Source organism: Salvelinus alpinus, chromosome 7, assembly GCF_045679555.1.
Source record: "Salvelinus alpinus chromosome 7, SLU_Salpinus.1, whole genome shotgun sequence".
In the NCBI taxonomy this organism is placed as follows: domain Eukaryota; kingdom Metazoa; phylum Chordata; class Actinopteri; order Salmoniformes; family Salmonidae; genus Salvelinus; species Salvelinus alpinus.
The window spans coordinates 54134804-54269017 of NC_092092.1; the positions used below are offsets into that span (position 1 = coordinate 54134804).

At 44.6% G+C, this 134214-nt stretch overlaps 6 protein-coding genes and 1 pseudogene across 17 annotated transcripts; 5 read left to right on the forward strand and 2 right to left on the reverse strand.

Moving 5' to 3' along the window:
- The first annotated feature begins 14725 nt into the window (after positions 1–14725).
- LOC139581203 (reticulon-4 receptor-like 2) lies at positions 14726–21946 on the forward strand. Its single transcript, XM_071410711.1, has 4 exons — positions 14726–15655; positions 17049–17275; positions 17492–17725; positions 18378–21946. The coding sequence occupies exons 1-4, from the start codon at positions 15598–15600 to the stop codon at positions 19248–19250; spliced, it is 1392 nt and encodes a 463-aa protein (XP_071266812.1). The 5' UTR covers positions 14726–15597; the 3' UTR covers positions 19251–21946.
- Positions 21947–36693: 14747 nt separating this feature from the next.
- Positions 36694–40377, forward strand: LOC139581204 (selenoprotein H-like; annotated as a pseudogene).
- Positions 40378–53378: 13001 nt separating this feature from the next.
- Positions 53379–58048, forward strand: LOC139581207 (polyribonucleotide 5'-hydroxyl-kinase Clp1). Of its 2 annotated transcripts, XM_071410722.1 has the most exons (6): positions 53379–53482; positions 55606–55883; positions 56011–56118; positions 56218–56337; positions 56548–56685; positions 56831–58048. In XM_071410722.1, exons 2-6 carry the CDS (start codon positions 55608–55610, stop codon positions 57524–57526), a joined length of 1338 nt encoding a protein of 445 aa, XP_071266823.1. In that variant the 5' UTR covers positions 53379–53482; positions 55606–55607; the 3' UTR covers positions 57527–58048. The 2 variants fall into 2 exon arrangements, with proteins under 2 accessions (XP_071266823.1, XP_071266824.1); XM_071410723.1 differs by lacking the exon at positions 53379–53482 and having other exon boundaries at positions 55305–55883.
- A 237-nt stretch (positions 58049–58285) lies between these two features.
- On the forward strand, positions 58286–69076 carry LOC139581205 (palmitoyltransferase ZDHHC5-B-like). 8 transcript variants are annotated; one of them, XM_071410715.1, is made up of 14 exons: positions 58649–58725; positions 59134–59238; positions 60577–60691; positions 61729–61923; positions 62004–62125; positions 62201–62358; positions 62647–62819; positions 63563–63665; positions 63782–63873; positions 64089–64221; positions 64333–64441; positions 64577–64683; positions 65236–66188; positions 66718–69076. In XM_071410715.1, the coding sequence occupies exons 3-14, from the start codon at positions 60669–60671 to the stop codon at positions 66821–66823; spliced, it is 2274 nt and encodes a 757-aa protein (XP_071266816.1). In that variant the 5' UTR covers positions 58649–58725; positions 59134–59238; positions 60577–60668; the 3' UTR covers positions 66824–69076. The 8 variants fall into 8 exon arrangements, 7 of the variants coding, with proteins under 7 accessions (XP_071266819.1, XP_071266813.1, XP_071266816.1 ...); XM_071410713.1 differs by lacking the exon at positions 58649–58725 and adding an exon at positions 58741–58992; XM_071410717.1 differs by lacking the exon at positions 58649–58725 and adding an exon at positions 58741–58992 and having other exon boundaries at positions 59134–59233.
- A 43-nt stretch (positions 69077–69119) lies between these two features.
- Positions 69120–72499, reverse strand: LOC139581209 (thioredoxin-related transmembrane protein 2-B-like). The gene is made up of 8 exons (XM_071410724.1): positions 72214–72499; positions 72047–72107; positions 71397–71510; positions 71055–71131; positions 70664–70770; positions 70447–70512; positions 70143–70272; positions 69120–70034 (listed from the first exon to the last, which is right to left on the reverse strand). Exons 1-8 carry the CDS (start codon positions 72400–72402, stop codon positions 69879–69881), a joined length of 900 nt encoding a protein of 299 aa, XP_071266825.1. The 5' UTR covers positions 72403–72499; the 3' UTR covers positions 69120–69878.
- Positions 72500–74510: 2011 nt separating this feature from the next.
- LOC139581210 (mediator of RNA polymerase II transcription subunit 19-A-like) lies at positions 74511–85482 on the forward strand. 3 transcript variants are annotated; one of them, XM_071410725.1, is made up of 7 exons: positions 74511–74982; positions 75340–75462; positions 75613–75746; positions 75911–76007; positions 76111–76205; positions 82598–82635; positions 84525–85482. In XM_071410725.1, the coding sequence occupies exons 1-7, from the start codon at positions 74763–74765 to the stop codon at positions 84571–84573; spliced, it is 756 nt and encodes a 251-aa protein (XP_071266826.1). In that variant the 5' UTR covers positions 74511–74762; the 3' UTR covers positions 84574–85482. The 3 variants fall into 3 exon arrangements, with proteins under 3 accessions (XP_071266826.1, XP_071266828.1, XP_071266827.1); XM_071410727.1 differs by lacking the exon at positions 84525–85482 and having other exon boundaries at positions 82598–83328; XM_071410726.1 differs by lacking the exons at positions 82598–82635; positions 84525–85482 and adding an exon at positions 78879–79255.
- LOC139581206 (large neutral amino acids transporter small subunit 3-like) lies at positions 79516–113816 on the reverse strand. Of its 2 annotated transcripts, XM_071410720.1 has the most exons (15): positions 113234–113816; positions 107488–107643; positions 107144–107342; positions 98921–98976; positions 98730–98806; positions 86975–87067; positions 86663–86796; positions 86330–86445; positions 86083–86229; positions 85924–85959; positions 85735–85852; positions 81903–82032; positions 81739–81812; positions 81528–81651; positions 79516–81453 (listed from the first exon to the last, which is right to left on the reverse strand). In XM_071410720.1, exons 2-15 carry the CDS (start codon positions 107639–107641, stop codon positions 81268–81270), a joined length of 1644 nt encoding a protein of 547 aa, XP_071266821.1. In that variant the 5' UTR covers positions 107642–107643; positions 113234–113816; the 3' UTR covers positions 79516–81267. The 2 variants fall into 2 exon arrangements, with proteins under 2 accessions (XP_071266821.1, XP_071266822.1); XM_071410721.1 differs by lacking the exons at positions 98730–98806; positions 98921–98976.
- Between the last annotated feature and the right edge of the window lie 20398 nt (positions 113817–134214).

The following is a 134214-nucleotide window of genomic DNA, read 5'->3' on the forward strand; positions in this document are numbered from 1 at the left end:
CTCTCGTAGGCTGCATCAATAATGGTCGATGAGGGCCCTGTCGTTCCAGCCTGCTCCGGCGGCCAAGGTCTGGAATTCCAGGGCGAAGTCCTGGGCGCTCCTCGTCCCGTCTCAAATGGAAGAGCCTCTTCCCCGCCGCTCTGCCCTCAGGTGGATGGTCGAAGACGGCCCTGAAGCGACGGGTGAACTCCTCGAAGTGGTCTGGCGCCGTGTCTCCTTCTCTCCACACGGCGTTTGCCCACTCCAGCGCTCTTCCTGTGAGGCAGGAGACGAGGGCGGCCACTCTCTCCCCTCCTGAGGGAACTGGGTGCACAGTGGCCAGGTATAGGTCCAGTTGTAACAAGAATCCCTGGCACTGTGCTGCCGTTCCATCATACTCCCTGGGAAGGGAGAGACGCATCCCACTGGAACTCTCTCCGGATGGAACGGATGGAGACAACCCCGGTTGTACTGGTCGAGGCACTGGAGAGACTTCCTATCTCTCCCAGCGGTCCATGGTCTGGACAACGCGATCCATCATGGCACCAAGATGATGTAACATGGCCGAATGTTCCTGGACGCGCTCCTCGACTCCTCGAATCGGGGTACCTGCTCCTGCTGACTCCATTGGAGGTGTGTAATTCTGTCAACAGGTGTATAAGAGGCGAAGTCAGGTGCAGGAGAGTAGAGTGATGTAAACAGGCGCACTTTTATTTTAGTTCCAAAACGAGAGCACTACATAAATTGGTTTAGGGTTCCTACACGGCAAAATAACCATGTTACAGCGCTTGTTTACAGAAAACAGACGGAAGACAGAGGCTACCACCTGTGCTAATTAGCTACCTAGCGTACTCCGAACACCTGTGTGTAAGCTTTACTCTGGAAGTGTAGCAGAAGTGTAGTTGTGTCTGACTGAGGAACCCATAGCTGTATGGATCTGTGCTAAGCTGCTACAGTAAGTGTATTGTCTTTGTTTGAACAGATTCTTTCTCACCGATGAAGGATAAAGGCCATATGTTTCATAAGCCGTATCACAAGTGATGAGTATTGACATTTCTAACCGTTAAAACACCGCGTCGGGATTGTAGCTCACGTGAGGCAGTCGTGGGCGAAGCTAATGGCTGAAAACTGTAGAGCGAAGGCAGAATGCTGCCTATAGTTTTGGAAAGCTAAATCAAGATGATTTGTAGCTATAGATTGTTACACCAAATAATGTGATTTAACCAAAGATGTTTGGTATCCATTCCTGGGGAGTTACAGGTTAGGTACTGTTTGGTGTAGCACAGAGAATTTCCCACCAACCTTGCTGTCTTTGTTCTCAATTCGGCCAAACATGTATCTTCTACAATGTCCGTGTCTCGTTGCAGGTGGTGCGTTTTGAATTTAGAAAATGCTCTGTTATTAAAATAAATAAATGTTTTACTCCATGAAGTAATCCAACAATGTGTACGCCACCATGTTGTCTTTTTCAAATCTTCTCTCATTGATCGAGACAGGTCATCATGACATGTGATACTTTGGGGTGGACCCACCGGTCTCATTCAGTGAGAAAAGGTTTGAAATGGACAAGATGGCGGTGTACACATTGTTGGATTACTTCATTTCTAAATTCAAACGCACCACTTGCAACTGGACATGGATATTGTAGTAGATACATGTTTGGCCGAATCGAGAACGAAGATAGTACTGACAAATTAAGGTTGGTTGAAAATTATCTATGCTACACCGAACAGTACCAAACCTGTTAATCAATTATTTACCATTGTCCATCATTCCTGTGAATAAAATAATGTTTTTGTATTCAATGCACGTGCAGCAGTGATATTAATAAACGTACTAAATTTCATACGAGCCCTATCAATGTTTTAGTGTGTGTGTGTGTGTGTGTGTGTGTGTGTGTGTGTGTGTGTGTGTGTGGTGTGTGTGTGTGTGTGTGTGTGTGTGTGTGTGTGTGTGTGTGTGTGTGTGTGTGTGTGTGTGTGTGTGTGTGTGTGTGTGTGTGTGTGTGTGTGTGTGTGTTGAAGCAGAGAGAGAGCGAGAGAGTTAGAATAGAGCTCGCCGGCTTGTAGTCCTAAAAAAAGCTCAATTAGTTACCTCTGGTTCGCTCAGCTATTCCTATGGGGAAAATTAATGGGGAAAGAATAGGGTTTTGGGATAAATGGCGAAAATAATATCTGAGGTTAATTTTGTTCTATGAGATAATAGCAGTCAGTTAACATGACCTTTATGAATGATGAAGCCCTGGTGTGCTTCATGTGCTTTTTTGATTGACATAAATGCTTCAAAATTCCCAAAAAGTGTCATTAACTGATGACGATTATCTCATAAAACAAAATGTATAAGATCTCCTGAGCCTGTGTTCACCTTAAACCTTATTTTCGGTGTTTATCCAAAAACCCTCCAAATTCCTTTCCCCCATAGGCTTTGGCCAACGAGCCATGGTGAAGTTAGTGCCAACAAAAGATGCCATTACTATTGCTCTCTATTGTGACTGTCTATGATCCTGTCTATCTGCATCATCAATTATCCCCATCCCACTCACAATATAGGAAATAAAGGAATATACAGTGTAAATAAGCAACAGAAATAAAGAAATTGAGGGAGGGGAATGAGATATAAATAGATTAGTCAGTGCTAATCAGGTTATGTATTTCTGCCTATTTTTATAAAGTCTTGGAAGGCAAAAAGAGAAGGAGAGGGAAAGCTTGTTCTTAAGACACACACGCACACACACACACACACACACACACACACACACACACACACACACACACACACACACACACACACACACACACACACACACACACACACACACACACACACACACACACACACACACACACACACAAACACACACACACGCACACGCACACAGACAGACACAAACATCTCCCTCTGAGTTATCCAGTGGCGATTTTAGCATGTAAATCTTGGTGGGGCATGTGGGATGCATGCCAGCAAAGCCACTACATAAAACAACACTAAACAATACATTAATAGCACTATACCAATGCTACACATGGCTATCAGCGGAGCCTTGTCTGGCAGCGAAATAGTTAATTCAGCTTAATTTACTGCCTTTAAAAAAAGCACAGCTGATATGGCTGACTTGCTTAAACAAATGTGGTTTCTACTGACAGTTGAGACATACAAACTATGGCATGAAGGGACGACAAGCAGATAAGAGGCAATCCGTGATTTTGATTAAGACATTAATGAGCGAGCTAGGACCGACGTAGTCAATATAACTATTTGTTCAGCACTTTTAAAATGTACAGTGACAGAATTCAGAACATGGGCCGTTCTTACAGAGTTCTCCCTGTATACCAAGTCAAATCCGTAGGATAAATAAAGGGGGCATATAAGCAGACAATGAAAACTCTTACAATATTCAATGATTACATTTCTCAAAAACAGGTTATAGGCTACATGTGCACCACCAAGTCAGAACAGTAGGTGAAATTAAGGTGAAAATGGACCAAATTAGGGTGAGGCACATGGGCTACTAACAGCTTACTACACAACATACACTTAGTACTACTTTCTTAGCTACAGTATACATACTTCCCTTCCATATTACATCATTTATGCAGCAGCATACAAGACATGTTTGGACCTTTTTGTGCTGTGCTCACTTGAACAGGAAGGTGGTGTGGCGGTCCATTGTCGGCAAATTTTGTCATCAAACTTTGTTATCAAAGTCTGGCATTCTCTGGATGTATGGTGCTTTCAAGACAACTGGGAACTCGGGAAAAAATAGTTGAATCAGGTCATAGCTCTAGAAAGAGGCCCGAGTTCCAGACTTACAATTCCGAGTTCAAAACGTATTTTCCCAGTCGTAGCTCGTTTTTCCCGAGTTCCCAGTTGTCTTGAACTCACTAAAATCTGATTTTGCAGTTCTGAGTTAACAGTTGTTTTGATCATGCTTCATTGACAGCATGGCGAATGTTGAATGTTGATCATTTTAAGCTAGGAAAAGAGACCCTTAATCTTAGATTCGCGACCACACAGCCACTCCACTGAATATCTGGCTAATGATTGATTTGCAATGCTTGCAGTTTGCCACTGACTCCTTCAAAACCATTCATTGCTGAATTTGCAAATTCCAACTTGTTGTGTAATGTCTATGTCCAATGGCCGATGAGCATCGACACATTTTATCTATAATTTCTCTTCATTATTTCTCTTCATATGACAAGGATTAAAAAGGATTTGCCAGTAGATTGTCGACTTGATTCATGATGATGACTGCTAGCTAAGATTTTGAAAGTAGGATGTTGACATCAGTCCAGTCAAAGCTACTGTAGATATAATGTTTTTGATGTCATTTTATCTGTGGCCAATGACCTTGAGCCTTCTTGGATGGGCACATCTAATGTAACTCTATGGCAGCACCCAAGGGGCTAGAATTTTAGAGCTCTACCCTTAGACTTGACGGTGACGTATTGTCCCCATGAGTGACAGAACACTGAGCCAATCACGGCGCAACGCTCCGTATTTTCTGCTGGCTTGCCCCACCACCACAGAAAGCACTGAGCTAGGCTGAAACACCTGCATTTTTAGAGCTGCCTTACTCAAGAAAACAAAAAAGAGACCATGTTTGTATGCATACCGATATTTTTTTATTTAACAAGGCAAGTCAGTTAAGAACAAATTCTTATTTACAATAACGGCCTGCACTGGCCCAAAACAATGTGGGGTCGCCACTGGAGTTATCACAGTTATGTCATTCTAAACAGGATTCTCCTTGTTTTTTCTCCTTGTTTTCTCTCATATAATCTTACTAGAATACCGGCTGCACGTCATTCAATACATCCACTAATGCACGCTCATGTTTTTGGCATTCTAAATGGACCGGAAACCAAAAACAGAAACACTCATTCGGCACATTCTGGTTGAATCAACGTTGTTTCCACATCGTTTCAATGAAATGACGTTGAACTAACGTGGAATAGACGTTGAATTGACGTCTGTGCCCAGTGCTCCTCCCATCTTCAACCACCATAGTAGTCCTCTTTCTCTTCACCAACTCCGTGTCTGTTTTTGTCCTCTTCCCCTTGGTTTTCTGCCTCTTTCTCTCTCCTTCCCATAATCTCTCTCTTTCCCACCTCTCTTCATTTCTCTTTCCCCCTCCATCTCTCTGTCTCTGTCTCTCTCTTTCCCTCTCTCTGCATACTGTATCTTTTTCTCTTTTGCTCTCTCTCTGTTTACCCTCTCTCAAGGTCAGTTTTTGGAGTGTCTCTGTGTGAGTGGACAGTCCCCTCAGGCCATGGCTTTGCCTGACACGCCTTTCACTCTAAGCATGGAGAGACACACACACCAGGGAGTCCACACACACTGTCCCTTGTATGTGGGGGTGTGCACGTGGTTGTTTTTTAATATGCTTGTCCTTATGTTTGTACAGTATGTTTGCGTTTGTAGAAACGTGTCTGTGTGGGTTTGGCTCTGTACTGTATGTGTACATGCCAGATTTAGTGTAGGTGGCTATGAAGGTTGGTGCATGTGTGGGGGGTGCATGAGTGCAGTGTGCAAATTAGGGTTAGGGAAGGCTCAGCCCATTCGATTGAGTCATGAGCTCCCCTTAATGCAACGAAAGTTCAACTTTGGGGGGGCTCTAATTTAACCATTCTCCGATTTGTTTAAATTCCAATTTTGTACCGCTACAGCGGTAAATATGAAAATAAAAGCTTATTTCAAATTAAACGATCACCCCCACCTCTCTGTCATGGTTTAAGGGGGTCATTTTTTGCGTCATTATTCTCAAAGCCGCTGTTTACTTCTAAGATCACTTTAGCACCGCCCTAAAAACCCGATTCAAATTAGACACAAACCTTCAAATAGGTACGTAATGACACATTATATAAACTCTTTATAGTGTATTATTTACATTTTAGAGGCGATAAGGTGATAAGTTGGACAGATCGAGTGAAAAAAAGCAATTTTCCCACACAACATCTCTCCTTCTCACTATCACGCATTAGTTTCGCTTCCCCACCCGCCATTTTTAAAAAGACCCGATGGGGCTCATTGCCTTCTTGAATCATGCAGAAACGGGCAGCGTGGTGGTCATGTAATTGATTCTGTTGGAAAGGGGAGAAATTGTGCTTTACAATGGTCTTGACATTACAGTTGATCTGGAAGTATTACGTTTTTGGGGTGCTAAAATAAGGTCAATTGTACGGACCAAGGCGATGTACAAAAGGGAGTAGGTTTACGTTAGCTCATTTAGCAGATAATTTTAGTTAGACTGCACTGTAGCTAGTTAGCTAATAATACAGGGGTTTTTTTTCTTCCCAAAATGTATTTACTTACTTGAATAGGTCCCCACAGCCATGTGGACAATTGAAAACAGGGCAGCAAAGTTTGTTTGTCACCAGAGCGTTTTAGGAGGATATTACTAATGAACTAAGTACTCATTAATAACTAGACCTTCATACAAACGTGCTATGCTGAATTCTTGACGCACAATCGAACATATGCTGCCAGCACGCCGATAAGCGAGTCACAATGGGCGGCCTAAGCGGCACTCGGCAATTTACAGCTGTCTAGTGTACATTCACCGTCAGTCTTTCTTGAACTCTCACTAGCTTGTGACCTTGTGTCAACTGGGTCCAACCCGCTAGCGAACTTGCAACATTGTTTCAACTGGGTGCTCACAGTTCCCGAGCCAATGAGATCGGGGCAGACACAGACAGCTGTATTTGCGTCTCATATTTCAGCCCCTTTTCAGTTGTCGACTTTTCTCTTTACAAAAAATGTCAATTTGTCAGCAAGGGCATTCATTAATTCAGGCTACAAGAGTGTCATTAGGGGAGAGTGGGGTAAGTTGAGCTAAACGGTTAGTTGAGCCACCCCTTGTTTTTAGGAAACTTAACACAAAATTAATCTTGTGACCAAATATTTAGGGAGAGGTCATTTCATGGAGTCTGAAGGATGAAACCCCATGGAAAAGTGGTAAGCAAGTTAGGTCCAAAAAAACTTTGATTTTCACAAGGTCAAATGAATGTGTTATTGGTTTCATGATGCTTGTATCTAAACCAAAGTAGTTTTAAGATCGTTTTATACATCAGTTGGGGTCTCTATAAGCTACAATATGAGGTCCTCAACCTAGCATGAAAGGGCATCCTTGTAGGTATGTGGACTATAGTCAAAATGTTTGCCTTGGGGTAAGTTGAGCCGATGGCCACTATACAAATGATGATAACATTTTGTCAGTTTTATGCATAGTACTTTTGTAATATGTTATGCATATTAATTATAAACTCAAGATAGTGCATTTTTATTGTTACAGAGCAGACATCATCATGCCCTATGTATACAAATTGTAACATAGATGCAGGTAGTCAGGAAGCAGGTGCAGTTAGTGAGTTTAATAACAACGAACAATACAAAACAAGAAAAGTGTCTGACATGGAAACACAAACAATACTACCTGATGACTAGAAACAAAAGAGTGCTCTATGAAGGGTCAGTAATCAGGGAGTAATGAAGTCCAGGTGTGACTGATAATGAGACGCAGGTGCGTGTAATGGTGGTTGCCAGGTGTGCGTGAAGATGGGTTGCCAGGACCGGTGGTTAGTAGACCGGCGATGTTGAATGCCGGAGGGGAGGAGCGGGAGCAGACGTGAAACAAATGTAAAACAAGTAGGGGTCTAGCCCCCTCCCTTGAGGTTCTTGAGAGAGCATCCAAGGAAGTGAGAGAAGGGAATAAGTCCAGTCGACCAGTAGCAAGGGATGAAAAAATAGACTGAATGACACTGAAGAGATACCTTGACAAAAAATAAAACGAACATGTACTGTACCTACGCGAAAAAGAGGGTATGATAGAGTAGCAGAGGCACACAAGTTCTTATCTGATGACATGGAGTCTAACTTACAGGTAATTGACAAAATAATGAAAACACTTGGATAAATAGGGATATTGAAAGCAGGTGCTTCCACACAGGTGTGGTTCTTGAGTTAATTAAGCAATTAACATCCCATCATGCTTGTGGTCATGTACAGTTGTAGTCGGAAGTTTACATACACATGAATGTTTGTTTATTCCATGTGTAACTCTGTGTTGTTGTTTGTGTCGCACTGCTTTGCTTTATCTTGGCCAGGTCGCAGTTGTAAATGAGAACTTGTTCTCAACTAGCCTACCTGGTTAAATAAAGGTGAAATAAAATAAAATAAAAAACACCTGAGCCAAATACATTTAAACTCAGTTTCACAATTCCTGACATTTAATCATAGTAAAAATTATTGTCTTAGGTCAGTTAGGATCACCACTTTATTTTAAGAATGTGAAATGTCAGAATAATAGTTGAGAGAATGATTTATTTCAGCTTTTATTTATTTCATCACATTCCCAGTGGATCAGAAGTTTATATACACTCAATTAGTATTTGGTAGCATTGCCTTTAAATTGTTTAACTTGGTTCAAACGTTTCGGGTAGCTTTCCACAAGCTTCCCACAATAAGTTGGGTGAATTTTGGCCCATTCCTCAGTTACACCACAGAGCTGGTGTAACTGAGTCAGGTTTGTAGGCCTCCTTGCTCGCACACGTTTTTCAGTTCTACCCACAGATTTTCTATAGGATTGAGGTCAGGGCTTTGTGATGGCCACTCCAATACCTTGACTTTGTTGTCTTTAAGCCATTTTGCCACAATTTGGAAGTATGCTTGGGGTCATTGTCCATTTGGAAGACCCATTTGCGATCAAGCTTTCACTTCCTGACCGATGTCTTGAGATGTTGCTTCAATACATCCACATAATTTTCCTACCTTATGATGCCATCTATTTTGTGAAGTGCACCAATCCCTCCTGCAGCAAAGCACCCCCACAACATGATGCTGCCACCCCCGTTCTTCACGGTTGGGATGGTGTTCTTTGGCTTGCAAGCCTCCTCCTTTTACCTCCAAACATAACAACGGTCATTACGGCCAAATAGTTCTATCAGACCAGAGGACATTTCTCCAAAAAGTACGATCTTTGTCCCCATGTGCAGTTGCAAACCGTAGTCTTGCTTTTTTATGGCGGATTTGGAGCAGTGGCTTCTTCCTTGCTGAGCAGCCTTTCAGGTTATGTCGATATAGGACTCGTTGTACTGTAGATATAGATACTTTTGTACCTGTTTCCTCCAGCATCTTCACAAGGTCCTTTGCTGTTGTTCTGGGATTGATTTGCACTCTTCGCACCAAAGTATGTTTATCTCTAGGAGACAGAACGCGTCTCCTTCATGAGTGGTATGACGGCTACGTGGCCCCATGGTGTTATACTTGCGTACTATTGTTTGTACAGATGAACGTGGTACCTTCAGGCGTTTGGAAATTGCTCCCAAGGATGAACCAGACTTGTGGAAGTCTACACTTTTTTTCAGAGGTCCTGGCTGATTTCTTTTGATTTTCCCATGATGTCAAGCAAAGAGGCACTGAGTTTGAAGGTAGGCCTTGAAATACATCCACAGGTACACCTCCAATTGACTCAAATGATGTCAATTAGCCTATCAGAAGCTTCTAAAGCCATGACATTATTTTCTTATAATTTTCCACGCTGTTTAAAGGCACAGTCAACTTCGTGTATGTAAACTTCTGACCCCTGTCACGCCCTGACCTTTGTTCCTTGTTTATGTCTCTATTTTGGTTTGGTCAGGGCGTGAGTTGGGGTGGGCATTCTATGTTTTGTTCTATGTTTTGTATTTCTATGTGTTTGGCCTGGTATGGTTCCCAATCAGAGGCAGCTGTCAATCGTTGTCTCTGATTGAGAACCATACTTAGGTAGCCTGTTCCCACCTGTGTTTGTGGGTAGTTGTTTTCTGTTTAGTGTAGTGCACCTTGCAGAACTGTTTGTTTGTTGTTTTGTTGTTTTTGTTCAAGTGTTAGTATTTATTAAAAGTTAATATGGACACTTACCACGCTGCACCTTGTTCCTCTTCTCCTTCTCCCGCCGACAATCGTTACACCCACTGGAATTGTGATACAGTGAATTATAAGTGAAATAATATGTCCGTAATCAATTGTTGCACAAAGTAGATGTCCTAACCGACTTGCCAAAAGTATAGTTTGTAAACAAGACATTTGTGGAGTGGTTGAAAAACTAGTTTTAATGACTCCAGCCTAAGTGTATGTAAACCTCCGACTTCAACTGTATAAAAATTCTGGGCAGGCCATGATTTTGGCAATCATGGCCATGCCCCCATAGGATGACAATGCCCCCATCCACAGGGCACGAGTGGTCACTGAATGGTTTAATGAGCATGTAAACGATATAAGCCATATGCCATGTCCGTCTCAGTCACAAGATCTTCACCCAATTGAACACTTATGGGAGATTCTGGAGCGGCACCTGAGACAGCGTTTTCCACCACCATCAACAAAACACCAAACAATGGAATGTCCTGTGGAAGAATAGTGTCGCATTCCTCCAATAGAGTTCCTGATACTTGTAGAATCTATGCCAAAGTGCATTGAAGTTGTTCTGGCTCGTGTTCAACGCCTTTTTAAGACACTTTATGTTGGGGTTTCCTTCATTTCGGCAGTTACCTGTACTTTTCTTTACTATTAGGCCCATAAAGAAATGGAGCCACCAGCGAATGTCACGGTATCATTCACACTCTGCATGACTGTGTTTGAGGATAGAGGGGTCAGCATGTGTAAGAACAGGAGGAGAAATATTTCCAACATTGTGTGTTTACCAGATCAACTGTTAGTGTACCAGAGCACAGATAAGGGGTGTGTGGGAGGGGAGGGAGAGAGAGAGAGAAAGAAAGAGTGAAGTTGTAGTGAAGGCGTGTGATCTCTGACTACTGCAATAGGTCATCAACAGAATACTGACACACACACACACATGTATTCACTCACCATCTCTCTTACACACATACACACACACACACATACAGCCTACTCATGACCAATGTCTGGGTGATTGATGAAGGGAGGGGGGCACAGAGAGCCACCCTAGGTCAGCTGTGCAATTAGCTTCTCACTCCCCCCATCTCTCCCCTCCCCACCCCTTACCAACTCTCCTGCTGAGCTGACTACCACCCCCAATGCCCAGAGTGCCAAGGAACATTTTGCACTTACACACGTGCGCACACACATAGCAGATTGCTAGCTGGTTAACTGATCACCAGAGCAAGCATTGCAAGCATTGCACCCTGCATGCATTGAAGCAGTGACAATGGTTTTTGGTAGAGTGATTAGTTGAAAATCCAGAGAAGTGCTGTTATGCAGAAGGTCCTGGATGCAGACACAGACACACACACATACACACAAATATGTTCTCTACTGATGAATGATGTCATATGCTTACCCAGCCTGTGAAGCTGACCTTCTGAGTAGCCATTGTTATTGTTCTGTGCAGTGTTGCCATAAGGAACAGACTGTGTGTGTCATGCTGCTGAAAATGGAACAGCCTTGACCCAAGTCATGGAGGGACTCAGTTCTGACTCAACCCACCCCCGAAACATGTATGAACATACACACACACACACACATGCTGCATACAATCTCTACCAAACTACACCCACCACCCACTGAAATGTACCCTAGAAAGCACACAGACTGCACAGGCACGCACACACAGACACACATTGTTCTGTCCCTTCACAATGGAGAGATCCATACTCAGGTTAGGTCCTACTTGTGTTAGAGGTCTTCACCTGAAACCAAATACCCGAGACCCGACCTGGGACCCGAGCGGGTCCAAGTCCAAAATGCTAACTTTTCCCTCGGGTCAGGGTTGGTTCCTGTTTGATTGTCATTGGTCTCTGTCTATGTTAACCCAGGCCTTGTGTGAGCACCTGTGTGTCCCCAGGTGCTCTCATTTGTTGACTTCTGCAACCGTAAAAGCCTTGGGTTCATGCATGTTAACATCAGAAGCCTCCTCCCTAAGTTTGCTTTATTCACTGCTTTAGCACACTCCGCCAACCCTGATTGGTGGAAGGCCACCAAAAATTCTGAAATTTCCATCCCCAATTACAACATTTTCCATCAAGACTTAACTGCTAAAGGGGGCGGAATTGCAATCTACTGTAGAGATAGCCTGCAGAGTTCTGTCATACTATCCAGGTCTGTGCCCAAACAATTCGAGCTTCTACTTTTAAAGATCCATCTCTCCAGAAATAAAACCCTCACTGTTGCCGCTTGTTATAGACCCCCCTCAGCTCCCAGCTGTGCCCTGGACACCATATGTGAATTGATTGCCCCCCATCTATCGTCAGAGTTCGTACTGCTAGGTGACCTAAATTGGGATATGCTTAACACCCCGGCCGTCCTACAATCTAAGCTAGATGCCCTCAATCTCACACAAATTATCAAGGAACCTACCAGGTACAACCCCAAATCCATAAACATGGGCACCCTCATAGATATCATCCAGGCCAACTTGCCCTCTAAATACACCTCTGCTGTTTTCAACCAGGATCTCAGCAATCACTGCCTCATTGCATGTGTCCGTTATGGGTCCACAGTCAAACGACCACCCCTCATCACTGTCAAACGCCCCCTAAAACACTTCTGCGAGCAGGCCTTTCTAATCGACTTGGCCCGGGGTATCCTGGAAGGATATTGACCTCATCCCACCAGTAGAGGATGCCTGTTTGTTCTTTAAAAGTGCCTTCCTCACCATCTTAAATAAGCATGCCCCTTTCAAAAAATGTAGAACTAAGAACAGATATATCCCTTAGTTCTCTCCAGATTTGACTTCCCTTGACCAGCACAAAAACACCCTGTGGCGTACTGCACTAGCTTCGAATAGTCCCCGCGATATGCAACTTTTCAGGGAAGTCAGGAACCAATACACACAGTCAGTTAGGAAAGCAAAGGCTAGCTTTTTCAAACAGAAATGTGCATCTTGCAGCACTAATTCCAAAAAGTTCTGGGACACTGTAAAGTCCACGGAGAATAAGAACACCTCCTCCCAGCTGCCCACTGCACTGAGACTAGGAAACACTGTCAGCACTGATAAATCCACGATAATTGAGAATTTCAATAAGCATTTCTCTACGGCTGGCCATGCTTTCCACCTGGCTACCCCAACCACGGCCAACAGCTCTGCACCCCCCGCAGCAACCGTAAAACTGACTATCCTACCGATCCTTGACTTCGGCGATGTCATTTACAAAATTGCCTCCAACACTCTACTCAGCAAACTGGATGCAGTCTATCACAGTGCCATCCGTTTTGTCACCAAAGCCCCATATACTACCCACCACTGCGACCTGTATGCTCTCGTTGGCTAGTCCTCGCTACATATTTGTCTCCAAACCCACTGGCTCCAGGTCATCTATAAGTCTTTGCTAGGTAAAGCTCCGCCTTATCTCAGCTCACCGGTCACCATAGCAACACCCACCCGTAGCATGCGCTCCAGCAGGTATATTTCACTGGTCATCCCCAAAGCCAACACCTCTTTGGCCGCCTTTCCTTCCAGTTCTCTGCTGCCAATGACTGGAAGAAATTGCAAAAATCACTGAAGTTGGAGACTTATATCTCCCTCACTAACTTTAACCGTCAGCTGTCAGAGCAGCTTACCAATTGCTGCAGCTGTAGACAGCCCATCTGTAAATAGCCCATCCAACCAACTACCTACCTCATCCCCATATTTGTTTTTGTTTTTCTGCTCTTTTGCACACCAGTATTTCTACTTGCACATCCTCATCTGCACATATATCACTCCAGTGTAAATTGCTAAATTGTAATTACTTCGTCACTATTGGCCTATTTATTGCCTTACCTCCTTACTTCATTTGCACACACTGTATACAGATTTTTCTATTGTGTTACTGACTGTACGTTTGTTTATTCCATGTGTAACTCTGTGTTGTTTTTGTCGCACTGCTTTGCTTTATCTTAGCCAAGTCACAGTTGTAAATGAGAGCTTGTTCTGAACGGGCCTACCTGGTTAAATAAAGGTGAAATAAAAATAAAATAAATGTAACTACAGCTGATAGACCCGAGTGGACCAGAATGGACCCGACCAATGCACTGCATAGTCTATAGCCTCCATAATCAATGGACCCTGGATGGAATCGTGGGTCCCCCCCCCCCAAAAAAGAGGGAAAAATTGTTTATTTTTTGTTTAACTCAGTCAGGCTTCGACCCAGGTATCATATAAACATCCCTAAGGGATGGAAAAAAATGCTCCCGCATGCAAAATGTGTAGAATTGCGGGAAATTATCTTTAAAACTGCAAAATGTGTGACTGAACCTTCTCAAATAGTAGTTGAGTACCCCTGGTCTATATAATATTTATTTCATGCTAGTGAAGTGGATTTATTGACTTATAGAAGGCCTAGCCATTATATAAAACCTATTTATTAACCAGAAGAGTAACTTGGTTGATAAACAAAAAAACATGTTTCCCTCGGGTCCAATCGGGGCTGGTGTAGACCTGACCACTAGGGTACAGATAAATTCTAGGTCTGGGTGTCAACGGGTCCATTTGGGTTCGGGTCTGATTTGTTCTCGATCTGTTCAGTCTGGGTCCCCCTTTTTTTAAATGATCGGGTCCGTTCGGGTCTGGGTCCAACTCTTTGGACCTTAGAAGACCTCTAACTTGTGGCTGCTTATATGTGTGTAATTTCACAAATCAATACTCTAATCCAAAACTAATCTCAAGCGATTAGTTGACAATATCCATCCGATCCTAGTCCTCTCCAATGCACGTCCAGACTCTGAGACAGAATGTCCTGCTAACTATCCGTACAAAAATAAACCAGTCAGTCTCGCGCGTAACGGCGCGTGAATGGGTGATTTGACAGCGTCTTCTTCTGAACATCTGAGCACTGAAAGGTCGAGCAACTTCCGTATTTTGGAGCACGACTCGATCTATCCTTTTAATAACATAGTTATTGAGGTCGATGCAAGGTTGTGGTCAAATCCCTGGGGTAAATGATCTGTAGCCTACCGCGAATAGGTCGCATCGCGGTAGGCTACTTGTATGAGTTGAAACGGTAGGCTATTGCGCCAACCAAGGTTATGAATGTTTGCTATTACTGATTGTAACACACGCATGATCAAGACAGGAAGTAGAGCGACTATATATATTTGAGAGGATGAGGTAAGTAACTGCCTCATTCATGCATAGTCGCAGACGTCACGTTCATGATGTCCACTGAGTCTCAGCTCACAGGTAGGCTACGATCTTATTCATGAAATACAAAATACTTGAAAACATTCTCAATATCATACTATTTCTTAGACTAATTAAAAACATTGAAGTTGGGCAATAAGTATTTTTGTCAAATTAGCCTTTCCTACCTCCTTATCCTCGTCAACCCCCCATCTGTGCTAAACTCACTGCGCTGGAATCGTGCCGAGCTCCCCAGACACACACACACCACCGTGGCCATCCTCTCTTTTAGAGTGACTTCCTCCCCTGAGCAACTTATCCACACCATCCCCTCCTCCCTATCTCCTCGCCCGCGCGAGTCTGAGCCATACAGAGTGACGTGTGAGCTATTCCGCGGCTTTCCACATCCGTGGGTGCCAGCTCACCAAGTATAAACTCAATCCCGGGAGTTCTGCTTGTCACTCACTCAATCGCACCGACTCCGTCACCAGAGCTGAACTTCAGCGGAGATAGCAGGCACTTTCTCAGCGCTCAGGCTAGCTCGCTTTCGGCTTTGGTTCGAGATGGAGACTCGCTCGACTGCACGGAGATCTCGGAGCTCCAATATCCACAACTTCAAGAGTGAGTTGACTTCAGTTCTTAGGCTTTATCTTAAATGTTTTGTTTTAGGTTAGATGTGGTTGATGGTAATGGGGATGAGGATGGTTCTGTCGCCAGATGTGATTTACAGTGTTTATAGACTCACAGTTTATTACATTTATAGTCAATTGAATTCGTTCACAGTTAAGTGCGTAAACAGCTAGGTCTACCTGAATAGGGTGCCTGCATGTGCCACTTCTGTAGCCTATTCACTTTTTTCAATAAATTCGTTGGCTCCCTGAAGTACGAATCTGGCGCTTGCAAACAAGATTACACTTAAAACCTTCATTCCCTTAACTCTCCATCCACCTCAAAATTGTAAAGCTTAGTTGTTCATTCGTTCAGTTTTCATCTGCTTTGTAAATTACTTTTGCGCATGTACCGTTGTATCCTACGTTTGATAAAACAACTTTGTAGATGAATTCATAGAGACAATGTATGCAATCCAAAGCAAGGACATAAGTAAGGTAAACTAGTTATATCATATGCAAGAACAAACGTGGGAACTGTTCATGTTGCTCACAAGCGCGCACGTACGAAACAAGTCCTCTCCATGTCCTATGCGCGTGGAGTTAACGAGCCGTGTCAGAAGGTGAGGAGGTTGGAAAATCTTGCGCGCGAAGCTGAATGGGCATGCGATTATCTTTTAATGCTATGTTATTTTCCCCGGGGCGCTTTGTTCCGCGTATCCGTGCTTGCCAAACCGCCTCTGAATAATTCATGCAGAGCGAAACTGAGCCGGGTCCGGTTACCTTGTTTTACGCGTCTCCATACTTTGTAACCTCTTGGTGATCCAAACTTTTTGTGAAGTTGGCTCGTGAATTTAAGCTACTAGGGTAAATCTTGTTTGGCACTTCTGTAGCTCGTGTAATAGAACTTGATAGCACTTTGAACCAGAGGAGCAGAATATTCGGTTTTACGCATATTCAGCTGTTTAGTCTTGGATAACTGTTGGGTTCCCGGAATTATAAACCTATGTAACATGATCAGCTAGATATAAATAGGCGGATGATTTGTATAATGTCATTTATTATGAATGATTGCCACTGTTCAGACCTTTGGTCGATAAATCAGACTTGAGATCCCAGCAGTTCTTTGATAATCTTGGTTCGTGCGTCATTTGGGCATCATTAACTACTTTCTGCGACATTCCACTGGACAACTCCAAGTGCTGAAAACAGCTCAGAATCTCTTTCTCTCTCTGACTCCATCTTTCTCTGACTGTCTTCACTGTACAATGCATCTGCTAGTTGTTATAATGTCCCATTATTGTCATCTATGTCCATGAGTGAATAAGATAAAATGAGAAAATATTGTCCCGATATTTTGTTACATTTATTCCTGTCTCTTTTCTCTCCTTGTGTGTGTTGTTCAGGTGGGCTCACCCTGTGGCTGGTGCTGTGGTTGGTGGTGCTGAAGCCGAGTGGGGCGGGGGCGTGTCCAAGGCTGTGTGTGTGTTACCCGTCACCCATGACGGTTAGCTGCCAGTCTCAGAACTTCACCACCGTGCCCTCCGGAGTGCCCTACGACTCCCAGCGTGTCTTTCTGCAGAACAACCGCATCACCGAACTCAGAGCAGACTCCTTTGGCTTCGAGACACAGGTGAGAATGTGTGTGTTTGTGTGGACCTATTTTTTTGTGAATGAGGTGTTCGTGTGTTTGTGTTTGTGGATTGATATTGCATAGTGTTGCATTTAAATGTAGTATTTTGCTTAGTATTTGAGCTCTGTGTGTTCGTATAGGAGCTGTGTCCTTGCTCCTTTGTGTAATGACCCCTTTCTATTTACCTCTCCCCTTTTCAACCCCTCCCCCTGATAGGTTCTCTGGCTCTACTCCAATAACATCACATTGATTGAGGCTGGAGCCTTTAGCAACCTGAGGGTTCTAGAAGAGCTGGACCTTGGTGACAACCCGTCGCTACGGCGACTGGAGGGTGGAGCGTTCCGGGGACTGGAGAAGCTGCAGAGCCTGCACATGCACCGGTGCAAGCTGGTTGCTCTTCCCCTCGACCTCTTCCTCAAACTCTACAGCCTGCAGTTCCTCTACCTGCAGGTATGGATACACACACACTCATAGAACTTCATACATACACCTGTATGCATGCACGTACACATGTAACGGATGTGAAATGGCTAGCTAGTTAGCGGGTACGCGCTACTAGTGTTTCAATCAGTTACGTCACTTGCTCTGAAACCTAGAAGTAGTGTTGCCCCTTGCTCTGCAAGGGCCGCGGCTTTTGTGGAGCGATGGGTAACGACGCTTCGTGGGTGTCAGTTGTTGATGTGTGCAGAGGGTCCCTGGTTCGCGCCCGAGGTCGGGGCGAGGGGACGTACTAAAGTTATACTGTTACATTGATGCTGTTGACCCGGATCACTGGTTGCTGCGGAAAAGGAGGAGGTTGAAAGGGGGTGAGTGTAACGGATGTGAAATGGCTAGCTAGTTAGCGGGTACGCGCTACTTGCGTTTCAATCAGTTACGTCACTTGCTCTGAAACCTAGAAGTAGTGTTGCCCCTTGCTCTGCAAGGGCCGCGGCTTTTGTGGAGCGATGGGTAACGACGCTTCGTGGGTGTCAGTTGTTGATGTGTGCAGAGGGTCCCTGGTTCGCGCCCGAGGTCGGGGCGAGGGGACGTACTAAAGTTATACTGTTACACACACACACACACACACACACACAAACACTGACAATGTCCTCCCTCCCTGCAGGAGAACCAGCTGCACTTCATCCAGGATGACCTCTTCTCCGACCTGGTCAACCTGACCCACCTCTTCCTGCATGGCAACCGTATCCGCACGCTGTCCGAGAACGTGTTCCGCGGCCTGGTCAACCTGGACCGCCTCCTGCTCCACGACAACCGCATCCGGCAGGTGAACCGCCGTGCCTTCCGCGACCTGGGCCGTCTGACCATCCTCTACTTGTTCGACAACTCCCTGGCAGAGCTGCCAGGCCAGGCCATGAAGGACGCTGTGGCAGTCCAGTTCCTCCGCCTCAATGGGAACCCCTGGTCTTGCGGCTGTGAGGCCCGCCCCCTGTGGGAGTGGTTCCGTACTGTCCGCATCTCCTCCTCTGAGCTGATGTGCTCATCCCCCTCCCACCGCCGTGGACAGGACCTGCGCTTCCTCCGTGAGATGGACTTTGCCCTTTGCCCCCTCCCTGACCCTGGGTCACTGGCTGGCACCACCACAACCACCTTTAGCACCAAGACAAGATGGTGGTTCTCCAAGCACAAGCCTGCGTCCTCATCCAAAGGAATCTTCCAGAAGAGCTCGGAGAAGGTCAAGGTGTTCCCCTTGTCCTCAGTCAAGCCCAGCCAGACCTCCAACCCTCCCTCCACCTCCTTCGCCTCTAAGTACGAGCTGGCGGAAGAGGAGGTGAACCTTCCCAAGGTGGACCAGGAGGAGTACTGGGCAGACTACGGGAATGAAGACGCCTCCGTGCGCTGCTTCGACCTTGAGTGTCCACCCGGTTACGACACCCCGGTCCTCCCGCCCTCCTCCTCCTTCTCCCTCACTCCATCTTTACTCCCTCTCCTCTCCCTTTCTGTGCTAACTCTGTCCCTCCATCTTCTCTTTGGCTGAACATCCCCCCCATCAGCTGCTTCTTTTCTCCAACTTTATTTTCTCCCTCCTCTTTCTTCTCTTCACACCTGGATCTTGAGTCCTTTCAGTTTCCCCCCCCCCCCCAGCCCCCCAGGGGGCGGTACACTGATGTAGAAGCAGGCAGGCAGTAGGGAGCTGCTCTCAGGAGCACAGGTGAGATGCAGTGTAGGCTAACACAATTTGATTGGAGGGCACCGCTGCTGCTGATAGGGCTGAGGTCATTTTTCACTGAGATGACATCACAGCAGCAGGTACTGTCGCCGTGACAGCACGATAGTGTGGTCAGTTTACGCAAGCTCCAATCACTACTGTACCACCGCACTAACACATCACACATCAGGACACTTACACGTCCATACATATAGCACCGTAACACAATACTGCATTCAATTCATACCACTCAGTAAGATGGTGATGTTTTGAGGAAGTTTTTCACCACAACTACTAGTTTGTATACTCAGCAAACAACGCAGGCGTTGGCTATTTTGTACGGCGCCAAGCGCTCACCGTTGTAAACCACTCCATACCAGTTCTGCAAAGAAAATATTTTCAAAAGCAACACTTTCTTTCGTTTTTGGTTTAATGACATCATAGTCATTTTTGTTCACTGACCTTTCAACTTTCACCTCTCCACCTGCGATGCCAGGGCTACAGCAGCAAGACATAGAAAGCACTGAGGGCATCTCCTAAAGGAAATAGTAGGAAGAACAATGATGGTAAAATACTGTAGGGAGACAACTATCAGTGAAATGGTAGAGGAGAGGTGGATATAAGTCAACTATGAAGAAAAGGAGGGTGATAATGTACAGGTATAGGAGAGAGAGATAAAAAGTTAAAGTTCCAAGGATGATGACACACAAGAGATGATAAAATAGAGAGAGAAGCAGAGAGTGTGAGAGTGAAAGGATTGTTAAGATGTACAGCAGAGATCGGGCCAGGTTAGAGATCAGGCCAGGTCAGAGATCAGGCCAGGTCAGATATCAGGCCAGGTCAGATATCAGGCCAGGTCAGAGATCAGGTCAGGTCAGAGATCAGGCCAGGTCAGAGATCAGGCCAGGTCAGAGATCAGGCCAGGTCAGAGATCAGGTCAGGTTAGAGATCAGGCCAGCTCAGAGATCATGCCAGGTCAGAGATCAAGTCAGAGATCAGGCCAGGTCAGAGATCAGGTCAGGTCAGAGATCAGGCCAGGTCAGAGATCAGGCCAGGTCAGAGATCATGCCAGAGATCAGGCCAGGTCAGAGATCAGGTCAGGTCAGAGATCAGGTCAGAGATCAGGTCAGGTCAAAGATCAGGTCAAAGATCAGGTCAGGTCAGAGATCAGGTCAGGTCAAAGATCAGGTCAGAGATCAGGTCAGGTCAAAGATCAGGTCAGGTCAGAGATCAGGTCAGGTCAAAGATCAGGTCAGGTCAGAGATCAGGTCAGGTTAAAGATCAGGTCAGAGATCAGGCCAGGTCAGAGATCAGGTCAGGTCAAAGATCAGGCCAGGTCAGAGATCAGGTCAGGTCAAAGATCAGGTCAGGTTAAAGATCAGGCCAGGTCAGAGATCAGGTCAGGTCAAAGATCAGGTCAGGTCAAAGATCAGGTCAGGTTAAAGAACAGGTCAGAGATCAGGCCAGGTCAAAGATCAGGTCAGAGATCAGGCCAGGTCAGAGAGCAGGCCAGGTCAGAGAGCCAGCGAGGGAGTGAAAGCAAGGGCGTCTCTCCAGCTCCAACATTTGACATGTAATCTATTTTTCCTGTCAACACCATCAATAACAAGCACACTGAAAATATCTCACACTTTAAACTCTGTACATAGGTACTGATACACTTATGACACTATATACAGTAGCAACATACATGACACTGCTGTGTAGTTTAGTGGATGATGCCCATGCTTCAACGCTCTTCTTGTTTCCTGGTTTTTGTTTTGGTGATTGTTGCCATGAGTGATGCCATCATGTGTATTCGTGTACTGTATGTAAAGATTGAGGAGATTTGAAGAGAACTTTGATTTCCTTCAAATGTTCGTTTCCACCTCTTGTTTTAAAGTCTGTGGTTACCCTCTTGACCAGAGTGTGTGTCTCTCTCAATGTGTTATTGTGAGATGTGCACAGAGGGACAGTACTGGGGAGAACCTATAGCCCATTATGGTAACTGAAGCCCAGGTCCAGCCCGGTTGATCTAGTCCAAATGAGTGACCTGCTGTGGGTCAGCAGCAGATGAGGAGTGTCCAGTCATCCCTGATATGTGTGTGTATGTGTGTGTGTGTGTCAGCAGCCTCTCATGTGTTAAAAGACTATTAACGACCCCTTTCGTTAGCAAGCTGTCATATTTCAAGCAGCTCTCATATGTTAATGAGTCTGAGTCTAAGAGGATTCCGCTGTGAGCAGAAAACGCAGCTGTCTGATTCCAGATCTAACACACACACACACACACACACACACACACACACACACACACACACACACACACACACACACACACACACACCAACAGCAGGTGCATGGCTGAATGTAAATCTCTGTCGAATCAAATGCAAATCCAACAAGGTAATGATGAGAGTGTTGGAGCATTTCTGTTTGTCACTCCTCTCTTCCGCAGACTGTGGTTGAATGAAATAAGAATGAAATTGTGATACAGTTACTTCTTTTCTGTGGAAGCTGTGAATAAACATTTTCTTGGTTTTACTAAAACAGAACATTGTGGGAGTCTCTGTTCTCTGGGTTTCCTTCAAAAGGCAGTCGCTCGGGAGAAGAGCCATGAAGTATAAAACGCACAAGAAACACCCACTTGCAGGCTTTGCTACATTTACAGGTCCCTGTCAAAGTATCTGGAGGAATAGAATCTAAAGACATCAATTGGTAAAGTTCATCAAGTTTGATGAAATGTAAATATATGGGGGAAATTAATAGTAACATTTGTAAGACATTGACAATATTTTTTGGTCTTGGATGTTCTAACAGAAAGGTCAGAGGTTTGATGTATTTGGTTGCTCACTCTGTGACAGATGGTTTTAGTCAAAGTCAAACGTCTTAATTATGACCTCATTTAAAGTCTTAATCTTCTAAACCCCTAAAGCTCTTGTGTGTGTGTGTGTGTGTGTGTGTGTGTGTGTGTGTGTGTGTGTGAACTTCATTCTCACATTTTGATCTCCTCTCTCTCCTCTCTCTCAACCTCTCGATTGCTCTGTTTCTGGAGCAAAATGATGATAAATACAGAAACGTGGTTGTCTTGGGGCAGGGGGGTCGTGAGTCAGGGGAGACAGTGATAGGGGTGATGGTATAGGGTGAAAGAGTGACATTTAGCACCGGAATTAATCCTCCCCCTCAACAGATCGACACTCGAATGATGCAGATACGGAGAAACACATACAGTACCTGTCAAAAGTTTGGACACACCTACTCATTCAAGGGTTTTTCTTTATTTTGACTATGTTCTACATTGTAGAATAATAGTGCAGAGATCAAAACTATGAAATAACACATATGGAATCATGTAGTAACCAAAAAAGTGTTAAACAAATCAAAATATATTTAATATTTGAGATTCTTCAAAGTAGCCACCCTTTGCCTTGATGACAGCTTTGCACACTCTTGGCATTCTCTCAACCAGCTTCATGAGGTAGTCACCTGGAATGCATTTCAATTAACAGGTGTGCCTTGTTAAAAGTTAATATGTGGAATTTCATTCCTTCTTAATGTGTTTGAGCCAATCAGTTGTGTTGTGACAAGGTAGGGGTGGTATACAGAAGATAGCCCTATTTGGTAAAAGACGAAGTCCATATTAGGGAAAGAACAGCTCAAATAAGCAAAGAGAAATGACAGTATCATTACTTTAAGACATGAAGGTCAGTCAATGCGGAAAATGTCAAGACTTTGAAAGTTTCTTCAAGTGCAGTCGCAAAAACCATTAAGCGCTATGATGAAACTGGCTCTCATGAGGACTAGCACAGGAATGGAAGACCCAGAGTTACCTCTGCTATAGAGAATAAGTTCATTAGAGTTACCAACCTCAGATTGCAGCCCAAATAATTGCTTCACAGAGTTCAAGTAACAGACACATCTCAACATCAACTGTTCAGAGGAGAATGCGTGTGTCACGTTCCTGACCTGTTTTCCTTTGTTTTGTATTTGTTTTAGTTGGTCAGGGCGTGAGTTGGGTGGGTTGGTCTAGGTTTGATTTTCTATGTTGGGATTTTGTGTTCGGCCTGGTATGATTCTCAATCAGAGACAGCTGTCAATCGTTGTCCCTGATTGAGAATCATACTAAGGCAGCCTGGGTTTCACTTGTGTTTTGTGGGTGTTTGTTCCTGTGTCAGTGTTTGGGCCACACAGGACTGTTTCGGGTTAGTCACGTTTGTTGGTTTTTGTATTTTGTAGTGTTTGTTGTTTTTCCATTAAATAATGAATACTTACCAATCCGCATCTTGGTCCGATCCATGCTCCTCCTCGTCTGAGGAGGAGAACGACTACGACAGCCGTTACAGCGTGAATCAGGCCTTCATGGTTAATTGCTGCAAAGAAACCACTACTAAAGGACACCCATAAGAAGAAAATACTTGCTTGGGCCAAGAAACACGAGCAATGGACCTTAGACCGGTGGAAATCAGTCCTTTGGTCTGATGCGATTTGCGATTTTTGGTTCCAACCGCTGTGTCTTTGTGAGATGCAGAGTAGGGGAACGGATGATCTCCGCATGTGTGTTTCCCACCGTGAAGCATGGAGGAGGAGGTGTGATGGTGTTGGGTTGCTTTGTTGGTGACACTACAGGTGTCTGTTATTTATTTAGAATTCAAGGCACACTTATCCAGCATGGCTACCACAGCATTCTGCAGCGCTACGCCATCCCATCTGGTTTGCGCTTAGTGGGACTATCATTTGTTTTTCAACCAGACAATGACCCAAAACACACCTCCAGGCTGTGTATGGGCTATTTGACCAAGGAGAGTGACGGTGCTGCATCAGATGACCTAGCCTCCACAATCACCCAACCTCAACCCAATTGAGATGGTTTGGGATGAGTTGGACCTCGGAGTGAAGGAAAAGCAGCCAACAAGTGCTCAGCATATGTGGGAACTCCTTCAAGACCGTTGGAAAAGCATTCCTCATGAAGCTGGTTGAGAGAATGCCAAGCGTGTGCAAAGCTGTCATCAAGGCAAAGGGTGGCTACTTTGAAGAATTTCAAATATAAAATATATTTTGATTTGTTTAATAATTTTTTGGTTACTACATGATTCGATATGTGTTATTGTCACGTTCGCTGGAATAATCATCGGACCAAGGTGCAGCGCGATATGGTTTCCACATATTTAATAGAGAAACACACAAAACAAAACAATAAAGAAATAAACGAAACCTGACGACAATGGAGTGCTAACATGCAACTACACATAAACAATATCCCACAAAACACAGGTGGAAAAAAGCTACCTAAATATGATCCCCAATTAGAGACAACAATTACCAGCTGCCTCTAATTGGGAATCATACAAAATCACCAACATAGAAAAATAAACCTAGAACCCAACATAAAAATAATAAACTAGACTAACCCCCCAGTCACGCCCTGACCTACTACACCATAGAAAATAAGGACTCTGTATGGTCAGGACGTGACAGTACCCCCCCCTCCCCAAAGGTGCGGACTCCGGCCGCAAAACCTGAAACCAAAAGGGAGGGTTAGGGGGCGTGTCTAGTGTCGGTGGCGGCTCTGGTGCGGGACGAAGAACCCTTTCGTCCCACGGATCCGCCAGCATCGGGGGCGGCTCTGGTGCGGGAGGAAGAACCCGCTCAGCTCGCGGATCCACCATCTTTGGTGGCGGCTCTGGTGATGGCCGAAGAACCCGCTCATCCTGCGGATCCAGCCATGGACCCAGGCTGAACACTGTGCCTGGACTGGACCTAGATGCCGAGGAAGACTCCTGCCATGGAGCGGGACTGGACACCGGCCCTGGCTTGGACATCGGTGCAGAGGAAGACTCCTGCCATGGAGCGGGACTGGACGCCGTGTCTGGACTGGGCATCGGCGCAGAGGAGGGCTCCTGCCATGGAGCTGGACTGGACGCCGTGTTTGGACTGGGCATCAGCGCAGAGGAAGGCTCCTGCATTGGAGCTGGAGGTTCTGGACCGTGGACCATCGCAGGAGGTTCCAGACAGTGGACCGTCACAGGAGATTCCGGACCGTTGACCGTCTGAGGAGGTTCCCGGACCGTGGACCGCCTCAGGAGGTTCCGGACTGTGGTCCGTCTCAGAAGGTTCCGGACTGTGGTCCGTCTCAGAAGGTTCCGGACTGTGGACCGTTGTTGGAGGTTCCGCACTGTGAAACGTCGTTGGAGGTTCCGGACTGTGAAATGTCGTTGGAGGTTCCGGACTGTGAAACGTCGCCGGAAGCTCTGGACTGGGAATCGTCGCCGGAAGCTCTGGACTGGGAACCGTCGCCGGAAGCTCTGGACTGGGAACCGTCGCCGGAAGCTCTGGACTGGGAACCGTCGCCGGAAGCTCTGGACTGGGAACCGTCGCCGGAAGCTCTGGACTGGGGAGACGCACTGGAGGCCTGATGCGTGGGGCCGGCACAGGTGGCATCGGACTGGTGACACACACCGCAGGGCGAGTGCGGGAAGCAGGCACAGGACGCACCTGACTGGGAAGACGCACTGGAGGCCTAGTGCGTGGAGCCGGCACAGGTGGCGCCAGACTGGTGACACGCACTTCAGGGCGAGTGCGGGGAGCAGGCACAGGACGTACCGGACTGTGGAGGCATACTGGAGACCTGGTGCGTATAGCCGGCATCAATGGTACCGGTTCGATGACACACCGGAACTTTAACACACCGGAACTTTAACACACTTCGCACGGTGAGTACGAGGAGTTGGCACAGGACGTACTGGGCTGTGAAGGCGTACTGGAGACTTGGTGCGTAGAGCTGGCACAGATGGTGCTGGGCTGAGAAGGCGCTTTTCAACGCGCCTGCGCTGCAGCATACTCCTTTCCACATCCTCTCTCCGGTATCTCTCATTACCTTCTTCTATCTTACTCCCACACAGGCTCTGGCTCACTCCCCGGTTCCGCCGACCACCCCATGTGCCCCCCCCCAAAAAAACATTTGGGCTGTTTTTTGGGTTTTTTATTTTTAATTTTATGTTTTTATGTGGCCGCGAACCCCGGCGTCCAAACTTTTGACAGGTACTGTACACACACGCACGCACTAAAACACACATGCGCACATATGTACACAACTTTCTGTCTAGCATTAAGGGTTCAAATAATTTAGATGTTAGTTGCCTTGCGATCTCACTCTCTTTTTCTGTCCAAGTCTCCCTCTCTCTAACAGGATATACAGGCACATTTCATCCCAACATTTCTTCTCCCTCTTTCTCTCGCTACTTCTCTCCTCCCTCTCTTTGATGACAACTCACTCCCCCAATTTGGTCTCACGGTACGTAAGTCATCAACACAAGTGGGTTCTCCTCTGTGACCTCTCCCTTTCTCTCTCAGTTACTTTCCATTTCTTTCTTTCTTTCCATACCCGCACTCTTGCCACAAAGGAGAGCACAGTTCATAACAACATGTTTATTGATGTGTAAAAACATGACTTGATCTCATCATCGCTATGTTTTTATAATGTCTCCATTCTCTCCACAGGTGTCTGTGCAGAGCTCATAGGCCCTAACTCTGCTCTAGGAACAGACGCCATTAGCAGGCTATAGACTTTGATGTGTATGTGTTGCAGAGAGCCTACTCATATTCAGTGGCTCTCTCTCTTCTTTCTGTTTCATCTCTCTTTCTTCTCCTGCTCTTTTGTCTTGTTGTCAAACTTTTCACGGTACTGCAAATCTTTTTAACACTCTCAGTCACTTTGTTTAATCCTTGACTACTGTCACATCGATCACTATGTCGCTCTTTCTTGCTGTATACCCCCCCCTCTCTTTGTCTCTCGCTCTCTCTCTGCCTCTCCCTCCCAGATGGCAATGTTTGTATTTGCTGCCCAGCTAGGCCCTCTGAGTCTGTTTGAGTGAGTTGGTGTGTCGTTGGCGGGTTTGGTGACGTGTGTCTTCACACAATTATCTTATTCACTGAGCCCAAACCCAGCCAACCAGTGACGTCAGTGGGACCAGAGAGGGATACAGAGAGAGCTTAGAGGGAAGTTATGAGGTTCAGAGAGGCTGAAATGGATTCGTTCAAATTAAACTGGATGTTTTTGTTGGAAAGCTGCATGGTTCACTGTGTGTCCCTGGCCCATATATTGCCTGCCATTATTATCTCAATATTAAGTGCAGTATCAGGACACCCACTGCTAAAAAGGATGTGACCAACATCCGTTATTGATTCACAGGTTACATGTGAATTACATCAGAATGTGACCGCTTCCATCTATCGACTACAGCAGAGCAGGGTAATACAACCCCTCAGGTCAGTGACCCCCAGTTCCGGACACATCACCAAGCGGAAAGAGAGAGCGAGAGCAACAGAGGGAAAGAGAGAGAGAGAGAGGAATTCTGAGGTTTTTCCACCCACCCCACAGGAGGCTGCCTGTACATGCCAGGTCTTTGGCTAGAGAGGGTGAGATACATCCATTACATGAATAATATTCAAATGAATATGCGATAACAACACAGTCTCAGTTCAGATAGTGAGGGGAAATGGTGGCGAGAGGGAAGGAGAGCGAGAAAGATGTGAGACGGAAGTGTAAAGGTTCATCTTCATCATAATAATCGCTGGCATTGACATATTTTCCGCACACATATACGTAGGCAAGCAAGAAAGAACACGCACACTCATAGTATGGTGGGCTGTGTCTGTCCCTAGGTATTGAAGAGATTTTGGATAGTCTTTCTTTGCGTTACTATTTACAGCATGCTGTTGTGTTCTGTGTGTGTCACTGATGGTCCTAGGTCTATACTAGGAGGAGCATGGGGGTGGGAGGGGCTCGCTCCATCCGGTCCTGCGTCACACTGTCAGGTAAGAGGGTGTAGAAGGATGGGAAAAGGGAAGAGGGTACATCTGTTTGAGGGTCTGTACGCCCCTGGCTCGATCAGAGGAGAACACTGAGAGAGAGTGTGTGTGTGTGTGTGTGTGTCACTGATGGTCCTAGGTCTATACTAGGAGGAGCATGGGGGTGGGAGGGGCTCGCTCCATCCGGTCCTGCGTCACACTGTCAGGTAAGAGGGTGTAGAAGGATGGGAAAAGGGAAGAGGGTACATCTGTTTGAGGGTCTGTACGCCCCTGGCTCGATCAGAGGAGAACACTGAGAGAGAGTGTGTGTGTGTGTGTGTGTCACTGATGGTCCTAGGTCTATACTAGGAGGAGCATGGGGGTGGGAGAGGCTCGCTCCATCCGGTCCTGCGTCACACTGTCAGGTAAGAGGGTGTAGAAGGATGGGAAAAGGGAAGAGGGTACATCTGTTTGAGGGTCTGTACGCCCCTGGCTCGATCAGAGGAGAACACTGAGAGAGAGAGAGTGTGTGTGTGTGTGTGTGTGTGTGTGTGTGTGTGTGTGTGTGTGTGTGTGTGTGTGTGTGTGTGTGTGTGTGTGTGTGTGTGTGTGTGCGCGCGTGTGTGTGTGTTTGAGAGAAAGAGAGTAATAGTAGCCTGTGTGTGTTTGAGAGAGAGAAAGAAAGAAAGTGTGACTGTGATACAGTGTGACTGCATTATGAGTTAGTCTCACCTTGTCTCACTCTTTGTGAGTCTGTCCTTTTTGGTACTAACGGAAGCAGTGACACTGAGACAGTCTTTGTGTTAGTTAGAATGGAAACGACGAAATGTGCTTGGCACTGTGATATCATATTTACTCTCAATTTAGCAGAAAGAGGAAACAAACACAGCCATTTGGTTCACTCCGTCTCTCTATCACGTTTCTCTAGTGTCACGATCGTCTATGGGTGAGAGAGAGGACCAAGGCGCAGCGTGTGCAAAATACATTCTCTTTTATTAGAGAAGGGAAAAAACACGAAAACGAACACTGAATACAAACTAAACAAAACAACAAACGACCGTGAAGCTAACGACGTAAGTGCATAGACAAGCAACAAACGTTTAACATAGACAATTACCCACAAAACCCCAATGCCTATGACTGCCTTAAATATGGCTCTCAATCAGAGACAATTAACCACAGCTGCCTCTAATTGAGAACCAATCTATGCAGCCATAGACATACAAACACCTAGACAAGACACTGACCCATTTAACATACAAAACCCCTAGACAATACAAAAACACATACATTCCCCATGTCACACCCTGACCTAACTAAAATAATAAAGAAAACAAAGAATACTAAGGCCAGGGCGTGACAGTACCCCCCCCCCAAAGGTGCGGACTCCGGCCGCACAACCTGACATTGAAGGGGAGGGTCCGGGGTGGGCCTTATTATGGCGGCGGCTCGGGTGCGGGACGTGGCCCCCACTCCACCATTGTCAATACCCGCTTTAGTAGCGCCTCTGGAGCGGCGACCCTTGTAGCAAGTCCCGGACTGAAAACCATCCCAGAGGGCGCCACCGGACGGATGGGTAGCTCCGGACTGAGGGGTAGCTCCGGACTGAGGGGTAGCTCCGGACTGAGGGGTAGCTCCGGACTGAGGGGTAGCTCCGGACTGAGGGGTAGCTCCGGACTGAGGGGTAGCTCCGGACTGAGGGGTAGCTCCGGACTGAGGGGTAGCTCCGGACTGAGGGGTAGCTCATGACTGGAGGGCAGCTCATGACTGGAGGGCAGCTCATGACTGGAGGGCAGCTCATGACTGAAGGGCAGCTCATGACTGAGGGACGGCAGCTCCGGACTGAGGGACGGCAGCTCCGGACTGAGGGTCGGCAGCTCCGGACTGAGGGACGGCAGCTCCGGACTGAGGGACGGCAGCTCCGGACTGAGGGACTGCAGCTCCGGACTGAGGGACGGCAGCTCCGGACTGAGGGACGGCAGCTCATGGCTGGCTGACGGTTCTGGCTGCTCATGGCTGGCTGACGGATCTGGCTGCTCATGGCTGGCTGACGGATCTGTCTGCTCATGGCTGGCTGACGGATCTGTCTGCTCATGGCTGGCTGACGGATCTGGCTGCTCATGGCTGGCTGACTGATCTGGCTGCTCATGGCTGGCTGACTGATCTGGCTGCTCATGGCTGGCTGACGGATCTGGCTGCTCATGGCTGGCTGACGGATCTGGCTGCTGGATCTGGCTGCTCATGGCTGGCTGACGGATCTGGCTGCTCATGGCTGGCTGACGGATCTGGCTGCTCATGGCTGGCTGACGGATCTGGCTGCTCATGGCTGGCTGACGGATCTGGCTGCTCATGGCTGGCTGACGGCTCTGGCAGATCCTGGCTGACTGGCGGCTATGGCAGATCCTGGCTGACTGGCGGCTCTGGCAGATCCTAGCTGACTGGCGGCTCTGGCAGATCCTGGCTGACTGGCGGCTCTGGCAGATCCTGGCTGACTGGCGGCTCTGGCAGATCCTGGCTGACTGGCGGCTCTGGCGGAGCCTGGCTGACTGGCGGCTCTGGCGGATCCTGGCTGACTGGCGGCTCTGGCGGATCCTGGCTGACTGGCGGCTCTGGCGGATCCTGGCTGGTTGGCGGCTCTAGCGGCTCCTGGCTGACTGGCAGCTCTAGCGGCTCCTGACTGACGGACGGCTCAGATGGCGCTGGGCAGACGGATGGCTCAGATGGCGCTGGGCAGACGGATGGCTCAGATGGCGCTGGGCAGACGGATGGCTCAGATGGCGCTGGGCAGACGGATGGCTCAGTTGGCGCTGGGCAGACGGATGGCTCAGATGGCGCTGGACAGACTCTGGTCGGCTGAGGCGCACTGTAGGCCTGGTGCGTGGTACCGGAACTGGAGGTACCGGGCTAAGAACACGCACCTTCAGGCTAGTACAGGGAGAAGGAACAGGGCATACTGGACCCTGGAGACGCACATTAGGCCTAGTGCGTGGTGCCGGCACTGGTGGTACCGGGCTGGGGACACGCATCTCAGGGCTAGTGCGGGGAGCAGCAACAGGACGCACAGGACTCTGGAGACGCACAGGAGGCGTGGTGCGTGGTGTAGGCACTGGTGGTAATGGGCCGGAGACACGCACCATAGGGCTAGTGCGTGGAGGAGGAACAGGGCTCTGGAGACGCACAGGAAGCCTGGTGTAGGCACTGGTGGTACTGGGCTGGGGCGGGGAGGTGGCGCCGGAAATACCTGACTGTGCAGGCGTACTGGCTCCCTTGAGCACTGAGCCTGCCCAACCTTACCTGGTTGTATGCTCCCCGTTGCCCGATCAGTGCGGGGAGGTGGAATAACCCGCACCGGGCTATGTAGGCGAACCGGGGACACCATGCGTAAGGCTGGTGCCATGTAAGCCGGCCCGAGGAGACGCACTGGTGGCCAGATGCGTTGGGCTGGCTTCATGACATCCGGCTCAATCCTCAATCTAGCCCTGCCAGTGCAGGGAGGTGGAATAACCCGCACCGGGCTATGAACACCTACAGGAGACACGATGCGCTCTACTGCGTAACACGGTGTCTGCCCGTACTCTCGCTCTCCACGGTAAGTACAGGGAGTAGGCGCAGGTCTCCTAGCTGACTTCGCCACACTCCCTTTTAGCACCCCCCCCCAAAAAATATTTTTTGGGGGCTGACTCACAGGCTTCCTACCGCGTCTTCGTGCTGCCTCCATTCGCCGGTATCCCTCCTCGCACTGCGCCAGAGAATCCCAGGCGGGCTCCGGCATTCACCCTGGGTCGATCGCCCACCTGTCGATCTCCTCCCACGTAGTGTAGCCCAGATCCTGCTCCCATTGCCATAAATCCTGTGTGTATTGCTCCTGTTGCCGCTTGACACGCTGCTTGGTCCCGTTATGGTGAGTAATTCTGTCACGATCGTCTATGGGTGAGAGAGAGGACCAAGGCGCAGCGTGTGCAAAATACATTCTCTTTTATTAGAGAAGGGAAAAAACACGAAAACGAACACAAACTAAACAAAACAACAAACGACCGTGAAGCTAACGATGTAAGTGCATAGACAAGCAACAAACGTTTAACATAGACAATTACCCACAAAACCCCAATGCCTATGACTGCCTTAAATATGGCTCTCAATCAGAGACAATGAACCACAGCTGCCTCTAATTGAGAACCAATCTAGGCAGCCACAGACATACAAACACCTAGACAAGACACTGACCCATTTACCATACAAAAACACATACATTCCCCATGTCACACCCTGACCTAACTAAAATAATAAAGAAAACAAAGAATACTAAGGCCAGGGCGTGACATCTAGGCCTACCTCCATCACTTCTCATTTTTCCAGCCCTGGTCCTCTGTCCTGTGTTGACAATCTGTGAAATCTTATATTCCCTTATAAATATTTGTGATATTTAGCAAAATCCAAGATAATTTTTGTTGGCCAGATTCTGTCAGCCAACTTCTATTTTAGGTAACAGAAGCACCTCCATGAATCTTAGCTGAAGTTCACAACCCCACTTTCTGGAATGGTTTTGTCCACAACCAGAATTTAAAAAAACTTCAACCTCACATTGGAAGAGCCCAATGGACAAGATGGTGAACAGGTGGGAATAGCCAGGCAAGTGAAGTGTGTGATAATGAATGGAAAATAGTGAAATCAAAGAATGGAACAAAATGAGCAAAAGTTGCAGTAGAAGACGAGGACCGCTCCAATAACGCATTTCCTATTGAGCTGTGTTTTTTGGACAAAGAGATTAATTTGGGAAATCCATTTGTAATATCGAGGACTGTGAAGAAAGCAGCGGGAAAGGTGGATTCAATCAAGGTGACTAGAAGCGGCCTTGTTTTGGTTAATTGTGTTGATGAAGAACAGAAGAAGCGTGAATCTGGCAAAATTGACCACGTCAGAAGTAACATGTATTGATCTTCGGGGGTCTTCGGGGGTAAAACTGGAGTCTCGCTGTAACGGTTCTCCTCTTCCTCCGAAGAGGAGGAGCATGGATTGAACCAAGACGCAGCGTGATACTTAGACATGATATTTATTTAGACACGACAAAACAACGAAGACAAAAAACGAACTATACTTGAATTAACTAACAAAATAACAAAACGAATGTAGACAAACCTGGACGTAAGAACTTACATGTAACACGAAGACCGCACGAACAGGGAAATGACTACATAAAAACCGAACGAACAAAATGAACAAACAAACCGAAACAGTCCTGTATGGTGCAACATAGACAGACACTAACACAGGAGACAACCACCCACAAACAAACAATGTGACCCCACCTACCTTAATATGATTCTCAATCAGAGGAGATGAAAACCACCTGCCTCTAATTGAGAACCATATTAGGTACCCATTAACCAACATAGAAACAGAAAACATAGACTGCCCACCCACACTCACGCCCTGACCAGCTAACACATACAAAAACTAACAGAAAACAGGTCAGGAACGTGACACTCGCTGGATATAGATGATGAGTACCTTAGTCAGAAAATCCTAGGAGTGGTCAGTGCACGTCACCTGACACGTATGGTAAATGGGAGGAAGGAGAAAAGCCTGTCGATATTATTGTTGTTTGAGGAGATTCTACCTGAATATGTGAAGCTTGGATATGTGAGGTATGCCGTGAGACCATCAGTGTGGAAACCATTACAGTTGTCACGCCCTGACCTTAGAGATCCTTTGCGGCCGGAGTCCGCACCTTTTGGAGGGGTACTGTCACGACCTGACCTTAGAGATCCTTATTTATTCTCTATGTTTGGTTAGGCCAGGGTGTGACTCGGGTGGGAGAATCTATGTTTTCTATTTCTTTGTGTTTTTGGCTGAGTATGGTTCCCTATCAGAGGCAGCTGTCTATCGTTGTCTCTGATTGGGGATCATATATAGGTTGTCATTTTCCGTTTGGGTTTTGTGGGGAGTTATTTTCTGTTTAGCTGTTTTGTTGCCTGACAGAACTGTTCGCTTATGTTTTCTACTTTGTTATTTTGTTGCGGTGTTCAGTTTTATTAAAAATCATGAACGCCGACCACGCTGCACCTTGGTCTCCTTCTTCATCCGACGAGAGTCGTTACAGAACTCCCCACCACAAAAAGACCAAGCAGCGTGGTCAGGAGGAATGGACGTGGGAGGACATCCTGAATGGTAAAGGGTCCTGGACGTGGGAGGAGATCCTGGCTGGGAGGGATCGCCTCCCATGGGAGCAGACGGAGGCAGCAAGGAGGGAGCAACTATACAAGTGGTCACGGCTAGCACGGAAGCCCGAGAGGCAGCTCCAAAAAAAATGTTGGGGGGGGGCACACGGGGAGATTGGCGGAGTCAGGGTTTAGACCTGAGCCAACTCCCCGTGCTTACCGTGGGGTACCGTGTTATGCGGTGATGCGCACCATGTCTCCAGTGCGCAGTCACAGCCCGGTGCGCTATATTCCAGCTCCCCGCAGTTGCCGTGCTAGAATGGGCATTCAGCCAGGACGGATTGTGCCGGCTCAGCGCTCCTGGCCTCCGGTGCGTCTCTTCGGTCCAGGATATCCTGCGCCAGCTCTACGCACGGTATCCCCAGTTCGCCAGCACAGCCCAGTGCGGCCTGTTCCAGCTCCCCGCACTTGCCGTGCTACAGGGGGGATTCAGCCAGGACGCGTTGTGCCAGCTCTGCGCTCCAGAGCCTCCAGTGATGATCCATGGTCCAAAGCCTCCAGTGATCATCCATGGCACGAAGCCTCCAGTGATGATTCATGGCCCGGAGCCTGTAGTGATGATCCATGGCACGAAGCCTCCAGTGATGATCCATGGCACGAAACCTCCAGTGATGATCCATGGCCCGGAGCCTGTAGTGGTAATCCATGGCACGAAGCCTCCAGTGATGATCCATGGCCCAGAGCCTGTAGTGATGATCCATGGCAAGGAGCCTGCAGTGAGTGTGCAAAGCTGTCATCAAGGCAAAGAGTGGCTACTTTGAATAATCTAAAATCTAAAATATATTTTGATTTGCTTAACGCTTTTTTGGTAAATACATGATTCCATATGTGTTATTCCATAGTTTTGATGTCTTCACTATTATTCTACAATGTAGAAAATAGTCCAAATAAAGAAAAAACCTTGAATGAGTAGGTGTGTCCAAACTTTTGACTGGTACTGTATAGATGGGGCTCCAAACAGGTGGTGCACTGCCCCACCTGCCCTGAATGACGGGTCGACCACTGAAGATACGTTTGGTCCAGTGCGAGTGAGATATTTGAAGAGGGTGGAACCAGGCCTTTTGGCCGCTCCATGGGTTGTTTCAGGTTAGGCGGAAAAGGTGGTGGGTGTTGTTGGGTCGGTGAAGGTAACCTGATGAATGTTTGTGTTACTTCAGATCAGAGGGAAAGACTTGGGGAAAGACCTGTATCTTGCTTTGCGCTTAAGTACAGGGCACCATTGAAGGACGTGATTTCTGGGGTAGTGTGGAGGTGGAGCAATTTAAGTTGAAGACTCCTGGTGTTTGTGACGCCCACCGTTTGGTGCGACACAGATCCGATGGGGAGCGTCGTGAAATAGAGGTGACAGTCTGTTCTTTTGAGCTTTGATTCAGAGTCTTTACCTGACAAAGTAATGTTAGGATATACGAGTTATGCTGTTAGAGCTTTTGTGCCAAATACACTGCAGTGTTCTAGGTGTCACGTTTATTGGCATGTCGCAGCAGTGTATAGGAGGGAGATTCTAAGATGTGGGAAGTGTGTAGGAGGACATGGGACAGAGGAATGTGTAGTTTTGGTGGGAAAAGTTGTGTGTCAACTGTAGTGCTGCCCATGTTGCTGGGGATTGGAGGTGTCCGCTGAGAGAGAGAGGCAGGTGTCAGAGTAGTCAGAAGGTGTCGTATGCTGAGGCAGTGAAGAAAGTAGAGGAGGGTGGATCAAGCATGGGGGATGCTGAGAGGATCCCTTTGATCCCCTAGTAGATCTGTGCCAGAACAGAGGGATATGGGCAGCAGGTAGCTGAGTGGTTAGCACGTTGGACCAGTAACCGAAAGGTTGCTGGATTGAATCCCTGAGCTGACAAGGTAAACATCTGTTGTTCTGCCCCTGAACAAGGCAGTTAACCCACTGTTCCCCGGTAGGCCGTCATTGTAAATAAGAATATGTTCTTAACTGACTTGCTTAGTTAAATGAAGGTATATAAAACAAATATAATGTATGTTTCAGTAAGGTTGGCTTCTTAGTGTTCATAGCAATGGTTATCAACCGTTCCGCAGAGATGGAACAAAAGTCACAGGAAATAGATGTGGTGGCAGCTGCAGAGAAATACTTGGAGGTATGAGTTGACTTCAGAAGAGTTACAGGGTGTGTTGAGTGGTAGTGGCCTGTCCTCTCAGGTTGTTGGCCTGGGGTAGGATCAAATAAGGTGGTGGGTTTTAATGAGTGTAGGGTAATTCAATATTTGTATTTAATTTTGCTGTTTTCACTTTTACCATTTTGTATCACAAAGTGTAATGTATTTATATTATAGTTCAGTTGGGGGCGGTAATGCAATATATTGGATGCCAACCACCGTTAAACTCTACCCGAAGAAGAAGAAACCCATTCCCAAGCCCACAATACGCGCGAAAGTTCACTCATTACACAAGATCAATAACGGCAATGGCGTCCCGTACTAAAGCAGGTAAACCATACAAAATCTAGTTTATTCATCGAATTGCACGCACTCATGAAATAAATTGTCACTGATTTACAAGATAAATTGCAAGACACTAAATCAGAGACAGACAACTCCGAGCTAGCTACATTTGCTATGTAAGGACCGATTAGTTAACTAACATTAGCTTGTTGACTTTTACAGTAGCTAACCCAGAGATCTGTGTATATATATGACGAGATTGTCTCCGTCATAACAATTGGGAGTCGTTGTCCCAAAGACGGAAAGGCAGGCGACAAGTTTAGGTCCAAAAATAAGCACATAAAAAGCAAATTTAGGCGAGAGTGAAACTACTTGATTCCAGTAGCGTGCCGTGGGCCTGGCGCCTGGGCCTTCAGTGAGGTCCTACACAGTCCCACCCGAATTAATCCACCTGTTATTACCATCATTTAGATGCCATGGCTCTAGACACTATACATTTAGACAGAAACGCAGTATAACCAGGCGTTGCGTCACCTTGAAATTTACATTTTTTTCAGAGAATTGCAGGGGAAGAGTACAATACAGTACAGTTCAACTAATAGGCAAGAACATAGTCGAGTGCAACAGAGTTATATTAATATTCTTCTTCTATCCATTTCTGGTCCACAAACTTTGAGCTTTAAGTCCCCCAAAAAATAAATACAGTGTGTTCACTAAACAGCGCATTGTCGCACCCAAAGCAGTTTCACCGTGATGATAAAGACACATAACTATTCACTGAAAATAAAAAACAAAATTTGCAACATAGGCTATTTGCCATTTTATTTTGTTAATATATAGGCTATTTAATATTAACGAAATAAAATGCGAAACATACATACACATTTAATAAAAAATAACATGCATTGTATGCCTACTCACCAAATACTGATTATTAGACAGTTGCGTGCGCTTAGGGGATCGTGAGAAAAATGCTGCAAGGCCATTGAGGTTGGCAAAGAAGACCTTGCATTCTTTAAGCTTTGAGGCTCCTTGAGTCAGTACTAAATTTAGTCGATGTGCATAGCAGTGAATGAATAAGGCCATCGGTGCCCTCTCCTTAACTTTAGCCTGCACCCCATTGAGTCCAGATGCCATGACTGCTGCGCCATCAAAACACTGTGCCACAACTTTATCCAGACAACATTCATTTTCCTCCAAGAAACGGAAAATAAGAGCGGCAATGTCATCAGCTCGCTTGCCGCTTGTCACATCTTCAAACCGGATAAATCGCTCCTTGACTCCCGTGTCCGTCACATAACGCAGGACGAGTGAGAGCTGTAGCTCCACTCTGGTGTCCCCAAACGTTTTCAAAAGCACCATTGCTTGTAAGTGTGAGCCATTGACAGCGCTCATAGTTGAAACTTTGAAAGTGGCGAACGAACGAACCCCTTTCCCGCCTGTGACAGGCAATGTCTAACTTTTCTTGAAAAGTTCGTCTTGAGAATGGCGTTATAATTATATCCTCGACCAAATCGATATCTTCTCCTCCTTCCGCCATTGTGGGTTCAAAAAACAGTAGAACGCGAATTAATTCGTTTATCAAATTTAGTTTCCTAGATCTGCATAGACCTGCCCATAGGACCTGCCTCTCAATATTGGTAATCCAATCAAAAGACGTGGACGCCCTAGGCCTGCTAGCTGGCTCCTGTGTAACACTGGAGCCAGCCAGCAGGCGTACAATAGCCAACTCTAAAGCTGATTGGTTGACACAAAATTTTAATTTCCATTCACTTTAAGCTACAAGCGCCCGCACTGTTGATTCTGAAGGCCTGAGGGCAGATTTTAGACCCCTGGCAACACATGATGGCTGAATATGATTGGATAAAAGATCTAACGTAAAGACCAGCCCTCCAAATCTCAACCTGGGGCTGGAAGCAGTGCAACCAAGAGGAAAGCTATGAAATGAAGAGTATAACTCTTACTCTGGGGAATAATTTAATACATATTTGTGGGAAAATATATTTAAAAAATATATATATTCTGATGATGTTTAGGCCAGCAGAGAAGGCCTTGCAGGCCCTGACGGCCCACCACTGCTTGATTCGCCTCTTCATCTCTGGTCAACCATACTGTCTGTTGTTGGACAGGTCGTGTTTTGAAGCGCAAGGCGAGCGCCAAGGTGGAGACCGAGGAGGAGTCCGTGGAGGGGAAGAGGGGTAAAGGAGAGGACGACCACCCGGAGAATGTCACAGAAGGCCAGAGGGTGGTCATTGAACACTGGTGAGAACTGAACACACCAATAAGACCCATTACATTTGGATGACAAAATATAAATTAATTGGACGTTGTATTCCAGTGTCCGTCAAATGAAAATGGCATAATCTGGCATGCATATAGCTCAGGGGTCTCCAATGCTGTTCCTGGAGAGCAACCCTTCTGTAGGTTTTTCTCCAATCCCAGTTGGCACTAACCTGGTTCAGTTTATCAACCAGCTAATTATTATAATCGGTGGTGTTGTAGATTATGGTTGGAGTGAGAACCTACAGGACTGTAGCTCTCCAGGAACAGGGTTGGAGAGCCCTGATATTACTTATTGTCGTCTAACAACATTTGCACAATTTAAAGTGCAAACAAATAAGCTACATCTCTCCTGCAGGTAAACATAAGTTAACTAACGCTCACTGTTCTGTTGTCTTACGGCAGTAAAAGCTGACGAGTGTATGGGCGCAATGCCGAGGGGGTCAGAGTTGCCCTCCTGGCTGCCTGTCCAGACCTCACTGTGCTTCTGAACCCCCAGAAGCCCCGGAGTAAAAGTTTTGAAGTGATTCTGGTTGAAGGAGAGAAAGGTAAGGATGTCCAGGGATGCATCTGTGTGAAATGTCTTCCATCTCCTTTCTTTTGTTGAATCCATTACTCTCCTCCTACAGAGGTTTGTCTGTGGTCAGGGATAAAGAAAGGCCCACCTCGCAAGCTGAAGTTTCCTGAGTCTGAAGTTGTCGTTTCTGCCCTGGAGAAGGCACTGAAGACTGAATAGACAAACACCTTTGATGAAGGTCTGTATAGGCAGAACCTTAACAGTTATGTCCTTCCAGGTCCAATTCAACTGACTAGATTCAAATTGGATTGACCAAAACTGTGAGAGAAAGAAAGGCATTTGAACTAGGCAGACTGGTTGAGTGGGTTTGGCTACTAGAGCCAGTAATAACACAGACCAAGAGAAAAGTACTAAATCAATGTAATCCACTTATTTGATTGGATCAAATATGCCATTATCCAATTGTCCATGATCATTTTTGGGTAAAATAGTGAATTCTCCCTCTTGTTCTTTGCAGCCAGTCATCCGGGGTTTGTAGCAGCTGGACGCAGAATGATGAGGACTGACCAACCGGGTTGCTCCCCAGTCCTTCCTCTGATGACCCAAGCGTCAAGCTCCTCTGGCCTGGATACACGGTGACATCTAATGGTGTCTCTCAGTCCCTCTTTTACAATATTGCTGCTTTTACTGTTGTGTTCTCTTGTTCATATTATCCAATAACGCTGTAAAATCTTTCACCTGCTTTTGTATGTCTATGAAGAATAAAGATTGTTTCTACATTTCCTTCAGTGTGTCACGTTTTGGAAATTAGGCATTTTGAAATAGGTAACATGTATTCTGACACATTCCATGTGTCTGACATGTGCTTGGCTGGCTGTGAATGGAATTAACGTGCTATTTGTAAAATATGATATTAACTCAATTTAGCAGAGGACATAAATGCCCATCTGCTGCACTCGGTCTCTTGCACCTCCATCACTTCTGTTTTATTTGGGCTTTTTTCTAATTCCAATGTAGACCTTATTCACCCCCAGATGTTCACCCCCCAACATTATTTATTTGATGCCTGTCCTGTCAGTCTTTCTATTTTAAGCAGTACACGTTATGGCACCTAAATGGATATTTAGTCATGCAATTCCGCCATAACAGTGAGGCTGAGACTCAGATTTCTCACTTTAAAATATGTCAAACCCAATGATTGAAAGTTGAACAAACCATTCTATGCGCAAGGACTACTTTGAAATGTCCACTGAACATTTAACAGTAAAAATACTTGAACAGTGCAGCTGTGAAGTTCATTAACAGATTGACTGTGCTGTTGGTGCAGCTTTTTTTTGGATGGGAAGCAACAAGGGGGGACAGGAGGAGGAGGAGACCGTGGAAGAGGGTGAAAAGAGAGGAGCAGGACTTGGACAACAGAGGGAGAGGGGGGTCATTGACTACTGAAATATCCACAGCCACCCCCCCCTAAAGAATATTACCACTTTTAGGACCACACGTCAATTTAGGTAAATGCATTGAGTCAATTTCCCATAATCACATTGATTTATTCCCATCACCAATAGCTCATCTGTACCATCTGGATAATCTCAGTGTACAGGAAAGGAACAGAACACTTAAAAGTTGTAGACAAATTGCCTCTGAAAATAAAAATTTGTGATAGTGAGTTGTGACTGTTCTGTCGTTCTGCAGTAAGAGATAATACGTGTGCTGCGGGGGTGCGAGACGCCCTCCTGGCCGCCTGTCCAAACCTCATTGTGGTTTTGAACCCCCAGAAACCCTACAAGAAAAGCCTGGAGGTCACACTTTTGTGGAGGGAGGGAAAGGTGATTACTTCCATGTCATAGGGCCTGTTCACTGGACACAGACTCGTCATTGAAAGTGCTTTTTAGTGCACGACTCGGTGTCTGGAAACACGGACCATATTGTTTATCTTTGGCATGACACGGCGGCACCCAGAAGCTGTCCTTTTTCTTGTACTAACCATCTTTCTTTCCTGTAGCGGTGTGCCTCTGGACGGGCATAAAGCTAGGCCCAACTGCCAGGCTGAAGTTCCCTGAACCTGCAATTGTGGTTGTAGCCCTGGAGGAGGCACTGAAGAATGAATAGACCCAGTGAAGGTCTGTATTTCGGACTGAGCCCTGACACTTACAGTACCTAACTCAACTTTACCTAACTTTACCTAACTCAACTATTATGAGTATGATCCACTGATCCAAAATCATGTTTGAAAACTGTCTCTCAGTTTCTCCTTTATCCTTGTTCTTCCCTGCCAGTCCTCTAGGTTTTGTTAGCTGGATGCAGAACGATGAGGACTGACCAATGGGGTTGCTCCCCAGTCCTTCTTCTGATGACCCAAGCGCCAAGCTCCTCTGGCAAGGACACCGATGACTTCTAGCGGTGTCTCTTTGCAGTGCAACACAATTCCTCTATTAGGTTACTGTACAACTGTGGTTCCCAAAATATTTTCAATATACTGTCAGTGTACTCCAAGTAAAACCCAACCAAGGAGTTTCCCCTTCAAAAATCATGTCTGTCCATAATGATGACCACAATGTGACAAAATGGGGCTTGATGCATGAGGAGCTGGCTTGTCTACCCTGGAGGGTTACTGCTTCACAGTTTGGGAAACACTGGGTACCAATATACACTGAACAAAAATATAAACGCAACATGCAACAGTTTCAAAGATTTTACTGATTACAGTTCATAAGGAAATCAGTCAATTGAAATAAATTCATTAGGCCCTCACCCATATCCAGATAGCAGATGTTCTGAAAGAGCTGGAAAACCTGGACCCATACAAATCAGCTGGGCTTGACAATCTGGACCCCCTATTTCTGAAACTGTCCGCCGCCATTGTCGCACCCCCTATTACCAGCCTGTTCAACCTCTCCTTCGTATCATCTGAGATCCCCAAGGATTGGAAAGCTGCCGCGGTCATCCCCCTCTTCAAAGGGGGAGACACCCTGGACCCAAACTGTTACAGACCTATATCCATCCTGCCCTGCCTATCTAAGGTCTTCGAAAGCCAAGTCAACAAACAGATCACTGACCATCTCGAATCCCACCGTACCTTCTCCGCTGTGCAATCCGGTTTCCGAGCCGGTCACGGGTGCACCTCAGCCACGCTCAAGGTACTAAACGATATCATAACCGCCATCGATAAAAGACATTACTGTGCAGCCGTCTTCATCGACCTGGCCAAGGCTTTCGACTCTGTCAATCACCATATTCTTATCGGCAGACTCAGTAGCCTCGGTTTTTCTAATGACTGCCTTGCCTGGTTCACCAACTACTTTGCAGACAGAGTTCAGTGTGTCAAATCGGAGGGCATGTTGTCCGGTCCTCTGGCAGTCTCTATGGGGGTACCACAGGGTTCAATTCTCGGGCCGACTCTTTTCTCTGTATACATCAATGATGTTGCTCTTGCTGCGGGCGATTCCCTGATCCACCTCTACGCAGACGACACCATTCTATATACTTCCGGCCCTTCCTTGGACACTGTGCTATCTAACCTCCAAACGAGCTTCAATGCCATACAACACTCCTTCCGTGGCCTCCAACTGCTCTTAAACGCTAGTAAAACCAAATGCATGCTTTTCAACCGTTCGCTGCCTGCACCCGCACGCCCGACTAGCATCACCACCCTGGACGGTTCCGACCTAGAATATGTGGACATCTATAAGTACCTAGGTGTCTGGCTAGACTGCAAACTCTCCTTCCAGACTCATATCAAACATCTCCAATCCAAAATCAAATCAAGAATCGGCTTTCTATTCCGCAACAAAGCCTCCTTCACTCACGCCGCCAAACTTACCCTAGTAAAACTGACTATCCTACCGATCCTCGACTTCGGCGATGTCATCTACAAAATAGCTTCCAATACTCTACTCAGCAAACTGGATGCAGTTTATCACAGTGCCATTCGTTTTGTTACTAAAGCACCTTATACGACCCACCACTGCGACCTGTATGCCCTAGTCGGCTGGCCCTCGCTACATGTTCGTCGTCAGACCCACTGGCTCCAGGTCATCTACAAGGCTATGCTAGGTAAAGTGCCGCCTTATCTCAGTTCACTGGTCACAATGGCTACACCCACCCGCAGCACGCGCTCCAGCAGGTGTATCTCACTGATCATCCCTAAAGCCAAAACCTCATTTGGACGCCTTTCCTTCCAGTTCTCTGCTGCCTGCGACTGGAACGAATTGCAAAAATCTCTGAAGTTGGAGACTTTTATCTCCCTCAACAACTTTAAAAATCTGCTATCCGAGCAGCTAACCGATCGCTGCAGCTGTACATAGTCCATCTGTAAACTACCCACCCAATTTACCTACCTCACCCCCCATACTGCTTTTATTTATTTACTTTTCTGCTCTTTTGCACACCAGTATCTCTTCTTGCACATGATCATCTGATGATTTATCACTCCAGTGTTAATCTGCTAAATTGTAATTATTCGATTTATTGCCTACCTCATGCCTTTTGCACACATTGTATATAGATTCTCTTTTTTTTCTACCATGTTATTGACTTGTTTATTGTTTACTCCATGTGTAACTCTGTGTTGTCTGTTCACACTGCTATGCTTTATCTTGGCCAGGTCGCAGTTGCAAATGAGAACTTGTTCTCAACTAGCCTACCTGGTTAAATAAAGGTGAAATAAAAAAAAATAAAAAAAAAAATCTATGGATCTCACAGACATGCATATGTTGGTCACTGATACCCAGTGCTTGACTGGACTGAAATAGGTGCTGGTACTCATTTTGGGTGCCGGTACTGTTTATATCAAGGTACAGGAGCTCCACAATACTTTTAGCTAATATTCTGTAAGACGAACAGGAGCTCAAGCAGTATTAGGTGCCGGTACTCAGCTCCGGTGAGCTCCAGCCCAAGTCAAGCACTGCAGATACCTTTAAAAAAAGAAGGTGGGGGCGTGGATCAATAAACCAATCAGTATCCGGTGACACATTTCCTTCGCATAGAGTTGATCAGCTTGTTGATTGCGGCCTGTGAAATGCTGTCCCACTCCTCTTCAATTGCTGTGCGAAGTTACTAGATAATGGCGGGAACTGGAACGCGCTGTCATACATGTCGATCCAGAGCATCCCACACATGCTCAATGGGTGACATGTCTGGTGAGTATGCAGGCCATGGAAGAACTGGGACCTTTTCAGCTTCCAGGAATTGTGTACAGATCCTTGCGACATGGGGCCGTGCATTATCATGCTAAAACAGGAGGATAGGCGGCGGATGAATGGCACGACAATGGGCCTCAGGATCTTGTCATGGTATCTCTGTGTATTCAAACTGCCATTGATAAAATGAAATTGTGTTTGTTGTCTGTAGTTTATGCCTGCCCATACCATAACCCCACCGCCACCATGGGGCACTGTTCACAACGTTGACATCAGCAAACCAATCGGCCACATGAGGCCATACACACTGTCTGGCATCTGCCCGGTACAGTTGAAACCAGGATTCTTCCGTGAAGAGCATACTTCTCTAGCGTGACAGTGGCTATCGAAGGAGAGCATTTGCCCGCTGAAGTCAGTTAAGATGCAGAACTGCAATCCGGTCAAGACCCTGCTGAGGACGACGAGCACGCAGGTGAGCTTCCCTGAAACGTTCTGACAGTTTATGCAGAAATTATTTGGTTGTGCAAACCCACAGTTTTATCAGCCGTTCGGGTGGCTGGTCTCAGACCATGAAGAAGCCGGATGTGGAGGTCCTGGGCTGGCGCGGTTACACAGGGTCTGCGGTTGTGAGGCCGGTTGGACGTACTTCCAAATTCTCTAATACGACGTTGGAGGCAGCTTATGGTAGAGAAATTTACATTAAATTATCTGGCAACAGCTCTGGTGGACATTCCTGCAGTCTGCATGCCAATTGCACGCTCCCTCAAAACTTGAGACATCTGTGGCATTGTGTTGAGTGACAAAATTGCACATTTTAGAGCTGCCTTTTATTGTCCCCAGCACAAGGTGCGCTTGTGTAATGATCATACTGTTTAATCAGCTTCTTGAAATGCCACACTTGTCAGGTGGATGGATTATCTTGGCAAAGGAGAAATGCTCACTAACAGGGATGTATACAAATTTGTGCACAAATTTCGAGAGAAATAAGCTTTTTGTGCAGCTGATGAAACATGGGACCAACACTTTACATGTTGCGTTTATATTTTTGTTCAGTATATTTGCTGCTATTGCTGAGTATCCACTCATCAATTTCCAATGTGAGATGTCTTATCTAATGTTTTTCTATTATATATATTTTTTTATCTATCTAGAATAAAGCTGCATTGTTTCTATACTGTTCTACTCTCTTTGCTTCGAAAAGTATGGAATGTGTGCATAGGCTTTTGTGCTTCAACAAAAGCACTGCACCCTCTCTTTCTAAAATGATCTGCCGAAATTGTTGCATCCCCTATTACTAGCCCATTCAACCTCACTTTCGTATCGTCTGAGATTCCCAAAGATTGGAAAGCTGCTGCGGTCATCCCCCTCTTCAAATGGGGTGACACTCTTGACCCAAACTGCTACAGACTTATATCTATCCTACCCTGTCTTTCTAAGGTCTTCAAAAGCCAAGTTAACAAACAGATTACCGACCATTTCGAATCCCACCGTACCTTCTCCGCTATGCAATCTGGTTTCAGAGCTGGTCATGGGTGCACCTCAGCCATGCTAAAGGTCCTGAACGACATCATAACTGCCATCGATAAAAGACATTACTGTGCAGCCGTATTCATCGACCTGGCCAAGGCTTTCGACTCTGTCAATCACCACATTCTTATTGGCAGACTCGACAGCCTTGGTTTCTCAAATGATTGCCTCGCCTGGTTTACCAACTACTTCTCTGATAGAGTTCAGTGTGTCAAATCGGAGGGCCTGTTGTCCGGACCTCTGGCAGTCTCTATGGGGGTGCCACAGGGTTCAATCATCGGGCCGACTCTCTTCTCTGTATACATCAATGATGTTGCTCTTGCTGTTGGTGATTCTCTGATCCACCTCTACGCAGACGACACCATTCTGTATCCTTCTGGCCCCTCTTTGGACACTGTGTTAACTAACCTCCAGACGAGCTTCAATGCCATACAACTCTCCTTCCGTGGCCTCCAACTGCTCTTAAATGCAAGTAAAACTAAATGCATGCTATTCAATTGATCACTGCCCGCACCTGTCCGCCCGTCCAGCATCACTACTCTGGACGGCTCTGACTTAGAATATGTGGACAACTATAAATACCTAGGTGTCTGGTTAGACTGTAAACTCTCCTTCCAGACTCACTTTAAGCATCTCCAATCCAAAATTAAATCTAGAATCGGCTTTCTATTTTGCAACAAAGCATCCTTCACTCATGCTGCCAAACATACCCTCGTAAAACTGACCATCCTACCGATCCTCGACTTCGGCGATGTCATCTATAAAATAGCCTCCAACACTCTACTCAACAAATTGGATGCAGCCTATCACAGTGCCATCCGTTTTGTCACCAAATCCCCATACACTACCCACCACTGCGACCTGTACGCTCTCGTTGGTTGGCCCTCGCTTCATACTCGTCGCCAAACCCACTGGCTACAGGTCATCTACAAGTCTCTGCTAGGTAAATCCCCGCCTTATCTCAGCTCACTGGTCACCATAGCAGCACCCACTCGTAGCACGCGCTCCAGCAGGTATATCTCACTGGTCACCCCCAAAGCCAATTCCTCCTTTGGTCGCCTTTCCTTCCAGTTCTCTGCTGCCAATGACTGGAACGAACTGCAAAAATCACTGAAGCTGGAGACTCATATCTGCATTCGCTGTACTCATAATATACAGGAGAATGATCGCCTAACGGCGAGGATAGCTGTGCTGCAAGCCCAGCTTCAGACGCAATCGTTAGGCAAGGGTAATTTCAGTGTAGGAAAGGGTGAAACAGCGTCTGTGCCACCAGTAAGTACAGATAGTAACGTTAGTATAAATCCTCCCGTTACGGGGTCTGAGACGCCGAAGGCTCCCACCATTAGCTCTGACAAATTGAAAACCCTAGTCATTGGCGACTCCAATACCCGCAGTATTAGACTTAAAACGAATCACCCAGCGATCATACACTGTTTACCAGGGGGCAGGGCTACCGACGTTAAGGCTAATCTGAAGATGGTGCTGGCTAAAGCTAAAACTGGCGAGTGTAGAGAGTATAGAGATATTGTTATCCACGTCGGCACCAACGATGTTAGGATGAAACAGTCAGAGGTCACCAAGCGCAACATAGCTTCAGCCTGTAAATCAGCTAGAAAGATGTGTCGGCATCGAGTAATTGTCTCTGGCCCTCTCCCAGTTAGGGGGAGTGACGAGCTCTACAGCAGAGTCTCACAACTCAATCGCTGGTTGAAAACTGTTTTCTGCCCCTCCCAAAAGATAGAATTTGTAGATAATTGGCCCTCTTTCTGGGACTCACCCACAAACAGGACCAAGCCTGACCTGCTGAGGAGTGACGGACTCCATCCTAGCTGGAGGGGTGCTCTCATCTTATCTACAAACATAGATAGGGCTCTAACTCCACTAGCTCCACAGTGAAATAGGGTGCAGGCCAGGCAGCAGGCTGTTAGCCAACCTGCCAGCTTAGTGGAGTCTGCCAATAGCACAGTCAGTGTAGTCAGCTCAGCCATTCCCATTGAGACTGTGTCTGTGCCTCGACCTAGGTTGGGCAAAACTAAACATGGCGGTGTTCGCCTTAGCAATCTCATTAGGATAAAGACCTCCTCCATTCCTGCCATTATTGAAAGAGATCGTGATACCTCACATCTCAAAATAGGGTTACTTAATGTTAGATCCCTCACTTCAAAGGCAGTTATAGTCAATGAATTAATCACTGATCATAATCTTGATGTGATTGGCCTGACTGAAACATGGCTTAAGCCTGATGAATTTACTGTGTTAAATGAGGCCTCACCTCCTGGTTACACTAGTGACCATATCCCCCGTGCATCCCGCAAAGGCGGAGGTGTTGCTAACATTTACGATAGCAAATTTCAATTTACAAAAAAAAAAATGACGTTTTTGTCTTTTGAGCTTCTAGTCATGAAATCTATGCAGCCTACTCAATCACTTTTTATAGCCACTGTTTATAGGCCCCCTGGGCCATATACAGCGTTCCTCTCTGAGTTCCCTGAATTCCTATCAGACCTTGTAGTCATAGCAGATCATATTCTAATTTTTGGTGATTTTAATATTCATATGGAGAAGTCCACAGACCCACTCCAAAAGTCTTTCGGAGCCATCATCGACTCAGTGGGTTTTGTCCAACATGTCTCTGGACCTACTCACTGCCACAGTCATACTCTGGACTTAGTTTTGTCCCATGGAATAAATGTTGTAGATCTTAATGTTTTTCCTCATAATCCTGGACTGTCGGACCACCATTTTATTACGTTTGCAATCGCAACAAATAATCTGCTCAGACCCCAACCAAGGAGCATCAAAAGTCGTGCTATAAATTCTCAGACAACACAAAAATTCCTTGATGCCCTTCCAGACTCCTTCTGCCTACACAAGGACGTCAGAGGACAAAAATCAGTTAACCACCTAACTGAGGAACTCAATTTAACCTTGCGCAATACCCTAGATGCAGTTGCACCCCTAAAAACGAAAAACATTTGTCATAAGAAACTAGCTCCCTGGTATACAGAAAATACCCGAGCTTTGAAGCAAGCTTCCAGAAAATTGGAACGGAAATGGCGCCACACCAAACTGGAAGTCTTCCGACTAGCTTGGAAAGACAGTACCGTGCAGTACCGAAGAGCCCTCACTGCTGCTCGATCATCCTACTTTTCCAACTTAATTGAGGAAAATAAGAACAATCCAAAATGTATTTTTGATACTGTTGCAAAGCTAACTAAAAAGCAGCATTCCCCAAGAGAGGATGGCTTTCACTTCAGCAGTAATAAATTCATGAACTTCTTTGAGGAAAAAATCGTGATCATTAGAAAGCAAATTACGGACTCCTCTTTAAATCTGCATATTCCTCCAAGGCTTAGCTGTCCTGGATCTGCACAGCTCTGCCAGGGCCTGGGATCGGAAGAGACACTTAAGTGTTTTAGTACTATATCTCTTGACACAATGACGAAAATAATCATGGCCTCTAAACCTTCTAGCTGCATACTGGATCCTATTCCTACTAAACTACTGAAAGAGCTGCTTCCTGTGCTTGGCCCTCATATGTTGAACATAATAAACGGCTCTCTATCCACCGGATGTGTACCAAACTCACTAAAAGTGGCAGTAATAAAGCCTCTCTTGAAAAAGCCAAACCTTGACCCGGAAAATATAAAAAACTATCGGCCTATATCGAATCTTCCATTCCTCTCAAAGATTTTAGAAAAAGCTGTTGCGCAGCAACTCACTGCCTTCCTGAAGACAAACAATATATACGAAATGCTTCAGTCTGGTTTTAGACCCCATCATAGCACTGAGACTGCACTTGTGAAGGTGGTAAATGACCTTTTAATGGCGTCAGACCGAGGCTCTGCATCTGTCCTCGTGCTACTAGACCTTAGCGCTGCCTTTGACACCATCGATCACCACATTCTTTTGGAGAGACTGGAAACCCAAATTGGTCTACACGGACAAGTTCTGGCCTGGTTTAGATCTTACCTGTCGGAAAGATATCAGTTTGTCTCTGTGAATGGTTTGTCCTCTGACAAATCAACTGTACATTTCGGTGTTCCTCAAGGTTCCGTTTTAGGACCACTATTGTTTTCACTATATATTTTACCTCTTGGGGATGTTATTCGAAAACATAATGTTAACTTTCACTGCTATGCGGATGACACACAGCTGTACATTTCAATGAAACATGGTGAAGCCTCAAAATTGCCCTCGCTAGAAGCCTGTGTTTCAGACATAAGGAAGTGGATGGCTGCAAACTTTCTACTTTTAAACTCGGACAAAACAGAGATGCTTGTTCTAGGTCCCAAGAAACAAAGAGATCTTCTGTTAAATCTGACAATTAACCTTGATGGTTGTAAAGTCGTCTCAAATAAAACTGTGAAGGACCTCGGCGTTACTCTTGACCCTGATCTCTCTTTTGACGAACATATCAAGACTGTTTCAAGGACAGCTTTTTTCCATCTACGTAACATTGCAAAAATCAGACATTTTCTGTCCAAAAATGATGCAGAAAAATTTATCCATGCATTTGTTACTTCTAGGTTAGACTACTGCAATGCTCTACTTTCCGGCTACCCGGATAAAGCACTAAATAAACTTCAGTTAGTGCTAAATACGGCTGCTAGAATCCTGACTAGAACCAAGAAATTTGATCATATTACTCCAGTGCTAGCTTCCCTACACTGGCTTCCTGTTAAGGCAAGGGCTGATTTCAAGGTTTTACTGTTAACCTATAAAGCGTTACATGGGCTTGCTCCTACCTATCTTTCCGAGTTGGTCCTGCCGTACATACCTACACGTACGCTACGGTCACAAGACGCAGGCCTTCTAATTGTCCCTAGAATTTCTAAGCAAACAGCGGGAGGCAGGGCTTTCTCCTATAGATCTCCATTTTTATGGAATAGTCTGCCTACCCATGTGAGAGACGCAGACTCGGTCTCAACATTTAAGTCTTTACTGAAGACTTATCTCTTCAGTAGGTCATATGATTGAGTGTAGTCTGGCCCAGGAGTGTGAAGGTGAACGGAAAGGCTCTGGAGCAACGAACCGCCCTTGCTGTCTCTGCCTGGCCGGTTCCCCTCTCTCCACTGGGATTCTCTGCCCCTAACCCTATTACAGGGGCTGAGTCACTGGCTTACTGGTGCTCTTTCATGCCGTCCCTAGGAGGGGTGCGTCACTTGAGTGGGTTGAGTTACTGACGTGATCTTCCTGTCTGGGTTGGCGCCCCCCCTTGGTTTGTGCTGTGGTAGAGATCTTTGTGGGCTATACTCGGCCTTGTCTCAGGATTGTAAGTTGGTGGTTGAAGATATCCCTCTAGTGGTGTGGGGGCTGTGCTTTGGCAGAGTGGGTGGGGTTATATCCTTCCTGTTTGGCCCTGTCCGGGGGTATCATCGGATGGGGCCACAGTGTCTCCTGACCCCTCCTGTCTCAGCCTCCAGTATTTATGCTGCAGTAGTTTATGTGTCGGGGGGCTAGGGTCAGTTGGTTATACCTGGAGTACTTCTCCTATCTTATCCAGTGTCCTGTGTGAATTTAAGTATGCTCTCTCTAATTCTCTCGTTCTCTCTTTCTTTCTCTCTCTCGGAGAACCTGAGCCCTAGGACCATACGTCACGGCAAACCGGGCATGATGACTCCTTGCTGTCCCCAGTCCACCTGGCCTTGCTGCTGTTCCAGTTTCAACTGTTCTGCCTGCTGTTATGGAACCCCTACCTGTTCAACTCTTAATGATCGGCTATGAAAAGCCAACTGACTTTTATTCCTGATTATTATTTGACCATGCTTGTCATTTATGAACATTTTGAAAATCTTGGCTCTCTCTAATTCTCTCCTTCTCTCTTTCTTTCTCTCTCTCGGAGGACCGGAGCCCTAGGACCATACGTCAGGACTACCGGGCATGATGGCTCCTTGCTGTCCCCAGTCCGCCTGGCCCTGCTGCTATTCCAGTTTCAACTGTTCTGCCTGCGGTTATGGAACCCCTACCTGTCCCAGACCTGCTGTTTTCAATTCTTAATGATCGGCTATGAAAAGCCAACTGACATTTATTCCTGATTATTATTTGACCATGCTTGTCATTTATGAACATTTTGAAAATCTTGGCTCTCTCTAATTCTCTCCTTCTCTCTCTCTTTCTCTCTCTCGGAGGACCTGAGCCCTGGGACCGTGCGTCGGGACTGCCAGGCGTTGTGGCTCCTTGCTGTCCCCAGTCCACCTGGCCTTGCTGCTATTCCAGTTTCAACTGTTCTGCCTGCGGTTATGGAACCGCCACCTGTCCCGGACCTGCTATTCAACTCTTAATGATCGGCTATGAAAAGCCAACTGAAAATTATTAATGATTATTATTTGACCATGCTTGTCACTTATGAACATTTTGAACATCTTGGCATAGTTCTGTTATAATCTCCACCCAGCACAGCCGGAAGAGGACTGGCCACCCCTCATAGCCTGGTTCCTCTCTAGGTTTCTTCCTAGGTTTTGGCCTTTCTAGGGAGTTTTTCCTAGCCACCGTGCTTCTACACCTGCATTGCTTGCTGTTTGGGGTTTTAGGCTGGGTGTCTGTACAGCACTTCGAGATATTAGCTGATGTACGAAGGGCTATATAAAATAAACTTGATTTGATTTGATATCTCCCTCACTAGCTTTAAGCACCAGCTGTCAGAGCAGCTCACAGATCACTGCACCTGTGCATAGCCCATCTGTAAACAGCCCATCTATCTACCTCATCCCCATACTGTATTTATTTATTTATCTTGCTCCTTTGCACCCCAGTATCTCTACTTGCACATTCATCTTTTGCACATGTACCATTCCAGTGTTTAATTGCTATATTGTAATTACTTCGCTACCATAGCCTATTTATTGTCTTAACTCCCTTATCTTACCTCATTTGCACTCACTGTATATAGACTTGTTTTTTCTTCTTTGTTTTGTTTATTTCATGTGTAACTCTGTGTTGTTGTATGTGTCGAATTGCTATGCTTTATCTTGGCCAGGTCGCAGTTGCAAATGAGAACTTGTTCTCAACTAGCCTACCTGGTCAAATAAAGGTGAAAAAATAAAAAATAAATCAACCGGATTTCATACTTAAAAAAAAAAAAATGCGTCAAGGAGCCACACAATCACAGACGCTGATTGGTTCTAAGACGAATGACGTCTGTCAGACTATGGTTCTATGGGGGGTCTTCCGGTGAGGTGGAGGACGCTTTGAAAACGAATTTAGGACCAATCACTTATCCTGTAAGTAGCAAATGTAGTATTTTGGCCCAAACAATTATCTAAAAATATATATATATATCTCAGTTCTATGCATTCAGCAGGTTTTCACTGGTACCGTTCTAGCCAGGCATTGCCGGATAGCTGGCCTGCATGCTAACATTAGCTAGCATTGTTATTTACTTCTCGCATGATATTGGACTTTATACAGACGCTCACTTTTTTTGTACCTAGCCGTTTCAAGTTGTTCATATATAAAGGTAGAAAGAAACACCCCTCTTGATCAACTTAGTTGTAGCTTCTCAACATGTAATTTATACTAAGTGTTGTAAATGATTGGCACGCGTTACTGTTCTGCTTTGGCCTATACCAGAGCCTTGTAGTGTTGTCACGATACCACATTTGTACTAACGAAACGATGGGGGGAAATGATGGAGGGATTGTCCTGTTCGCCCCGTCCCCCAGACGCTTGTTCCGGGTTTCAGATGTTCTGCTTATATTCTACGCTGAAACCTGTCACTGAATGTCGCACTTCTACTCAATAAAACATGTTGAATTTAACTTTACACTGAATAGTGTAATTATAGAATACTGCACAGAATGGCTGATTTGCTCATATTTGTATAGGCCTACCTGTGATTTGGCTGGAGGAATGGGAGGAAGGAAGGAATATAACTTTACATGCATAATGATCTGCGTGTCATTGTGGCAGTAAGGGAAAACACTGCATAAAACCGTTACTCTTCAGTTAACACACACGTCTCCCTCACATACTGTCTCCCTCTCTACCACAAACACACACTGCTCTCAACTTTTGAACGTTAGGCATCAAACAAATTAAGCAGCACCAAAAATACATTTATTTTATTTTATTTAGCTTAGGTTTTCATTCGGCCTATATGAATCTTTACCTTTGAAGCACATTTCATGAGTAGCATGCCCTTTTTCTTTCTTCCTGTGCCAATCAGTGGCGAAGCCGTCTAAGGCACTGCATCTCAGTGCTAGAGGTGTCACTACAGACCCTGGTTCGATTCCAGGCTGTATCACAACCGGCCGTGTTAGGGCTTGGTCGGGGTGGGTCGTCATTGTAAATAATAATTTGTTCATAAGACTTGCTTAGTTAAATAAAAAATCTCAGTTGCCTAGACCTACTGTGAAGTTAAAAGGTGGTTAGCTAGCTATGTAACATGACTGAACAACATTGTTATCAAACCAATAATTAGCGGACCGTGACATGGTTTGTGAAATTATATAAAACGAGTGCAATTCCTGATGGAGAGAAAAAGTATCTCTGGTAATATGGGTTGTATATTTTTTTACGTTTAGGCCAGAGACAAGCGGTTTTCTCTGCTGCAAAGCTGCAAGCATGCCTGTGGTGAAGCTGTGCTCAATTTCCCCTCTCTGGCACTCAGAGGTTGCATGACAGTGTACTTATAACACGTGATGAAATGATACAATGTATCAACTTTGCTAGCTCTGCTCCACTGTAACAAATGTACAAATATAACAACACAAGACTTATCAGGGTCTGCAGCCCCGCTCGCCATTAAGGCTAAATTATATTTATAAATGATGGAGGGATAGATGTGCAGGAAGAGCGGACGGGGAGAAGCAGGTGAGTGAGGGTTGGTAGGGGAATGCGGCTAGCTGATTACAGCTGCCACCTGATATGCGCATGAAAGTGATGTGGATACTATTGGACCGTGCATACTAGTGGCTGTTGCTTCAATTCAACTGAATATATGAATAAAGCTGACTTTATAAACATGTTATAACAGGCGCCAGCAGCTCCTTAAGATCGGCAGGGCCGACAAATTTGGTGGTATGATATGAAACGGTACTCTAAAATGTTGGTATCATAAGTATCATGATATTTTGGTACCGTGATTACCGGCATACTGTTCCACACTGAAATAGAGGACTCTGCGCTATAGTGTGCTTGTGCTATCATAAGTCATTCCAGGGATGTTCATATCCTGTCATGACTTATGAGAGAGCACCACTGAAATCTGACATTGCAGCATCTAATGATCAGTCACGTTATAAATCGTATCCAGCGTCAACTTATCACATGGCAGAGATGAAGCAGCCATGTCAGTGAAGTATCAGTGCTGTTGAGGCTAAATCGAACCTTTGTCTCTGTACAGCCATGGCGACTGAGGGCCCAGAGAAGACTGGTGAGGAGGCTGCGGGGGCCGGGGCAGGCGCTGGTGGGGGGGGGACGAGGTTCGACCTGGAGAAAGAGACAGAGCTGCGGTTCGAGGTGGAGGCTGGGGAGAAGGTGCAGCTGGAGCTGCTCACGGGATTGGCCGAAGTCTTTGGTTCGGAGCTCAACCGCAACAAGAAGTACACGTTCCCACCGGGCTCCAAGATTGCTGTGTTCACCTGGCAGGGCTGCAGTGTTTCTCTCTCAGGGAAGACAGAGGTGAGAGGCTGTGGAGGAGTAACCGATGGATGGAGGGGGATATGTGCATGGCTGAAACGTCTGCCTTGTTATCTGCAACTGCTAGGAGTGACGGATGCAGAAATGTGTCGATCTCGCTCTCTTCTAGGTGGCGTACGTATCAAAGGACACACCCATGCTGCTCTACCTGAACACCCACGCCGCACTGGAACAGATGAGACGACAGGCGGAGAGAGACAACGAAAGGGGCCCACGGGTCTGTGTTCGGCTGTGTGTCTGTTTGTGAGAAGTGGCCCTTGGTCAGTGTGTGTGTGCTCGCTTGTTGTGTAATCGTTGCTTCAACGTTGTCCCCCAGGTGATGGTGGTGGGGCCTACAGACGTGGGGAAGTCGACGGTGTGCAGGCTGTTGCTGAGCTACGCTGTCAGACTGGGCAGGAGGCCTACACTGGTGGAGCTCGACGTGGGCCAGAGTGGGGTGAGACATGAATATGTGTATGAATATGTCTCTGTGGATGGAGGCGTGCATATCGTCTCTTTGCTACTGTTCCCCTCTACTATCACTGCTATTACGCTAATAAGGATAATTGCATGTAATATTGAAATGAATCATGCTTCTGTGATGGTGTTGACTGGCTGTGTCTGGTTAGTGCTGTTGATGACGTGACGCTTTCCTGTCTTGTGTCAGGTGTCAGTCCCGGGCACAATGTCAGCGCTGTGTATTGAGCGTCCCGCTGACGTGGAAGAGGGGTACTCAGTACAGGCTCCGCTGGTCTACCACTTTGGCTCCACCACTCCAGGAACCAACATCAAACTCTACAACAAGGTGAAAGATGACACAGATAACCCTCTATGATTATGGTATTAGGTTATATGAACCCATAACTTTGTAATGGACTTTTTCCCCCTGGTGTATGTAATCTTTCTCACTCTTTCTTCCCCATCCATTTCTCTCTCTCCCTCCCTCCTAGTTGACATCATGTCTGGCTGAGGTGTTTTCCCAGCGCTGTGAGGTGAACAGGAAAGCCAGTGTGGGCGGCTGCATCATCAACACCTGTGGGTGGGTGAAGGGTTCTGGCTACCAGGCCCTGGTCCACTGCGCCTCAGCCTTCGAGGTCGATGTGGTTCTGGTGCTGGACCAGGAGAGGCTCTACAACGAGCTGAAGCGGGACCTGCCGCATTTCGTCCGAGTCGTGCTGTTACCCAAATCCGGAGGGGTCGTGGAGCGCTCCAAAGACTGCCGGCGTGAGGCTCGGGACGACAAGATCCGGGAGTACTTCTACGGTTTCCGCGGTGTCTCGTTCTACCCTCACGCCTTTGATGTGCGCTTTTCTGACGTGCGCATCTACAAGATCGGAGCGCCGTCCATCCCGGATTCGTGCCTTCCTCTGGGGATGTCGCAGGACGATACCCAGCTGAAGCTAGTCCCTGTGACCCCAGGTCGCGACCTCACGCACCATGTACTGAGCGTAAGCTGTGCCGATGAGGGGGAGGAGGTGGCTGGTGGGGTGCGCAGGGGCTTGCTGGAGAGCCCGGTGTGTGGGTTCATTGTGGTGACTAACGTGGACACACAGGGACAGGTGATGACCGTGCTCTCGCCCGCCCCAAGACCCCTCCCCAGACACACACTGCTCATCATGGACATTCGCTTTATCGACCTCAAATAGAGGAGGAGAGCGGGGAAAACGCAGTATGTCTGAAATCTGATGGCTCTGTCAAGGAGTTTTTTTTCAGTAGCACAGTGTTTGGGGCAGCAGAGCAGTAGCTTGGTTGCTCTGTTTAGCTGACATTACACTCCTTGTACCAAAAATCTATCTTTGGCATATGACAAGGGTTGGAATGATAGCTAAACAGAGTGGTACCCAGACTAGGAGAGCGGTATCTGTTCTGTCAATATTTGGTTTCACACTCAACTGATAAGGGAGAGATGAAATACAGCACAAGTGTTGGGTGGAGAGTGTTGAGTAGAGGAGGGAGGGGTTTAGTGTTGGGTGGAGAGGAATGGAGCTGAGGGAGGAGGGAAAACGGCTGTAAATATTTTTTCAATTCAACTTATCAATTGCAATGTACAGAAACTGGTCTTGGTTTTATATCAGTTCTATCAAGTTGTTTTCCCACACAAGACTGTTTGGTATGATTGTTTTTATTGTGAAAATACATTTTTAAATAAAATGTGCCATTTCCAGCAATGTTTTAGATATGACTCTTTGTTCAGAAGCTGTAAACTGCTTTAGATAACAGACCACTATCCTGAGCGACCTCTGGCATGTTGAAAGCTTTCAAATGTTGTCCCTCATACACATACCGACTCACCCGCGAAGGCCAAGAGATTTGTGGGAATGACCTTAATCTCAATCACTGATTGGACAAACGTCCCACCTAAAGGAGCGAGGGCAGTTCCGGCGTGCCAACATTGAGGGGGTTCGATTAATCTCGCCCGGGCGCAGGTGATGGCGTGTTTTGCACCGGCTGAAAGTTGATTGCATTCGATTTTGGAACCGAGCTGGCGCCAGGTGCCTCGCTCTGTCCAACGGGGGTCGGCTCAAACAAAAGTGACGTTTAGTAATTATTAGGATTCTGTTTCACATGCAAAGGTGATTGTTAAATCTGTCTTCCAAATGAAAACTAGTTAGAAAATTGAAACATTTATTTTATGGAAAATAATGTTTCTGGACGATGCACCATGCTCGATTACTGTTCGATTTGAGAAGGGCGCTCCTCCGGATGCCGTGATGGGTTTTTGCCCGGTTCAACACGGGCCAGCGTAAAATAACTCCCCCATTGGCCTAGCTAGTAGCTAACTAGCCTCGCGACTCGAAACTCACCCAAATATTAAGAACTTTAAAACATCAGCCCTGGATGTCAGGTATGCCCCGTTTTTGGTGAACTGCTTTCCCCAATATTCAAGTAACTGATAGTTTATAGTTCTACTGTCTCAAGCGGTGATCAAACACAGGTCGTCGCGACAAACTTGCCCTGGTTTGGCTAGCTAGTTAGCTAACATTTATTCCTTGATCAGGGACTCTGTTCCATTATTACATTACACATAACGAGTCATTGGACGAAGGCGTCTTCTGTGCGGGGGAGTATTTTTAACGACACTCGGTCTGAACATGAAAACGATTCGCTTGCGGTACGATTTTGGAAGCATAATGACCTTATCTTTAACATCAAATATACATATTTTCCAAACAAAAGGTTAAATTGTTACACAACTTCATAGCGTTTGGGTTCCCACACGGCCATGTTTCCATGTTAGTGTTTGTTTACGCAGACAGCTAACGTTATCTGGGAATCCGAACACCTGTGTAAACGGAAGACAAACGCCACAAACATGTCACTGACAAATACTGTCCGCTGCAACTGTTAACCCGGTACAGTAAGTGTATTTTGCATTTGTGAAGTTGTTTTAATGTGATATGAAAGTAGAGGGATTTGTGTTTCTAGAACCATACCCCAATTGAGAATCGATTCACGTTTAGATGGAGTATTTGGCTGTTTTGGCTTCAAGAGCCAATTCGCCCTAACAACATATTAGGTCCTTGGACTAAGGAGTAACGTTAGTCTAGGTCACTTAAAAAAAAAACTGGGGGTTACAGTTTCACGTAACTTTCGAGTCCCAACAGCTCTCAGAATGCGTAGTAATTATCCTTATCCTTTAATTTTGTCACATGTACACTAACCCATCGCAGCAGGCGTACAATAAACGTACATGTACAGATTCATTGGGACACAATTACAATGCCTATGCTCGCTAACTAGCTACATACCTAGCATCTCCTGCAGAACATGGTTAGCTGACTAGCTCTGTTTAGCATCGACGATGGAGCATGCAATCGGATACTTTATAGTTTGAGTTAGCAGACTTGATAGAAGTGAAGTGCTGGCTGTCAGACTCGTCACTAACAGACATAATGTTTGGAAGCTAACGTGACAGTGGCAAAGGCAGGGTAACGTTACTCTGCTGAACAGGGATATTTCAGGATTATAACAGCCATTTAAATCAGGGGGATTTAATGTGTGCGCTGCATGGAGATGATTAGTCGTCTGCTAACAGTAGGTCACACAACCTCCAACATTCAGCAGCCTGTTTTCACAGATAGGGTTGTTTTGGTGCTAATAAGATATGTAGTGTTTGCTTTAAATATATTATCTGCTTTAAATATATTATCTACAGAATATTTGTATGTCAGGTGTTGTTGATTGTACCGGTATGTTCTTTTGTGCGCCTCTGTCATAGATGGGGGTGTGTTGAGTAGCTAGCTAGGTTGCTGAAGGTTGTAGTAGAGGTGTGTTCTAATGCTCAGGTTCCACCATTGCCTTAACACTGTTTTCAGTGTTCTAACGGTGTGGATGAGGGTGCTGTTGTATATTTATGAATACGTGTGTGAGAGAGCGCTAGAAACGCTTTTAGATACCCGTTTTGACCTCGTTAGTCAGTACTGGGAAATTAAGATGGAGTACAGTTGACAAAATTGTCAGGTTTCAACACACGACCTGCCACTCCCTAAACGTACACACACTTCTGTGGCGTGCAACAACTAGCTATGTAAAGTACATGTTATTGTCACACCTTGCAACAATATGTTGTTCATGGCTGCATTCGTGTTAATGATTTTGTGTGTAATTACTAATGGTTGAAGCTTGTGGTGTTGGTTAATGCTATTGATGTAATCTAGTAGTTGTGTAACATGCCCTCTGTTTCCCTATGTTTCAGGAGGTGCTGTCATAGACAACAACCGTGTGATAGAACACTGGACTGAGAAGACCTGCAGTTGTCTGAGTGGCTTCCTCTTTCTGCGTGGCATCATGGGAAAGGAGGCGTGTCTACGGTGGTTTCAGAGATGGGAGGGGTTTTACCTGCACTGTTACAAAGACTAAAACAAACAGCTAGAGAAACAGATAATTTATCAAGTTGATCCAACAAGACTGATCTCACCTGTGGATATGAACGCTCTCTTAGACGGACAGAGCACTGAATAGTGTATACAACATTTGAGAGCTTTTGTATTCAGGCTTTTTTTACTGGGTGCTTGGATTTTTACTGGGCAGGTTTACATTTTTTATTTATTTTTTTGTCCCAGCTGCTGCTGCCTCCCCAGAATATAGACCCTGGAACTCTCTCCTTTGCAAGCATTCTGTCACACTTTTCTCTGTCTCACACAATCACATTGTCTCACAAACACACTCAGTGCCTAGATACACCTTGTACAAGACCAGAGTTCAGTGGATGGTCACTGCTCTGCTAGACATCCCTGTTATGTTGTTTTACAGGCAGTCCTGCTACTACTGCCTAATTTCTGCCCCCCCCCAATATTTCCCTTACAAGAGAGTTTGTAAATAGTAGTGATAGATGTAGTTTTTGATCCCTGGTGGAGGGTTATGGTTGGTTTGTGGTCTCACCAGGTCAGGAAGTATTTGTAAAAGCAGTTAATTGTGTGTGCCCTTGTGGGTCTTTGTTGCAGTAGACAGGAAAGATTTGGTTGATTTATGTATATTGTTGCACCAAATAAGGTTACATGAAAGCCATACAGAAATATTTATAAAAGTTGCAATTCTTTTTGTATAATGTATAGTTTTGTTTTCAAAAGATATAAAATGTATAGCTAGCTGTAGATATACCTGCAAAAATCTACACATATGCAAACAAAGGTGTAGACTTTACTATAAAATAAGTATTTTAGTTTAAGATGTTTTAGTGGCTGAAGTGCAAATATCTGGCTACCTTAAGATGTTTCACCCAAATGGCTGCTTTCTGTAATAATACTATTTCTGCTACCTAAGACCCTTCCCATCTACCATCATGCCCCCTTATCCCATACGGACACTGAGGTCTTCCCTCTGACCTTTCCAACATCCTTCTCTTTAGATATACCTCTTCTACCTCGCTCCCTCCTCCTCTCTCCCTCCCTCTGATGCCGGGGTTCAGTAGTGGGGGACTAGGTGAGGAGGTGGGTGGCCCCGCCTTCTCTCCTCCCTGCCCGTTCCGACCCAGTCGCTACGTTCCCGTCTCCGCGGCAACCATTTTCCTGGTCGGCTCCACCACGCTCTTCTTCTGCTTCACGTGAGTGACACACACACACACACACACACACACACTGAATCCCATATAAAATATCGCTCACCTCATCCCTCTCCCTCCAGGTGTCCGTGGTTGTCAGAGCATGTCTCCTCCGTCATTCCCATCTATAACGCTGTGGTCTTCCTCTTCACCCTCGCCAACTTCTGCATGGCCACCTTTATGGACCCAGGGGTCTTTCCCAGAGGTAAGCAGAGTGTGTGTTAGAGATGCCTGTCTTAAGGTGTAAAGAAAGTGTTTCAGTGTGTGTGTGTGTTCACAGCGGAAGAGGATGAGGATAAAGAGGATGATTTCCGCGCTCCGCTCTATAAAACGGTGGAGGTTAAGGGCATTCAGGTCCGGATGAAGTGGTGTTCCAGCTGCCGTTTCTACAGACCGCCCCGCTGCTCACACTGCTCTGTGTGTGACAACTGTGTGGAGGTAAACACACACCCACACTACTCCAGACTGCCACCGTGCTAACATTACACGCGGTATGACAGGTGACAACTGTGTTGTAACAAGTTGTCAGAGGCAGCAGTAGAAATATCAGCAAAACATCAGTTATTTGATTGGTATTTTTTGTTGTCTTATTTCTTGACCCTTTTGTGACCGTTGGGGGGGTGTGTGTGTGTGTGTGTGTGTGTGTGTGTGTGTGTGTGTGTGTGTGTGTGTGTGTGTGTGTGTGTGTGTGTGTGTGTGTGTGTGTGTGTGTGTGTGACCTGGCAGGACTTTGACCACCACTGCCCTTGGGTGAACAACTGTATCGGGCGCAGGAACTACCGTCACTTCTTCCTGTTCCTGTTGTCCCTGACAATCCACATCATGGGTGTGTTTGGCTTCGGCCTGCTGTACATCCTCCAGCACCAGCACCAGCTGGACAGTGTTCACTCCTCTGTCACGTATCCTTATAGGCCGTGTCTAGACTTGACAGTTCATGCAGCTTTAGTATTCTGATCATGGAGTTCTGATCATGGAGTCCTGAACTAGTCATGCACCTACATTTAAGTGTGTCCGGATTCCCTTTCCCCGCGCTATATTCAAATGCCACTATGCATTCTACAAACGGTGGAATAGGCTAAATATGATAACGCAACAGCAACCGATGGCAGTAGCTAACTACTGTAGCTAACTAGCCGGCTAACCTCTGTAGCTAGCAAGCAACGCTAAAGGGATTGAAAATAGATCAGCCTAAGTCTAGCCCAAATTTTTTTTTAATTAGCTAGCTGGCTAGCATTTAGGAGTCCAGCAAACACGTTCCTCACATGCTAGGAACGTACTTCCTCCAACGTTATAATGAAGCGGTGCCTCTCGGTCCCAAAACAACATTTTTCTGGAGACTTGTGGGAGGAGCGCTGATGACGTCGCCCACTCTATATGCTTTCGGTAGCCTGATTGTGTCCAGACTGAGGAGAAATCCACACACAACACATCCCTGATCAGCTCCTGAAGTGGTCAGACAGATCTGAACACAATCAGACCACAAAGCCACTTTTGTGCGTCTAAACCCGTCTTTTCAATGCGATCTTCCTATTCTGATCGCAGAAGTCGCAATCTAAGTGTCAAGTGTAGACACGACCATAGACACACACACAGTCTCGTTGTTGCGCTGATTTAGGTTGTGTCCTTGACTGTGTGTTCCCAGTATGGCTACGATGTGTACCGCTGGCCTGTTCTTCATCCCGGTAGCTGGTCTTACTGGTTTCCACATGGTACTGGTAGCTCGGGGAAGGACCACTAACGAGCAGGTACGTCTGTCTATCTGGGTGTGCTCCTCTGAGAGGGCCGACATGATCCAGATTATCTAAAAATAGATTCTCTGTCTCTCTCGCTCTCTCTCGCTCTCTGTCTCTCTCGCTCTCAGGTCACAGGGAAGTTTAGGGGCGGAGTTAACCCTTTCACCAATGGCTGTCTGAGGAACGTCTCGCACGTGCTCTGTAGCTCTCAGGCTCCCAGGTTAGCGACGGTCTCTCCTTCATTCCTCCTGTTTTCCTCTGCTGTTGCAGCTTCTGGTTGAACAAGCCCCTAAGGGGACAACTCAGTGTAGCTTAAGAGTTATGGTTGTTAACTAAGTAAAATATCTAACAATATATATGTGTGTGTAATGGAGTATGAAGTTTGTGTTTCAGTGGAAGGTTTCTGGGTCATTCATGTGTTTTCCCATCTGTCAGGTACGTGGGGCGGTGGCGGGGCAAGCAGACAGTGGAGGTGCAGCCTCCCTTTCTCCGCCCTCCTCTCTCCGAGGCGCAGCTAGAGGCCAAAGTCCTGGACAACGGCATCCAGAACGACCACCACAGCACCCGGGTATACACACACACACACACACAGATCTAACATACAGGGGTTTTCACAGATGCAGCTCTCGCTCTCATTTGTGTCATATGAACAGTCTTGTCCCTTTCCTGTCCCTGTCAGTCTAAGAGCAGTTTAGAGCAGATGGAGAGCCAGTCAGCAGATGCAGAGCCTCCACCTCCTCCCAAACCGGAGGTCCGCTACCCTGGCCTGCCCCGCGCAGACACCGAGGGTGAGCAGTGAACGCACGCGCACACACACTCGCTCAAGTATCCCACACGGACGTGCTGTATAGTTTGTAACACTGGTTTTTATATATATATATATATATATATATATATATTTTTTTTTTTTTTTCCCCCCTCAGAAAGCAGCCTGCTGTCTGAAGGTCCGTCCACTCCCTCTATGTACATGTACCGGCCGGCCTATAGCAGCCCACAGAGGAACCACACAGCTCTGACACACCCAAACAAGGTACGCGTACACACACGTTAAACAAAAGGTCAAATCAGTTGATAGATCAGCTGTAGAAGGATTAAGCCGAGGGCATCCAGGTGGGACGAGCAGAGGTTTCTGACAGACCCCTCTCTCAGGTCCTGTCCCTTCTTTCCTTTGTGCTTAACTCCATCCCCCTCTCTTTGACTTTGAATTGATCGCTCTGGTCATCGGTTGATGAGTAAGTCTGTTAGTGTCATCTCTCTGTGTGTGTCCGTGAATATCTGTGAAAATGGTTTGTGCTCGTGACTCCATCTACTTCAATGCCTATGTCTTCTTAGGTGTTTGTTCTTGTGGTGTTGAGGTTAGTGGTCTTGATCATGTGATTCCCCAGTAGTCCTCCGTCTTGCTGGCTCTCTGGAGAAACTGTGTTCTGTAGAAATGTCTGTTGTCTTCTGTTGAGGAATGTCTCCTCAAAGTAATCCCTTTTGTAACATAGGTTTCCACCCTCCCTCCCTCTCTTCATTCTACCTTCACTACCTCTTACTGCTCTCCTTGCCTCTCTCTGTCTCTGTGTCTCTTTCTCTCCAGATGATTCGTGGGGACAGTCTGGACTCTCCCTCCATTCTCCAGTCGAGTCGCCAGCCCAGCTATCGGTCTGAGCCCAGCAGCCTGGATGGGGGGTCGGTAATTGGTTTGGCGGCACGTGGAGGGGAGAGGGGCGAGGGCCCCGGGGGGTCCAGTGGGACGGGTGGGGTGGTTGCGGGGGGTATCTCCGGGTACTCCCTAGGGGGGCGGTCGTACACTTCCTACCCCTCCTCTCTGGTCCTGTCCACCGGTGGTTCTCACTCCTCCAGCATGCGCTCTGCCCACACACACCATAATACTCTGGGCACGCTCCAATCAGAGGGCACCACCGACACCAGCTACAAGAGCCTGGCCAATCAGACACCTCAGAACGGCAGCCTGTCCTACGACAGCCTGCTGACGCCGTCCGAGAGCCCTGAGTTTGAGTCGGCCGCTCACGAGTTGTCCCCACAGAAGCCCCACGCCCCTGCAACGTTTCCCCCGGCGATGACCTCCTCGCCGCCCCCCGGTGTCAGGGACGTGCCCTTGCAGGGGTACACCTCACCCTTCCTCTCAGCACAGATGGCCCAGCAGAGAGAGGGCCAGCTGCTCCAGGGCTCTGCCTCTTTCTCCTCCCCCAACAGGGCATACCTCCGCGCCGTCAGCCCTCCCCCGCCGAATCCCCCACACGCTGCCCACCCTGAGACACAGCACCACCTCCTCCACCAGGACTCAAGACACCCACACCTCCGTGCCACATCCTCCATTCGCCCCCTTCCTCCCGTCTCTGAACAGCCCTCCCCCTCCTCCCCGCATGCCTGTTCCCCGGACCCCCCTGTGTCTCCCCCGCCCAGAGGCCCCTCCCTAGGGAAGTCCCCCTCCTACACCGGGGAGGCAGGGCTCCAGCACAAGGCTCGGCCAACAGGAGGAGGCAGTTTGTCGGGAGGGGGCGGAATCGGCGTGACCCAGGCTCCACAGTGAGTAGAGATCTGAGCCACGAGCCTGCTACTCTTCATCCTCTTCCTCCCTGATTGATCTATATGAGCCCTCTTCCTCCCTGATCTGTGTGAGTCTTCCTTTTCCTCCTCTTGATGTCAGTGTGTTTCTGCTGGATTGTGTGTGTGTTTGTCTATGAGGAGTCTCTTTTTAAAGTTGATCAAAACCATGCTCGGGTATAACTGTGTAGTAGGATAGATGTTTGTATCTGTAGGCTGTCTACTTGATATAGAGGCATGCAAGTATGTGTTTATGTGTGTGAAACAGGAGTGGTTGTGTTTGTTAGCATGAGCAGTTTAGCATGCTACTGTTTTCTCACTGTCTATTTCTGGGCCCTTTTTCCTCCTTTTCAATGATCTTTCTACTCTTGTAACCTTATCATAAGTCCTGTTCTATTAGTCTATTTTTGAATCGGATCTACTCACCTCTTCTTCTCACTCCTCCCTCTGTCACCCCTATCTATATCCTTAACCCCCCCCCCCCCCCTTTTCCTAACGGCTATCCAATCAGATCCACCTGTCGCCCAGGCTTGGCCAATCACAGCACATCCAAACCAGTGGGGGGGGTGAAGAAGGTGACTGGCGTTGGAGGGACCACCTATAAGATATCGGTTTGAGTGACGGACATCCGCCCCAGCCGAAGATAGAAAGAATGTTCCACTGGACAGATTCCAATGTTCTTACTCTGAGGAGACTTGGAGATGGTTATTCACTCACATGCACGCACACAATGAAAGGACTATCCTCTGCTCTTGGTCAATATGGTGTGGATAGTGGAACATAAGTGTTTGGCTCACTGGTACTTCAATGACCTTAGTATCTTTATAATGCCACTGGCCATCTTTTTACTGCCGATCTTTCATATTGGATCGAATGGCGACTGAAGTGAAACTCTGAATGTTGACCAGTAATGGAATGGGACAACCTCTCCGCAGTCTGTTGTTATGACAGCTGGGTACTAAACTCTTTAACGCATATATACAAAGATTATTTATTTCGGTACGTTAGTACATGGAGAATTTATACGATAAAATATAATCCTGGAAAGGAGGACATTTGAACCAATCAGTATGGAGCCTGAGAGGGCACATATGGACTGGTGACCAATTGTGGTGCTCAGTGGTTCAAGACTTCCTGTCCCATTCAAATGGATGGACCAATCACAATGGATCACCACTCCACAGTAGTCACTAATGTAATTAGGCTGCAGCGAATATTCAGACTGCAGAGATGATGCCTCAACCCCTGCAAACACAGTTTCATTTGAGTTTTATAAAGCTTTTTTTTTTTTATATTGTTTTTTATATAAATGCCTAAAGAATCTTTAAGAATCATTGGGTCAATTGTTCAGATGTTGGAGATAGCGTTTTGGGGTTTGTGAATGACTGAATGTGAGTTAGACTAATCGCTTGTTTTGATTGATGGCTGTATCAGCCAGTCATAGAGCTCGCTGCAATTCTCATCCAAAGAGATTGGTGATCCTATATGACGGCCAGCGGAAGAGGCCTGTCACTGAGGATGTTGAAAGCCACAAAGAAAATGTTTATTCCGAATCATAAATACAGTACAAGCCTCTTTGTGGAATGTACACTAGAAATGTTTATTATTGATACATTATGCAAATTCTCTCTTCGTAGCTTTTAAATGATTTGCTTGTCATTTTGGTGTTCAAAATGTTTTGTTTGTCAATCAGTGCTAGAAAAACTTTAAGGATGGTCAGCCAAACATGTTAAGAGTGTGAGGGGGCATATTTATTTTACCGGACAGGAAAACCCTTTGAGTTCTGAACACAATTCCAAACCAATCTCTATATCCAGGAGTTGGAAGAAGTTGCCCCTACACATTGAGGCCTTTTGCCCCTATTTGTTAGGGCACTAAGGGAGGGTAAGCTGGTTCTAAATCTACTCCCAGAAGGGTAACTTCTACCCAGAGACCACATCCCTATCATAGTGCCTTGTCCTTAGATTCTAATATAATTGGAAGATTCCAACAAATCAAATTCTGGGGGGTGATATAAATATAGGTATTCTGTAGTAACTTTTCTTTGTTCATATATGTATGACGTGTCTAGGAGGCGACAGATGTCGGGGTTGGTTTGAAATTGAGGGCTGTTTTGATCTTTTTTTTGTTGCCTTGAGACCATTCGTAGTAAAACAAAGCGTTGAAAAAATATATTTTTAAGTATTTCTTACAACTATTGTATTTAATATTTTTATTGGTTTTGTTGACATTCTGGCCTCTTGATTTCCTTATCTGCTTTCTGTTGTTTTTTTTAATCTCTTTATGGTACAGTTAACATTTTGCCCATGTATAGGTTTAGGAAGGCACAGTCAGAAACAGAAAGATGTGTTTGTGTGTCAGGAGTGTGTGGTTGGGAGAAGGAGGTGGTATGTTTAATCCAAGCCCACTACAGAGTTGGAATGTCAAAGCTAGCTGAATGTAGCACGTTTTATGTTCAGGGAATTCTGAAGCACACAAATGATCAACCAATCACACAGCAGTGTGGCCACAGTCAGTGTTTGTATGGGACCCCCACCCCCCCTCGCCATGTGTACAGTAGGTGTGCATGTGATTCTGTGTGTGTTGAATGCACTCCCGGTGTGAGGATATCCTCGTCAAATGCACACCTGGTTGATATGAGTACAAGCAGTCAAACATACAGGGCTAGAGAGAGTCTTACTTTCTCCTGGTGGGGAAGGGGGCTTTGAACAACAGAATATACGTGATTAAATAAGAATGCTGCTATTGTTGTGGGCTATGCTAAATGGAGTGTCACAAATATTTCTGATGAGTATGTAGAAGACATTTCCAAAATGGCCTTAAGAGTTTAAGGTGTCTTCTCAGAATAAAAGGTCAACCTGATGGAAAAACGTGTCCGTCTTCAATCAAAGATCAGCCAAGAGCGTATGGGGGTCTCGGAACATTGAAAAGTTTTATTTAACTTTTGGCAGAACAGATTATAGCCTACAAACTGTCCGTTTGAATTCATTCTTTGGTATTGAAAAATATGACCCAAAAAGCAGCAGGACATGAAAAAACAGGTGAACTGAATAACTAATATGGATGAATGAGTGATATGGTAGTGTAAGGCATTTTCACTTAAATCATTTAAAAGCCCAGTGCAATCAAACTTGATTTTTCTGTTTTATATATTTTTCCACACTGAGGTTGGAAAAATAATGTTAATGCCCTTTTAGTGTAGGAGCTGTTTGAAAAGAATTCCTGTAATTTCAGCCTGTTTTGATGGGGAGTTCTGGCCTTCCATGGTGACATCGTGGTAAATTAGTTCCAAACCTCTACAAATAACTAGTTTTCCCTTCCCCACTCAAACCACTCCCAGAAAGTCTTAGCAAAATTCTTGCTTGAGAAATTGCTATTTGTTTATTTTTTACCATTTTGTTTTAAATTGATCACAATTTAGGTACTTAATTGTTGCGCAGAATAATCGTAATCTATTGAACTGCTGCATTGGACCTTTTTAAGGCATCAATAATTAGGACGGTTAGATGTTTCCGTTTTAGATGGCTCATTCTGCCCCAAGTCTTGAATTAATTTGAATACTGGTAGTCTGATAATACAACAGCGATATAACAGACACAGGCAGATTATATGACTAGCAGTGAACTGTGTGTACGACTGGTAGTGCAATCCAGTCCCTGTTTCCCTTTGTCACTACTGGTCTTTCTTGCTCTCTGCTGGGGTGTCGGGTTCAGGTTGAGGCTCTTCGCTGCCCTCTGGTGGTAAGGGGTTGTCCTCGCCACGACCCTTCTTTATCTTCTTTGACGCCTCGAAGAGCTCGTTCAGGTTGAACTCGCGGATGATGTTCTCCTAGAAGAGAATGAGACAAACGGGTGTGTGAGTGGGGACCCAAAGCCATTCACACACTTCAAAAAGTATGGCGCACACACAGATTAGTGATCCCCACACAACACACACCTCGCTGAAAGTCCAGGACACTGCTCGACACTTATTGTCCACCATTGGACGTCTCATGACCTCCCGCCCTGACTGGAAAAGCACCAATGAGGGGAGCTGCTTGGCCAGAGGGGAGGTGCTAACCTTGTACCTGCAGAGAAGGGCAGAAAAAGTGTCAGACTATAGAAATAGGTGGTCCCTTCTCATCTGACTTATAGACAAACTAAGACCGTAGACTGCATGTTAATGTAAATTTAAAAAAATTGCATTCTGGTGAAAATGTAGCTTGTAAGAGACACTACCAACGTCAGAGGGAAAGTCTTACCTCTGAGCCACCTCTCCGTACCGGCCAGCGTCTATCTTCCCAAACCGCAGTCCTGCACAGTTATACCTGCATAACAGAGGAAGAGAACAAGAGACAGCCATGTTAAGTTAACACAACAACATTAGAAAGATGTGTTTCACTGGAGGAAGAGTAGAGGGGTGAAGTCACGCAGATAGAGGAGAGATGAAGCGAAAGAGGAAACGGGAAGAATACTAACTTGAGGGAAAGGTCGGCAAAGACGGGGGCGAAGGACTGGCACTCGGGAGACCAGTTAGCATAGAACTCAACGATCCACGTCACGCGAGTATCATGATTCAGCTCCTCCTGTCCAATGGGATTAGACCAGATCAGATTACCTAAGTAGATCACAATCACTGTATCAGTAGTCTGGTTCCCAGCCAGGTGTCTCCCTACTAATAGTATTGTCACTAGGCTGGCAAGCAAACACTTAGCCTGTTGTAAATAAACAAAATCTAATGCTCACTTAAAGTCAGTAATATGGTAATGAGAGTCTCAGTTAACTAGACTCAACAGCCTACAGTATGGCGTCTCGTCTTCACACTCATGGCTGTCATGTCACATCTCAAGTCTTGGATCAACCCACTTACGTCTATGGTCTTTTCACTGAAGTACTTGATGTACTCTGGGCCCATGTAGAGTGGCGGTTTGCAGGTCATGACAAATGCTTGGACAGGAAAGGAAACAGAATCATTCTTGACATTGCAGAATGTATACTTGGTACTAACCCTAACCCATGCTGTCAAATTCACTCACAGAGCACAGACAGACTGGTTGGTTTCGACCAGTAAAGTCAAAGTGCAAATCAATCCCTGAAGCGAGCACTGTCTTGTCTTAACAAGGAGCACACCAACTTCCTCTGGTCACTAGTTATAATGCATACTAACTGACTGACAGCAGTGACATGAAGGGCAGTATGACAAGCAGCTCACCAATACACAGAGAGAAGTAGAAGATGCCCAGTCTGATGTCCAGCCTGAAGAAGAGGATGACGTTGGCCACCTTACTGAACATAAACAGGTTCCCTGCATGCTGCTCTAATGTGACTGGAGAACAGGGGAAAGGTTAGGGTTCATGACAGAGAAACAGAGAGGGGGGGAGGGGGGGGGGACTGGGGGAAGGAGTACAGAGAGAGGGGGGTACGAAAAACTGTGGGGAATGAGTAGAGAAAGAGAGGGGTAAGAGAGACTGGGGGGATGAATAGAGTGACAGGGGGAGGGAGATAGTACAGAGAGCAATAATAAGACTCAAGGATAGAAAAGAGGGGGGGGGGGGGGGGGGTAGGAGGAGTTAACAAAATAAACAGTGCCCCCCCCCCCCCCCCTCACACAACTGTATTCTCATGTTTGCAAAGCAAACACATTGTCAAGAGCCAATGAACAAGCAGATGAACCTTGGGAGTTCTGTATTCTCAGGAGATGGTTTACAAGATGTGGGAAATTTGAAATAACAGTGTATGTGTTTGTTCTGATGTTAACTGTTTATACTGTAAACCTATGAGAGATTTTCAGTGACAACAGTGGGCTCACCCCTGCTACATGGCCAAACCTGTGTGTGTATTTGTGTTTCATTCTGCACCTACTGGCTCTTCTGTTCTTCATCATGACAATCGCACTGAGAAACATTAGAATCTCCACTTCTCTCTGTAAGACATAGGCCCCATAATATTACATACAAGTATTGCAACATTTACGGTAACAATAAACCCCACAAGATTTAGCGCAAGAGCAACTCTACCCCGATACTGACCCAGTCAAAGTCGCATGGGTTCCCGTCCTCCCGTTCTGTGTTGAGGTTTTCGCAAAGTCCCGGACACTTGCGAAGTATGAGGAATGCGGAGGACATCAATATAGACAATATGTAATAAGGCTTGAAGAGCCATTTGTATATTTGAGGTAAGTGGTAAAAGAAAGCAATAACTCCGGTGATCAACCCCATGTTCCCTCAGCACGAGAGAAGAGAAGAGAAAGAAAGGGGGTTGAGCACAGTGACAGCCGTTCTTATTATACCTCAGTGGTGACAGCTGAAGCAGCAAGAGTTCAACCAAAGATTGCTCAACGTGAATGAGTGCGACATATGACACTTGACTGCGCATGCGGACATTGACAGAAAAGCAAAAACCTTTTTTGTACCTGTTGTCGTTCCGTAGACGGTCGTTTCTAGCGGGTACTCTAAAACACAAACAACGTTTTAAAAAATCGAGGAAATTGGTGAAACAACACACACAGTTGCTAAAAGTACACGAGATAACGTACAGGATCAGTCTAGTAATGCAACAGGAGATGTTTCGTCTCAGTCGTGGAAATTATTCTCACCTGTCAGACGGACCCGAACCCCAGAGGAACAGGCAACTGTTGTTCAGCAAAGTCACGGAGAAGAGCCTAGAGAAGTTTATATCCGATGCCAGGTACATGTTGTATGAATAATACATTTGGCCATACATCACGTTGAGCTGAATTTTTGTTGCATCCTTGGGAAACTAGCTAACGTTAAATCTGTCTGAATGTGTCGTCAGTTTTCACAGATTTGGCCACACGTTCAATCCGTTCTATAAGAAGAACCCGCAGGTGACAGAGAACATCCATAAGCAGTTAAGAAAATATTTACAGAGGACTTTACAGGTTGGGCACCATCCCTTTGGCTTAAGTAGGCTTTTGTTAGACTTTTGACACGTGCGTGTGTGGCACCTATACAGGATGACATCAACAAACTGATCGATGAGGGGGAGCTACAGTGCAAACTGGATCAGCTGAACAAGCTAGAAGAAGCTGCTAAGAACAGCCAAGACACAGCATGGTTTGTCACTGTCTGCCACCAAAGAAGACGTTGGCCTCTTTGTTTGTGTCTGTATGCTGCCGTACTTAGTGTCTTCCTCCATCTTGGATCGTCCTGTATGTGTGTTCACCTTGAAAAGTCGGACCTTAGATTAGTGTCCAGGGGCACCTACTCCACCTCGTGTCCCGTCAGGCTTCCCAGTGGAGTGCCTGAGCAGGACCTGTGTAGTTTTGTGATGCCTTACCACTGGAAGCAGGAGGCGTACCTGCGGAGGGAGCTGAAGAAGATTTAGCAGGAGAACGCTGTGCTGGCTCAGAGGGTGCAGGCGGGCAGGGAAGGAATCACCCAGACCGAACAGCGCATTGCAACAGCTGTGGAAGGTGAGTGTAACCGGCGTCACTGTGCTAGCTTGGCAGCTTCACTTCCTCCCTCAACTTGCCTCTGACTGGGCTTGAACCTGGGTCCTACGCCTCGCCAACACATTTGACCGCACGATTGACAGCATGCAAAGCAGTTGGGCCCCTGAAAAGGATCCAGTTCATTGGTGTCATTTCAAGCTGTGGGGTGAGTTTATCCAGTATGATTTCACTCCATTACACGAGTGAGAGAGAACCATGATGCATTGGAGCCCACACTTTGTTTAACCATTATTTAACTAGGCAAATCATTTACAATGACGGCCTAACCCGGACGACGCTGGGCCAATTGTGCGCCGCCCAGATTCAATGAGTTGTGAATGGAATAAATTAGTTGGTGTACGCTTTTGCTTTGGTTTAGCTGTCAAGAAAGAACAGATGTTATGAAGATTAGGCTGTCTAGGCTGCCCCTGCTATACAATGGTGATTGTAAAGCACAAATATTTTCATTCGTCTGCGTCCATAGAGACTAGCCTAGGCCTACTGTAGTTTCACTGTTTGTTTTTGTCAATTCCTGCATCTGTTAGTGAGTTCCAGACGCTCTCTTTCTCCCTCTGCCCACCTGCGACCTTTGATGACCCTGAGTACAGCCCTGTACTAAAACAGATTGGAAAGGGGGATACCTAGTTAGTTGTACAACTGAATGCCTTCAACTGAAATGTGTCTTCCGCTCTAACCACTAGGCTTTGAACAATTTGAACCTTAACATGTTACATTTTTGTACTTAGTATACCAGTTCTGTTTTATTATGTGCTTTGTGCTCTGTTTTTGTCATTAAATAAACTCCCCCCCCAAAAAATTAAAAAACACATTTTCCTTCATTTAGTAGCTAGTGTACTTGATGAACGTTAGAAACGCACACTTTTGTAGTGGGGAGTTCGGCCATCGTCAGTACAAATTTGGTCGGCCAATATATTCCTGGTATTACGGTATTTCTCCAATGGAAAATATGCAATGACAGTATGCAACTATACCACAAAGGAGTAGAGACTAATTAAGCGGTTGTTGTCAGATTATCGTCTGTAGTCACATGTGTACAAAACTAACCGTATCGCTTTAGGAATACATCGATTTATTAGTTATTTAAATGTATTACTCGCAATAGATATGACGGAAATGTTTTCAACTCTGTATGGGCAAAATGATGCTCAGGGTCCTGCCCGATCATCGTCTCTGGGATTTGGACCGGGAAATCCACCACCCCCTCTGCCGCCAAACCAAGTCCCGATGGCGGCCCAGATGCAACCTCAGCTCGGGGATGAGGGGCCTGCTCTACGGAAGCCGGGAGCCATGAACGAACCTTTTTATTTACTGCGAGAACTACCAGGTACAGTTAACATTTCAGTGTGGGCACTACGTAATATGTTTATTCGTACCCGAGTGGAGGATTTTAAGTAATTTTTAGCTAGCCCCTTAGGTTATTTTCTAATTATAACATTAACTAACGTTAGCCTTTCTGAGCTAGCTGGTTATTGGCCAAGAGCCCAGCGACTAGTAGAACGTTAATCTGTTTTGTGTGTGTTGTATTGCTATATCAATTTCGAAGTGCACTTCCTACATTAGCCATCACAAGTTACTCCCTCTGGGGTCTGGACCCTAGTAGTATTGGACATTGACGTCCGTGTGGACAAACTCTGGATCTTGTTACTGCATTGACAGTGTATTTTAAAATTTTGCCTCACAGTGGGCAATGAGCTTACGGGCAATACCAACCTCATCACCCATTACAACCTGGAACACGCTTACAACAAGTTCTGTGGCAAGAAAGTCAAGGAGAAGCTCAGCAACTTCCTGCCAGAGTTACCAGGTGAACTACCATTCATCACCTTTACTATGTCTGTAAGTGATTTCTGTGGACCCATCCCGCTGAGTATCTCACCTCACTTGCCTCTTCCCCCATCTCTCCCCTTTCTCTGAGTAATAAATTGTCTGTTTTCCCTCTTTCCTGTGTCTGTAGGTATGATAGACTGGCCTGGTACCCAGGATGGCAGTTCGTTGCGCTCTCTGATAGAGAAGCCTCCAGTGTGTGGCAACTCCTTCAGCCCTCTGACCGGAGCCAGCCTCACCGGCTTCAGACTGCACACCGGACCGGTAGAGAGAGAGAGAGACACACACACACACACACACACCTTCCTTTGACCACAATACTCAAATTTTTAGGGTACTTTATTCATCCAACACTAGGCCTCCGTATCATTTCTGTACTGTTAACGACGATGTTAAGACGTTATCTACTCTGTGTGTTTGTGTTCCAGCTACCGGAGCAGTATCGACTGATGCACATCCAGCCTCCAAAGAAGAAGAGCAAGCATAAGCACAAACACAACCGACCACAGGATCCCATACCGCAAGGTAACGCATACACACACACACACACACACACACACACACACACACACACACACACACACACACAACCATCCCTTCAGCCTTTGAAACCCTTCTGTCTTCACAGAGACGCCCTCAGACTCTGACCCCAAGAAGAAGAAGAAGAAAAGGGATGACGACCCTGACCGCAAGAAGAAAAAGAAAGACAAGAAAAAGAAGAAGGTAAGACTGCTGCCCTGACCCTTTCTCCATCTCTTGCACCGAAGTTGGTATATAGGAGGCCTATAAGCCTACAACCTTGTCCCCGGGCTAATTGCTCATATACGCCTGGAACAACAACGAGTCAAATGTGGGAGTGAACTAGGGCTTTCCCCCCCAAAAAACAACATTTGTCGACCAAGAGTCGTCTGTTCTTTCGACCGGTTTTAAACCATGTATTTTTCCATATATTGACACAACCTATGTATTTTAATTAAATCAACTATATGCACTGAATTTGTCTGATGTTTTAAGCAAACTGTATGATGAAATAATTAAGACACACAAATGACTAGAGACAGCGAGTGACTAGCACCCATTGTGTGTCTCCCTGCTGCAGTGACCACCACAGAACATCAACTGTGTGTATAGCGCTGTCTGTGTTGCTGAAGCTGCAACATAATTTGTCACTTCTGACTGAAAAGTTATGTTCCTCGAAATCCCTCAGTTGTTTAGGATAAACATTCTCTCAACCCTTGCTCTCTTTACGTGGCATATCTATGCTTCGCATGCACGTGACCAATAGGTCCTGACCTATTGCACATCATAATCACATCAATAAATTGGTAATAACAAACTCTAAACGCCGCAACACATGTGACAGCAAAATGGGTGGAGAGGACGTGACAAACTCGAAACGGGGGAATGTTTACTGTTTGTGCAGGAGGTAAAGGGGAAGACGGACGTGTGGAATAAATGTGACTAGTTGTGGAAAATACTGGAGATCAAGAAAAATAAGCTATGGCGCAAGCGCTGCTTGCATATTAGGCCTGTGTGGGCCAAACAGGTGCTGTTATTTTACAATATAATTTTTCTGACCATTTAGAACAATGTAAACAACACTAAATACATGTATAAGCGTACCAAAGAGTCTGTAACTAATAACATTTAAAAAATTGGAAAGCCTTTATTACAGCAAAGACTAAAAACAGTAGCATTCATTTGTGAATGCAATTTCCAAAGCGGAAAGGTTTAGGCCTATTTATTGTTTACACTAATTATTCAATGGTCGCTTTATTTTATTTAAAAACAAAAAAATGCTTGATTGCATTTCACATCATGAATTACTCGTATGCTGTGTGATGACATGAATGAATAAATTATTGAGACAGTCGCCTGTATAAGTATTGAAATATAGGCCTAAGTAAGTTACGGTATTAAGACTAAACAGGATGCGCTCTTAGGCCTACAGCTTGATGGTGGTTATACAAGACTGATATACTTAAGCAATAAGGCACGAGGAGGTGTGGTATATGGCCAATATACCACGGCTAAGGGCTGTTCTTAGGCACAAAGCAGAGTGTCTGGATACAACCCTTAGCCGTGGTATATTGGCCATATACCACAAACCCCCGAGGTGCCTTATTGCTATTATGAACTGGTTAACAACGTAATTAGAGCAGTAAAAATACATATTTTGTCATACCCGTGGTATACAGTATGATATAACACGGCTGTCAGCCAATCAGCATTCAGGGCTCCCAGTTTATAATAAGCCTACTAATGATAATGACATTACTTATTATTATGATCATAATAATAGTAATAACATAAGGAGATCAAGAAAGAAGGAGGGTGGTTATTATTATTATTTAAAACATTTACAATTTGGAACAGTTTAAGCAGCACTAAATACATTATATTTAATACCAGAGATGCTGGTCTAACGAAAAAAAGCTTATTACAGCTTAGCAATGATTAAAAACAGACACTGTGGATGATTTATAAAGGCGGGCACATTTAACAGTTAGGCTATTGATTATAGACCTAATTAAGTTGGTTTCCTCTCTTCACTTTTCTAAGACAGTAAGGCAAGGGCTGTTTTCTTGTGTCCTCATTCCATTATTGCCCCCGCCGCATTGTTCTCAACACCAATATGCTGATTTAACTTTGTTATTATACACGTAGCAACATGTTCTAGGAAAAGGCACCAATTCAACAGCGCAATGATGTTTCAGAACCGCGGACAGCAACCGCTATCCAACGTGGGAGAAAGCACATCTGTTATAATATTTTTATTAGTGTTGCACCATTGTTGCTACTTAATATAACCATATACAATTTCAGGAGCACGTCTTGGACTGATTGACTGTGCCATCCCCACGGCCTCCACAATGGATTAGTCCACTGACAGGAGCCAATCAGACAGGTGTCTTGTACACCATGATTTGTATTTTAATTATATTTTTTTGCTACTGCTCGACTAAATAAATTTAGGTCGACCAACAGCCTATCGCGCAAGCAGTCAACTAAATAATAGCATATTTATCATTATTTGATCTTAGCGAATCACATGACTGCAAGCTGTGGCTCTAAATCAGAAAACATGTGGTGTGCTAGCAAATTAATTTCCCCAAATTTGAGAGACTAAACGCTAGCTGTCTACCTTTTTGAGTTAGCCAACTTAACATATTGCTGGCTATACATCAACATTTGTGTGGTCAACACTTACTGTCCCAACAAAAACATAATGGACTGAAATCTGCAGAAAAATGGCTGAAATCTCCATATTGCATCAAATGAGCGCATACAGGGGGAACATAAACGGGGATACGAGTTCAGAGGGAGGTTATTGGAGATGAAGCCAATGGTTATGGATCGGCACTTTTTCTATAGTGTTTCTGTCTGTCCTTACAGAACCGCCACAGTCCGGACCACCCTGGCCTGGCTGGCTCTCAGCCCAACAGCCTCCGATAGACCAGACAGAGACAACAAGTGTGTGTGTGAGAAGGTGGTACGAGTGTGTTTAGAAGAATCAGGAAATGTTTAGGAGAGTATGTATTTAGATAACGAGAGATTATGCTTGTGTGACAGGGAGGGGAAAGACAGTCTTATGTATGTGTCGTCAAAGTGTGTGTGTAAGTGGTAGATTGGATGTCAGCAGTGTAATATTGTTCGAGGATGAGAGACGGAAGGCCACTGATATTCTGAATGAGTGTATATTATGTTCCCCTTTTTCATTTGGTTGTGATATTTTCTGACCACATTATATTCCAATAAACTTTGTTTTTGTCCATGCTGCGTTGATCCTCTTTGTCTGTGGCATGGTTTTCTCCCCGACGCCTCAAGGGTTGCCTTTAGTGATATGCTGTTTCAGTCTTGGGCACAGGACTCTTCTCCAGGTAAAGGGGAACTAGCGAAGTCAGGAATATGCACCGGCGTGTTTACAATCTGAAAACATCCATTCAACATTTTCATTTCTAATATGAATATAATGAATGAAGAATATAGTACTAACTTGGAAGATTGTCAGGGATATTAAAACAGTCACAGGACAGTTTCTTACATATGTTTATTTAATTAGACTTAAAGCTGGTTTTAGTCCCCAAATGAGACATGGCACAAAAAAATGATGCATATCACTTCTGACACACAAAAGCTATAAACAGGAGCATGATGGGGAGGGGATTAGATACAATACATTTCATCATTTTGGCATAGCTACATGCCCCTGAAGGTGCTGTTAGCAGCCCATAGAAATATGACTAGAACGGCTCCCAACATGGATTTGGTTTCCTTGGTGAAGTTTGGTAGTCTTTTCCTGTCGATTTACATTCAATTCTATGCACTGAGGTCAGGCAAGGCACTGAGTTAATACAAAAATAACACTTCCAATCCCCCCTTCCCCACTATAAACTAATGATTCACATTAACAGTTGTATAATAGAAACGCATCAGACTATATTGAGAACATTGGTGTCTTCTCAGCCAATAGTGTTGTGTTACATATGCACAGTGGAGCATTACACCAGAAGCATTTGCATAAATGATATAAAAAAAGTTTTATATTTACAAAAACAGTCTCTGTAGGCCAGAGCTTTGTGTATACGTAGGGCACAGAGTTTTCCCTGGTCAGGATATGTGGATAGGAAAAATTCCTGGCCCTACACTATACATGAGCTCTGTAACTGGGTAGAGTACACAGCAAAAACACAATCTTCATCAGATGTAGTTATATTCATGGCACTACAATGAATACATCTGCTAACTATAACACACAACTTCCCTTTTTTAACACATATGCAGCTAAAAGGTACAAAAAGACACTTGAATACATATTTATTTACACACACAAGTTCATTCTTGTGCACAAAGCTGTGAAAGTATGAGTGGACACTACCATTCTATGTGTCTACTTTAAAAACCTTAAAAAGTCTATGCTTTTGGGGGTCAAGTGTCACAAGTTCATGTTTTCCTATTTAAAAACATCGGAATTGTATGTTCAGTGGAGAATGACCGATTAACTCCACTTCTTGAATCTTCGCATAGAATATCTACGCATTTCAAATCTACACACAGACGGGTCTTGATTGAAGAGAGACAGTTGGGGGATAGAAGAGGTAGTCAGTGTCTCTACAGTCAGTCTGTGTGTCTGTATGCATGTTAATGTGATTAAAAATATTGCAATAGAAAAAGCATTGGCATATTTGGTATAGCAAATTGTAGCATTACTCATGGCTGGGTGAAGTGTGCATGGCTTTAACTGTGTTAATTCATACTTAATGACATTTTGATAATTTTTTTGTATATGACAACCAGTGTATTTGATTTACAACAGACACTATCATGAATGGCTTTTTTTCCCAGCAGAAGTTGCACAATTCATATCTGAATATCATTCTTTGGTGTTGTGTGTGTGTTCGTCTGCATGGATTGAGTAATACTAAAGGATTAACACGCCACAGAAGGGTCTTTCAAGTACCTTAAAAGTTTTGGCCTAGCAACACGGACATATGAAGGTGTGAGTGTCTGCTTGTGACCAGTGAAAAGTGTTGTGGCTTTTTAACAAGTCATTTGGATATTCTGAACTGAACCCAGAAACTAAACAGCATAAAATATTGACGACACAACTTCTCCTTATCGAGACAAATGTGTGGATTATGATAAAAAATATGGTTTAGTCAACAAAAACAGCAATAATCCTAAATGAAAAAGAAAACGTTGCTGATTTTGTGGATAACCATGGACACTGACAAAAAAAATCCTACAGTTCCCACAATCCTTAGCATTGCGCAGGAACCACTTCCTATGCTAGACCGTTGCTATGGTGTTTGAGGCCGTTGTGATCTGAGTGGTTGAGACCCTCTCTCTCCTGGCCAATGCCATTCTTTTCTCGAGCCTCCTTCTCCTGGATCAGGTGTCTGCGATGGTAGAATAGGTATCCAGGCAACAGGAAGCCACCCAATGAGAAGAGGATCATGCCCAGGTTGATCTGATGGGTGACGGATATGGGAAGTTAGACGACCAGTGAGGGGTTAAAAAGCCTTGTATGGATAACTGACTCACCCAATAGGGGTCTCCGTGCAGGGATCCCACCATGATGATGAAGAGGGGCTGCTGCAGCAGGGCCACCACAGCACTGATCATCGACTGCAGCCCAGTCAGAGTACCAAAGTGGTTAGAGGGGTACCTGAGGGAGAGAAATTATTCCTCAAGTCAAATTCTGTATTTAAAAGATGTTGGTGACCATAGTTGCATGATGAAGATGAGAACTTACACGGCAGCATACAGGCCTCCACAGCAAGAGTGGATGAACCCTCTGACCATGGTGTGGAGGATGAAGGTCAGGATCTACAGGAGAATGTTGACATATGGGTATTTCTGTGCGTTTGTCTGATATAGTATGTCAGAATGAACGAGCAATCATTAGTGTGTGTGTACCTGGAGGGGCAGGTTGTCTATCAGACAACACACTCCGAACACCAGCAGTAGCAGATTGGTAAAGATGAAGGCTCTCATGGCATTGGTGATTTTCTGGATCTTTTTGTCTCTCGTCGGCCCGTCTGTTGGTCTGTGTGAGATTGGACAGGGACAAAAGACATCAACCTCACCTCATATACATTTAGCCTCTTTCCTCATTCTATTTTTCCACAGAGCGCCCATTATGCACCCCCCCCCCCCCCCCCTCAGGGTGCAAATTACAGGGGATCCAGGGGTGCTCAGCTCCCCTGAACGCAACAAAAGGTCAAACTTGGGGGGGGTGTCTCTAAATAATGATAATTTGACCAGTCTCCTATTTGTTTAAAATGCAGTGGTAAATATGTTTTACAGGTGTTTAAATATTTAAATAAAAGCTTCCAATTGAAACTAACACCCCCGCTCTCTGTCATGGTGGAAACCATTTATTTCTAAAGGGCTGCACTTGTCATCCAGGCCAGGCGGAGTGCTGTTCGGATGGTACAATTCTATAGCTGGCTAGACCGCAGCGCTGTCCACTCAGTAGTGCTGAATTTTGGCCTCAGCTGAGCTCCTTCACGCACAGATTTTCATTCCAATGCATTAGATTTATCTGTTGATTTGTCATTGTTTTCTTTTGTCAGTCAGCTGTTAAGAGCGCACATTGCTTTGTTTTTCAGGTGCGTGCGGGTACTGGTGTTCTCCCTGGCCAGAAGAGGTAGACCATTTTAATTAGCTTCATTATTTTCTAGCAATATTTGTATTATATTGAATGTGTAGGCTATCTGTTCAGAGGAATGCACTTGATGTTTATCATTTTGTGTATTTCTCATGCTATTGCCATTGATTGTTGTGTCACTAACTCCCTATTAAGTCGTTGTTACTACTTTGTACGTTTTGTATTTTAACATCACACTGCTCTCTGTGCTGAGTTGTGGTAGCGAGCCGTGATCCTGAATCACTATTTTCTTGTGCGGTGTTTTGAAAGGAGTGTCATGACTCTCCTGTGACGATCTGAAGGATCAGTTTACAGTGGGTCCGCTCTACAGCGTGCTCTCTCTCTCTCGTAGAGGGGGAGAGCGGGAAGTCTGCTGTTTTATGGCGCTAATCAAATACGCTGCCCCAATGCTCTGTAGTGTTCAAGGTTGGAATGTAAACTGTGAGAACACAGAGACACCCTTGGACATCAAAAGTTTGAATAATTGAACAATATTTCTATTGTTGAGAATGTGGGAGTGGTCCGTGGACACTTAAGGGACAGTCATGACAAGTGTGTTTCATTTGGTGATCTCATGAAAGACAGGAAACGCACACAACTGTATCTCTTAAAGTGTACATTTCCCAGCTGTCAGGTTAACATCTAAATATTGTGAAATGTATGTGATTAAACATTAAACTATTTGTGAAAAGATGTAATGTGATGTTAACCTTCTAAATGAGAAAATATGGGTTTTCATATAAAGTTAACCAAATCAGTGGTCACGCCCACGTGAGCATAGACATTACATCAGCGTCATGGAATTGCCCCTTTTTCCACAGAGTATAAAACGGGTGACGTTTGAAACGCTATTAGCGCGCACCCTGCTAACTAGCTAGCCATTTCACATCGGTTACACCAGCCTAATCTCGGGAGTTGATAGGCTTGAATTCATAAACAGCAGAGCTGCTGGCAAAACGCACGAAAGTGCTGTTTGAATGAATACTTACGAGCCTGCTGGTGCCCACCATCACTCAGTCAGACTGCTCTATCAAATCATAGACTTAATTATAACGCACAGAAATACGAGCCTTCATTAATATGGTCGAATCCGGAAACTATCATCTCGAAAACAAAACATTTATTCTTTCAGTGAAATTTATCTAGCGGGTGGCATCCATAAGTCTAAATATTCCTGTTACATTGCACAACCTTCAATGTTATGTCATAATTACGTAAAATTCTGGCAAATTAGTTCGCAATGAGCCAGGCGGCCCAAACTGTTGCATATACCCTGACTCTGCGTGCAATGAATGCAAGAGAAGTGACACAATTTCACCTGGTTAATATTGCCTGCTAACCTGGATTTCTTTTAGCTAAATATGCAGGTTTAAAAAATATATACTTCTGTGTATTGATTTTAAGAAAGGCATTGATGTTTATGGTTAGGTACACGGAGCAACGACAGTCCTTTTTCGCGAATGCGCACTGCATCGATTATATGCAACGCAGGACACGCTAGATAAACTAGTAATATCATCAACCATGTGTAGTTATAACTAGTGATTATGATTGATTGATTGTTTTTTATAAGATAAGTTTAATGCTAGCTAGCAACTTACCTTTGCTTCTGCATTCGCATTGGACTAGTTAACCGTAAGGTTGCAAGATTGAATCCCTGAGCTGACAAGGTAAAAATCTGTCATTCTGCCCCTGAACAAGGCAGTTAACCAACCGTTCCTAGGCCGTCATGGAAAATAAGAATGTGTTCTTAACTGATTTGCCTAGTTAAATAAAGGTGTAAAAAAATATATATATCGTCAAAATCGGCATCCAAAATTACCGATTTCCGATTGTTATGAAAACTTGAAATCGGCCCTAATTAATCGGCCGACCTCTAATTACAACAGCAACTATCCAGCGCCGCGGAGAAAACTACAACCACGAAGGACATTGTGACTTCTGGGGAAGTTAACCAGAGACCCTGATGAACTGACTCTCCAACAGACGGACCAGCGATTCCAACAGAGAAGACAACATACGGGTGTAAATATATACATTGCAATTATTCTCGATTAGCATTTCAATGAATATAATTATCAACTGTGTGTAGTGAATCCATTTAGTCTTTCCCGCTCTCTCTGTCCCCACCCCTTTCCTTTGTCTATCAAGCCGTCATATTGGCTTCGTCCGCTAGGGACTTTGTCTTTGTATCATGTAGTAACCCAAATATCTACTGTTTGTTTGTTTTATTTAATTGTGTGTGATTATTTAGTTAGTAAATAAATAACCCAATTTGTATATCGCTGATTTATAATTTAGGCTAGGGTTCGTACAGATTTCCTCATGGTTTCATTAATAGAAGACTAATTCAGAAAACTATAACTCTAAATCTCAACATTTTCTGTGGTGCCCTGACTTCCTAGTTAATGTTTACATGTTTAGTTTAATCATGTAATAATTAAACCTAGAGAATTGATTTGATAAAATAAGTCTTCACATTTAATGATAGTCCAGACACGACAGGAGCAAGCACTAAAATAAAAATCTCCAATATGTTACTGTTTACAATGGCCTTATCAATTAATTGGCTCCGTTTCTAAATGGTTGTGTTAGCTGTTTTATCTTAAGCAGCTGTATCTGGAGTCTGCATATGTTCATGAGTGTTAAAGTTCATACACATTGTTGCCTAGTCTAGTAAATTGGCCCGTTTCAGACCCATTTCAGGTGTACCAACTTTTCAGTCTACAAAAAAGGTACATTTGGCAGCAAAATGCATCAATTAATGTAGGCCTAGTCATTAAGCACACTTTTGGGTGTTTTGTAACAGATGTATATTTCAGTTCATTAAACGGTCCTAGTGCACATGCACTGTTTGGATGCGGGAATTATTTTGAAGTGGACGAACATGCACAGGTAGCTCACTTTTTGAAGTGATTTGTTTGACAATCAGATGAAAACATGATGACTGGTTGTGTTCATGCCACATAAAGGTAATTAATTTGTGTCGTTTTACTAGTAGGCCCATAAAAACTTCACGTATACATGCCCAATAGAGACACACCCCGGAATGTCATGGTGTCATTCTCACGCTGTTCTCTTGCTTTCGCTCTCACACACCTCTTCTCTGTCTCTGCCACACACTCCTTCATCCTCCAGTCCATGATGTAGCCAATCAGAGGACAGGTGACCAGGCAGAGCAGCTGCAGGGTGCCAAAGATGGACGAGTAGAAACTCACTGGAGGAGAGAACACACATTTAGACACACATGACAAGGACATGTCACTTTCACCAGGAGACATTTCTCACCTTTCTTCTTTGCATCGACGATCAACTCCCCAGAAGCTGAGGGAAAATAGGAGGACAACTTGATTAGAACACATTTACATGGAGGGAATAGGGCCCAGTCATGACAGTGTGTTGGTTTGTCAGTTGACTGCCAGCTGGTCTGGTTTGTCAGTTACTCACCGTGAGGGTTGCCGTGGGTGACGAGGAACTCCAGCATCTTGTTCATGGCGCCCATAAAGAAAATGATCCTGAGCTGGGTCATCCCCATGGTAACCAGACTCCACAGGAAGATGGGCGAGAACACCGACCTACGGAATGGGATGGCATCTGAGAGAGAGAGAGTAGGCAGACAGTTAATATGGGTCTATGGGATGTGTTTGTGAGCAAGAGCTGCTGTTGTGTTTTCAGGTGTGTGTTCTGGACTCACTCTGTGTGTCAGCTGGGAGTTTCTCAGTGGAGTCGTTCAGGCCTCCATTCTTCTGACTCAACCTCTCTCCCACACCCTTATGGTCCCCAGACAGATAAGTCAGCGCTAACTTCTTACTGTTAAAGAGGAAAAGAAACCAAAGGAGAAAGTTGTTTATTACCTCTTATGTTGCATGTCAGTATGGTAACTGTTGTATTTCTACTTAACTGTCACTCTTACTACTACAGTAACCTGATCAAGTTTACTGTCTTGTTCTAGCATTGTAGAAGTATTATGATAATATTGTTATAGCCATTCTTTTGTGATCTGACGTTGTTTTACTGTTGTACTGACCTGTAGTCGACCTCGTCGGGCGTGGGGAAGGCCTCCACTGGCCAGTTGAGGAAACAATTGAGGAAGACTAAGCCTGCTAGACCCGACCACACCCACATGATCACCCGGAACGACACACCCGCATCATAGATCAGCTTAGAGAGGAACAAAGGGAAAATGGGGTGTTATTTGTATAGAATAGTACAAATATTTGAGGCTAACGGTGGAAAGGTCATTGAACGTGCATTCTATATGTATGAGTGTTACGGGGCAACGGTAACAAATATGCATTCATATCTGACAAACGTGCAAATGTGCATCTATCATGGTTACCTTGACTCCAGGGAAGGTGACAGCGGAGGAGGCGTAGGAGCCAATCATCAGAGACATGATGGTGGAGCTCAGACTGCCAAACATGTTGGGTAGCTGGAGGGAGAAAGATATATATTTACGAACAGTCTCAAACATTGACAATTTGACCAAAATCAACACACTGATACAGTGAGAGCACAGACACTCAGTGCTAGTAAAGTCGTGTTTTAGGAGTGCAGTAATGCAATTTCACCAGCAGAGGGCACAAAGGTATTGAGTAAAACAGGCATACAGTATCACTTTGGCAGAGGAAGTATCAACTAAAACAACTTCCTATCATTTAATAAAGTTAATAATAGACATGTCATAGACGCAGAAGGATGGAAGCATAATTAAAAATTGTTTTAGACCCAATGACATTCAATAAGAGTACTGTTCATGAGCTAGGCCATTCTCAGCACAGACTTTCTCTATTAGCAACCATACATCAACGATGCGTAAACGAATAACAGCAACACTCTGACATGCAGTGTCAACGTCCCTTGATTAAAAAAAGTTTTGATCATTTCTTCATGTTCAGGATCTCATCCCAAATTGATCACTATGATAGTCTGCTCTTACAAGTAATAATGACTACAGAGCCATCTTGCAGCACAAACTTAACGTTACTTTCAACAAGTCAAGATGCCCATTGAAGTTATTTGCATAACTGAATCTCTGGGAGTTTAGGGAAATATTTTTACACAATATTTTCTTCCCAAGAGCAGTAGTACTCGTGCCGACTGAAAGTGAAACGTGACGGCGTGAGCGAGGGGAAGTTGTGATCTTTTTGTCACTAGGTTGGTGTGTTGCTGGAGCCTAGAGGTCTCCCTAGGGTCAGGTCAGAGGAGTCAGGTCTGGCACAACAACAAGCTGTTCCTGGCCGTGTTCCGACATGACACTGGACTAGTAAAAGACACCTGAAACACCCGTCCTCATTGATGGATTCCTAGAAGGCAAATATTTCCCATCCTGGCGTTGCAGACAATGTGTAACGGTACAGATATGCCAGGATGATCTCTGGCAGATTTTGTGAATTGCAGGGGCCATGTGCTAAAAACACACAGAGGAAAGCTAGTATCTCTTACAAACATCAAAGTAAAGTTATTCTAGCCATGTTAAAATGCCAGTCTTAACGTTTGCCTGTTTGACTGTTACCTAACTGTACAGCACAGTGAGACAGAGTGTCTCGGCACCTGTCTGTGTGTGTGTGTGTGTGTGTGTGTGTGTGTGTGTGTGTGTGTGTGTGTGTGCGCAGGAGGAGATATTCCCACTGGTTCTCTGGCAGGAGCCCATAAAGCACACATTTCCTTCAAGCACGACATCCCTGTTTAGACAGCCAGGGTCAGTGGAAACACGTGTGTTTAGCAGACAGGAATGACCTACACCACGTGACCAAAGGTATGTGGACACCTGCTCGACAAACATCTCATTCCAAAATCATTGTCAACAGGAAAGGGCCTTCCCCAAACTGTTGCCACAATGTTGGAAGCACAGAATCGTCTAGAATGTCATTGTATGCTGTAGAGTTAAGACTTCCCTTCACTGGAATGAAGGGGCCTGAACCATGAAAAAGCCACATACCATTATTCCTCCTCCACTAAACTATACAGTTGGCACTATGCATTAGGGCAGGTAGGGATCTCCTGGCATCTGCCAAACCCAGATTCGTCCGTCGGACTGCAAGATGGTGAAGCGTGATTCATCACTCCAGAGAAGTTTCCACTGCTCCAGAGTCCAATGGCCAGCGAGCTTTACACCACTCCAGCCGACGCGTAGGCTTGTGTGCGGTTGTTCGGCAATGGAAACCCATTTCATGAAGCTCCCGACAAACAGTTGTTGTGCTGACGTTACTTCCAAAGGCAGTTTGTGTCAGTATTGCAATCTCGGACAGACGATTTTTACGCGGTACGCGCTTCTGTAAACAGAGTTCTCTTTCTGTGAGATTCTGTGGCCTACCACTTCCAAGCTGAGCTACTGTTGTTCCTAGATGTTTCCACTTCACAATAACAACACTTACAGTTGACCGGGGCAGCTCTAACAGGGCAGAAATTTGATGAACTGACTTGTTGGAAAGGTGGCATCCTATGACGGTGCCACGTTGAAAGTCACTGAGCTCTTCAGTAAGACCATTCCACTGCCAATGTTTGTCTAGGAGATTGCATGGCTGTGTGCGCAATTTTATACACCTGTCAGCAACGGGTGTGGATGAAATAACCAAATCCACTAATTTGAAGCGGTGTCCACATACTTTTGTATATGCAGTCCATTCGGGAGATATTCAGACATTGACCTTTTCCATATTGTTACGTTACAGCCTTAATCTAAAATAATTTGGTTTTCCCCCCCTCATTAATCTACACACAATATCCCATAATGACAAAGCAAAAAGTCAATTTTTTTGTGTGCACATCACATGTACATAAGTATTCAGTATAAGTATCCCTTTGCTATGAGACTGGAAATTGAGCTCAGGTCCATCCTGTTTCCATTGATCATCCTTGAAGTTTCTACAACTTTTAACTACAAATTAAGAAATTAATTTTAGAATAAGGCTGTAACGTAATAAAATGTGTTAATGGGAAGGGGTCTGAATACTTTCCGAATGCATTGTATAGTGTAGCTGGTTTACTGACAGACCATACAGTCTGTCAGGTACTTGTGAATTACTGGAAATTTGACATGGATTTGGAAATGCATTCCAGGATATATATATATATATATAAATAAAAAAAGCAGATCTGTGAAAAGAGAATATGGGTGTAAATGTGTCTGAGAGAAACAGAGAGAAAGAGACAGGGAAGTACGACAGTGTGAGCGAAACGTGTAGTTGAGTTGATGTTAGGGTCCCCAAAGAAAGAGAATATACAGCGGTTGGCCTCTTCACTCTTACTTAACGTTTAAACAGACATTTTTGCATCGCTTTTTCATTCAAACATTAAGAAAAATCCATAACATTCCATGTGAATTCACAATGCAGCTGTGCTGCTGCCAGCAAAGGTTTGGGTCTCACCGTGCATCCCTTTCAGATGGTTAAGCATTGCACCTGCACTACCATTTACTCTAGCCAGAATCACGGAATCCCTGACATTAAAACGGAATTCAACAATATAAAAAAATGTATTGAACTTATTAGAAAATGTATTAATTTGCCCAAGTTAAATCATAAGACATGCACAAAATGATTCAGTGATTCGTATTTTCCGACAACTTTTTGAAATGGCACAGGAACGCCCCAGTCTTTCACAAGAGATCCATAGCACGTTGTGGACGATAAAACAACCGAAGCCCATTTATTTTCAAATGAAGGAAGCTAAGTGGGCGGGGACCGTTGGGCGATGTGGAGAATGGGAGGGACGTGAAAGTTGGGGAAAGCTGAACTTTATGCAAATACTCTGACAACTCATTGCTATTTACCAATCAAAGCTCACTAAAGTTTCCAGCTCCTACTGGATTGGCTGTTGATACCTAGGCACCACCTAGCCTGTTTTTTTATCTTGCTAGCACCAACCTGACTCAAAGCATGGGTGGCTATCCAAATTTACAAGCATCTTGGCCATTGTGTGTGTTGTGTGCTGTGCGTGTGTATGTTTAGTCTACACTCAGTGTAGCCGTTAGCAATAATGCTAATGATAAACGCCTGCTGGTAGATGGAAAAGGTTTCCCCAAAACCTTCTCAATTAAAGGTGAACTACAAAGTAGCCTATGCCTACCCGGCTGAATGACATTATTATTTGCACCAATCCAGTTGCCATTTGTTTTGCAAACTCTGCAATTGCATGAAACAGAAACACGGCTAACCAACCAAACAAAAGATCTCTGGCTGGTGCACACATGCACAATTCATTTTTCCCTCTTGATTTCTGACCTCAAAAGTGGTCTCCTGATGTGGTTTAAGCATTGTTGTGGACTTAAAACATCCAATGTTGTTGTTTTTCTATTAAAACGTGTGATTTTGCGTGCAAATTTATGGATTTTATAGGGCCATACATGTACCTCAATTTCACCTTGCAAAGTTTGCATTTCTTTCTCATTTAACTTCTCAAAGTATTGCCATACAGGACTTTGCTGCTGTTGCTTGCCTTTCCAACTGTCAACGACGATGATGTTCTGGTGCAGTCAACTCTAAATTGATTCCTCGACTCCTTGCACGTCGACTCCCATTTCTGAGTGGCAAGATTTGAGAGTTTCTACTGGACAAATTCAGGTTTGGTTTCGTTTGCTTCCGTTTAAGAAATGTTTTGCAACAGAATCGACGTAATGAATAAGCCCCAAGCGAGCCAGCGCGAGGGAGAGGAGGCAAAAAAAACGTGGTGAACATGTGTCTTGGTAATCTGTTTCGCCTGCCTCGGAAATTTACCAAAGTAGCCTAAAGTTCGCCTCTTCCGCCAGGCCTTTATAGCCTATAATAAGCAAAATAATATGTTTTGTGATAACTGCACTGTGATTTTAATTGTTTTTCAGTTTGGGATTTTTCTTAACATGAAGTATTCCAATTTCATTTAAAAATTCACACCCCTAGCAGGAAGCACTAAGCCACGGCTGATAGTACTCTCTTTGTCTCTGTCTTACACCCCCTTCTGTAGGCCCAGGAGGGTTTCCTGACCATATAATCTAACCAGGAAATACTCTGGGCCCAAGTTAAGAGGCTGTAAGTGAGATCCTGTTTTCAAACCCCTCTCTCTTTGTCAGGTCCACATCTGTCGGTCTGCCACCTGTCTGTCTGTTTGTCTCTCTCAAGACACAGCGGGGGGGAAGGGCTTGGGAGGAATGTGGCGGTTGCCATAGGAGATCTTAAAACGGAACAGCTGAGTAGCAATCACCTGCCGGCTCAGTCTCAGGAAAGCCTCAGACCGCTTAAAATTGGCCAAGAGGTGTTCCTGACCAGAAACAACTCTAGGCCCTAGTTATAGTCTAGTGTTTTCCTGGTAAAGTCCTGGCCCTACTCTTATACATAGCATGAAATGCCAATTGTCCACCAGCCAATCCTAAACACAACCTTAACTCAATATAACCCCTTTAACTAGGGATGTTAATGGTTAACCGTTAATCGGTTAGCCACCGAAAATGCATTTGACATGTCATGATTCAGTGGTCTAATTTGCATTCATTTAGTGGAATTAAAATTGCCGCATGTGTATTTTCATTAGTTGTCAAGCATCTTACTTATCACATGCGCACAGCATACAGAGCCCAGTTGGGGGGGGGAAAGAAGCTGGTACTGGAGTGAAAAGTGCTTTTGTTAGCCCAGTTATTGCACAACAAATAAATTCTTAAATTGGAAATCGCAAGTTAAAAACTGTTTTGATGGCCACAACTAAAAATAGCTACTATTTGTATTTCTCAATCTCAACTCGTAACTAAAGCGTGACTCCCATTCCAGTGCATAGGCTATAGTCAACAGTAGGCAGGCTATAGTCAACAGTAGGCAGGCTATCAGCGCACCACCCACCACTTAGTAATGGGAGCTTGAGGCAGTGTAATTGTTTGAAACTTGAACGTTTCACTTTACTTTAAATAACGAGGCATGTCTTACCTTGCTTTAGAGTAGCCTAGCCAAAATCCAACCATAGAAACATGGAGGAAAATATTATTTTATAAAGACTTCCTCATGCCATTAACCATCATTTTCTACTGCTCTATTGGTTTTCATATCTTTCTTTCGTTGTCCAGAACCCAAAGACACAATCCTAGTCATATTAGCAAACCATCTTAGTTGTTGCTATTAGATTCTCTTTCTATGTCTCAGATATTAATCTCTGTCACATATAGAACCGCTTGGAAAAACAGAGACATCATAGAGAGGGGTCAGAAAGGGACAAATGGAGTGAATGTCAATGTCTAGCAAGATTGGTGTATATGTGTGACAATGAAAACACGCTCTGAGACAAAAGGGAGGGCGGGAGAGCGCCCTTGTGTGTTTTGGGTAGAGGTGGATGGGTGGAGCAGAGGAGGATGTGTGACAAGTCAGGGCTTACGATTGGTGGGAGGCACAAGTGGGACAATTTCCATACGGAAAAAGGCTAAACACCTGACTAAGATACGGACTAAACAACACCTGACCAACATACGGTAACACAGCCCTTCAGGAGGGTAATAATAGCACACTGGTTGCCCAAGACAAACACAGACAAGGTGCCCCATATCATATGACGTGCATACGCCACATCACACACACAAACAAATAGCTTCCAGACACAACACAACACTCTCTGTCTTCTCAGTTCTATGATGCTGACCACCACCATATTACTCAACTTCATTTGTGCTGCAAAAACACCTTGTTGGCACATCAAACAAACAGGCCAAACCCTATATTGTTTTTTCAGTGATATGGGTCAGACCTGGGTTCAAATACTATTTTAAATATCTCAATTACTTTCACATACATTCGAAGTATTCAGATATCTTTTATTTGAAAAGACAAGTAGTTGAATATTTCAATGCGTTTGAAAATACCCAAATACACTGACTCAAATAAACTCCCATGCATTTAACCTAGTTATTTGAAAATACTGCTTGGCTCAACATACAGGGCTGCTACGGGCCCGGGGAGGTTTTGTTAACCTTCCGGGTCAGTCAATTATCCGTCAGTTGCCCAGTTAGACCAGTGAATTTTTTTGTTTGTAATAATGCTATATAATTGATGGAAAAAAACTGAAAATTCCAGAAACAGTTCATTCGTATAATGATAAATAAATAAGAAACTACATGCTAATTGCACACTCCCTCAAAACTTTAGACAGCTGTGGTGTTGTGTGACAAAACTGCACAGTTTAGAGTGGCCTTTTATTGTCCCCAGCACAAGGTGCACTTGTGTAATGATCATGCTATTTAATCAGCTTCTTGATATGCTGCACCTGTCCAGGTGGATAGATTATCTTGGCAAAGGAGAAATGCTCACTAACCGGGATGTAACCATTTTAGAGAAATAAGCTTTTTGTGCATATGGAACATTTCTGGGATCTTTTGTTTCAGCTAATTAAAAATACAGTTTACATGTTGAGCTTATATTTTTGTTCGGTTTTGTTACATTTCTGATATACAGTGATCCCTCGCCACTTCGCGGTTCACTTATCGCGGATTCGCTATTTCGCGGATTTTCATAATGCATTTTTTTTTTTTTTTTGGTGCATTGTGCTCTGCATTCTGATTCGCTAAAAACTCACTCCCGCTTCTTGTATCAAAACATGCTACGAATTGTGCTATCATTTTGTCGTCTCGTGCAGTTATGTGTACGTACATAAAACAGCTTGGCAAATTTACATTAAGTTGGCCAAATTATCTTGTAATTTCGAACATCTCCTAAACCCATAATGTCGACGAAACGGCCTACACGTGAGTCACTGTATTTGTATACATGTAATAGTTGCTAATTGTAAAAAAAAAAAAAAATTATATTTCGCGGATTTCACTTATCGCGGGTAATTTTCGGAACGTAACCCCCGCGATAAACGAGGGATTACTGTATTCCCTAGATAGAATTGTGATGAGGCATGTATCTCGGAGATTACGGACAGTTCCTTGGACTTCATGGTATAGGTTCTGCCCTGACATGCACTGTCAACTTTGGGCCCTTATATAGACAGGTGTGTTTCTTTCTAAATCATGTCCAAACAATTGAATTGGCCACATGTGGACTCTAATCAAGTTGTAGCGACATCTCAAGGATGAGCAGAGGAAATTAGATAGACCTGAGCTCAATTTGAAGTGTCATAGCAAAGGGGTGTGAATACTTATGTACATTTGCAAACATCTCTAAAAACATGTTTTCACTTTGTCATTATGGGGTATTGTGTGAGAAAAATATATATTTAATCCATTTTAAAATCAGGCTGTGACAACAAAATGTGAATACTTTCTGAAGGCACTGTATGTGGTTGTTCCACCTAGCTATCTTAAGATGAATGCACTAACTATAAGTCACTCTGGATAAGAGTGTCTGCTAAACGATTAAAATGTATATGTAAGTCTTGGTTGAATCTTTGCGATGCGGAATTCAGGCATTATGCGCTATTTGAATGAAGTCTTTCCCAAATACCGTCCCAATTAAATGTTGACTGCAAAGTCCCCTACCTGGCAGAATTATATGATTGTTTGTATCGCAGGGCAATTGTTTTGCAAACTCTACCATTATATGTAGCCTACACTGTCTATTGTACAGCACATAAAAAACACAGCTAGCCAAACAGTGCAAAATTGAATTAAAAAGGGCAATTACACCCATTAAAAAAAAAATATAATGGTTTCCGTTGAAAGGGATCTCTCTCGATGTGGTTTAAGCATTGTTGTGGACTTAAAATTAAAATAAAATCACAAAAATGGGATGTTCTATTTTAAAAGTGTGATTTTGAGTAAAACATGAAAGAAACAAGGAAAATAAGAAAAATACTAAAATGGGAAAATAGAATTTAGCTAAAGATAAAACTGATTTTATAGAGCCCTACAACCAGGGCTCTAATTAAGTGATAATGCCGGAGAAGCCAGTGTTTGGACAAGATATTTCTACTGGACATAGGCTTTGAGGGCATTATCACTTTAATACAACGGGCTACCAGCATATTTAAATAATGATTGACATTTATTAAAAACTTTATTTTGATGAATTTATTCATACCATTTCATCCTTCACCAAGATATAGCCCTGACACAAATCTTGGGTTGCTACCCAAGCCGGGTGGTCATTCGTTCTATCGGTTCGGTTGCTAGAGACGCGACCCAGTCGTTCAATCTTTTTGTTCTGCTTCTATGGATGCGAGTTGTTGGTTCTAAATGTTCCATTGCCATACTGGCTGGTAACGTTCTTATCCCTTGCTTGCTAGCTAGCCAACTACGGCTAACTTACTGTTACGTCAGCGCAGCCAGAATAACAGCAAAGTAGCTGCATTCGCATAAGCTGTTTTCTAGTGACATTTATTTGGATACATCCAGGACAATGAGCTAATGAGGCGTGATTTCGCCTGGCATAGAAAATGTGCTCTCTCTCGTCAGGACACTGTTATTCAGAGAAGCTAGCCAACAACACAACTAACACAATCACATCAAATTGAAGCTGGAAAGACTGCAAACTAGCTGCACTTCGTTTCGTTTGACCTTTTTTCAATTGACATTACTTTGTATATATCCATACAAATTATGCCAGCTGTTTCATGATTTCGAACTGACTGAGACACGCTGCCTGTCGGTCTCATCCCGACACGTTCATTACTATGGGACAGCTGGAGATCGAATTTGAATATTGAAACAATGTTGCAAATGTCAGAGAGACAGACAGCAAGGTTTATACAAATCTCCACTGTTGAAAACTAAATGTCTAGATGCTTTTTATAGTGGAGATCAAATGTATAAAGTGCATGGCTAGGCTGATGAGACAGTGGATTGAGCAGTCAGATGGAACAGAGTAAATAGGCATTTTAATGTCATAGATTTAGCCGGTGGTAACTTGTGGAATAGACACCGGCTGGAATATGGTTTTAACCAATCAGCATTCAGGATTACACCCAACAGTTGTATAAATTAAAATGTTCTATTGGTAGCACTGATGCTAACTTTTACCAAAAAGTGTAGGAGCACCAGATAGATTTTTTATTGATTTAGATGTAGCCTACATTGGGCCTATATGAATCCTACTTCTGCTGCACATCTGAAGAAGATAACCTTTTTCCTTTCTCTGCCACCAAATGTTTGCATGAAGGTCGGGTTATCAGGTTGTTAGTGCTAGAGGTCGACCGATTATGATTTTTCAACGCCGATACCGATTATTGGAGTACCAAAAAATGCCGATACCGATTAATGGGCCGGTTTTTAAAATGTATTTGTAATAATGACAATTACAACAATACTGAATGAACACTTATTTTAACTTAATATAATACATCAATAAAATCAATTTATCCTCAAATAAATAATGAAACATGTTCAATTTGGTTTAAATAATGCAAAAACAAAGTGTTGGAGAAGAAAGTAAAAGTGCAATATGTGCCATGTAAGAAAGCTAACGTTTAAGTTCCTTGCGCAGAACATGAGAACATATGAAAGCTGGTGGTTGCTTTTAACACGAGTCTTCAATATTCCCAGGTAAGAAGTTTTAGGTTGTAGTTATTATAGGACCCCGCTAACTAGCTAGCCATTTCACATCGGTTACACCAGCCTAATCTCGGGAGTTGATAGGCTTGAAGTCATAAACAGCGCAATACTTGAAGCATTGCAAAGAGCTGCTGGCAAAACGCACGAAAGTGCTGTTTGAATGAATGCTTACGAGCCTGCTGGTGCATACCATCGCTCAGTCAGATTGCTCTATCAAATCATAGACTTAATTATAACATAATAACACACAGAAATACAAGCCTTAGGTCATTAATTAATATGGTCGAATCCGGAAACTATCATCTCAAAAACAAAACGTTTATTCTTTCAGTGAAATACGGAACCGTTCCGTATTTTATCTAATGGGTGGCATCCATAAGTCTAAATATTCCTGTTACATTGCACAACCTCCAATGTTATGTCATAATTACGTAAAATTCTGGCAAATTAGTTCGCAATGAGCCAGGCGGCCCAAACTGTTGCATATACCCTGACTCTGCGTGCAATGAACGCAAGAGAAGTGACACAATTTCACCTGGTTAATATTAGAGGTCGACCAATTAATCGGAATTAGGGCCGATTACAGGTTTTCATAACAATCGGAAATCGGTATTTTTGGACACCGATTTGGCCGATTTTTAAAATATTTAATTTTTTACACCTTTATTTAATCTTTATTTAACTAGGCAAGTCAGTTAAAGAACATATTCTTATTTTCAATGACGGCCTAGGAACGGTGGGTTAACTGCCTCGTTCAGGGGCAGAACGACAGATTTTTACCTTGTCAGCTCGGGGGATTCAATCTTGCAACCTTACAGTTAGTTAACGAGTCCACCGTTCCTAGGCCGTCATTGAAAATAAGAATGTGTTCTTAACTGACTTGCCAAGTTAAATAAAAGATGTAAAAATAATAATAATAATAATTTAAAAAAATCGGCGTCCAAAATGACCGATTTCCGATTGTTATGAAAACTTGAAATCGGCCCTAATTAATAGGCCATTCCGATTAATCGGTCGACCTCTAGTTAGTGCAATATGGGCAAAACATCTAACATCTAATAGAATGATTATTCTATGGTTGGTGTTCTTTGGCATAACCACAGAATATCCAGGTAGGTGTTATGACAGAGTAAGAACCAAAGTGCTGGTCAGTGTTTCTCAGAGGACCCTAATAGCATTTGAATAGATGCATAAATGTTACATTTAGACTAAGAATTTAGAATAGGCTATATGATTCAGAACACGCCATTGCACAAACATGCTGATATACACCACCACAGGTAGCAACCTATGTTAGAGCTAACGTTTGCTTTGCCCTAGCTAAAGGGCAGCTAGCTAGTAAGCGATTAGCATTAGGCACATGCTAGCTTCCGTAGACTAACTCGCATTTTGCAAAAGAGCAAGATACACAAACTAATATTATAATAGAAAAAAATATGTGGATTCATATTTAGAAGCAATGTGGAAAGCAGTTTCGTTGCTGTTTTGAAAGAATCTGTTGAGTGCATTCTGAGAGAAACAGGCACAGCGTGGAGGAACTGTCTGTATGTTAAGTGACAGGGGGCGGGGTTTCAGCCTGTCTTGTTTGAACAGTGTAGAGAACAGTGTCGCAGTGAAATATTGTTCCTTTCTGTGTGTGTGTGTGTCTCACCGTGAGGGAGGTGAAGGTCAAGCAAATGCCACCGAATCCGTTGAAGGAGAGGGCCAGAAAGATGAGAGCAGAGAGCCCTGATAAGAGAGAGCAGCAAAAAGCATTGTTTAAAAATAACTAGGTGTGTCGTCTACAGGTATCAGCAAGTGACTGTGTATTTTGTGTTGTTGGGGATAATGTCTGTCACTTACGTTGAGGATCGTACGCTGATATTGACATTATGGCACAGGAGAGACCAAAACAAAAACTGCAGAAAAAGAAAGTTTCATTTTTAGATGGATATCTAAAATATGGAATACATAATTGTACATTTATTAACAAATAATGGTCTATTTCAAGCCAAGGAGAGAGATTAGGTTTATTAGTCAAATCTCTCTATTTGCTCTCCATCTCCTACTTTGTCCCCCGGAAGAGATTCCAACGAGGCCGGTGTCCTCCTACACCCACTATCAGTCATTACAGAGTTCACACACACCTCTTTCGTCTGTCACACACACAGTCAAAGACAAACACACAGAATGAATAAGGCCCTATTCCCACTACGAGAGATGAAGGAGAGTCTGAGGAACGGAGTGGCAAAAGAGATTTCTACCTTTCAATTCACATCACATCCTTGCCTTACCTTTCATTGTGGTTGGCAACGCAAAATTCTCGCTCCTCAGCTCAAACTGCCCGTAAATATTTCAGAAGCCACTATTTAACGATCCGACCAAATTTTCTTCTGAAACATATTACAATATTGAATAATGCAACCAAACCATATTGCTCTCGTGAATAATGCAACAATCCACAAGCATTTGCAGACAATTAAAAGGGTTTATTTTCTTGTAAATACACATTAAATTAGCTGACAATACACAGCTAACTCCTGCGAACTAGCGAACAAACTACATGCTTCATGATCAAGTAACGTTGGCATATCAATATTGAATGTTTACCCCCTATTCAAATATAAAAGTATGTAACGTTATCATACAGTGACATTCATATTATAATATAGTCTACACAGCTAGGTAACGTTAGCTAGCATACAAAATAATTCCTGCATCCTCACAAACATGCTGGCTGTAGCTGAATGCTGACGTTTCCCAGAAGAGTTTGATAATTCCCTAGGGAGTTGCTTCTCTCGCCTGGATCTCAGCCAAGCAAAAAACTTCAACTAACATGAGATTTAAAACTAGGGCAATCATTTCAGAATGTAACAGGCTGGCCTCCCGGGTGGCGCAGTGGTCTAGGGCACTGCATCGCAGTGCTAGCTGCGCCACCAGAGTCTCTGGGTTCGCGCCCAGGCTCTGTCGCAGCCGGCCGCGACCAGGAGGTCCGTGGGGCGACGCACAATTGGCATAGCGTCGTCCGGGTTAGGCCGGTAGGGATATCCTTGTCTCATCGCGCTCCAGCGACTCCTGTGGCGGGCCGGGCACAGTGCGCGCTAACCGAGGGGGCCAGGTGCACGGTGTTTCCTCCGACACATTGGTGCGGCTGGCTTCCGGGTTGGAGGCGCGCTGTGTTAAGAAGCAGTGCGGCTTGGTTGGGTTGTGCTTCGGAGGACGCATGGCTTTCGACCCGTACGGGAGTTGTAGCGATGAGACAAGATAGTAATTACTAGCGATTGGATACCACGAAAATTGGGGAGAAAAGGGGAGAAAAATTATTTATTTTTTTAAAAAATTGGGGGGGGGGAAATGTAACAGGCTGTTACTACAATTTCCGGAAAAACTCTGTGGGAAAGGTTCTACATGGAACCCAATACGGTTCTATCTGGAACCAAAAAGGGTTCTCCTATGGGTACAGCCGAGTATCCTTTTTAGATTTCTTTTTTTCTAAGAGTGTAGAGGGAGACAACTCGCGGGCGAGTGTGGTGCACTATTTCCAGAGACAGCGGTCGAGGCATGACAGGTTCGCAAGTTTACATTGGTATTGTAAGGACCGACGCTGGAGACGAAAAGCAAGTACAGGGAGTGAACATTTAATGGAAAACAAACATCAAACAAAACAAGAAAAGCGTCTGGATGGGGGGAACAAAACGACATTCCGACAATAATGCTGACACGGGTAACAACACCGAGGAACAGACAGATAGAGGGGCAATCAACAACGTGAAGTAGTCCAGCTGAGTCCAATGAGCGCTGAGGCGCGTAATGATGGTGACAGGTGGGTGTAATGAAGGGCAGCCTGGCGCTTGAGGGGAGCGGGGGCAGGCGTGACAGGTACATGTGTAGCAGAGTGTATTTCTGAGAAAAGTCTAGTAAGTGTGAAGACCCTTTAACATTGCAACTCTGTGGACTTCACTTTCATGGCTTTGCAAAGTTTTGATTGCCCATTGAACAAACTTGACGAACTCAGAGTGAGGATCTCTTTCCAGAGGGACATCAGATCCGCTAACATACTGTTTTTCTGAGATTTGGCTTTCCTCTGGCATCTAGACGGATTATATACAACCAGCGGGTTTTACAGTTTTTCGAGCAGATAGGAAGCGGGCTCTCTCTGGCAAGAGCAAGGTTGGTGGGCTCTGCTTTATGACCAATAACACATGGTGCGACGGGGGAAACGTACAGGACCTTGCTAGTTTCTGCTTCCGCGACTTGGAATACTTGATTGTAAAATGTTGTCCCTTTTACCTGCCGAGAGAGTTCACCGGGATTGTCGCCATGGCTGTGTACATCCCGCAGCAAACTGACACAAAAAAGGCTTTCAAAGATCTTCATTGGACCCTGAACAAAATGGAAACCGCATTCCCGAAGGCAGCGTTCATTGTGGTGGGGGACTTTAACCTCTCTGGGATAGGCGGGACGCTTGCGTCCCACTTGGCCAATAGCCAGGGAAAATGTAGAGCGCCAAATTAAAAAATATATATATACAGTGGGGAGAACAAGTATTTGATACACTGCCGATTTTGCAGGTTTTCCTACTTACAAAGCATGTAGAGGTCTGTAATTTTTATCATAGGTACACTTCAACTATGAGAGACGGAATCTAAAACAAAAATCCAGAAAATCACATTGTATGATTTTTAAGTAATTAATTTGCATTTTATTGCATGACATAAGTATTTGATACATCAGAAAAGCAGAACTTAATATTTGGTACAGAAACCTTTGTTTGCAATTACAGAGATCATACATTTCCTGTAGTTCTTGACTAGGTTTGCACACACTGCAGCAGGGATTTTGGCCCACTCCTCCCTACAGATCTTCTCCAGATCCTTCAGGTTTCGGGGCTGTCGCTGGGCAATACGGACTTTCAGCTCCCTCCAAAGATTTTCTATTGGGTTCAGGTCTGGAGACTGGCTAGGCCACTCCAGGACCTTGAGATGCTTCTTACGGAGCCACTCCTTAGTTGCCATGGCTGTGTGCTTCGTGTCGTTGTCATGCTGGAAGACCCAGCCACGACCCATCTTCAATGCTCTTACTGAGGGAAGGAGGTTGTTGGCCAAGATCTCGCGATACATGGCCCCATCCATCCTCCCCTCAATACGGTGCAGTCGTCCTGTCCCCTTTGCAGAAAAGCATCCCCAAAGAATGATGTTTCCACCTCCATGCTTCACGGTTGGGATGGTGTTCTTGGGGTTGTACTCATACTTCTTCTTCCTCCAAACACGGCGAGTGGAGTTAGACCAAAAAGCTCTATTTTTGTCTCATCAGACCACATGACCTTCTCCCATTCCTCCTTTGGATCATCCAGATGGTCATTGGCAAACTTCAGACAGGCCTGGACATGCACTGGCTTAAGCAGGGGGACCTTGCGTGCGCTGCAGGATTTTAATCCATGACGGCGTAGTGTGTTACTAATGGTTTTCTTTGAGACTGTGGTCCCAGCTCTCTTCAGGTCATTGACCAGGTCCTGCCGTGTAGTTCTGGGCTGATCCCTCACCTTCCTCATGATCATTGATGCCCCACGAGGTGAAATCTTGCATGGAGCCCCAGACCGAGGGTGATTGACCGTCATCTTGAACTTCTTCCATTTTCTAATAATTGCGCCAACAGTTGTTTCCTTCTCACCAAGCTGCTTGCCTATTGTCCTGTAGCCCATCCCAGCCTTGTGCAGGTCTACAATTTTATCCCTGATGTCCTTACACAGCTCTCTGGTCTTGGCCATTGTGGAGAGGTTGGAATCTGTTTGATTGTGTGTGGACAGGTGTCTTTTATACAGGTAACGAGTTCAAACAGGTGCAGTTAATACAGGTAATGAGTGGAGAACAGGAGGGCTTCTTAAAGAAAAACTAACAGGTCTGTGAGAGCCGGAATTCTTACTGGTTGGTAGGTGATCGAATACTTATGTCATGCAATAAAATGCAAATTAATTACTTAAAAATCATACAATGTGATTTTCTGGATTTTTGTTTTAGATTCCGTCTCTCACAGTTGAAGTGTACCTATGATAAAAATTACAGACCTCTACATGCTTTGTAAGTAGGAAAACCTGCAAAATCGGCAGTGTATCAAATACTTGTTCTCCCCACTGTATATAAAATCAAACTTTCATTAAATCACACATGTAAGATACCAAATTAAAGCTACACTCGTTGTGAATCCAGCCAACATGTCAGATTTCAAAAAGGCTTTTCGGCGAAAGCATAAGATGCTATTATCTGATGATAGCACAACAGTAAACAAAGAGAGTGTAGCATATTCCAACCCTGCAGGCGCAACACAAAACGCAGAAATAAAATATAAATCATGCCTTACCTTTGACGAGCTTCTTTTGTTGGCACTCCAATATGTCCCATAAACATCACAAATGGTCCTTTTGTTCGATTAATTCCGTCCATATATATCCAAATTGTCCATTTATTTGGCGCGTTTGATCCAGAAAAAAACAGCTTCCAATTTGCTCAACGTCACTACAAACAATCTCAAAAATTACCTCTAAACTTTGCCAAAACATTTCAAACTACTTTTGTAATACAACTTTAGGTATTTTTAAACGTTAATAATCGATCAAATTGAAGACGGGTCTATCTGTTTTCAATACAGGAGGACAACAAACTAACGCTACTTTTCTAGTCTTGCGCAACTCTCAAACAGTACACATAACGTTACACTGATTCCAGATGGCCGTACTTCTTCATTGCACAAAGGAATAACCTCAACCAATTTCCAAAGACTGGTGACATCCAGTGGAAGCGGTAGGAACTGCAAACAGGTTGATTAGAAATCTAGTATCCCAATGAAAACTCATTGAACAGACAGTGACCTAAAAAAAAGAAATCTGAATGGTTAGTCCTCTGGGTTTTGCCTGCTACATAAGTTCTGTTATACTCACAGACATGATTCAAACAGTTTTAGAAACTTCTGAGTGTTTTCTATCCAAATCTACTAATAATATGCATATCTTATATTCTGGGGATGAGTAGAAGGAAGTTGAAATTGGGCACGCTATTTATCCAAAAGTGAAAATGCTGCCCCCTATCCTAGAGAAGTTAACAAAAGTAATTTGAGAACCGTGCTCCCGAAAATTCTACTCTTGACCACTGCTACATGAATTTTCGACACAGGTATAAGGCCCTCTTCAGTCCTACTTTTGGAAAATCCAACAATGACTCCATCTTGCTTCTCCCTGACTACAAACAAAGACTCAAGATGGAAGTTCCAGTGATCAGGTCTATACAGCGTTGGTCCGACCAATCAGAATTCACGCTCCAAGACTGTTTTGATCACGCGGACTAGCGGACTGGAATATGTTCAGAGTTGCCTCTGGAGATAATGTCACTGAATACGCAGACTCAGTCACAGGATTAATTAAAAAAATGCAGAGATGACATGATACCGATAGTATCTTTCAAAATGAACCAGAATCAAAAACCGTGGATTGATAGCAGCCTTGTAGGAAAACTGAAAGAGAGATGCCGCTTATAAACAGGGCAAGGTGACCGGGGTCAATAGTTTGGTTAAACAGTACAAATATGACTTACGCAGATCAATCAAGATGGCAAAACACGAGTATAGAGACAAAGTGCAGGAGCAATTCAGCGGGTCAGACACAAAGCGTATGTGGCAGGGGCTCCTAACGATCACGGATTACAAAAAGAAAGAAAGCCACATCACGGTCACCCTACCACACGATCTAAACACCTTTTCCTCAAGATTTGAGCACAATGACCCCCGAGCTGCCGAGGAGAGCCCCCGATGACAATGTGGGCTACACACTCAGTCTCCAATGAGGATGTTTGTAAGTCATTCAAACGTGTTAACCCTCAAGGCTGCCGGCCCAGATGGCATCTCTAGCCGTGCACTCAAAGCATGTGCAGACCAGCTGGCTGTTGTGTTCTCTGACATTTTCAATCTCCCTAGCCCAGGCCTCTATACCCACCTGCTTCAAGATGTCCACTATCCTCCCTGTGACCAAGAAAGGGAAAGTAACTGAACGACTACGGACCAGTAGCACTCTTCAGTCATCATGAAGTGCTTCAAGAGGCTAGTTAAAGACTATGTCACCGCCTCCCTCCCCGACACACTCGATCCTCTCCAATTCGCCTACCGCCCTGACAGATCCACAGACGACGCAACTGCATTGCAGACCGCCCTTACCCACCTGAACAAAAGGAACGCATATGTGAGGATGCAGTTTATTGACTACAGCCCGGCCTTCAATACCATAGTGCCCTAAAAGCTCACAGCCCTGTGTCTGAACTCATCCCTATACAACTGGGTCCTGGACTTCCTGACGGGCCACCCCCGGGTGGTGAAGGTAAGCAACATTTACATTTACGTCATTTAGCAGACGCTCTTATCTTCAATAGTACATTACCTCCTCGACACTGATCGTCAACACGGGGGCCCCACAAGGGTGCATCCTCAGTACCCTCCTGTATTCTCTGGAACCAGGCTAAACAAACACCTATCCTCATCAACGGCGCCACTATGGAGACGGTCCATAACTTACAATTCCTCTGCATACACATCTCAGAGAATGTGAAATGGTCTAACCACACAGACACCATAGTGAAGAAGGCAGCGGCTCTTCATGTTCCAGAGGGATCTCACAGTGTTCTACAAGAGCCCCATCGAGAGCATACTGTCAGACTGCATCACAGCCTGGTACAGCAACTCTAACGCCACGGACCGCAAGGCTCTTCAGAGGGTGATATGTGCATTGGGTGCACACTGCCTGACCTACAAGACACCTACAACACCAGGTGTCGCAGGAAGGCCAATAAGATCATATAGCCTCAGACCATCAGGCTGCTGGATAGCCACCACTAGTCAGCTACCTACTCCCCCTATGGCCATTCCCCCCGCTACTCCCATCCATACGCTCAACTCTGACTTACCTTACTTGCTACTCCCCCATGGACATTCCTTCTCCTGCTGCCCCACCCCCCAGCGGACTTTAATCTGGCCCCACCCCAACAACATTCATCACTGTTGCAATTGTTTGATTGTATATTTTAACTTTTTGGTTTTTATTTCACTCAATGGTCATGCTGCTGCTCCCCCATGGTCATTCCACCGCATCCCCTCAACAGTCTTTACTCTGCCTCCACCCCAATGGACATCCTCCACCCCACCCCCTCAACAGTCTTTACTCTGCCTCCACCCCAATGGACATCCTACACCCCACCCCCTCAACAGTCTTTACTCTGCCTCCACCCCAATGGACATGATTTATTCATCACTGCCACAGTTGTTATTATATAGTGCTATTTCTATTGTTTTTATTACCACTGTCATTATTTTATTTCACTTAGTCCTGCATGTTGGAGCTCCAAGCCTAAAATGTTCACTGTACCCTGCAATCACACCTGCAACCCTGTACATGTGACAATTAAACACTCCGAATCATTGGGCCAGGGGTGAATGTACTGGGGGAGCTTAACATACCCAATCAGTTTGAATACAATGGGAAGCCCGATGATGGCAGTTAAAGGAAAGTTCCAACCAAAAACTCTATTGGCATTTGTTTCATTAGTCCATTGTTGATATAGTCCCAAAATGTTTTGCATGTCAGCAATCAAGTGTAAGATATTTAACTTTAAAAATGCTTGAAAACTTGATTTTGGGACTATATCAACAATGGACTAATGAAACAAATACCCCATAAACTTTGGGGTGGAATTTTCCTTTAAGTATGCTAAGTTCAGAACTCGTGAGAGGGTCTTGTGCCAGAAGGGACAATACCATTCAATAAAATATTTGCTTTATTGCCTAGCAGCGGCCCTGGAGCACTTAGTGGTAAAGTGCCTTGCTCAAGGGCACAACGGCAGTTGATGGTACAAAGTATATTGAAGCCGATAACTCTCCAGCTAACTCTCAAGGCTACCACCGCCCCCAACAGTAACGTATGCTCTTCTACATAATAGTGTAGATTAACGGCAAGGATAAACCATATCAAGATATACCTTGCTCATATCCATATCAAAATCATACCGAATTATCGCTATTGGTGCCCACCACTAGTTAATGTTCTATTATTACCTGCCGAGGAGGCGTAGCGGACGCGGGCCGTACTTGTCCATGAGGATGCCCAGGGGCAGAGTGGCAGCACTGAGGAGGAAGGAGCCAATGGTGAAGCCCAGGTTGAGCATCTCCTCCTGGTCCACACAGCTCACCCAGATACCACTCTCCCAGGAGGACTTGTTGCCCAGCAACAGCACGTGGGCATTCGTGTCGTTCTCTATGGGAAAGGGGGGAGTGGGAGAGGTTACCCCTCATCCTTGATAACATATAATGTATGCTGATAATGTATGCTGAGGAATAGTGTGTGCATGAGAGACAGCGTGAAACTGTCTTCCTCCTCTGTGTTTGTGTGTGTGTTCTACCTGAGCAGAGGTGTGAGTAGAAGCCCTCGCCCTTCAGCATGAGGAGGAGTGAGCCCCATCCCAGCAGCACGGCAGAACACAGAAGGTTCTCCAACACCGCCGTCATAGCCATCCACCAGCGCCTCCTATAGGCCTGGAGAAGAGAGGGCGCCATTGCTGCTCAGAGAGAGAGAGAGAGAGAGAGAGTAATTAATGTAGATGTTACAGCCAACAGTACAATATTAGACTACACATTTCCAGCTATAGGCCAGTATGTCACTTTGACAAGTGGACACTGGCTAGGATCCAGTCAGTGTGAGGGGGGCGTCTGTGTCAGTGGTCTTTGAGTTTGCCTAAGTGGGGGTTGGACAGATGTGAACAGGAAACCCATTCAACATACTTTATGAGGGAGTCCAGTGTGTGTGCGTGTGTTTTTGTTTAACTATCCTTGTGGGTACCAGAAGTCCTCACAAGGACAGCAAAACAAGGAAAATTTGACAAGTAGGGCCATTTTGCCGGTCCCCACAAGGCAAAATGCTATTTTAGGCTTAGTGGTTTGGTTTACAATTAGGGTTAGAATTAAGTTTAGGGATAGGTATAGTTTTAGGGTTATGGTTAAGGGTTAGATTTAGGGTTAGGAAAATAGTATTTTGGATGGGAATCAATGATTTGGTCCCCACAAGGATAGCAATACAAAACTGTGCATGTGTGTCTTAAGGACAGACCGAGAGCATGTGTTTTATTGAGAGATGGCTGTGAGAAGTTAAAAAAAAAAAAAAAAAAATGGGTGGTGTGTTTCGAGGGGAGATAGAGACTGTGTGTAATGTGATTAAGCAAAGTACAGCTCAATCCTTTGTCCCAAGAAAGTATCTGAAGAGGGTGATTTCTCTTGTAACTGACACTCCATGCTGGGACACACAATCACACACGACTCTCTTTACCCTCTCAACAATGAGTAACATCTTCACAGGCACTTAGCAACGTACACTACCGTTCAAAAGTTCAGCGTCACTTAGAAATGTCCTTGTTTTTAAAAGAAAAGCAATTTCTTTTGTCCATTAAAATATCAAATTGATAAGAAATAGTGTAGACATTGTTAATGTTGTAATTGACTATTGTAGCTGGAAAATGCAAATATTCCATTTATCTACATAGGCGTATAGAGGTCCATTATCAGCAACCATCACTCCTGTGTTCCAATGGCACGTTGTGTTAGCTAATCCAAGTTTATAATTTTAAAAGGCTAATTGATCATGAGAAAAACCTTTTGCAATTATGTTAGCACAGCTGAAAACTGTTGTGCTGATTAAAGAAGCAATAAAACTGGCCTTCTTTTAGACTAGTTGAGTATCTGGAGCGTCAGCATTTGTGGGTTCTCTCACTATTCCTCTCTCACTTCACAAGATTTCCTGCCTCTTTTTCCACCTACTTGTGATGTTATCACTCCTTCCTTCCCCTTGGCCTTGAGTGGGTAATTAGTTGTTTGTAATAAAGAGGGGAGAGTAGAAAGGTGACTGTACCGGTGTAGGAAATGTGGACATGTTCTTTTTGGTGCACTACTCAAAAATATAACATCTAAATTCCATCCCCTTGTATTTGTTTTTCAATGATTCAACATTCACCATTCAACAAATCTCTGACAGAGCGAGAGACTGAAACCCAACACTAGACGGAAAGACAGGTTTACGCCCAACTGAACGACACGTCCATTAGCACAGTCCTGGGAGCTGAGGTGAATACACACCACAGAGGCTTGCAAACAAGTAGAAGCACAAAGAAACAAGGTCATTTACAGTTAACAAACACCTGTCAAATCACAGCGAAGTGTGTAATGTTTGTGTCTGTTGGAGAAAGAGCAGACCACAAACCCACATTATTTCCTGCAGTGCCTGTATCGCAGACTACTGTACACCTCTAGCATAGCTAGGATACAGCTGAATGATGCAACATGCTGTAACAAACTTATACTTGATATTTACCCAGCTATGGATAAGGCTGTGTGTAGGAGGTTTGAAAATGTGTAGAAGCCTATTAGAAATACTTATGACATGGTTATTATTACACTGTTTTTAAAACTAATTCTCTCCACTCTCTCTCTCCCCAAGGGATCATTCTGAATCTGTCCTTGACCAGTGGGGTTTACCAACCTCATGGGCTGAACAGGACAAGACGTCAGGGAAAACAATTTACTTTCAAGTTCTAATTCAATAAATGACACACAGCACGGGACTTCTCTTCCCAATGGTGTCTAAAAAACACAAACCCGCCAATAGTGCGTGGTCAGTGACTCGCTCACAGCTGTCTCTCTACGGGCCTAACCTCAAACTTGTCTCTGGTTACCGACTCTGTGGGGTGGTAGTGGGTCTTTGCCATGTTAGGAAGGAAGTCAAGTACATTCTTGCTGACCTCATGTCCTCAAATTTAGGACACAACACACATACATATATATACACACATATATATATATACATACATCACCAGTCAAAAGTTTGGACATACCTGCTCATTCAATGGTTTTTATTTGTACTATTTTCTACATTGTAGAATAATAGTAAAGACATCAAAACTATGAAATAACACATTTCCTCCTGTACTCCCTGTTCACCCACGACTGCATGGCCAGGCACGACTCCAACGCCATCATTAAGTTTTCAGACAACACAACAGTGGTAGGCCTGATCACCGACAACGACGAGGCAGCCTATAGGGAGGTCAGAGACCTGGCCGGGTGGAGCCAGAATAACAACCTATCCCTCAACATAGCCAAGACTAAGGAGATTATTGTGGACTACAGGAAAAGGAGGACCAAGCACGTCCCCATTCTCATCGACGGGGCTGTAGTGGAGCAGGTTGAGAGCTTCAAGTTCCTTGGTGTCCACATCACCAACAAACTAGAACGGTCCAAACACACCAAGACAGTCGTGAAGAGGGCACGACAAAGCCTATTCCCCCTCAGGAAACTAAAAAGATTTGGCATGGGTCCTGAGATCCTCAAAAGGTTCTACAGCTGCAACATCGAGAGCATCCTGACTGGTTGCATCACTGCCTGGTACGGCAATTGCTCGGCCTCCGACCGCAAGGCACTACAGAGGGTAGTGCGTACGGCCCAGTACATCTCTGGGGCTAAGCTGCCTGCCATCCAGGACCTCTACACCAGGCGGTGTCAGAAGAAGGCCCTAAAAATTGTCAAAGACCCCAGCCACCCCAGTCATAGACTTTTCTCTCTACTACCGCATGGCAAGCGGTGCCGGAATGCCAAGTCTAGGACAAAAAGGCTTCAACAGTTTTTACCCCCAAGCCATAAGACTCCCGAACAGGTAATTAAATGGCTACCCTGACTATTTGTGTGACCCCCCCAACCCCTCTTTTACACTGCTGCTACTCTCTGTTTATCATATGTGCACAGTCACTTTAACTATACATTCATATACATACTACCTCAATTGGCCCGACCAACCAGTGCACCCGCACATTGGCTAACCGGGCAATCTGCATTGTGTCCCGCCACCCAACAACCCCTCTTTTACGCTATTGCTACTCTCTGTTCATCATATACACATAGTCACTTTAACCATATCTACATGTACATACTACCTCCTTTAGCCCGACTAACCGGTGCCTGTATGTAGCCTCGCTACTGTTATAGCCTCGCTGTGTTATTTTTCACTGTCTTTTTATTTCTTTACTTACCTATTGTTCACCTAATACCTTTTTTGCACTGTTGGTTAGGGTGGCATTTAAGTAAGCATTTCACTGTAAGGTCTACTACACCTGTTGTATTCGGCACACATGACAAATAAACTTTGATTTGTTTACCCACAAGAAGGTGTTAAACAAATCAAAATATATTTTATATTTGAGATTCTTCAAAGTAGCCACCCTTTGCCTTGACAGCTTTGCACACTCTGGCATTCTCTCAACCAGCTTCATGAGGTAGTCACCTGGAATGTATTTCAATTAACAGGTGTGCCTTGGTAAAAGTTAATTTGTAGTATTTCTTTCCTTCTTAATGCGTTTGAGCCAATCGGTTGTGTTGTGATAAGGTTGGGGTGGTATACAGAAGATTGCACTATTTGGTAAAAGACCAAGTCCATATTATGGCTTGAACAGCTCAAATAAGCAAAGAGAAATGACTGTCCACATTACTTTAAGACAATGCGGAAAATGTTAAGAACTTTTAAAGTTTCTTCAAGTGCAGTCGCAAAAACCATCAAGCGCTATGATGAAGCTGGCTCTCATGAGGACCGCTACAGGAAAGGAAGACCCAGAGTTACCTCTGCTGCAGAAGGTAAGTTCATTAGAGTTTACTGCACCTCAGATTACAGCCCAAATAAATGCTTCACGGAGTTCAAGTAACAGACACGTCAACAACTGTTCAGAGGAGACTGTGTGAATCAGACCTTCATGGTCGAATTGCTACAAAGAAATCACTACTAAAGGACACCAATAAGAAGAGACTTGCTTGGGCCAAAAAACACACACAATGTACATTAGACCAGTGAAAATCTGTCCAAATTTGAGATTTTTGGTTCCAACTGCTATGTCTTTATGAGACGCAGAGTAGGTGAACAATTTTGGCATGTGTGGTTCCCACCGTGAAGCATAGAGGTGGTGTGATGGTGCTTTGGCTGGTGACACCATCAGTGATTTATTTAGAATTCAAGGCAGACTTTACCAGCATGGCTACCACATTCTGCAGAGATACGCCATCCCATCTGGTTTGCGCTTAGTGGGACTATCATTTGTTTTTCAACAGGACAATGACCCAAAACACACCTCCAGGCTGTATAAGGGCTATTTGACCAAGAAGGAGAGTGATAGAGCTGCATCAGATGACCTGGCCTCCACAATCACCAGACCTCAACCCAATTGAGATAGTTTGGGACGAGTTGGACCGCAGAGTGAAGGAAAAGCAGCCAACAATTGCTCAGCATATGTGGGAACTCTTTCAAGGCTGTTGGAAAAGCATTCTTCATGAAGCTGGTTGAGAGAATGCCAAGAGTGTGCAAAGCTGTCATCAAGGAAAAGGGTGGCTACTATGATGGATCTAAAATATTATTAAAAATATTAAATTTTTTTGGTTACTACATGATTCCATGTGTTATTTCATAGTTTTAATGTCTTCACTACTATTCTACAATGCATAAAATAGTACAAAATAAAGAAAAAAACATTGAATGAGTAGGTGTGTCCAAACTTTTGACTGGTACTATATATATTTCGTTCAAATGTGTGGCTCAATAACCAAGTTTATTTTTTACACATCTCCATCACATTAGCTAGCTGTAGTTAGCCAGCTAGTTCCAATGCCAAATATTGACATTGACCGGTTTGCCAAATGTGGACTAACGTATCTAGGTTGGTCACAGTCATTTACAAAATAGTAACGTTAGCTAACCTGGTTAATCTCAGCTCAGCTAACAAGCTAGCTAGCTAAGTAGGCCTAATTAATAGGCATTATTGTCATCCAAAGATAACAAGCAAATAACATAACATAACAAATCGACTTTTGTCATTTTAATAACTAATTAACAAGCACATATAGCTATCTACGTCTGGAAGTAATTGCTAAAACGCTATTTAGACGCTTCAGCTAAACCAAAATGTAAAGTAATGAAATAGCTAAAGTTAGAAATCTCGTGCCACGTGTGTGAGAAGTGAGGCCGGTGCTTGTGGCATTTCGGCACATTTGCTAGATTTTATTGTCCCGTTTACATATAAAGTCAACTAAAATATGTTTAAGTTTCCAATTTAAAAAAATACTTACTTCAGTTGTCTTTCTTTCTCAAAGAAGAAACCAGTCTGTAGTACAGAACGTTGAGAGAAAGTTTCTAGCTGTAGAAAACTATTTTTCAAATGTCACGTTCTTCTATTTCTTCTCTTCCCCTCCTAAAACAAAACACTGGTCTCTTATATTAAAACTACACCGTCTTCTTACGAGTCTTTACTGACACGGCATAATGTAAACGTTTTTTCCCCCTGTACTCTTTCTCTCCCTCTCTTTGGTTGACTCTCCTTTCTCCGAATTTGACTTCACTCATTGTAATTTGACTTCCTAGCAATCCGCCCACTCCCCACTATGGGTAGCCTATTTGCGCTCCTTTGTCTTTGTCGTGGCTTTCTCTGCCAGTGCGGACGACTGGGTGTAGGCTACCTGTAGCCTCCTGGAAAGTGAAAACGTGAGCGTGAGGAAGAAGATTTTCACCTTTTCACATAAAAACATGAAAAGAAGATAAACTCCATTTTCCTCCATTATACCTATTAGAATTGGTGACATTAAGTTTCATATATACAGGACAGAAACCCTATAAATGCACCTTCTCTATCTGTTCCCTCTGCCAGTGCCAACATTTTCTTTGGGTACCCTCTCAATTAAATGGGCCCCCTATCCTATAGAGCACACAGGACATGGTATGGGGCCCCAGTCCCTGAGGCATGGGTGACACCTGTAGGCCAGAAATGGTATTGCAACAACTATGTCTGAAACTTTTAGTCCATGCGCCGAATACAACAGGTGGAGGGAGACCTTACCGTGAAATGCTAACTTACGAGCCCTTAACCAAAAATGTAGAGTGTTCAAAATGTTATAAAAAATGTGCTCAATAAACTATAGGAAAAATAGTAACACAATAAAATGACAATAACCAGGCTATATACAAGGGGTACCCGCACCGAGTCAATCTGCAGAGGTACGGGTTGTCAAAGTAATTGAGGTAATTTGTACATGTAGGTAGGGGTAAAATGACTTTGCATAGATAATAAACAGAGAGTAGTAGCAGGGTATGTAAAGGGTGTGAAGGAATGTGAATGTATGTGTGTGTGTGTGTGGCGTCAATATGCATGCGTGTGTGTGTTTTGTGTGCGTGTGTGTGTGTGTGTGTGAGTGTGTGGTCAGTGTCTATTCAGTTTACATTGAGCCTGTGCAAGAGAGTCTGTGATAAAAAAAGAAGAAAAAAAGTAATCAAGGGGTACAATGAGGGGCTCAATGCAAATAGTCTGGGTAGTCTTTTGATTAACTGTTGAGCAGTCTTATGGCTTAGGGGTAGAAGCTGTTAAGGAGCCTTTTGGTCCCAGACTTGGCGCTCTGGTATCGCTTGTCATGTGGTAGCAGAGAGAATAGTCTATGACTTGGGTGGCTGGAGTCTTTGACAATTTTTAGGGCCTTCCTCTGACACCGCCTGGTATAGAGGTCCTGGGTGGCAGAAAGCTCGGCCCCAGTGATATACTGGGCCGTACGCACTACCCTCTGTAGCGCCTTGCAGTCGGAGGCCGAACAGTTGCCATACCAAGCGGTGATGCAACCAGTCAGGATGCTCTCGATGGTGCAGCTGTATAACTTTTTGAAGATCTGAGGTCCCATGCCAAATCTTTTCAGCCTCCTGAAGGGGAATAGTTGTTGTCATGCCCTCTTCATGACTGTGTTTTTGTGATTTGGACACCAAGAAGTGATTTGGACACCAAGAAACTTGAAGCTCTCGACCCGCTCTACTACAGCCCTGTCGATGTGTAAACCAGCATCAGGAAATTGAGTTTATCATAGTTCATGTGGGATTCAATGACATTTTGAAAGGCAGCTCAAAACAGCTGAAGATGGATTTTAAAGAACTGATTTGGTCACTACTTGACACTAACAAACGCCCCATAATATCTGTCCCTCTGCCCTTCCTAAATCTTGGCATTGAACAGTTCAGCAGATTTCCATAACTGGCTACGAGACTATTGCAGCTCTGTGGGTGTAACATTATTGAACATTTTCATATCTTCTGGAAACAAAGCTCGTTTTATAAGGAGGATGGGATCCACCCAAATCATTTGGGTTCCTGCATCCTTTCACAGCATTAGAAGGCTGCATTGAGACAATGACTTATCAATGACCCAAGCCTAGATCATTTAATTAATGCCGTGCTTAAAGGTAAGTCTCAATGAAAGGCTGTACCATTTGAGTATCCATGAATATCTGTCCTGTGATGCCATAAGATTTAGGAAATAGCCTCAACAGGAGTCTATTTAGATACATCTAAGTGACCATTTTCGTTTTGTCTTTCAGATTCTTTATTCAATGGAGTGAAAATGTAAGTTGTGTGCTGCCTCCTTTGATACCAGAGCTAAATTACTTAAACACTACTGTTTGAAGCACAGATTTGACTAAATAATAAGCCCACTGCCATGTCTTTATCATGATTGCCTGTGCACATTTCAATCCAACAATGCACTCAATATGAATTTATCTTGATTCCATCGCTTGACACCGAGAGATGTAAGGTCAGGGAAAATGTGTGTATTTCATCTGTCCTATGTGTGGATTCAAACAACCATTCTCAGAGCTAACACTCTTACGTCATTTAAGGGGAGAGTGGACTGTTCTCCTGGTTGGGTGGCTGGTTCGGTAAGTACACTGCATTGATGGTTACTGGGTTTCTGACCCTCGTTGTTGTATTCCTTATGCTGATGTGCTGTGCTGCTTGCATCATACCCTGTTTGAAGAAATCTATTACAGATGTGGCACGGGCTTCAGGTATGATGCCATTGCTTGAGGCTCCGGAAGGAGATGCTGACACTGAGTCTAACTTCCGGAGAAAAATGGGGCTGACTGAGGATGACCCCTGGTTTGCTGTGGGTGAGGTTGTGGAATGACAGAAGTTAACAAACAGCAGCGTGATGAAACTAACATACATGTTGTCCTCCCTTCTATGAAGGTTTAAAGTTCCTGGGTGGCAAGGAGCCCACCTGGTACAGGATAGGTGTAGCAGGGAGGACCAGATGGTTTATAATGTTTTACTCTGTGTTTTCTAATATCAATAATGTGTTTTCTAATATCAATAATGTTTTATGTGTTTTCTAATATCAATAATGTTTTATAAAATTAATAATGTTGTTTTTGGTGAGTGACACCCTAGCGGGTGTCAAAAGGGGGAATCATAAAAACACCAATAAACTAGAGCTGTGTTCTGAATGGTCTTTAAGGGTTTAAAGTTCCCGGGTTTAACTACAACCTGGTATGTGTGTCTCGATCATTGAACGTGATGGTATCTTTTTCTTAGTATTTACACCCACAAGGGGTGTAAAAAGGGGGATTGTGAAGGATGGTTTTGTTCTCTTTTTAACAAAAATATATGCCTTATAGAAATAGGACATGTTAATCACAAAACATAGCGTGACGGCAGAAAAGCTGTTGTTAATCTAGGGTGTCGACTGTGCTAACCAGAAGGTTGAGACATGATGGAAAAATGCTGAATAACAAGAAAACAGGAACTGAGCAGTGTAGCCACCGACAACTTAGCTCAAACTTCACAACAAACACTTCCGGATATCTGGATCCTGTGTGCTGTGAGGCTGGGACCAGCCTGGGCACCACCGATAGGCTAGCAAGTTTAAACCACGCTAAGCCTCTACTGTGACAGGCCAACTCTAAAGTTGGAACTACATCTGTCACAGTATAAAAGAAGATGTCTGTACTATTTCAGTCAGTTCTCTGCTTTACCCTGCGTGGTGATACAGTGAACCAGTATATACGAAAATTGCATTTACCATTTATCGCTTGTGTTAAATAAAAATAATTAAAGTATGTTTGGTGACTCTGAATCACATTTTATCCTGATACTAGATTCGATTGACGCAACCTTTTACAGAACTTAAATTGTCATAGCTTTTGTGTATTGATGACAAAAAACGAGCAAATCCCCTGGGCACTTCCAGGAAAATACATAAAACTCTGTGCAGTATAGTGGGTGCTTACCAATCTGACAAGTAAATACAGATCAGCTTTGCAAATGATTCAGCTGGCAGTACTATGTAAGGTGCCTGATCTCCACAGGTGCGGTTCTGAAAGTGTGTTAGGCCCTTTGTTCCAAGACATTCACACTCTAGAACAGGATGGGGTTTTCATTGAGTCCATCGGTCAGTGTGTCCAGGGCACTGTCCTGTGTGTTGCAGCTGACAATCTTGCAGCCCGTGGGTTAGCAGGCTTTTTACAGTCCTTTAGTGCTGACTGTGTGTATATTCTGGACAGCCACTCGAGACCAATGTAAGAAAGATGTAAGAAAATAACTAAATGAGTTCAAGAAGGGCATTAACCAGAAACTTGAAGAAAACAAATTAGAACTTCACAGCATATCTACAAGAATGGGGGACGCAGAACAGCGCATTGGGGAAACGGACACATGGAACTTCGCAGTCAAGGAAATACTTGAACAGTCACTGAAAAGCCAACGCGCACTACAGGCAAAGTGACAGAACTCGAAGGTTTCTCACGTCAAAACAACATTAGACTTTATAACGTAGTAGAGGGCGCAGAAAAATACTCTATGCCCAAATTCGTGGAGGGTCTATTCAAGGACATACCTGGCCTCAAAACCCCCCAGCGGCGCCCCACCAAGATCCATAGTAGTACGGTTCCTAAAATTCTCAGTCAAAGAGAAAGTCTTACATGCAACCTGGAAAAAGCCTGTTAAAACTTCCAAGGCCAACGAGTGTTCTTTGATCATGACTACGCGGGAGAGATACTGAAAAGAAGGAAAGAATACACCCCCTGTCACAGCCGTTTAAAGGAGTGGACCAAGGTGCAGCGCGATTGGAATACATATTTTAATACAATGAAGAACACTTAACAAACTAACAAAATAACAAACTAACAAACAAAACGTGAAGCCAACGTAGTGCTCACAGGCAACTAAACATGGACACTTACCACGCTGCATTTTGGTCCGATCCTTCATATTCCTCATCTGAAGAAGAAGAAAATCGTTACAGAACTACCCACCACAAACGGACCAAGCAGCGTGGTAACAGGGAGCAGCGCGATCTGGAGAAATGGACATGGGAGGAGATATTGGACGGCAAGGGACCCTGGGCACAGGCTGGGGAATATCGCCTCCCCAAAGAAGAACTGGAGGCAGCTAAAGCTGAGCGGCGGCGATATGAGGTAAGGCAGCGCAACAGGCATGAGAGGCAGCCCCTCAAAAAACTTTTGGGTGGGGGCACACGCGGAGATTGGCGGAGTCAGGCGATAGACCTGAGCCAACTCCCCGTGCTTACCGGAAGAAGCGGTATGTTATGCGGTCAAGCACACGGTGTCGCCAGTACGCGCTCATAGCCCGGAGCGCTATAGGCCAGCCCCCCGCAAGTGCCATGCGAGAGTGGGCATCCAGCCAGGGCGTATTGTGCCGGCTCAGCGTGTTTGGTCTCCGGTACGCCGTTTCGGCCCAGGGTATCCTGCGCCGGCTCTGCGTGCTGTGTCTCCGGGGCGCTGGGAGGGTGCAGTGCGCCCTATGCCTGCGCTCCGCCCGTGCCGGGTGAATGTGGGCATTGAGCCTAAGGGAGAGGTGCGAGTGGTATGCACCAGATCTCCAGTGCTCCCCCACAGCCCGGTTCAACCTGTGCCTGCACTCTGGAGGGTCCGGGCTAAAGTGGTCATCCAGCCTGGAGGAGTGGTGCCAAGGCTGCGCACCAGAGCTCCAGTGCTCCCCCACAGCCCGGTCCATCTGGTGCCTCCTCCACGCACCAGAACACCTGTAGGTCTCCCCAGCCTGGTGGGTCCTGTGGCAGCCCCACGCACCGGGCTGTCTCTCCGTCTCCTCCCTCCAGGTTCTCTCTCCAGTCCGGAGCTGCCAGAGCCGCCCGTCAGTCCGGAGCTGCCAGAGCCGCCCGTCAGTCCGGAGCTGCCAGAGCCGCCCTTCAGTCCGGAGCTGCCAGAGCCGCCCTCCTGTCCGGCGCTGCCAGAGTCCCCCGCCTGTCCGGCGCTGCCAGAGTCTCCCGCCTGTCCGGCGCTGCCAGAGTCTCCCGCCTGTCCGGCGCTGCCAGAGTCTCCCGCCTGTCCGGCGCTGCCAGAGTCTCCCTCCTATTCGAGGCCCGCTGTAAGGGTTCCCAGTCCGGGGTCGGTGGCGTGGGTCGCCACTCCAGAGGTGCCACATAAGTGGGCCAGGACTAAGGTGGAGTGGGGTCTACGTCCCGCACCAGAGCCGCCACCGCGGTGAAATGTCCACCCAGACCCTCCCCTGTAGGTTCAGATTTTGCGGCCGGAGTCCGCACCTTTGGGGGGGGGGGGGGGGGGTGGTACTGTCACGTTCTGACCTTAGTTCCTTTTTTATGTCTTTATTTTGGTTTGGTCAGGGCGTGAGTTGGGGTGGGCATTCTATGTTCTATATTCTATGTTTTGTTCTATGTGTTGTATTTCTGTGTTTGGCCTAGTATGGTTCCCAATCAGAGGCAGCTGTCAATCGTTGTCTCTGATTGAGAATCATACTTAGGTAGCCTGTTCCCACCTGTGTTTGTGGGTAGTTGTTTCCTGTTTTGTGTTTGTTTTCACCATTCAGGACTGTTTTGGTTTTCTTTGTCATTCACTTTGTTATTTTTTAATTTTTTCGTGTTCTGTTATATTAAAGTAACATGGACACTTACCACGCTGCATTTTGGTCCGATCCTTCATATTCCTCATCTGAAGAAGAAGAAAATCGTTACACCCCCATTAAGAAAGCACTTAAAGGGAAGGGTATTCGCTTCCAAACACCATTCCCGGAAAAAATGCGGGTATTTCTGGAAAATGGCCCGGTTACATACAAGCATGCAGACAAGGGGGCTGAGGACCTGAAGTCAAGGGGCTTCCCAGTGGAGTATACCGCCAGGAGAAAGGCAACATCACCAGCGGAAAGACTCGAGCAGGCTCTCCTATGGATCGTTGTCGACAAGCAGGGTCATGGAGAAAGAGGGAAAGCATCTCGGCGAGAGGACGTTCACATCCGAGAGAGACTCAGGCATTTCCAACGGGAAGATGGAAGACACTGAATCGGACTTAACAGAATTAATAGTTACCGCGAGCTGTTAAGACTTTGGGTTGTTACGGTTGACATTGCAATAGGTAAAATATCTCCCCTATTTACCCCCAATGCTGAACAAGGTTGAGTAGCCTTAGCTAATATAAATGTTATTAACGTGACACTAAGTAGCGTCACGTTAATAACATATATATTAGCTAAGGATTAATGACACATTTACAACGGGGCGACAGACGGGCATATCAAGGGGAGGATTCATGATATGCACGCATGACCAATATAGTTTTCACTTGTAATTAACCGATGTGTATAAGCTACGAAATAGGCGCGCCCTTATTATTTTCGGTTCCACCAGGTCTTGTTTGTGACTACGTCACGCATTTTCATATCTGAGCGAGGGGCCCGTCCTGCGGACAGGCTCATCCCCTCAAACCCCAGAGGCAAGAGACAGTCCTCTGACATGGGAGTCCAAATACCAAAGTATTTTCCCACTTTGGTGTATTTGTTATCGTTCTTGATTTTTCGTTCATTTTTAGGCTCATGTTTTTAAAAATTTATATCGATGCATCATCGGGAATTTAAGGTCATAAGTCTCAATGTAAACGGACTGGGGAGTGCCATCAAGAGAAGTAAGGTAATAGCAAAGATGAAACGGGAGAGAGTTGACATACTATTCTGGCAGGAAACTCACTTATCCACACCTGAACACGAGAAACTCAAGAAAATGGGATATAGGAACACTTTTTTTTCTTCTTACAAAATGGGTAGAAGGGGAGTTGCAATCTTGATCCCAAATTCAGTTAATTTTGATTCTATGTCAGAAATAAAAGACAAGGAGGGTAGATTTATACTTGTTAAATGTAAACTGGATAACAAGGAAGTTACATTATTTAATGTACACGCCACCCCCAGGGAGTGACATGGTCTTTTACGGGAAGGTGTTTGATTTATTTGCCACAGAAACAACTGGCACTCTTATCTGTGGAGGGGATTTTAACACAATTCGGTGCCTTCTAGCACAACAACAAGCCCGTGTCTCACAGCCCTTTGTCTTCTGTTCCCAGGCCCACCCCTCCACCCTGAGACGCCTCCTGAGTGTTCGACCATGTGGCAGGGGTTTCCAGTACCTGGTTGACTGGGAGGGTTATGGCCTGGAGGAGAGGTGCTGGGTCCTCGCTAGAGACATCCTGGACCCAGCCCTCATCACCGACTTCCACCGCCGGCACCCTGGTCAACCAGGTATGCACCCAGGTAGGACGCCAGGCGGTGCCCCTAGAGGGGGGGTACTGTCACAGTCTGATCTGTTTCACCTGTCTTTGTGCTTGTCTCCACCCCCCTCCAGGTGTTGCCCATCTTCCCCATTATCCCCTGGGTATTTATACCTGTGTTTTCTGTCTGTCTGTGCCAGTTCATCTTGTTTGCCAAGTCAACCAGCGTTTTTCTCTCAGCTCCTGTTTTCCCCAGTCTCTCTTTTTCTCGTCCTCCTGGTTTTGACCCTTGCCTGTCCTGATTCTGAGCCCGTCTGCCTGACCACTCTGCCTGCCCCTGACCTCAAGCCTGCTTGCCGCTCTGTACCGTTTTGGACTCTGCCCTGGCTATGAACACTTGCCTGGCCCCAAACTGCCTTTTGTCTATCCCTTGGACTATAATAAATATCAGAGCTCAAACCATCTGCCTCCTTTGTCTGCACCTGGGTCTCACCTTGTGTCGTTATTCATAAAAGCGTTTCCACTGACATTACTCAAATAATTAATTTTACAGAGACAAAAATATACCACCTTGTCTTTACTCACATAAAAAGGTCAGATGGAAACCTGGTTAGTGTCACAGTTGGTTATTGTGTTGGGGGAAGGCATGTTGTAGTGTTGAATACACAGGCATAGGAATATTAAAGTCTGGTTTGAGTTGTCAAGAACATTGTAAATTGTTTACTTTATTGGATTCCAAATTGTATTTTGTACAGTATGTTTATAGTAATCTATGTTATTGTTTTTATATTATTCAAGCCTTAGAATAATGATGACTTGAATGACTGGAAATTGACTGACTTTGAGTTGTGTGTACTAAGAATATAGCATGGTTTGGTAAGTTTTGAGTTAATAGTACCTAACTAAATCGAGGTAATCTGTTTCCAAAAATGGTTTGAGTAACGTCATAAGAATTTGAGTTTAATTGAAGTTAATATTTTGAGTTGGTACGACTATTGCACTACTCAATGAAGTTGAGTACAGATAAAGCATAGCAATTAAATATGCAGCAATTAAATGTATTAAATTATTTAACAATATTTTTAAGTGAAGTACAGTTAAAAAAAATATGTTTGCATAAAACCATTAGGTTAAGTACAAGTAATTCAAAATAATTAGGTGTGATTTTTTTTTTTTTTAGGTAATCGATTTCCCCCCCAAAAAATGTGAGTTCACTGAACTTATCGGGTGTTACAGTGTGCACTATAGTAACTGATTGTTCTACAGCTGTAACGGCGTTCCTCTTCATCCGAAGAGGAGGAGCAGGGATTGAACCAAAATGCAGCGTCTTGATATGACATTATTTATTAAAGAAAACACGAAAACACGAACTTCACTTGAAACTAACAAAACAACAAACGGAGTAGACAGACCTGGACGACGAACTTACATGAAAGACGACGAACTCACGAACAGGAAAATGACTACACAAAATGACGAATGAACGAAACAGTCCCGTATGGTGCAACATAGACACAGACACAGGAGACAACCACCCACGACCAACAAAGTGAAAACACCTACCTTAATATGATTCTCAATCAGAGGAGATGAAAACCACCTGCCTCTAATTGAGAACCATATTAGGTACCCATTAACCAACATAGAAACAGAAAACATAGACTGCCCACCCAAACTCACGTCCTGACCAGCTAACACATAAAAACTAACAGAAAACAGGTCAGGAACGTGACAACAGCTGTGTTCTACAGCTGACAAATAGCCTATCTATTTGTGAGGAACACGGTGGTGCTTTTAATAATAAACCCAGTAGTGTGAGTAAGAGGATATGATGTGTTGGTATAATAATGATTTCATTAACATTTGTCAATGTTGTCCATTCCATGGAAAACCATTATAATAGTAATGGTTGTCCCAGTCTTAACAAGCGACGGATGACCACACTAATTAAAACCTTCCCTCTGAAAGATTAGTCAGTGTCATACGACAGGTAAGGGCTTGATGGATGACGGCAAAAACACGAACAACTGGGATGTTCCTTCATTTAACTTCCAGGCAGATGTTAGGAAAACCCCATCTCATTTCCGACACAGAGGCATGGATGTCTTTCACAACATCATTCTAAGGAACTCTGACTCTGTTCACCATCCAGCCCCTCTCCTTCTGTACATTACTCACACCCCATTTCTATGTTTCAACCCCTCATATAAATAAGGATCCCCCTGGCCTTAAATGAAGACCATTGATTGCAAGCACCCCTTAGCTATCTGAGCGCCACCGCCTTGCGACACAAAGAAAGACTCTTCTCTTATTACATAGAGACAATCAGGTGGCTACTTCTACCTACAGAGTAGCCTGAAGGCTAACAACTTCACAGAGCAAAGTAAGTATATAATTGCCTTGGTTGGGGAGGTTAAAAGGTTTCTGCTTGGCTGAAAGTCTTTTATCATCTGTTTAGAGTAACATACCACCATATAGATAGCATCACGTACATAATGATGGGGAAAACATTTATTGAACCAACTAATTTTCCTTCTTTCTCATTGTCTCCTTCCTTCCTTTGCTCTCTCTCTCTCTCTCTCTCTCTCTCTCTCTCTCTCTCTCTCTCTCTCTCTCTCTCTCTCTCTCTCTCTCTCTCTCTCTCTCTCTCTCTCTCTCTCTCTCTCTCTCTCTCTCTCTTTATCTATCTATCTATCTATCTCTCTCAGTGGCGGGTTTGGAGCTGGTGGTGTGTGTGTGTGTGTTGGTGTATGTGCGAGGGATCTGTGCAGCCCCAGTTCTTTGCAGCCTCCAATCGGCAGAACATGCTCAGAATGAAAAGGAATTGCTGGTGGAACGGCTGAGTGATGAGGTCAACCTCATGCAGAAGGAGAACTCTGACCTCTCACCCTTGGAGGTAAGACAGCTTGAGTTATGGTTGCCTTTAACCGCAGATCCCGGAGCTATTCAAATAGCCTGCATGTTTTGTTAATGTTAGGCCTTTATTTAGCTAATTGGATGAATAGAAACATTGGAGAACAGCGAGAAAAGGGTAGCCTGTGGTTACAGTGACTAATCGGCTACAATTATTTCAGGAAACTGTGTTTAGTGGACTTATTAATTGAAATATAACATTTATATTTCCTGAAGAAAAAAATGGTGAAGAATGAATAAAAATCTTATGGGGAATAGCACGGTCTGGCCTGGACTCTCCTCCGGAATGGACTTTTTGGTGCCTGTTTGAAGCACTGTCAACACGATTGAAAAAGTAGTAAACTTGTCTCAGCAGCCTTCATATTAGCATGTTGGCATATTGGATCGAAAGAGGGTAGAGATGTCTTTACCCGTTATCGCGTAGCCCTTTTCTGCAGTCAATGACCAAAAGTGCCTTCTTTGGCCTTGTATGGAATATTCGTACTATTTTTCATAATTTCATAATTAATGGAGAAAAAAAAAATGTAAACAACGAAAATCCGGTGTTTCTATGTCAAAAATGTTGTTATATTTCAGTCATCTGTGATGTATATAAAGTGTAATATTGGGATGCAAACTCAAAACGGAATACATTGAAACGTTGTATCTGACATGGTAGTAACTAGGTAAATGAAAACATTTTATCGTCATTTAACAGATTGATGTTGGCAAAAGAAATGGCAGAAATTCACACGGATGTTTAATGGCTGTACATTTGACACTGTTCTATTCTGTTTGTATCTGTGAAGGTGTGTACGAGTGTGACATAAATGTTAAAGTTGATCATTTCATGTATTATGTCCAACAGATGAACTTGATATTGCCCCAGGAACAATCTGGAATAATAAGAGAGGTGGGTGACGTATAAATCTATAGAACTCAACACATTACAACACAGCCTATAGCCAGCCAAACATGGATATTAATACTGTCATTTGATTCTATTTTTGCCTACAGACATGGTGCCTACTACACCAAATAGATTGTAATTACCACAACATGCCTGAAGTTATCCGCAAGCATGCCCAATCATTGAGACAGTCTTTGAAAATAGCGGTGAGTGTGTGTGTGTGTGTGTGTGTGTGTGTGTGTGTGTGTGTGTGTGTGTGTGTGTGTGTGTGTGTGTGTGTGTGTGTGTGTGTGTGTGTGTGTGTGTGTGTGTGTGTGTGTGTGTGTGTGTGTGTGTGTGTGTGTGTGTGTGTGTGCGTGCGTGTGCATCTGGGTTGAAGATTCTCTCTCACACCTTCTTCCATCTCGCATCCCAGGCTGTGCCTGACTCCGGCCCGTGTCTGTCTCTGTGCCATGTCGACCTCGACCCCTGGAACAGTCTGAGGTGGAAGATGGGTCGTCTTCCTCACTGGATGAAGATTCTAAACAGTCTAAATCTCGACTGCACCTCATAGAACAGATTAGACATTCATTAATCGGGTAACAGTTTATTCTACAGCCCTCTGTCAGCTTGTTTTTCAATGGTATTTCAAATATATATTTAGTAAATACCAGGCAATCTGAATCAGGGTTGTAACATAAACTGAATATGGAAACTATCAATTGTGCATTTATTTAATTCTATTGTTTGTTATACAAACGTAGGATCTTAATTTGACCAGTCGTAACAAAATAATCCTGCAGCAACAGGATTTGAACATTTAGTACATAATGTTGCCTGGTCGGTAGTTAGGCTAGTTGGACAAAAGTAGGCTACATGAAAATATAAATACATTTCTCTTTCTATTTTCATGTAGCCTACTTTTGTCCAACTAATAGCAAATGAGCTTTGTGATTGACATAAATTCACTGAAAACCTGCACTATCAATATAACCATGTGTTAGGGCAGGTTTCAGTAAATTTATGTAAATCACAAAGCTCATTTGCAATTCCTGCAGTGCAGGGCAATTCTCAGCAACAAAAGAGTGATCAAATTAAGATCCTACACCTGTACTTGTTCTATTTGTATTTAATACCAAAGTGACAAATTAGTAATTTATTTATAAATCTGACTTTTTACTCACTGTAGGCTCCTCCTTGCTGCTCTTAGGACTGCAAAGGAAACATGCATCGATTAGACAAAATCTGCTGCTTAGTTTGCTAGGCTGCATACAGTACAAAGCAGGACTCTCAGGTTATGGACAAAATGTACCTGGTCACCAAGTTGCTGTCAATTCATTTCTACTTTCTTTTGATTTCTTTTGTTTTATTTATATATTATCTCTGTCAATGTATATATCTGCACAGTCTGCTGTATGTTAAGCCTATTGTCTGTCTCAATCCCAGTATTTTTTTAAATATATTTATGTTTAGTAACAAAAATGTCAGTTTAAAACTATTGATGGAATTGGGCTTTTCCTGGCGCTGTCACCATTACATAAAAAATAAATAAACTTGTCTCAGCAGCATAGCCTGCATATTCATCCAAAGAGGGTAGAGATGGTTTTACCCGTTATCGCTTAACAAGCCTGGCAGAGTTGTCTTGTCAAGATACAAATATCCTGTTGGTGCATAGTGGGATACTATGCGCCAACAGACACACACACACACACACACAAGAAGTCTGATTTTTGTTCTCTACCCTCTTTGGACGAATATGCAGGCTATGCTGCTGAGACAAGTTTATTAAAATAATATGTAATGGTGACAGCGCCTGAAAAAGCCCAATTCCATCAATTCCTTTAAATGGACATTAGATGGGGTAGATGTTCACATTCATTTTTTATATTTTTGTGTTTCTCCTTTTAATCATGTTCATGTTTTTATTATCTTATGTACTGTAAGCTGCACTGTAATTCAGTTCTTTACTGTAAACTGCCAAAGTGCAGCATTATTTATAAATGCATTTATTGTTAAATCAAATCAAACTTTATTTGTCACATGCGCCGAATACAACAAGTGCAGACCTTACCGAGTCAGTGTGCGGGGGTACAGGTTAGTTGAGGTCATTTGTACATGTAGGTAGGGGTGAAGTGACTATGCATCGATAATAAACAGCGAGTAGCAGAAGTGTACACAACAAATGGAGTGGGGGGGGGGGGGGGTCAATGTAATAGTCTGGTGGCCATTTGATTAATTGTTCAGCAGTCTTATGGCTTGAGGGTAGAAGCTGTTAAGGAGCCTTTTGGTCCTAGACTTGGCGCTCCGGCACCGCTTGCCGTGCGTTAACAGAGAAAACAGTCTATGACTTGGGTGACTGCAGTCGCTGACAATTTTATGGGCTTTCCTCTGACACCGCCTAGTATATAGGTCCTGGATGGCAGGAAGCTTGGTCCCAGTGATGCACTTGGCCGTACGCACTACCCTCTGTAGCACCTTATGATCAGATGCCGAGCAGTTGCCATACCAGGCGGTGATGCAACCAGTCAGGATGCTCTCGATGGTGCAGCTGTAGAACCTTTTGAGGATCTGGGGGCCCATGACAAATTTTTTCAGTCCCCTCAGGGGGAAAAGGTTTTGTCGTGCCCTCTTCACGACTGTCTTGGTGTGTTTGGACCATGATAGTTTGTTTGTGATGTGGACACCAAGGAACTTGAAACACTCGACCAGCTCCACTATAGCCCCGTTGATGTTAATGGGGGCCTGTTTGGGCCCGCCTTTTCCTATAATCCACGATCAGCTCCTTTCTCTTGCTCACATTCAGGGAGAGGTTGTTGTCCTGGCACCACACTGCCAGTTCTCTGACCTCCTCCCAATAGGCTGTCACATCGTTGTCGGTGATCAGGCCTACCACTGTTGTGTCATCAGCAAACTTAATGATGGTGTTGGAGTCGTGTTTGGCCACGCAGTCGTGAGTGAACAGGGAGTACAGGAGGGGACTAAGTACACACCCCTGAGGGGCCCCAGTGTTGAGGATCAGCATGGGAGACGTGTTATTGTTACCACCTGGGGGCGGCCCGTCAGGAAGTCCAGGATCCAGTTGCAAAGGGAGGTGTTTAGTCCCAGGGTCCTTAGCTTAGTGATGAGCTTCGTGGGCACTATGGTGTTGAACGCTGAGCTGTACAGCATTCTCACATAGGTGTTCCTTTTGTCCAGGTGGGAAAGGGCAGTGTGGAGTGCGATTGAGATTGCGTCATCTGTGGATCTGTTTGGGCGGTATGCAAATTGGAGTGGGTCTAGGATGCTGTTGATGTGAGCCAGGACCAGCCTTTCAAAGCACTTCCTGGTTAAATCCCCCATTTTACACATACAGGCCTATATTAAGTTATAATGCATTATTTTAGGATGCTTTAAGTAAAGTGTTACTAATATTTGCTTTACCGATGTAGCGGTTATCAGTAGGATATTCTGATCCTAGATCTGTGGTTAAAGGCAAACATTACTCAAGCTGTCTTAGCTCCACAGGTCAGAGGTCAGAGGTCTTGTTCTGTATGTGGTCGACCAGGTCACTTAGGTGCTCCACCAGCAAGTCTCTTCCCTATGTTCACAAAAAAAAATCATACTTTGTGTGTGTGTGTGTGTGTTTCTAATTGACCCAAACCTTGTTTAAAGCCAGTTGTGTGATGCGGCTGATGTTTGACAAAGTCAGGGAAATTCCTAACTATTAGACCTCATTATCATTCTTAAATCTGTTTCTACTTAATAAGGTCAGGACAGCAATCAGCAAAAACGCACATACACACGCACGCACGCACGCACGCACGCACACACACACACACACACACACACACACACACACACACACACACACACACACACACACACACACACACACACACACACACACACACACACACACACACACACACACACACACACACACACACACACACACACACACACACACACACAGTCAATGTGTTCTTAATTTTCATTATGTGGCGAGGCTCTGAGTTGGCAGAGAGGAGTAGAAGTCGCACGATACCTCGCTAAACTCACTTCATCCCTTGATTCCATTATGAAAAGACCATAAGTCCAATTTCCTATTAAGTGTAAACTACACGCAGCTGGAAAAATGAGTTGTCCCTACAGCATCTAATTTACTGCACGGTACACGGAGATGTGTGCCTGATGTGACACTCTGTGACCACTGGGAGGCAGCAGAGGATCGTACAGAGCAGTGATTCCCAGAACTTTGCTAGACAAGGCTTCGTCACAAGTCACCTGTACGTTCCAACTCACCATATACGGAAACACAACTCAATATATAGGTCTAACCATCCCACTGTCTGGTTGGTTGGCAATTGCTCAGTACCCAAAGATCCCCAATTAGCACATTCAACAGACTCCCTTCATGTCTGAGAATTATTCATTACTACTGTACTCTGAATGATGAGAACCTCAAATACTGCCGCTGTGCCCGTGGGCCATCCATAACTAACTCTCTGTTGAATTATGACATCAACCCCTGAGAACGGGCTTTGGATGGGTTTAGGGGTTTAGAGAACCAATATGGGACAAGAATAGTCACATAAATATGAGATAATTACACGACAGCACAGTTACCGCCGGCGACAGCAGATGATGGACGAGCGTGGGATAAAAAGAAAGAGAGCGGAAAGAGAGAGAGAGGGCGAGGGCGAGAGAGAACATAGTAAGAAGGGCGTCGGGGGAAGGGTTAACGTAACATTAACTGTGGATGGAGGGATAAGAGTGAAAGACAACACGAAAGGTGGAGGGGTGGGATGGAGAAGTGGAAGGGTGGAGAGGGCGTTGTCTCCGGACTTAAGTGCTGCCTTTTATACTGTCCTTACTCTGTTTCTACCTTTTATGGCTAAGATGAACCAATGTCAAGTGTGTAATGTGTGCCTCCTAGCAGACTGAGTAAATCATACAGGGGAAGAAGGGAGGAGGGGAGAGAGAGGGAGTGAATGGGAGAGATATGTATTGGACCTTTATTTAAGCAGGGAGTCACCATTGAGACCAGGGTCTCTTTCACAAGGGAGCCCTGCATATACAATTTCGTAGACAAAATCTAAAATCTAAAATCAAACACAACATAAAACCAGTCAAATACAGCACGACACAAATATTTAAGAAAAACAATTACATTCCTCAATTAGAAGGTCCCCAATCAATATTGGAAATTGCCTGAGCGGCACCAGAACATCCAACTCTAATATATTTTGTAGTTGGTTCCAGCAATGAGGTGCTTTGTAGATGGGAGAGAGGGTGTGAGAGGGAGAGAGGGAGGAAGACTGGGGAGAGAGGGGGAGCATGAAGAGGGCAAGGAAAGAGATAAGTAGGAGGGGCGAGATAGAGAGGAGGGACAGCTAACAAGTAGGAAAAGGGGGAGCAGGGAAGGGAGACAGAAATCCATGGAGGGAGGTGAAAACGGGAGAAGGGGAATGTGGGGGAGAGATGAAGGGAGAGGGGCTGTGGGGGACATAGAGAGGAAGAGGGAGATTAGAAGTGACAAATGGAGTGGTGGGGGTGAAGAGGTTTAAGCAGTGCTTGGCGTGTTAGAGATACGCGATAAGATCACGCAGTGACCTTAAAAGCATGATTTCATCAACCTTCAAGGGCAGATTTAGCTAAGAGAAAGGCAGTGTGAAAAAGAATTGTGCCCCCAGCTAAAGACGTTCTCTCTCTTTCCTGCATCCTCTCCAACCTCAGCCTCTCTTTAGTTCCATCCCGCTTTTTAAAACTGTTGATCTTCTCACCTCCTTCACCCTCTCCTTCCTCCTGTCCATCCCTTCCAAACATCACATTCGTACAAGTTTCGAGTGCTTCTCTCGCTCCTCCTTTCGCCAACTCGCCTGTATGACCTCGTGTCTTTGGGTCAGAAGGCTGTGATTGGTTGAAACCTGGCCTTTGACCTCTAAGGGGGGGGTACCATGTGTGAGTCTGAGGTGAGTCAGAGAGATAGAAGAGATTCTGAATGTAAAGACCAGCAGGTTTGGGGTCAATTCCATTTCAATTCTGGTCAATTCAGAAAGTAAACTCAATTCCAATTCCGCATTCTACAAGTATTGAAGAGAATTGGGATTCAAGTTTTCAGTGTACTTCCTGAATTGACTGGAATTAAGAATTGACAAGTGACATGTGAACACCCTCACTGAAAATGACCTGTAGCTCTCTGTCACTCTGATTCTGTCATTCTGACAGTGATACTAAATAAATGAGAAATTATTTATAATGTGGTGCTGTTCTTACTACAGTAACTGCTTCATAGCATTTGGGTCTTACTGTAAAACAACAGAGGATGGAAAATAAAGCGATTGTGCCTCTGCTAATAATCTTTGTTGACGTCAATTATTTTTGTGTCCTATTCTTCAAACCGCAAGTTTGGTACGCAAATGCAGAAGGAAACTGGTCCCAGCTGTCACCACTTTGATGTGCCAATCATGTTTGATCGTTCCGCAAATCCAAAGCAAGTCACTAATTATTTCAACCTCCTAAAACCTTTGTTGAGGAATCAACACTGTCACACACCATCACTTCGTTTTAACACCAACTAGCCATGATCACGCACTGTATTTACAGTTTTTACAATCACTTTGGCACTAATTTCGGAACCTTGATGTCATTTTTCAAAACTCTAGGCACAAAACTCACAACCAATGATCAAAATGCAAATTTTTCAAACCTCTAAACAATTTTTCCAATTGCTTGGATACAATACACATAAAGCTAAATTAATTTGTTAATTGAAAAAAAATCCCCTGTTCAAAATGACACAACTTAACATCAAAGTATTACCATTTCCAAACGCAATTCACACATTACATCTGAGATGACTGTCTATTCATTTCATTACAATGATCTAACTATCAATTGATACAACTGCTCAAAATGATAAGGTACTGTTGCATTACTCTTAATGCATAGTTTTATGGAAACTGACGAACAATATTCCATGTTTAGATCATGAAAGTTTCAGGATAACGAGATCCATTGACACCAATTACCGTGGAACATGAACCAATTGGACTACATTATCTATGGATGTAAAAATCATCATCATTCTTTATCAGGCACTGTTTCTATGGTCCCATGTACCACTTTTCCAGATCATGTTTTCAGATTTGACATTACTGTACACTCACCGGCCACTTTATTAGGTACACCTATCTAGTACTGGGTAGGACCCCCTTTTGCCTCCACAACAGCCTGAATTATTCACGGTGTTGTACGTTAAGAGATGCCCTTCTGCACACTACTGTTTTAAACAGCTGTTATTTGAGCATTTGTGGCCTTTCTGTTAGCTTGAATGAGTCTGGACATTCTCCTCTGACCTCTCTCATTAACAAGGTGTTTTGCCCACAGAACTGCCGCTCACTGAATGTGTTTTGTTTATCGCACCATTCTCTGTAAACTCTAGAGACTGTAGTGCGTAAAAATCCCAGGAAGGCAGCTGTTTCTGAGATGCTGGAATCACCACAATCATACCACGGTCTTAGTTGCTTAGATTACACATCTTGTCCGTTCTAATGTTTGGTCGAACAACATCTAAAGCTCTCTACTCTATATACTCTATATATTGAGTTGCAGGCAGCCACATGATTCGCTGTTCGATTGTAACCTTCCTTGATGAGCTAAATCAGGTCTGTAGAGCTGATGGCATGACCTATGTCATTGTGTGGGATAATGGCAGGTTCCACCATGCTCAAATGGTGCAAGCATGGTTTCAGGCCCATCCACATTTTACCACCCTGTACTTACCCCCATACTCTCCTTTCCTTAACCCGATTGAAGAATTTTTCTCCACATGGAGGTGGAAGGTATATGATAGGCGCCCTCACGAACAAGCCACCCTTCTCCAGGCCATGGATGACGCATGCAATGACATCACGGCAGACCAGTGTTAGGCCTGGATTCGCAATGCCCAAAGATTCTAATGAAAACATCCATTGTGATGTGGCTGAGAACCTGTGGCCAAATCCACAAGACAGGGTTGATGGAAATATAGAAGTACAGTAATCAATCTTTTGTTTTTCTTTTTACAGTAAGCCAGGTGAGGAACACTGCAGTTGACCTTTAACAGTTTTTTTCTTTTTTTGTAGCTAATTATTTTTGCTTTGATTCAAAGAAACCTATGTTGTGATTTTATTGTATTTCATCAATACATTTCAGATTTTGTTCAATAATTCCACTGTGTCTGTAGTATTCTCTCTACTAATCCTTTTATAGTGATGTATTTATGTGTAGTAGCATAATGAAACATGTATCACATATTTTGTACTACAATATTTAATGATTGTACGAACAACTACACAGTGAAACTATCGCTATCTTGTGTGTGGGTGATCTAAATGAATGTTCCTATGGTATTTCATGACAAATGAGTTATTTGAACCAATGATTCTGCAAGTGCAAGGTTTCTTTAAAGATATGAATGCACAATGCAATGTTTTGAACATTGGACAGCCTGTGTTACAAGTGATGACCGTTTTGAGTTTAGTGTCTAGAGTTTTGAAAAATGACCACAAGGTTCTGAAATTAGTGCCAAAGTGAATGTTAAAAACTGTAACGAGAAAAATGTATTATTACAAAGTCCAAGCCTGTCCGTTTCTCACTGTGCAGACAGACACATACTTGGAATTGAGTTTGTTTTGGTCTAGTCCAATCGAAATGTGTTTGAAGAAAAAGAAACTCAGACAGCGCGACGGAATGGAGAAAAAGCATCGTATCACCATGGGGTTTTGAATGGACCGTTAAAAAAGATGTCCTGTATGTATTTTCCACTGTTAAACTGGGAAAATATTTAGTTGTTTTTCATGGTTCCTTGAAAAAACATTTTGTGAGAGAGAAATAATATTTGAGTCTGTCTCTTTGTGTGTGTGTCTCTCTCTTTGTCTGTATGTGTGTGTGTGTGACCGTGTGTGTGACCGTGTGTGTGTGTGTGTGTGTGTGTGTGTGTGTGTGTGTGTGTGTGTGTGTGTGTGTG

Coding starts and splice junctions, on each gene's coding strand:
- LOC139581203 (XM_071410711.1), top strand. CDS start 15,598: ATGGAGACTCGCTCGACTGCACGGAGATCTCGGAGCTCCAATATCCAC. Junction 15,656..17,048: donor CAATATCCACAACTTCAAGA/GTGAGTTGACTT, acceptor TGTGTTGTTCAG/GTGGGCTCACCCTGTGGCTG. Junction 17,726..18,377: donor TGCAGTTCCTCTACCTGCAG/GTATGGATACAC, acceptor CCCTCCCTGCAG/GAGAACCAGCTGCACTTCAT.
- LOC139581207 (XM_071410722.1), top strand. CDS start 55,608: ATGGCGACTGAGGGCCCAGAGAAGACTGGTGAGGAGGCTGCGGGGGCC. Junction 56,119..56,217: donor ACAACGAAAGGGGCCCACGG/GTCTGTGTTCGG, acceptor GTTGTCCCCCAG/GTGATGGTGGTGGGGCCTAC. Junction 56,338..56,547: donor TCGACGTGGGCCAGAGTGGG/GTGAGACATGAA, acceptor GTCTTGTGTCAG/GTGTCAGTCCCGGGCACAAT.
- LOC139581205 (XM_071410712.1), top strand. Junction 60,692..61,728: donor GGAAAGGAGGCGTGTCTACG/GTGGTTTCAGAG, acceptor CCTTCTCTTTAG/ATATACCTCTTCTACCTCGC. Junction 62,359..62,646: donor TGTGTGACAACTGTGTGGAG/GTAAACACACAC, acceptor GTGACCTGGCAG/GACTTTGACCACCACTGCCC.
- LOC139581209 (XM_071410724.1), bottom strand. CDS start 72,402: ATGGGGTTGATCACCGGAGTTATTGCTTTCTTTTACCACTTACCTCAA. Junction 70,513..70,663: donor TTTGCCGACCTTTCCCTCAA/GTTAGTATTCTT, acceptor TCTGTTATGCAG/GTATAACTGTGCAGGACTGC. Junction 70,273..70,446: donor TACGGAGAGGTGGCTCAGAG/GTAAGACTTTCC, acceptor CCTTCTCTGCAG/GTACAAGGTTAGCACCTCCC.
- LOC139581210 (XM_071410725.1), top strand. CDS start 74,763: ATGACGGAAATGTTTTCAACTCTGTATGGGCAAAATGATGCTCAGGGT. Junction 75,463..75,612: donor CTTCCTGCCAGAGTTACCAG/GTGAACTACCAT, acceptor CTGTGTCTGTAG/GTATGATAGACTGGCCTGGT. Junction 76,206..82,597: donor AAGACAAGAAAAAGAAGAAG/GTAAGACTGCTG, acceptor TTTGTTTTTCAG/GTGCGTGCGGGTACTGGTGT.
- LOC139581206 (XM_071410720.1), bottom strand. CDS start 107,641: ATGGCGCCCTCTCTTCTCCAGGCCTATAGGAGGCGCTGGTGGATGGCT. Junction 98,977..107,143: donor CCGCTACGCCTCCTCGGCAG/GTAATAATAGAA, acceptor CTTTTTCTGCAG/TTTTTGTTTTGGTCTCTCCT. Junction 82,033..85,734: donor GTGGCAGAGACAGAGAAGAG/GTGTGTGAGAGC, acceptor AATCTCACACAG/ACCAACAGACGGGCCGACGA.